Raw genomic sequence first — 144,179 nt, 5'->3', positions numbered from 1 at the left:
AAAAAATTACACCCACCATTGCTACGTCTCGCAACGAGAACTGAAAATATCATCTAACTACCAACGCTACGGTAACTGGTGATTTTAAACTGGTTACTCGGAAATTGGAAAGTTTTTTTCATATAAAAATAGTCTGAACTAGATATTCAGGTTATTCAGCCAACTTTCCAGTTGGTGGAACGACAAGATAGCTTACTTTTTGATACAGAATTTCGTGAAATTGTATCTTGTTTCCAAAATTAAACTATCCTTTTACTCGTTGCTCATTTATGAGTCTGGTGGTGAGGTTAAGGAAATTAATAGGTACAGAACAGAAATGTTCATTCTTATGAATATTAACCAATTCTCACAAATATTAATGGTTCAACGTCAATGCGTTGTTCACAAGTTTTACTCAATATTCATAAGTAATATTATCGAAAGCAACGTCGAAGTACTCTCAAACCATTACCCATAACAAAATAACACTCATGTTTGTTATAAAAGCAATAACGTGTGCAAGAGTATTCACGTCTGTATGGCGACAGTACCGCTTGAATCTCATTTGAGCCGTACGTTTTACTGCGAGGATATTTGTATTCGGTCGCAGTATCACACCCGCGATATTCCTCATGCATACCTATAAATTGTAAATATTGTCTTTCAATACCATTCCCGTTGAAAACACTACTCGCGGAACAAACGGTGTCTCTGAAATACGTTTCAATTTATTGGCAGCCACTTTCAGAGCACGCGAGGTAGTAAGCTTTCCGCTTAAGGGGAGTCGGAGGCGCTAAAGTAAATGTTTAGGCACTGTCGGTGTATTCGTAAAGACTTTTAGTTCATTAATGTCTTACACGAATGATATTTATTTATTTATATAATTATAATATGAGTAGGTAGTTCTATTGGACTATAAATTGAAGAAGGAATACTATGTAAAAATTATGATATCAATAAGGCAGATACGGAACCTTCTCTTCATTACAGATAAAAAGCTGGTTGAATTCAGAATTCTTCTTTCAGTTAAAGGCTAATGCACTGCATAAATATAAGATTTTTAGTGCTTCCCCTTACCTTTTCTATCTTAATGTGAAAGTAGGTGACACGCGTCCAATACCTTACTTATATTTAATGAAAACGCCACGTTTCAAAAACCAATTTAAGAACATTATATTATAGAGATCACTGAAAGCGAGGTTTTATGAGAAAATCTTTTTAAAGCGTATTCAAATGAGATTTCGTTTCGTAAGCACTTTCGGATCTGACTGTAACATTCGAAGGATTCCGAGAGCGAGTTAGGAAATCCAATCTTATGGTCATTATTTATTTGTTGTTTCGTATAAAAATTGCATGAAGTAAACCTAGATTACTCCGTATTCGAGTATATTTGAATTCGTATAGCACGTTCATGTCAATAAACTTGGATTCACGTCGCTTGAAGCTAAATGCAACGTTTACGTACCGTCTGTCATATTCAAGTGTGCGCTGAACAAGCGAGGATATCGAAAATAAAACGGCTGCGGGATACGGAGCGGTTTCCGATTCGGCGTGCGTCATGCCGCCTTCGTAAATTCCGTAATGTATTCATTGTACGATGGGACGACTCCAATGTATCGATTTGCTGTCGCGCGATTAATCGATTCGAATGCGTGTTTAGAATTCGATGTAATTGGTACCCACAACTGGTTGTAGAACAAAGAGGATTTTAGCATTTGGTCGGATCAAAGGTGTCGTTTTATCATATTTTGTAATTTTGTTGCCGTAGCTGTGGAATCTGTTCGTACATACAATAATTCTAAATTGTTACTGCTTAGAATTGTCTGCACGACTATAATTATACTCTATATCGGAGTGTTTTTATATGGTAACTAGCTTTCCGCCCGCGGCTTCGCCCCCGTGGAATTTTGTCTGTCACAGAAAAACTTTATCGCGCGCGTCCCTGTTTCAAAAACCGGGATAAAAACTATCCTATGTTCTTTCCCGGGACTCAAACTATCTCTATGCCAAATTTCATCAAAATCGGTTGCGAGGTTTAAGCGGGAAAGACTAACAGACAGACAGACAGACAGACAGACAGACAGACAGAGTTACTTTCGCATTTATAATATTAGTTGGGATGTGTGGCTCTTGGTAAGCCATGTTGTCTGGTGCATTATTTATTTTATTTCAAATGCTATCTACTTCTACTGAATGTAACAACTGAGTGATATTGATGTTGAATACTCAAGATATTGCTAAATGTGTTGACTGAATTCTAAGAAAATCAGGCTTTATAAATATACAGCAGCAAATACAAATACGTCGTATCTTTCTGAGAAATCCACTTTCACCGTAAATTGACTAGACATTAAGTAAACTTATTTACTTGTAAAGTTACTCAATTAGTTACTGGTACCTGTATCTCCAGAGATGCTACAATATGTATATCCAAATCACGTTAAGCTAACTAAACGAATATTAAGTTGTAAATCTTGTACTAGATTTTCTAGTAACTGTACATATTTGAAAAGGTTAATGTGAGTTCTCATGTTACTTCGTCAGTTTCAACCAAAGGACGTTCACTGCTGAACAAAGGCCTCCCCCAAGGATTTTAAGAACGACCTTCACTGACCGCATCCAGGTGCTGCCCGCGACTTTCATTAGATCATCGGTCCACCGAGTGGGAATGATTACGTTTTCCGATCCGTAGTTGCCCCTCGAGAACTTGACTGATTTGGTACTGTAGGTATGTTGATTCATCATCATCATTTCGTTTGTTTCATATCACTAACATTTATTCTCAGGGCGATCTGAATCAAGGACGGTTATTGACGTTATAGCGTTAAGACTTTTTGGATAGAGCGCACCATAACCATGGCAATGGGCAATGTATAATCTGCTCACAGATTAGTAGAGTTTGCGACAATGTATTGTTGTTATGGTAATGTGTCGTTTGATGGCGAACATCAAAGGTATTGCATTAATCGAAGGAGAGCAATACTCGGAACAATTTCGGAAATTATTCAGGTAAATGGAAACGATTTTCCGTGTCGGGCTTTGTAAGTTCACGGGGTCATAGTACAGTTTCCTGTTCACACTTGAATTCGAATTTAATTCCTAGATATTACAATTTTGGAGTCATAACTAGAGTCGAGCAATGCTGAAGTTCTCATTGCTCTAAAGACCGTATTACGAATCGATGATTAAAACTAGATTTAATATAAAGCATTTTCATTCAGCCTTTGATCGTATTGGTAGAGAGATACTTATTTACTTATCAGTCCAAACTGTTAATTTTGAATCAAACTTTTGATCGAAGTTTCGTAATACATTAGTGTCTGCGAAGTAAAGCTCCATCGACATACATATAATGTCTTATGTGGTTTGTGGTATAATAGGAAACTTAACGTGGTTATATAAGGATCTTCAAGGATTTCCACGTACCTAACCTGCTTTCGTTCTAACGATATCATTTCTGCGTAATGCATTTCTTTCTCGTAAAAAAGATTTTTCATTGCCAGCTTATCTTCTACTTTTACGTGTTCTTTGCCTCAATAATATGTCAATATACTTTAAGTGTGTCTTGCTCTACCATTACCATCTTATGGAACCAAGGATTTTTGCATTTTAGATTTAGACTATCTTTTTAACTATGTCAATCACTAATTACATCTCTGTTCTGATCTGTACTCTAGACTATAGACGTACAGCAAAACAAAGTGACATTTTTAAAATGTGGGAGCATGAATATTGGACGCCGCGATTCTAAAGCCACTGGTTCTGAATTCAGTTTTTATTACGTCAGGAATTAACACGTTTTAAACCTCGGTCTTCTCTCCGAGAAATCGAATGATCTCTCCAACATATTTGAATCGAATCACCTGTATCCTTATCGGTACCTGTTTAGAAGTGTCGCATACGGGCCGCGGCCGCGTCGCGATGCGACTGGAAAATTGCATACATATCTGATGTTCCTCGGTTTATTTTTACGTGCCCGTTACATCAGTTACTTACCTACCCTGGCAAAGTGAATGCGCAACGTGAATACGAATTTGAAAACTCGCAGCGAATATATTCTCGAATATACTGTAATGTTCTTTAGAGAGACGCCCGGCTTTTATCGGCATTTCTTTGTGAAAGAAAAATACCTCAGCGTTATGCTATGTGCGTGTGTTGTATGGCATATGCGCGTCTCCTTAGAAGTGAAATGTATTGTTATGATTTTATTTCCAAGTTTTGTTAAACGTATTTCAAGCGTGAGAGCAATTTTGTGCCGCGAGATTTCATCTGTGATTTATTTTGCCAAGAAAAAATTATTTACTATTTTTTCAATATAATGCAAAAATAAAATAAAAACCTTGCATCGGCCGGGAATCGAACCCGGGCCGCCCGCGTGGCAGGCGAGCATTCTACCACTGAACCACCGATGCTTATTTGCGATTTGCGAATTTTGGTGCCAAATAATAGTAATTGGCAAGCAGTTAAAGATTTCAATAATCAGGTCGGCGATAAATTATTTTATTTTTTAAATGAATTTTGCGTAAACTTGGCTGTAACTAAAAACATTTTTGTTAACCAGAAATAGAACTAACATAGTGGACGGTTACATATCAAAAATCTACCAATATTTGAAATGTTTTCGACGGTCGGGGTTGAATTCTTGTTTTTATTTTTATTTCAAATCCAGATCCGGCTTCTAAATTATTTGACGCGCTCGACCAGTTGACCACAGTGTTCGAAAAAAAAAAGTATTCACCCAACGTGCCTGTACTTTTCAACCGACTTCAAAAAAAGGAGGAGGTTCTCAATTCGACCCGTATGTTTTTTTTTTCTATGTTTGTTACGCGATAACTCCGCCAATTATGAACCGATTTGAACAAATCTTTTTTCGGCGTATAGGTAATACCTCAAGGGTGGTCCCATTTAAATTTAATAATAAAAAAAACAACCCCCAAGGGTGGAAAATTGGGGATGAACTTTTTTATACGCAATATCTCCGCCGATTATAAACCGATTTGAACGATTTTTTTTTTGTTGAATAGGTATTATCAAAAGGGTGGTTTCATGCGAATTTGAAGAAAATATTTCACCCCCAAGGGTGGAAAATTGGGGATGAACTTTTTTATACGCAATATCTCCGCCGATTATGAACCAATTTGAACGTTTTTTTTTTTGTTGAATAGGTATTATTTGTGTTCACGCATTTGAAGTCGGTTTAATTTTTTTTTAAAGTTATAATTATGTTGTAATCCAATATGAATAGTTCCCGCGGGTTTTAAAAAGTAAATTCAAGATAATGAATATTGGGGTTTAAAATTAGAATTTGACGTATGACGTCAAGAATTAGCACGATATTTGTACCGTGACGCGGGGTACATACGTCATAGGCGGAATATTAAAGCCGAACATCCCAGTAGAGATTAATATGTCGTCACTCGCACTTTACGGCTGCGAGGTACGCCGGCTGGCACAGTGGCCTAAGAGGCCAGCGAAAGCGATCAAATTCAAATTCAAATTGTGTTTATTGTCTAATTGTGATCAGTTTTATTGTTCCAATAAATTAATGTAAAAACCGCGAAAATGCTTTGCACCTTGTACTTAATTTTTATATAAAAGTAGCCCTTGCTCACGGCTTCGTTCGTATAAACTTGAACAATCCTTTCTTACGGGACGCTTTACGTCATGATACACGTAACTATCTGTGTGCCAATGTTCAGCGTTTTCAGCGATTTTATTCAGTAACAGTTGCCTTTTGTATGTATAATTTTAAAAAAGCTGAAATAATCTTCTTGATATTGTTCAAGTTCTCGACTTTATTAATGTAGGTCCTTTTCTGGGCATTTACACATCATAAATATAGTTTGCAGTTTAGTAGCCTTGTTCGTGTAGATTGTTTTGCATACTTCCTAGACTATACATGACTTCCTTTTATTTGCGTTTCTTTTATCAAGCTGACTAGGTATATTAAGAAGCTGTACATTACAAAACAGTATGCTCTTCATAATACCCACATACCCGCTTATTGTTCCCACCTTACACCCAACAAAGACGAGGCCGGGTCTCCACCGTTGGCCCCGCTGACAAGGGTCCAAATCAGAGATATTAATTTGTAGGGTGCGCTGTAAATTAACCGGCGCGAGTTCGTGTAACCGAGTTACCCGGTCCACGGGGCCCGGATAATTTGTAAGGCAAGCGAGTAATAATTTCCGACGGCTGTCCCTACGCGACGTATGGTGGTAAGACGGTAGGTCTAGGTACGTTCTACTGACGTGCTAAAGCTAAAGGAACAGTGGCTGTGTTACAACTCGTTTATTTTACATGTTTTTTTTATTATTTGAAGCGGCAATAGTAAAGTGGCATCGGACTGCTGACAAAGAAATTTGAGGAATGCTAGTTCGATCGCCTTGTTAGAATTACTATACACTACAGTGACAGGTCTTCACTTTCTACTAATAAAATACGTCACGTCATATGTCAAATTTGGCTGAAATGCCTTGATCTGAACACCGACAGCTTACCTAACATATCGACATTTTTGTCATCATATTATAATGGCATGTAATGATAAGACAGGCCAATAATACATTTCCAACGCGTATCTTGTCTGCGACCTACTCGTATATACGAGTAAGTATCCACGTTCCACTGCGATAATCAGTTTGACGGTGTATTTAGGATCGGTGGCTGTGTAACAACTCATTTATTTTGGCGAAAAAGGTCCGTGGAGGGTTGGTTGGTTGATAAAATTTTCAATTACAATATTGGAAGTGTTATTAACACAATATAAGCTTCCTGAACACAATATAGATATCAGAATTTATGAGTGATCTATCAGAGGCGCTTGACATTGTTAATTGGACCGAACTATATCTTTTTGAACAGTCAGGTTGATTCAACTCTGTAACATCGTACCAGACTTAGTTCCTAGTATGATTTTCCAATTTGCGTATCCAATTTTCTAATTACACTTAGAATCTCTGGAAAGAGTCGAGGGGAGTATATTTTTACGTAGGCACCAAAAGTAAAATTTAATAGAGGTAAATGGTGCTTTTTCCAAAGCTGTTTCATGTAAACACATGTAAGTATTAATGATTTTATTTTATCTCCTTTTCAAAGCTTGAAAAATGTGGAGTTTTATACATTACAATGAAAACTCAAACGTTTTCAATGACAACTTTCTTCATTTAATGGCATTCTCGGATGAGACTTTTCCATGATGCGCTATTTCTAGGTAGGTAGAGGTAGAACTTTCAGTTGTTACGTGACTTTATGCGATTCCAACTACTAGCGCTTTCTCGAGGTAATATCCTGCCATTTATTTTACTGTGCAGCTCTAATGGCCTTCCACCTTCAGATTTAAGATCGCAGCTGTCTAAACACTAAACGGAGCATGGGTGTTTCCTTTGGAAAGCAGTTTGCTCGGTGGGACGGAACGCAGCGCCCTTGCGGCCGCGGCCCGAACTACGGCGATTAATTAAAAGTTTTGGCCCTTTCACTCTCCGCAATGTACACACAAATTCACACAACAGAAGACCGACGTGACCCACACGACCTTTGTCGTGCCGTTGTCTGTCCTTTGCCCCATCGGACAACGGTCAACGAGTTGCCAAACACCACTGAACTGTGTGATAAATAGTGATTGCTAGTGTTGATAATGCTTTGACGGTGATAGGAAACAGTATTGAATTCAAAATTCTAGTATTTAATAGCGTACAAAGCGTCTGGCATACAGTAAACGCCGCGTTACGTTTTCATAAAATAAAAAAAGTCGTAAATCTTGCGTTAGGCTACGTCATTGCAACCGTATTGTTAATTATCACGTGCTCACGCCACCTTACGCCCCCAGAAGCCTTAAATATTTGTATATTGGAGGAGTGATTACATACTTCTTAAGTATCGTAAACACTTCTTTAACCCCGGAAGCGTTGCAGTATCCTCGCAATATCAATCCAACTCAATTAATGAGATTTTTGACGACACTGACAAGCTGAAACTTGAAGATCAAACATCAAGTTAGTATCCTTCCCTTTGTGAACCGGTTAACTTGTAGGACTGATGCCCTTGCGGCTACTGTCCGAAACTCGGGCGATTAATTAAAACTTTTAAGAAACACCCGCCGGAGTTGTGTGGTCCCCTGACTGACTAGCGGTTTCATTGTTCGAACACCCCGCGCTGCGCTCCGAACTGAATGTCTAATCTGATTCAACTTTTGGATTGTTGAAGACTACGATGATGAGATGGTTCGGTAGAAGACGAGAAAATCAAAACTATTGCAGATGGCTGACCATCATTATCATGCCTTTTGAGATACACACGTGGATGAAGGAGTTTGATGATCTGAATGCATCGCACACGGTCTTGACAAGAGACCATAAATATCATCATATCTTAGTATTGTAACAATTAACTGTGGACTTTGTCAAAAGAGAGATTTTTGTGATTGCTTTACTTCGTATTTTTGTGTAATTTTTTCACAAAGCGATTGCGAAATTGAATCTGTCTGTCAAGAATGTTGCTTTGACTGAGCCACTAAGATTTATTATATTTATTGTGCCCGATTCGATGAATAATTATTGTTTTCGTGCTAATTTCTAACTCTATATTAGATCGTCGATGTCGAAACTTCGGCACTTTAGAGAGTTTCATATTGTTTCGATTCTTGGCGGGACGTTAATTAAGGCTGGACCACTATACTTGCGGGCTCCGACAATCTGACCGTAGTTTCCATATTTCTCCGTCTAGCCCAATATTGCCTTTGATCTTACGTGCGGGTTGGTTTTAGTCATCCATTAGATTTCACAGTTGAAGAGGTTTTAACCAAGGCCACGGTATTTGTGGAATGTTTCTTAATTACTTTTCTGAGTTCATTATCTATCTATGATATGAATAGATCGATTCTAACGCCACGAAGACCATCGGTGAGCAAGACTCTCTCGTCGACTGAAATGTTCTGGATATGATTATTCTGATAGGATAGTGTGATGAGGCATTTAAGCCTGTTATTTCGAAAACGAAATACCTATTAACCCTGCAGTTAGTTTTAGCCATGTCAAACGCCTATGGTGACTCATTAAGCCTGGACCATGGTTGTGATAATATATTACTTGTAACAACTCACGATACGGTTGAACAAGTTTTCCTTGCTACACCACCTTGGCTGTTGGAATTTTCCGAATGTAGTGGAAAAAGTCCGACGAACGCTGACAAATAAACTACTTAATACATTTGTGACATTTCATTCGAGTAATTAAAAATTCGTGAATGGTGATGTCAAATACATAGTTAATTAGCAGCCACATCTGTTGTTACTTGGTTCAATTATTACCGAAAATAATATTCTTCCTTATTTTTATTTATTACGAAATTCAACAGCTGTTAAGTATAGCATTTAACATTTTAGTCTACCTGACCTAAATACAGTGGAAAATTTATTTTGTGTGGGTTAACTGAGTGGGTTTAATAGCTTAGCATATTGAAATTAAGACCATGCTAGTAAAAGTTTTTAAAAGGTAGATAATACACAGGTAAATATTATTTTATTTTTCCCCCGATACTTTTCAGTGTTTACCAAAACTCTAACTAACTTGTTTACTAACCTGTGATCATTGTTGGTTAGAGATATATATAATATTAATATAATAACAGAATTAATTTCTTTATCAAATCGAATATTTTCAGCTCGATTGAGTGATTAGCTCGTAAAACGGCTCTCAACAGCAAAAAGTCTTCAACTCAAAATTTTAATAAAGCATAAAACTAGCAATACTTACAGAATTATACGAGCAAACTATTTGTTTATACGTAACTAAAGGCAAACATTATTTACGACGCAAATAATGGACTGTTATACTTCTACTGCCCATTACGAGGAAAAAGCTTCCATCAAAGTTCCCGTTGAATATTTTATAACAAATTTTACTCGCAGCTGTAAACTTTATTGAATATCAAAGGCGTATTAAAAATGTAATCAAAGACTAACTAGAGCGATCATAAATCGTGCGATAGAGTTAAGTGTGCTCTACTTAGAGCGGATAATGAGTTATTTTGGAGTCATTAGTCGCCGTGGTGGAGTTAATAAGGACCAGCCAGTCTTAGACGAAACTTAATTAAGTTTAACACCGTCTTCCACGAAACAAGTTACCTTGGACGGTGTTTATTTTAATTTACCTACTAATAATGTCAAATGTCAGGTATGAGGTTTGCGATATAGGATTTGGTGATCAAGTTTTAATTAGGTTTTGAGCGTCGTTCCTAATCTTGTGGCGGATTCTTATAATCCACCTACACGATACAGTAATTATTCCTAGAAGATTTCCTAGAAGAGAAAAGCAATTTCACTACGTTCTAATCTAAAACATTATGTAAATACAACCAGAAAAAACTGCATGCACGCAAAACATTGCGCACTAAAATAGTTTAAAAAGCTTAAAAAGAACTTGCACTTTATAAAAAGCGTATCTACCGAATCACCCTCGTAAATCCTACGATAAACATTAAAAAGTGGGCTACTTTAAGCAGATAATAAGTTAATCTGGCGTCATATATCCGTGGCAAGGTTTTCAGTCAGGTACATAAATTGCGGGGGCGTGAAAAATAGACCGGCCATGCTGAAACACAGTAAAGGTGCTTCCAGAAAGTTCACATCAGATTCAAACTGAAAATTCTCTGAATTAGTATTTTTTGTTCGAGGTTTGACAAAACGTACCTAGTAGGTATAAAACGTACCACATAGGAATTGTGAAAAGACTTATACCCGTTTTCACTAACGATGCTTACTTAAGTGAAGCAGCAACGCTATGCGAAGTCGAACGCACAGCGTTAAATAGAGCTCTGTGATTGGTCCGTTTCCACTCAAGTATTGTCTAATAAGGTTTTTGTGACCCTGTGCGTCCACGCGCACTGTGAGACCGGGTGAATGGAGAATGTTTGTAAATACGGGTATTACTCTCTGACTGACTCTTTCACTGTTGCTGCAATCAAAATATCGTATTTGTTGAATCGTAAAATAAATGAGATGCCCGCTTGTTTTTCTGTGCGTTGTATTCTTAATTATTGTGCTGCAGAAAAAAAAACTCGAACATGCAGGTCTAATTAAAGATTTTGAAATAGGTAAAAACTGATTTGAAAAATCTATGCTTACTGCGCCTGTATTCAGTATGTTCGAGTGTGCCGCGCTGGCCGAATATACGATCTTGAATTTTGAAGGCGGCCAACCATGCCACTTTGTGAGAGACATTCCTGCCCCATAGTGGCAAAACCAGACCGTGAAACTACAAATACTCGCAAGTTTGGCCACGTTGCGGTACTCGATAGAAAAAAAAATGTTTTGTAATTATTTATCGCCGTAACAGTTAATTAAACGCAAACAGAGTAACTTCCTGACTATGACCGAATAGGTGGCAATTTGAGTAATTTTAATTAATTAATTTAACTTTTCAACCTTCACATTTTGTAGACAAAATGTCATTGTGTCTGATAAAAAAATTCAAACACTATCATTAATCATTATAGTCTTGTAATATTTTAATTATTTCCGTTTTAATTATATCCGTGGTTTGATTTCCTCGTTTTTTAAACCATAGGTCTCCGAATACGAATAAATATTGGAATGATAAGATTGCCTAAATCGTCACTTTGTCACCACCTAAACGTCACACAATTTTGTATGCGCAATAAAGAGTAGATATTTTTAATTTTAATTTAATTTATTATTCTTTTTTTTTTAATTTTCTACGGTACCAAGTCCTGCTTTAACCGTTGTAAATGTAGTCGTCCTATTTGATCAGGTACGGTGCAACGGCCCGGGTATATTTAGCGCCTACTAAGGCAGAAAAGTTTAATTCGGATATCTTTGCCGGCTCGCTGCAGCCTAATGTATCATGGAGTGCGTTTTATTTATAGCAGAGCGCTGCACCGCTGGATTGCTTTCTGCGCTTTTGGAGTGCATTTTTGCTTTCCATTGATATGCTTTGTTCTTCTGATTTTAGAGTTCTTTATTCTTCTTTATTCACTATTGTCTTGTTCTGCTTTTGAAACTCTGTCCCTCTATCTTAGCTCCCATTGAAGCGCTTTTTTGATTTGCTGCTCCATTTTTGGAGCCCATTCATCTTTGTAATCTTGAACTTGCCACTTTTGTAGCGCTTTTGTGACATTATTAATAGATGTAGAAGATTGAATAAAAAAAAACAGATATTACTTGTAGCGATACGATATTAAGAATTAATAAACGCATCGAGTCACTACATATTGTTTTCTATACTTTTCCACCAATAGTTTTCACCTGATAATCGCTGAAGAAAGGACGCTTATATTTCGAATTCCCTGCTAATACTTTTCCGAGCAGTCTCCAAACTAACCCTTGAAAGTTTCTGCACGCGCAGTTAGTTCTGTCCGGTTAAACTTTACCTTCGGCAATAAACGTCGAATATGCTTCATAAAGTACGCCGTATCTTCAGATATACTGTACCTTTAAACTGGAACAATAAAGGAGATAGTGCTAAGCCCGGATTTAACGGTCAAATCAACACGGGATTTGTAGTTTTACTTAGTTTATACGTTTCATTACAAGGCGTAGGCGTCTTGAATTAGATGTAGTGTTGTGATGATAGTACTAAAGTGGGTCTTAGGAGGCAAATGACAGACGTAAATGTAGTGCATTTATGCTGGACTGGATTAAAGCAGACAGCTCTTAGGTGTAATGGCCAGATCAACACAATATGTGGGCGCCACGAATAGTTAATAATTAAGGAGTTAGTTTCAAAACTCTACTAGCATGTAATCGGGCTCGAAACTTGCCTCAACACCCAGTTCCGGCTTGACGTTGATTTATGGGACATCATGTTTAATTCCAATCACATCCATTTGAATAAAGTAGCATAATCTCAAAATATAGAAAAATAAACTAACTCCTTCGCGGTGTCCTGACGGACAGCGCATAAGACTATACATTGCTGTTTCAAACTCGCTTCTATTACAACTACATAAGACCCTACAATGTAAATCTTGATGCCCTCGACTGTATCTTCGAGTTTGACGGTCAACTATCCCCCGGGCGAGCCGGGTCGGATCCACCCGGGAATCGGTGCGCAGGTGACGGGTTGGATTCACGTTCCGCCAATTTGGCAGTTTATAGAACCATCAATCTTTTTAGCGGTGTCGTCGATCTATCTAAAAGTGTTTTGATAGTTATTTGAATAAATTCTTTTTTAACTTACAAAATTCTTGCAAAATTCTATATTTATCTCAAACACGGGAAAACACATAATGTGTTGTGTAACTTTGTATATGTAAATAGTATGTTGGTAATGTTTGATTAAGTACCTTTATAAGTTCTATTTCAATAAGGTATCTCAAAGAATAAAAGGTCAGGACTTCTTGGCGGGAATCTGAAGCGTCATGTTAGCGGTTTTGTTTCATTTCCTCAAATTCGTGTTTGGGCGACTATTAATGTGTAATAATGGTGGATGAGTGTGGGCGAGTGAAGCAAAACAGTGCATCGTTATTCTTCTGGTTCTCTCAAGTTGTCCATAGGAGGTCTCAGTACAGCACCACAACTTTCGTTCGTTCGTTCGAACGAACCACAACTTTACTGAGACTCAAAGGGTGGGAAGGGGTATTATCTATCATCCTTCATTATATCATTACTTGATCTCATTTTGTAACTCGTAGGTATCACATAAATACTTGAAAATGGCACAAATCAAGTCGACCTCGACGTGTATTGCCAACATCATCAAAAAAGAAGATGAAATATAGATCAGAATGATTAGCTGTTGGTGAGTAAAATCTATGTAAAAATACACGCTATGATCATAATTTGCCCTTTCTACTTTACCAAAAGTTTGACTCTTTTCTCGTCTCGCACATCTGTAACTTCCTATTTTCCCTATTCAGTTACCGTGTAAAGGGAATACGTTACGGTTCGGTAACCCGCCAATTCGGCCCATAATAGAGACATGCACCGACATGGCGCCAGAAATTCGCGAGAATGGAATCCACCGGACGATTGAGCCGACAAAGAAACTCGCGGGAAATAAATGCCTATTGATGATACGAAATATGCGGCCATAAATCCTTCGGCATAGCACCGATTCGGTACCCGGCCTCTGGTAATCCCCATCTGTGGTCGTCACAAGACGTATGGTGGATGGGGGATTTTTTATTTGGATTCTGGAGCGAAATAAAAAGCGGGGAAGGTTAAAAATCGATTGGTGGCTGAATTGCGATCTGCTGAAGGGTCGAGGGACTTTGTCTTTGCTGCTATCGATACGCTTTTGTATTAGATTTTTAAGTTTATTTTGATACAAACAATATTAAAAATAAAACAAATATATTTTTATGCAAGTGAATTGTGCTAAATAATCCACAACTCAATAGGTATTCACTCGGCTCAAAAGGCACTGATTTTCAGCAGGTAACCCAAGTGATTTCATTTCTGTTACTGACAGTTTAAAATTAAAAACAGAGCTGAAACGTATTTCAAAGCGAATGTAGGATAACACATATCTGCTAAAGAATTGAGTGTGAGCGTAAAAGCATAAAAAGCGGAGCGAAAAAAGCTTAAAAAAGGTGTACACTGAACGGGCCCGATTCGGCCCGTCCAATACGCCCCGTTCGTTCATTAATTTGACTTTGCATGTAAATTGTCTTGTGATCTCTGAGTGAAATTTTCAACTAAATATACCTGGAATTCGTTAATCTTGTTACTGTACCTACGAATTTGAATTTTGATAATTTTATTTTGACATTAGAAGCTCTTAATAATGTTTATACCAATATAACATTTAAGTTATAATCTGACAATGCAGATGTTTTCTTACTGGAACTGTAATAAGTTCTTTAGATGATTTCAAGCTTTCTAAATTAATTAAAAGAAGCCTGGAAATCGACATCCAATTACTTATTGCTAATAATATTAACTCGGCAACATAGTTTCCATTACTCTACAAATTTTTTGCTATAAAAGTGTTATTTCACAATTTATTTCCACGATCATATATTCAATTCTTGGTCTTCATAAAATGATAAAAATCGAAATTACTACAGTGTGGATAAGCTCAGTTTACGGTTTCACTAGAGCCCCTGCTATTGGTGGTTTGAAGCTAAAACGGTGCCCGCGTGAGAAACGCCCGCTTTATATCCCAATAAAGGTAATAGAGGTAGTTCCCATCACGCGAAAAATCCCTCGGAACGGTATGACGGGGTGGGGTTAATGTTATTCATCACACTGAAGCCTGAAGGCTGTTGCGATTGCATCTAAAGCTACGAGATATCGCGTCAGAACGACTAATCGATAGTAAATATAGCTTCTATGTCCGTGAGTATGGTGTGGTGACAAGGTGATTGAACCGATTTATTTATTTATTTATTTATTTATTTATTTATTTATTTATTATTAGGCATACACAACAAGTAACAATCACAAATAATATATAAAGAAAGTAACTTATGCTTAGATCTAGATCATCACTCAAATAACGTGTACACACAGCATGGTTAAAATATTGCATTCATCGATTTAAAAAATATTACTTCCTACACCGATTTACTCAAAAGATATCATCTTTCATTCATAAATTGTTGAGCTAAAGCTTAATAAAACAAAGGTTTAAAATTCAATAAATTAATTCGAACATTGTTGTATTGTATTGTTGGTACTAAAGCTATAACATCACATAATAAAACACGCCCATTTTCATCATTAGTATTTTGTGATTAAATACTTAGTGATTAATTTACTCCCAACAAATAAACTTACCGTCATCAATACAACACAAACTATCGGTATTTCGTCTTGTTAAAGAAACAAACGAGATCGTATCTGTCGTGATAATGCGTACAATAAGCACAGGACACTTTATTAACTAATGGATATTGTCAAAGCCAACATTCACGCAACATTACGAATACAGACGATAACATCAACGTCGGCTACGAGTAGGGCTGTCGAGCATTTGAGATGTAGGTAAGTATTTGGAGTTACAACTTTTGACTTTACCTAGTTCGGTTTGGACATAAGTTATTTGGTACAGGCGACTATTGCAGTCGAATTAAGCCTCGTTCACTTTACGCACGTCTTCCAGAGACATACAAAAACTATCGGTACTTTAACTAATAAAAATTTACTTAAGTTCTTTCGTCCGCCGCGTCTATATTTATACGCTGTACCACATTTTCCCCTGGTTTCCGAGCTCACCACTAGTTTGGTTACGGCTTCACACAAAAAGAACTGGCAGGATTTATTTATTTATTTACTTATTTATAGGTACAACAACAGAATACAATCTCAAACATTTTTAATAGAATAAAATTTTGATGAAATATTATGTAGAAACTAGAGATTAAATATCAGAATGCACTAGAACTAAAGCACATATTGTGACATAATTTAAAAAGTCCAAAAAAATCTTGAGAAAAAATCAAAATAATTTCAAGCAAAGCATACATACTTGGTATTGGTAGATTCATCCTTCTGTAAACATAAAAAAACAAAACACAAGTAAACGTTAAGCAGTAGTAGAGTTTGAGCTATGTTATAGAGCTTTAGTTCATGTCAATCACCGCATGGTATGGACATAGTAACCCTAGCATCACTCAATCGCTCATTCACCGCTGTGGCATTATAACTATTTGTCTCGTTGAATGGGCATCCACTAAATTAAAGGATGCGAGTTAATAACAATAGCTTTGTTCGACCACAATCCACCAATATTTTGATCAACAAATTAAATTTTAATAAATAAAATTATTTCATCAACCCTACATATTTATTAGTATATCAAAAACAGTTAACAGCTTACTGTTATTGTTTCGTTGTTAAATAACTGATAATAATTTGACGAGCGTATTGACTCAGTACCGCACAATGTAATGTTTATTTTGTTTATGGATCAACCCTACTAATGTAGGAGAAACAATATCTGAATGTATATTAATGGACTCCTACTAAATGTATATGTATAATCTTTTATTTTTGTTGTTGAAGTAGGTATATATTTTGTACATATGAAATGTGTATTGAGAGTTGCTCGATATGTTTTTTTTATGTGACGGGAGGCAAACGAGCAGACGGATCACCTGATTGATATATGATGAAATAAGATAATTTGGGACTAGAAAAAAACCAATAGGAGTTACGGGTTCAAAAAAGATTTATGAGCCCAGACATCTATTTACGAGTAGTACAGATGATGGCACATAAAGCTTAACTCTATGGCACTTTCATGCAGTGGTAATAAATACGTCCAATTTTGCAACAGAAATGTATATTCTGACGTCCTATTGACTGTACAGTCAGCGTCAAATAGTCCGTGACACCCAAAGTGGCCAAAAATTTGACAATACAACCTTATTCCAATCGTTACAAAGACGTGTTGCTAACTTTTTGGCTACTAGATATTACGAACTATATGTTGCTGACTGTACACGTTATCTGGAGAGTATTTGAGTGAAAATAACACACTAAATAGTTACCGCTCGACATGAGCTATAGCGGGGAGTTAGTTAATAGCAACGGGCCGGCTCGTAAAGCCCCCGCGCGAACCGCCAAATAATTTAATTGTAGCCCTATTTCGGACAAGACGCGGTAACGCGGTATTCACATGCGAGTTGTTTTGGGTAAAGTAATTTGGATTATATTTTTCCAAATGATGTCACACTAAAAATATTTTCATTTAAAGTAACGCTAAGAAGAGTACTGGCGTATCTATGGTCTCCCCAGGTGGGCCTCCTACTAGGTGGACCGACGACGATCTGGTAAAGTTCGCGGAAAGAACCTGGATGCGGGCAGCGCAGGACTGTTCATTATGGAAAGCCTCAGGGGAGGCCTTTATCCAGCAGTGGACGTCATTTGGTTGAAACGAACAAACGAAGGTCTCCCCAACCCGTCTGGCCGGCGTAGATAGACCAGATCCTCCATTTCATCATTTCAGCCACAGGACGTCCACTGCCGAACATAGGCCTCCCCCAATGCTTTCCATGTTGATCGATTGGTAGCGGCCTACCGGAACTGACGGCCGATGGGGCAGAAAGGTTCTGAAATGGAGGCCGCGTACCGGAAAACGCAGCGTGGGACGTCCACCTACAAGGTGGACCGACGACATCGTAAGGGTGGCAGGGAAGCGCTGGATGCAGGCCGCTACCAATCGATAGATCCTCCATTTGCCTCTGGTGAATTAGAGAGGGTCGTGCTTATGCAGTGGAGACTAAATTACCTGATGATTATGATAAAATTACAAAGGCAAAACAACTCATGTGGAATTGAAATGGTGTCGGAGAAACGTTTGTCGTAGTTCAGTTTTTGAACCATATTGTGGCGACTCTAAAAAATTAACCAGATTATATTTTGTACAATGTTTTAACAGCATTCAAGAGGCAAACTCCCTAAGTTTTATTATAGCGTATCGCGTTTTACGAAAATCATAGCCTAGTGTTAAGTTCTCTACAAACCCTACACCTTAGTAAAAATAAAAATGAGCGGCTTGGTCGTTTCGTTACTCAAGGACCTATTGAATGAACTTACGGGATTTCAGTCTGAGCCGTTGGCTTAGCTAGACGAGTATTGGATATAAGAATATAATGGCCACTACCCAAAAGCTTCTTGCGTTGCTTTTATTAAAAATAAATAAAAAAATCACACTTTATTAGTCAACAAGTTGAAATAATGCTGCTGACTCACAGCGAGTAAATCGCGACAGATTTAGGTACCATATCTGAGTAAAACCCACTTCAAATTTTCCTTGTCCTCATCACTATCTCAGTCACAGCGGAGTTACTTCGAAAAACGTCATCTGAAGTTCGAATGTTGCCATCCCTCTCACACAAAGCGAAATGCCAGCATGAGCGACGTTGACTGATAGACCAAAACTACGTAAATAACGTTTCAGAGTAGGCCCCCAGGACGTCCACTGCTGAAATAGGCTTCCCCTAATGATTTCCAGATAGGCCGGTAGCCGCCTATATCCACCTTTTACGCTTTACTGCTTAATATTTTTATATAGAGTTCATATTCAATGTCACCGTGAAGAAAAGATATCTATTTCAGATGATTGTGGATGAGTCCTTACGCCAGAATAAATTCAGGATAAAAGGGGAGAACGCGTGGCGCCGGTAACACTGTTTTGTTTCTTCCCCGCACGGGAACTTACGCGAATTTTATTTGGTCCGTTTCCATAATAAATCCAGTTACCGTTTCATGTTATACGTACTTAGATTTCCGTGGGACGAGATAAAAATATAGCAATTTGAAACCTGCCGGCTGGTTGGCGTAGTTTGAAGCATTCTCTTGTATCAAGCGATTGATTTTTTGTTACACAATTTTCTTCCTGCATAAACCACAGTTCGCTAGGAGCACACTTTTGTAAATACATTAAAGCTTTAATCACACCAAAGATCGCCATCGCCGGCGCGATCAAGGCTGTCATAGGTCTCGCGACCTGTCATTGGCCTTTGACATTGGCCTTTGATCGCGCCGGCGATGGCGATCTGCATGCGTTGGTGTGGTTGAAGCATTATTCCCACCTCTCGTTCCCACCGCTGCTACTGCTGTGTAGTTACAGCCTGACCGCCAATAAAAACCCAACCAGTGAAGGTCAAGTTCGTCCCGGGGGAAAGTTAAACTGTTATAGGACCCGCAACGAAATTAATCAGTACAATAACAAATTTTAATATCTATTAGAAGGATTGGATCTCCAAACCATATTTTTAAGTCTTTTTAAAGCCTCTCATCTAGATTACTTTTCCTAAGTGATTCGTTAAAAAGACTACTCAGTCTAACAAGTTTGCAATCTATACTAATATTATAAATGCGAAAGTAACTCTGTCTGTCTGTCTGTCTCTCTTTTACGCCTAAACCACTGAACCGATTTTGTTGAAATTTGGCATAGAGATTGAGTCAAGGGAAAGGACATAGGATAGTTTTTATCCCGGTTTTTGAAACAGGGACGCGCGCGATAAAGTTTTTCTGTGACATACAAAATTCCACGCGGGTGAAGCCGCGGGCGGAAAGCTAGTACATACTACATCAAATAAAATTTAAATACGCTACCATTACAGAAATGTATAGTTCCCTCAAATTTTATAAACGTCAGTTCACAAGGAAATGTTACTTGAATAACAAAAGCATTAATCTACAAAACTGCTACAGTTCTTTATTCATTCTTTACCTCAGTTAAATAAGTCTAGTAGAAGTACCTCGAGAATATTACAAGGGATTATAGACCATAATAAAGTCGGCTTTATGTTTGAAACGGTATCTCCGTGAGGCGGCATTCGTTATCTTTTGTTGTTAAAACATGAATCTTACTTTAGAGTTGCTATGGATGTTACAACTCTAGCGAATTATTCTATTCCATTTACTCGATATCAAATCGAATAATTGAAAGTTAATAAAAAAATATACAGGGTGACTTTGCCAAGTATTGCCTTTTTAGGAGCGACTCAGAATCAGTAACTTAATGTATGTTATAATGTTAGTTTTTTTATCAATTCGTAATCCTTACCAATAAATTCATATAGGTACCTAAAAGTGAGACAATTCATGACAAAGATAAGTCCATGGCTTTCTATGAATCGATCATAATTATTCCATTTCTTTTACATAACCGTAACACATCGAGAAAGACTTTCAAAAAATGTTCTTTTAAGTAACTCCGCTGAATCGAAAATGAGGGCCACGTTAATTTAAAAACATAATGCTCCAGAGAAATAAAACTGGCCAAATACTCATGTAAAATGCCACGGTTGTTTCACAGTTATAAAAATATTAATCTCAAAACTTAGCGGGATTCAAATTAGAATAGTAAAGATGGCGTTTCTGATAGCCGAATCGCGTGCTTTCGTATTTATTACTGACCGAAAGCCAAATAAGTATAGTATTTAAGTTTTCTTCTAGTACACTAATTTCGGTCGACAGGCAATCTGAATAAATTACGGGGAATGTTTTCGAATACGACGGCTTTTACGACAAAGTCAGTTGAGTTAATCCCTTTGTTTAAATGAGCGAATGGGTTGAGTTTGAGTCGTGATTGCGACGAATATTTCACTTTTTACGACGGAGACGTGATGGAGTTTAGTACACGTAAAATAGTTTAGTACTAGAACTTAAGACGTTTTTGAACGCGATAAATGTAGTGATTGTTCTCGCGGATTATGGGGATAAGAAATACAAACTTTTGCCTTTATGTCAGATTAAATTTATTATTCTAATAAACTGTATTTATTTCAAACGTAAATGAATACACAAGTAAGAGTTTCTCCAACGAATGGCATAGGTACCTATACAAAATATTTACCTAATAGAAAAAAGGGTGAACTTGTATAAACAAGCGAAGACTCAATTTAGCACTCTTTGTAACTCTTTTATTTTCTCTTGTTACAGATTGGTTCCCTGAAGCACTTTTACTTGCTGTCACACCACGAGGTGCGCAAGCGATCCACAGAGCCGAGCCACGAACACCACCGCAAGTTGAACGATGAGCCACAGGTGAGATAGGTTTTTAAGATTTAAAACTCGCGTATCTTGTGTTTTATCATCATCATCATTTCAGCCATAGGACGTCCACTGCTGAACATAGGCCTCCCCCAATGCTTTCCATGTTGATCGATTGGTAGCGGCCTGCGTCCAGCGCTTCCCGCGTTATCTTGTGTTTGTCTACTTTAATTTAGAGATAGTTTTAATTGAATTTGGCACAAGAATCGATGATGTAGAGCTAGAGTGCTTTAGACAGGTCTAAGTTCTTTTGTAATGAAGACGATGGAACATCAACACCAGGCATCTTATGACTATAAACATAGTCTGATCGGTTGGGGACTTGATAACCTTAGGAAATTTTGATTAAACCGTATTCGAATTGATGTCAACACAAGAAAGATTAATTGAAAAAGAAGCAGGTGACATTCATGCAATGGTCAATAGTCCAATTATTCTACACTTATTTGTGTACTACTCCTATGTCACTGTCTACCATTAATATTTAACGCGTTATACTATCACTGAAAAATAGAAGCTCAATACATTTCAATATTTCCAAGGCAAGGGTTAGCAAATTGGAACGTAACGTGTAACGTCTTGCAAAATGTCAACGTTCACGTTATTATTAGAAAATAGCGCACAGTCCCAGCCATATTTGTACATTATTTCGTTCGCATCACCTGGGATTCCCCGTGAAATATTGGGGGGAAAATTGTAGGCATCACTCAGTTTGATTATGGCCCCTTTTTTGCTAGACAAAGCAAATCATGAAATGTAGTTTGAGGACGATACTTCTCTTTGCAAATTGTATCACAGATCGCATTTACAATATGAATATTTTATAGGTGCTCATACATAACGCAACGGAGTGGAGCTTAGTAGATTCAAACAACAAGGTAGACTACATGAAGTGTACCAAACAAAATGTCAAGCAGAAGTTAAAAATAGAGCTTGCCGAATACCTTCAATACGTTCTGGATTTTCACCAATAAATTATTCACTTAGAGTAATGGATTTTTTACGTGATATGTGGCAGACAAAGGTACACAAAGTATGAATAAGTCTGTCTCTCGCTGAAATGAATACTTTTATAATACTTCACATCCAGGCCCCTCTTTCCCAATGGGCAATCTGGGCAGGTGTCCAGGGCCCCGCGATTGTGGAGGCCCCGTCTGTTCTCATAAAAGATCTTTCTCCAGTTGAGAAGCGCCTCCCATGATCCTTATGTGCCCAGGGCCGCTGTTCACATCGCTTCACATGCTTATTTTGAAGTAAGCCTACTGTTGGATTTTTACTTTGTATAATAAACAACCGTTTCGTGACTAACGAAATAGGATCTCAAGTGATGCATGGAGGGAAAGGTTACTTAGACTATACAATTCTAGGGACACTAGGCCTGTTGACTTTCTAGTACTGAATCTTTTTCATAGTGATGTAGAGTAGACTCCATCGTTTGGTATATGCCACATTCGATACATTCAAAATCACCGCTTCTTTTAGGTGATAGTAACAAGAAACCAATACTATAAAGTTGCAACATATTAAACTCACAATATGCGTTTGATTTGTTACACTGTGTACTGTAATTATTAGTGACGTATCAAGACATCTCTCCCTTGGGATCTGGATCTCATTAAATTCGTCCTGAGACCATTCAAATTAATACAACTCACTTAATAAACCATTAACTTTTAAATTCTAGTCTGATATTCTCAGTAAAACGTTGTTGACTGAAGTTAATTAATTCTTCATTCTTGATCCTATTAATACATATATCGTTAGACAAAGTTTTCTAGTCTCTTTATTATTACAATTTAATCTCATTTTACCGAGTAATTTCAGAAGTAATATGCTAATGAAAAATTAATCTACTATTAAACGCATTCATTGTTAAGTTTTCAACGTTCAAATTGTATGTATTACTCAATGACTTTATACTGAACTAGCGGCCGCCCGCGACTTCGTACGCGTGGATCCTGTTTTACCCCCTTTTCCCGAATTTTCTTTGCTATAAACCTCACGGAGCCCGAGACCTTTCCAACGAATGCAAAACCGTGGAAATCGGTTCGTGCGTTCTGAAGTTATAGCGTCAGGGAGGAAAACCCGACTTATTTTTATATAGTAGATATGTAGTGATGTCAACACACTTGTCACGTGATATAAAAATACTCGTCGCGACACCCTCCATAAAGATTAAGTAAGGTCGCGGATTAGGGGACGTGTGCCCGGCATGCGAGGTATATTCCGTGCCTTTGTGACTGACCGTGACTGACACGATATTTATCTTGCCGTGATATTTACTAGCTCCGAAATGTTTGCCCTGTGACACTGTAAGGGACAGGAATTTTATGTACCTACACTTTAAGCACGTTAAAGTAACATTGCTTGTTATTTTTTATTGTTTTCAAAGATGGATAATAAACTCGACGTGTTAGATTATACAGCGATCATAAAATAGAAGACATTACGTTAGTAGAAGCAAGTTTTGATTAGATAAGTAGTAATTAGATACTTTTATCAATACCTAATAGCAAGACCTAATGAACTCAAAATCCATCGATCCTGTTTCCTAGCGAATCGAATTTACTGATACACTGTCGATACACTAGATATTTTTTGGTTTTGCTGAACTTTGTCCAATATATCTCATTATTATGAATGCACTTTATTAATATTCAGATGTCAATAAGTCGGTAATCAAATGTCAAGCTCAATCTGACCCACTCCTGATGACATTGAGCTGAAATTTTGCATACTTATGTAAGACGAACGACAAAGAAATATTACGTCACACGTGAAGTCATGAACGATGATAATTTAAATTAGATTTTTATTTTACTAGTTTCCTTAGCAATCAGGAGCTAGACAGATTTCCGAGAACAATTTATAATGATTGACTGAAAAAATATTAATATCATAAACATGTTCCTTTTTACGAACTTCAAGATACAAAATTATTTTATCAAAGAGCACTTATTTATTTATTAATGAAAATCTCGCTGTTCTAAATTACTTTCGAGAACACTGTTAGCGCTATATTTCTAAAACATATTTCGTATCTTTTTATTCGCTCGGATAATTATAAAATAATAGAATAATACGTAGTAGGATAACTCAAACTGACTCCCTAACCACTTCGTCGCTTCTATGTAACTAAAGTTACAAGATTACTTTTTTCTGATTATATTAACGTTTTTTACAAACTTTACGATTACAATTCAATGCCATAACTATGAAAGCTCACCGGCTTCTTATTCGTATGGGTTCTAAATCAGAGTTATTTTGCTATAAACATTTAGAATCTGATGGAGTGATGTCTATGTGGAGTTTTCACAAAGTGAGTAGTTACAGTCAGCATCAAATTATTCGTGACACCTAAAGTAGCCAAGAAGTTCGCAACACGTCTTAGTTACAATTGGAATAAGGTTGTGTTATCAACTTTTTGGTCACGAGCACGGGTGTCACGAACTATTTGACGCTGACTGTACAAGTTAAGTCATCTATTGTGTAACCTCAGAATACGGAACAAACCAGAAACCGTCAACGGGCGTAAATGTGTATTCATATAAAGTACTCCAAATCGCACTACTTTGACTTTAAAGCAATCAGTCAATGGCCGGCGCGCGCATTGTTTACATATCCGTCAGATTGACACTTTATAATTAAATTATGCCGTCTTGTGCCGTTCCAACATGTAAGAATGCTACTGGAATTACGAAGAAAGTGCATGGGATCATGTTTTATCCGTAAGTAGCACATTTCCAATTCATTTTAATTAAATAATAATTTTCAAAAAAAATCACGGTTGTATTTTGTAAGTGTTGCCACAGGTCAACGGAATATTTTACCCTACTTTTTTATATTGAATTACATTTGTCTACTTATAAAAAATTCACGCGTTAATTTTGTTAGCGTTACCACAGAATAATGGAATATTTTCCCCATCCTTTTTGTTTTAATTAGTTTTTAGTGTAATTTCATCCATGACATGACAACCTGATTAATTAAATTATAAGTGCCACTTGTGGTCTAAACTGAATAAATATTTTTGATTTTGATTTGATTTCAATATATTGAATTAATTTATAATATTACTCCCTAATAATGAGGAGATAATAAATTACTATCGTGAATTTCATACTTTCCCATTTATTCAAAAGTAAGGCATTGGTATCAACAGATCAGCAGCAGCAATATTTGTATATTTAATAATAATTTTAAGTAATTAATTATTGCTTACATACTTACTCTGATTTTTTTTCAGGATACACAGCCAGAGTTGCCTCGCAATCAAATTTAAGTATTGGTGATGTTTTTGATTTGGATTCTGTTTTTGACTCCAAGAAAAGTTAAACTAAAAGCACTACTGCGCCGTAAACAAATGTTTTGTTGTCGATATGTTTACATAATAAAGAACCTTAAGTTTCTTTTTTGTTTTACTTGGCATTCTAAAATTTATATTCGACTTTTGTAATTGACTTTTAAATAACATATTATACCTACATAAAATATAGTACATATATTACACTATTTAATAGAAATAAATAATCATCTTACACTTAGTTACTTCGGAGTAAAAATTAAATTCATAGGTAGGTAGGTACTATCTATGCCTATGGCCAGTCATGTCGTCTCGTTCTATCGCAAAGAATCACCATTTGATAAGAGCGAGAGCAAAAACGGAAATGGATAGTTAACACTGGCCGTGTGTACTTATTTCACTTACTTATTTTTTACTTGTTTAACATCTCTTTAAAAAATTACATAATTTTACCCCAAAAATGGGGGTGTCACACGGCGCTAGTAACACTAAAGGGGGTAGAGGGGCGCGGGAGGGGAAGTATTTTGGACACAAGTTGCCGCGTAGAAATGTTATCGAACACTCCTTCTGGTTTGTTCTGTATTCTGAGTGTGTAACCTAGTAAAGCTTCAACCACAACAACGCGTGCAGATCTGCACGCGTTGTCGGCGCGATCATAGGCCAATGACTGGTCGCGCGACCTATGACAGTTCACGCGACCTGTCATTTTCTTTTGATCGCACCGGCGATGGCGATCTGCACGCGTTGTTGTGGTTGAAGCTTAATGCATTTACACCTTTGACCTTAACTTATATGACTAGCTAACTTAAAGTAACTGGGCTCTCAAGCTGTAGATCCGGGCTACACAGGAGTTGCAGCGGTGGGAACGAGAGGTGGGAATAGTCTTTTGACTGCACAAGTTGTTCTACTGTACAAAATTGCATTATGACTTTAATTCGAAGCGCGTCTGACCACTGCCACTGGCTGGTAATTAGCTCGTAGCGTCAGAGATGTTTTGCCGACTCCACGGGTTTTTTTCGCTTTACTCTTTCCATAAATTATGCTCTTCATCCCAAAGAAAAATGTATGCAGTTGTGTATATAAAAAATTGTTTTACACGAGTGGTGTGGTCGCTCGTTGTGGTCTGTTTTTGAAGTAATCTTAGTGGAGAACCCTGATTCGTTGTGTAATGCTGTCGTTTTTTAATCAGCTTTTAAGGGAACCAATTCTGGAGACATATTAGACCAAGTGAAGTTAAATGGGGACGGGAATTAGTAAGCGCAGTATGAGTCTCATCTCGACGCGATAGACTGACCACTACTTGGAAATAAAATAAAAAATAAGTTTGAAAAAAGAACAGAACCTTATAATCGTATTGATGATGGGTTTCATAAATATTTAGAAGATTCTTTTGTCCTTTTGTTGCTAAAAAAATTAAACGTATCCAAATAAGTATGCTTGTGTTTCACCACAATTCTCCAGCGGCAACAGGGTTCGAACCAGCGTTCACCATTCGACTATAAATTGTCGCCATTCAATGAATTCCAATCCAATATTGTACAAATTTTAGATAGAACAAACTATCTATTGGGCGTCTCAGATAACGCGTCTAAAACTTATTGCTTTGTCCCATTCGGATTATAGAGTTCTCTTTTGATGTGATCCGGCGGGGCGTGACGGAGCAAGGGGGCTGTGTATCAGTAATCTACATTAGTCGGCCAGTGTCACGGATCAGTAGGCTTGCTCCTCCCCGAGGATGAAGATTTGAATTAATAAGGAAATTGGATAAGACTCTCAGACTGAAGAGTCGAGCGTCTTTGGATTTTGGTAAGTCACGGGATTTTCAGTGGTTACGAAAAGCGAAGATTATGTAATGAAATTATCCTGTATACCTAGGCTTTCCAATCCTAGTTATTAAACGATCCACATTTGCACCACCTGTCTTGTGATAAAGAAACAATTAAGACGTTTAGATTATTTCATTTTTCAGCGGTTATACGGTCAATGTGACCATACCATGATGACCGATATGAGCGTAAGACGGGAAGGTCTATTTTACTGCGTTTTTCCCCGCTTGACGACATCTCTACTGAGAATATTGAACTGCCTCACATTCTTTCCTACTGAATTCCACGAATCGGAATGTAATCAAGATCTCCAATGCCGAAATGTATTGTCAATTTGTCGTTACTTTTACCTTCCTAACTATCCAATGATAAACAGTTTACTTGGCCCGGGCCCACCCGTCTATCAGATTTGATTCTGTTATGGCAAGTTTTCGACCGGAAAGTTCGTCTCCTAACACCGGCAATAACGCGAAACAGAAAACGGTCCCCGCTCATATTTTTCTTGTATGTTTTTTGTTTTTTGTTTGCCAAATAACATGAATTTATTGGTGTTTACTTAGGCCTACAAGTTGCGCACGAAATTTGAGCGCCGAATCTCTGAGGGATTGATGAGATTGTATGTATCCTGTGTAAAGAAAGTTTGTGTTGGGATGTATTCCCATAATAATAGTTTACGGTTAACTGATCACGTTAAGTGATTCGTGGATATTGGGATAATGTATAATTAACTACCGGAATTTCAAAACGGGTACCTACAATCGGTTTCAGCAAAACTTCGTTGTTGTTACTTCTTGTTTTATTTTACACCGCTTTTTATTTGTTTCTCAAAATGAAATCGATGACAACATTGATAAAAGTATAGCTGAAGTAGCATTTGTGTTATTATTTATTTTTTTATACCGGTCCAATTTGTAGAACGGTGATTTTTGCGCAATTTTCCAGCCGTAATATTAATTTGGTCTTTTACCAAACAGCCGGTTTGGTCGTTTTGAGGAGACAACGACGTCGTTCGGTCGGACGACCTGTATTGTCGGCCGCCATTCCGGCGACAATCTGCTGATATTGTCGTTACGTGTTATTTCTATGACGACATTAGATATAAAAACTAGTGACTTTATCCCCTCGGAGATGTGTTCGGATGCCGCAATAGGTAGATAAAAGGTGCTATTATACTAGTTTCTAAGTAATGTTTATTGTTGAGATATCCCTTTTGTGAAAACACAGGGGCTAGTTTGCTCGTTTAAAATTAATATGAACTTCATGTATGTAAAGTTGGAATTGTTCATAGTTTCGATTGCGGATTTATAAATGATCGATCTATTCTACACTCGCGAGCAAAAATATGGAATCACCCTGTTTATTCCGAGCGATCGTAAGAACTAAATGACTAATAGAAGATCAATAAAAATGATACCATTTTAAAGGAGATATTATAAACTTAAAATTGATACCATAGATACATACAATACATAGTCATTCAGTTCTTAAGATCGCTTGGAACACAAAGGGATGATTCCATACTTTTTCTCGTAAGTATAGTTGGTAAGCGTGAAAGTCAAGCGCAGAAGTATGGCGGTTATTTACTTCTTGACCCAAAAGCTACTGGCAATACCATAATACTTCTTGTTATCGTAATAACCAACGGGCAAAGTTGTTAGTTTTAACTTTAAGAACCACAGTCATCGAATTAACTTCCGATGTTATTTATGAATCTTGGGTCCGAAACAAGCGTCCTTTAAAATTCAAATTCCCTCCGAAGTAATTCCGCTATTTAGTTGTTCTTCAAATTAGCCCAACCTCAGATCGAATTTATAGCCCTCCCGACACTGACAAGTCTTTGCGTATAGACTCGGAGTAGTGGACGGAGCTAATAAAACTCCGGGGAGTGGCTGGCACAGGCCTTTCTCATGCTGATGAGCTGGTCCCGACCCTTGTGTAATATACGCGATTACGATGCCTGAAGTGGAAGAACATTGTTGGCAAAGAAAGCTGTCTGTAGTATGCTAACGAACCTTTTAGATTTGCCTACCTACTAGACTTCGATAGACTCCAATTCTTTATTAGTATGGTGGCCCTTTTAAGGGCACGTATACACATCTCAAATATGACTTGTCCTGTCTCCCAATTGGGACATCGGCTGGTTTTAAGATTTCTAATATCAAAATTATGCCGTTAACGTTTATTTCATGTAGTTGGTAGTTGGTAGTTTTGTGTGGTGTGCAATAGAGTATATATTAATGGAGTTCCGTTTCGTGTAGAGTTCAATAACTAGTATCTACATACGAGTATCTATGTGCCCTGATTTGTCGTTTCTCCTTGCGGTTAGGTTAGATAGATTCTTCGTTACACACAAATGTTATGTTGTGGGAATGAGTATCTATTAATGAAGTCCCGTTTCGTGTGGAGTTCAATAACTAGTATCTACATACGAGTATCTATGTGCTCTGATTTGTCGTATCTCCTTGCGGTTAGGTTAGATAGATTCTTCGTTACACATGATGTTATGTTGTGCGAATGTTCTCAAGTACATTATGTAATCGCAGATTGAATATCGAGTATTGGAATTATTTCGGCAACAATCTGCGGTTAGCGTTATCTAAGATCTTCAATCCAGACACAGGGAAACCACAAGATTACGATAACCAGCCAAGGAATTGAGACGTGATTGTGTTATTTCTCAAATATCACGCGATTCCCGCCCATTCACGTCCCACATAATTGTTTGACATTACACCAAATGTCAAACTCTCATACGCTCACGTGTAGTTAACTGGAAATGGCGGGGCATTGCTTTTGAATTTCTCTTTGAGGTAATTTCTCTACACTGATGTACAAATGAGCATGTATGTAATTACTTTACCTCAAACAAGTAATGTTATCATGTTATATGTGACCTGTATGATTACTTGTGGCATAAGGTTTCTTGGAAGCAACTTGCCATTAATACCCATTTAATCGTTATTTATTTACATGTGGCATTCGATGTAGGTTTCCCTGTACAGTCGTCCAACTGCACATCAAGGGAAACAAATCTTGAACACTTATCATTTTAAACTAATGTCACTGCTGGACAATGGCTTCATTTAGAGATTTCCACGAAAACCGGTCCTGCGCTGCCTGCATCCAGGTGCTCTTATCAGGTCACAGGTCTTTAAATATATGTAATATATTATATTACATATTTATCAATGAAAAATTATGTGGGTACGATTGTATTAGGTATATTTTTATAGTACGTGTAGAGCATCAGTGATTGACGCCTGTATTCATAAACGATGCTTGCTTAACGATGAAGCAGCAAATCGAAGGCACAGCGTTGAATAGAGCTTTGCGATTGGTTCGTATGTCATCCTGTACGTCCACGCGCACTGTGAGACCTCGTACTTAGTAATGTTTGTAAATACGGGCGTGAGAAATCTACCTTTACCTTAGCCAATTATTGTGGTCCCCTGACGTTTCATTCTTATACCTAGCGGCGAACAAGCCCACTGTTTTCAATTTTAGCTTACCCCCTACATGAATACTCAGATTACACACAGACATTGTAAGGTGGAATTTTAATTAGATTTAGAACAAATACGCTCAACGGAGCGCAAATTGGGTCGCATAACAAAAGACAAGGGTCAACTACATGAGCGTGCGAGTTTTTTCTCGTGCAAATCTGTTTAAACCGAGCGGCTCATAGAGTTGCGGCTTGGCCAGTAATGGACCCCGGTTTATTAGTTTAGGACCCTATTACAGTACGGTGTATAAGCACAAAGGGGCTTTATTAAAGGCCAGTCGGTGCGTTCGCTTTTCGTGACCATTTTTTGCCCCAGCTCGGAGGATAACTATGTTTGGGTGACATCTGTTGTTTGCACGGCTCGCCGGTCAAGCAAAAACAATATAAGACCAGGGCTTACAGGAACACTGACTATACTGCTTCCTCGATTGTTTTAGAACAATACGTGACGTTCATACGAGCGTCTCTACGCTAATTAATAAAGTTGCTTATGAGTCTAATGTTATGTAAGTTAATGAACTCCTGCTTGGAATATCCGGATATAGACATTACATGTTAGTACATGAGTTTCAGTTTAATATAAGCTATATTTTCCAGCAGATCATGATACGATTCAATTTATACCCTAAATTGAAGTACATATTTATATAACGTATTAAAAAAAAAACATATTTTCAGCCAAATAACGTCCACTGCTGGACTTCGTCTTCGAGGATTTCCACACCGGTCGGTTCTGCGCTGATCCAGGTTGAGGTGCTACAAAAATGAGCTAGCTAAGACAAGTACTCAAATTCTACAGGTTCAAAGTATTCCAGGACTTAAATCCGCTGGGACAAGCTTCATGATTAGTTCACTAACTTACATAAATAATTTTGTACTGAACCTAAAATGCAATAACGTAGAGCTTAATTTGAAGTGGCGTCTTAGATTACTTGGTGAATTAAAAGAGCGTTTTGCCAAGTTTTTCCAGCCAAGTCGAAGGATAACTGTGTTTGGCCCAGCGACATCTGCTGTTTGTACAGCTGAACTAGTCCGCAAAAACAATATGAGGGCAGCTTCATAATTTAAATGTATGGAGTAAGCTCACTTATGCATTTGAAGCTTCTTTGTCATCGATGATCGGACACTGTAATAGTAATAATGTATGTCAAAGATCATCAATGTGACAGAAATGTAGGTATATTATATTGGCTGCGTTCAGACGAAACTTTCATCGTTAGAATTTGCTAACAAAATGGAAACTTTAGCATGTTTTCGGCTAGATCACGTTTGCTAAACTTCAAAAGTGACGTTTCCCATTACATTTTTTTGACAGTGACAGCACTTACCGCTAAAAGGACGTCATTTTACTTCTAGCTAGCGCTTTTTTCCGCCAAACGCCCCAATTGTCTTGGTGGGTTAAGGTCTAATGGAACCATATAGTCCATGATGTTAGCATAGGAACTCATGGAATAAAACTCAGGTGCGGGTGTACTGTTTTTTCGTAATTGGGTCTGAAATGCATTCTTTGAAAGAGACCCTACTCTTATATCTCTCAAGCGTGACAGCCGCACCGGCAAAAAACGATTTTTATCAACGTCAACGCGGTGTTTTTATTAGAAACGAATCCGGCGCAATTGGGTTTTATGCGAATTTCCCGTTTAAATCCAACTTTGTTAGAGGGCACTCCGGTTGACTTTTGAAATTGAACCGTTTATAGTGGGAATGGGCTTTTGAGCTGTGCGCGAGTGCAATGTATTTTCAGTGGTCATGTTTTTAATTTTAGCTACATAATTGGAAACCCGTATCTGTTCTGACTGGTTAGTAGAAACATTTATATCTCTTAAAACAGTTTGCGTCCCTAACTTAGCCACGAGTCCTTAGCTTAACCACTGGCCAGGTCTAGGTAATTTAGCCAAGCCAAATCCTCCATTTGCTTCTGGTGAATTAAAGATAGCCAGTTCCTCTGTGGTTGAGGATTCCGAGTGAAGCTCGCTTTCACCTTTGGCCTGATCATCAGTTACCATCTGGTGAGATACAGGCCAAGAGCTTCCTCGTTGTGGGTAAAAAAAAAGATAGTCGTCCTCCTGCTGTGAAGACCAAAGCTGAGTTGCATGACTAACTTTAGCCGTAAATATACATTTAACTGGTGTTTTTTATGAAGTTTGACAGACTTTTGACGTTTATTATAGTATGTTAAGATGGTGCAACCTAGGGTAAGTAACTATGATGATTTGCGAGAAATTAACGAACAAGTCAAAGTGCAACCCACTCTAAATCTTCAGCACAATTTCAACCCGATGCTTTCCAATTAGTATTAGCATACGGCCTGATCATAATAAGTCGCAATTAAATTATATGGCTTGCATCCAATGATCCCTGCGCACTCGTAATAGGGTCGGCTAAATGCAATTAACGCGGCAATGTGATTGGCTCGAATGAGAATTACGCCGAATAGCGTAAGCTTGATTCGATGGCATTAACGCGTGCGATAAGTCAGAGGAAAAATATAATTGAGTAGGTACAGTCAGAGTTAATACAAATGAGTAGGTTATGTAAATATTGTCAGTGTGTGCGTGCGCGTCGCATACGTATTGGCGCGCTTACATAAAAACCGCGCTCGGTGCGTTTCTATGAAGATAACCTACTCATTTGTATTTACTCTGGTACAGTCGACAACATACCGGTCTTACGATGTAGGTACAATGTAAGACTCTTTTTGTCGCAAAATAACTCCTATTAATTTTTTTTTCGGCTGGCCACCCTGGCTGNATCAGGTAACCCATATTTGTTTGCTCCAATCCAAAAACTATCCCTTAAAAACAGAGCCCGCGAAGACAACAATAAGTATTTTCAATTTCCAACCGCCATAGAAAGGCCTAAACGAAATCTATTATGAAATAAATTAATAACCAGCTGTAGGAAGCCAATTTTTCTATCCATTGTGCGCGGGATAGCTCTGATACTGAACAATGGGGGCAACAAAGGGGGCTGTACAATACGCTTTCAGGTCAGAGTACGAGCGTTATTTTGCCGCTTTACGGTAATCGTCGCGTCTGTGCCACCTGCTAGTCGCTGGTTGGCTTGTTTAGAGTGTCAAATGTTAAGTTTAGTCTCTATAGCCTATATATTTTTACCTATTTTGCGAGCGCCTTTGTTTAATAGATACTAGTTTGGGAATTAAAATATAAACTGGCTTAGATGGGACTCGAAACCGTGGACTAGCGCTAGTAGAGGAGTCTCAGTACCGAGCTACAGAAGTCTGTAAATCGATTTGTATTTTGTAATATCATATTTTTTACTTTGAAAAGTTTTTTATGCTGAATAAGGCAAATCAAAATTAAATCACACTTGGGTGTTAAGTGAAATGCAGGCTAGGATGGCAGTTGGCACTTACCGGCCTTGTGTGTTTATTCACTCGCAGCAGGCAGCGAATTCCAATCTCAAACTGTTCGCATTATAAAAGAGTTAGCGAAACGCTTAGGCTGAGTTGCACCATCTTATTTTTACTTTGACAAACGTCAAAAATCTGTCAAACTCCATACAAAACGCACCGGTTATCGTCATAGTTACCGTTAAAGTTAGGTGGTGCAACTCAGCCTTAGTGTAGATAGCTATCATCAAAACGAAACTTCTGACCATTATAAATTATAACACTGTCTCTAACACGAAACTGAAGCGAAATAAATAAAACACCTTCATTAACAGCACTAAACCTTTCAGTGGACAGATTCGTGCTGGCTCCAAAACAATGGCGCTCACCCCTCGCATATTCATCGGCCATTATTATTGCGGCGCCTGAAATATTCAGCGGGCGCCGGCTGTTACCAGATACTATTTTAGACTGGCTAAGATGGTACTCGAACCCGTGAACTAGAGCTTGCAAGAGACTCACCACTGAGCTACAGAAGTAATGTAATCGTATTAATAGTTTATTTAGTAAGTAATGTACCTAGCAATATCTATTTTTTTACTCTGTCAAATGGCGTAAATCTTTTTTTAATGCAGAATTAGGCAGGTATTTGACCGCGATTACACCTGATGTTAAGTGTGTTGCAGTCTAGGATGGTACATACCTGCCCCCGCCTTGACGAGGCTCGGATTAAATAGTGTTCGGGAATAAATACCTATTGGACATTTTACACTACGTTTCTAATCCCAAACTAAGTAAAGCTTGTACTATGATGGGCACTAGACAACGTATATAAACATACTTAAATACTTAACTTTTCGGCTGGCCACCCTGGCTGTCAAACGTAGTTAGGACAGCTCTTATCTATTTTACATTAATTTTAATATTTAATTGTATTTTTCAAGTGTAAAACATTGTAAATCAATACATTAAAACTTAGTTTAGTGAAATTACCACAAAAATCAAGCATTCAACCCATAACTGCAACGAAATAATGAAGGAAAAATTTACCGGCCAGTGACATGACATGACGATTTTGAAAAATCGTCAATACAACAATTAATTAAAACAGGGGAGTATTGTTTTCATAATCTTTATTTAGAATTAAGTTAAGTGTTAATTAGGACTATATTTCTAATACTGAGCCTAGTGTCTCAAATAATAAAATATCTAGTAATTGAGCCTAACCTCAACTTGTAAACAAAGTTTATACTGCATAAATTCATAGGTCCTTTTTAGTTTTTCAGTTGTTTAATAATATTATATCTGACACACCTCTAATTCGAGGAAATCATTGCATATAACGGTGTTCATAATTAAATTTTACTTGAAATTGAACAAGAGCAAAGTGATATTGAAACCAACTGTTACAACAGTTTAACACCTTTATAACTTTATTACTTTTACCTTTTACATATGGCTATTATAAAACTTTGCCTGTAATTTGTTCTATCCCAGGGAAATCATAACACGCATTATTGAAATTTAAATTAGATAACTAATTACCCTCAAACTAAAATAATTTAGTAATTGATTCAAAATCTTCATATTTTATGATTATCAAACTAGAAATATTTTTAATAATAATATTTAAAAGAAACACAGTCAAATTCTTGACTAATTAATATAGCCCTGGTAGATTAGATTATTTCAAAACTAAGTTATATTTTATAACTTGTATTGTACACCCTTCTTTGATAATTTTCAGCGGAGGTCAATTTCACATCATGCTTACCCGCAAGGCAGCCGCACAAAATACAGAATTAAAACTCAAGAGGGCACTCGAAGAACTAAAATCGAGTCAAGAAACCTGTAATCAGCTTATCAGGGAGAGAGAGGAGAGTGAAGAAGATATCCAGAGTATTATAAACAAAAACACTCATCTCAAGAAAGATTTGGCTGAATTGCACACTCGCTACCAGGAAGTCTCCGAGCACCGGGATAGCCTGCTACACACCATCAGCACATTTGACCAGTGCAGTAATGTCTACGAGCAGGCCCTGACTCGCAATCATGAATTGGAGGCAGAGCTGCGGGATGCCAACAAGACCATTATGCACCTCGAAGATGACAAAAAACAACAGGAGTTCGCTCACACACTTAGTTTGTACGATGAACTGATTGCGAGCCCCGGAGGTCACGAAGCGGCCTCAGACATGAACTTGTCCTGTAAAACTGGCCATCTTGGGACTAGAGACCAGAGATTTGAATTTTCAAGCAAGAACAAGTTAAAAAAATATATCAAAATCAATAGGTATATTACAAAAACTAAAAAATTAATAAAGAAGCAAGCAGTCTTTTATAAAAATATCTCACTGAGGAAAAAACGCTTAGATTTAATTGATTCTTTAGAAATTTATCATGATAAATTAGTGGAAAGTAGGTCAAATCATGCCTCTGACATTGAGCGGCTGGNATTCAGAAGCTCCTCTAGATCTTGAACACCCTCTCACCCATGAGTAAAGAAGTAAGCAGTCTTTTATAAAAATATCTCACTGAGGAAAAAACGCTTAGATTTAATTGATTCTTTAGAAATTTATCATGATAAATTAGTGGAAGGTAGGTCAAATCATGCCTCTGACGTTGAGCGGCTGGAGGCTGATATTGGTGATTTACATAAGTCTTTAGAACTTCTATCTTCTAAATACCACTCTGCCCAGGAACAAATCAAAGAACACATCCTGGCTGCATATAATCTTTTGCAATTAAGTACATGTAAATTGCCAAAAAAGCATCAACCAAATGTTTGCCTTAGGCCATCAATGTCAAAACCATCAAGAAATGTTGTTATACTATCAGACAGTCTAGGGATAGGTTATGGGCCACTGTTACANCAGTCTTTTGCTTTCATTTATTGTTAGTCTAACATAACTACGCTATTATAACTTCAAAATATGATTTACTAAAAAAAATTTCAAAATTCTTTGGTAAAGTTCCATACAACTTGATGTGGTACAATTTAGCCGACTAGGTGATAGTGCTTTTAAAAAATCGGTAAAAAATATAGCTTATAAATACCGAAAAATGTTTCAAATAATTGTAATCCACACTAATTTACGCTTTTAAATAATATATTAGAAACACCCTGTGATTAAATTTAACAAAATTACAAACTAAACATGTATTGTCAAATGTTACTTGAAAACAATGAAAAAATACTTTTCAAAATAAAACACACGTGTTTGTTGTCACGGCAAAAACCACATGGCCGATATTAATTGATTTTAGTTGTGTATCGCTAAGTGTTGCAATTACAGACATTCAATAAATACTTTACGAAATATGAGGGTGGTACAATTTACCCGGCGGTACAATATACCGAACTCTCCTGGCTTATAAAATGTATTTAAATAATACTATTATATTTATTGAAATCATTAATAAAAGCTTTTGCTGTCCAATTTTTTGCTAGAACTGCTCTAGCACTTAGGTGCTGCACTTAAGTGTTTTCAAGTCGCAAACAAGGTCCGTGTCATGATTTCGTAGCTGACTCCACGCAGACAGCATTTAGTCGCGACACTACTATTTAGTTTTTCTGTATTTTCATCAACACCTAGCCTAACTGCTGCTCCCTACAGTCCGCTTCGAACTTGTCTTTAATGTTAGAACATAAATAAATATACTCACTCAGCCTCTTCGATGGTCTCCGACATGGCGAGGAAGACACAGTTGAGCAGAATGGTTGCCATGACGAAGTAGTCGAAGTACTGGTTGGTGGACAGGTAGACGCACGCGCGCCGCACCGGCGACCACGGCGACCACCAGAACAGCGACCTGGTGGCCGTGAACCGGTGGATGTAGTTCTTGCGGAACCGCTTCGACACCACACAGAATGTCTGGAACAAGAGAGAGGTTTCTAAAGATATGTTAGGAACAAGAGAGATGTTCGGTATCTACTTGCCCCACATTATGTTTTTGCATAGGTACTAAGTGTGAGGTCTATACCATTTGTAGAGATTTGCCACCCTTTTTGGGAATCCCCTATTTTTACGCTTGAATATTTGAAGCAAAGGTCTAGTTAATACCATTCAGAACATAAATGAACAGTATTCACGTCAGCACCATAGTCCAAAATTACCTGCCACTGTGTTACTATATCTGCGAACATTTCACGTTAATTATTTGTCTGTATTGCGATTGTATAATACTCGTAATTGCAGTGAAATATGCAAAATTGCAAAGTTTGAGATGCGGAGTTTTCGTACAGTCGTTGCATGGTTTGTTTTACTAGTGCGCTTGTTCTGTTTTAAAACATTGAAACAGTAAACATACACTGAAAAATGGCCACAATTTTTGTTAAATAGCATTGGCAAGCTAATTGAGTAATTCCCTGAATGCTTCCTCATATCAAACTTGTGAGTACTAAACTATTTATTTTATGGATTTTAGATGAATTAGGTATATCGTGGCAGCCCAATGATCTTTCTATCAAACAAAAACCCTTTCCCTTCAAAACGTATAAAACGCCTTTTAGTAAAAAAACAAAGTGATAGGTGATAAATTGTCGACAAACCATGACAAAGACCAATATCCCCCTCATCTTGGTGCTACTACATATTGTCCTGGCACCGTTTGATCCGTCGAAATCTTGTTAAAGACGAGCTATTCTCAGAACGATTAGACACGAGCTCAAACGCTCGAGCACCGAGGTAGGCATTGTCCTGCCACTTTGAGTTGATATTTGTTAACCCATTCATTGCCTATTGATACCGAAAATTGTCTTTGACGATGTTTATTATTATGCATTGGGAATTTGCGTCCAGTGGATTTTGGAGTGTTTTTATGATGGCTTTTGCGTTATGGGCATTACTGACAGTATTCTGTTTTTTGTTACTGTTAGATGACTAATACGGCTGTGTCATGAATATAATTTTGATATTTTATTGATGCTTTTGCATAAAATGGGAAAGTATTTTTTATTGAATTGGAGCAGCGTCAATTTCATGAAGTATCATTTTTTTGTTAATGATGTTAAATCTCATCTAAGGCTAATATATTTTTTTAATTAATAACCACTCATAAAAATTAAAGAAACGGGAGAGTCTTTGATATCTTCACTTGGCATCCAAAACAAACATAAAGTGGCAAAATCCCCCATGTCATTGAATGGGTTAACTAACATGAGCTTTCCCACAATTAATGGCTGAACCTGACCAAGCGCAACATGATACGGTCATGGTCTAATACCCGGCTTAGTCGCTTATTGCAATATCAATCACCAAACAATAGTGGTTGATACCGGCAGTAATATAACACTCGGCGTCAAATAAATCGCACCTCCTGCGACAAGCACTTTCAAACGTTTGCATGCCCACTTCACACCATTTGAAAGCCTAGTTCTAAGCTTCATTTCATTAAAGGAAAGGTTTTTACCCCAAAAATGTGTCTTTAGAAGGATCCAGCCAGAGTCTCTTCCTTAAGCGACAGCTAGGTAGTTACGCTTGAGCCAACTTTTACGGTTATAAAACTGTCAAATTGGGATTAATCGCTATGCATCTGTTAAAGAGGATGTTGATCTAATTGGTCCCAGAGGTGAGCCCCAAGTGAGGCTATTTTCAAGTCACAATTTTGTATACGTTTTTTTATTGGGCTTTCAAATAACACCAATATTGGTGGGGCAACATATTTGTGTCAGAAGAAAATCTTTATTGTCGCGGGAGGTGCGATTTATTTGACGCTGAGTGTATTTGCTAGCATAATGACTATGACAGCAGATATCGTTCAAGTGTGCACACAAGCGGTTAATGCTGGGATGTCGGGGAACATTATTGATAATGTACTTGAGTTGTATGTTAATTGATAGGTGCTGTTTATTTCGAGATGTTTGTTAAGTAAGTACTTAGAGGTAGATACATAACTCGGAGTAAGTTATGTAATTAACAGAATATATGAAATATTACGTGACGGGAAGTTAATTTCTGTAACACATTTTGTTTCCTAAAATAAAAATAAAATATGTTTGATAAGTACCGAATAGTAAACTCAGCTGTAGAAGTGTAGAGTCAGTAGAAGGAAACATTGATACGATAACTTGAAATTCACTACCTACTGAGTAGCATTACAAATTGAAAATAAATAAAGTTAGGTTGTGTTTCAAAATGTATGTCACTTTTAGAGCATACTCATACTCACTATACGATAAATATAAGATCTAAAACCGTGAACACATTATCGCAATAAAGTTTCCCAAAAAGTGGAAAAGAAAGTCGTCCAAGAAAATCTCGTTGTGACCTACGAATTTATGGTCCCGTTTATCATGCTTGCAGCTGCCGAAATAGGTAGGCCGAATGAATGTTTATGACAAGTAAATCGTCGTGGATGTGCGAAAAACTATGTAAGATCGATGCTATAAGTGGGTATATATTTAGCACAAAATACACAGACAATAAAAAGAGTGGGCGGGGCACATTGCTCATAGAGATGACGGCCCGTGGGGCAGAAAAGTTCTCGAGTGGCGATCACGGGCCGAAAGACAAGCGTGGGCAGCTGAATGCCCAGGATCGATTGTGGTGGAAATCTTTGGGGGAGGCCTTTGTCCAGCAGTGGACGTAATTTGGCGAAAACGAACGAACACAGAGAATCTTCTCCTTTTTTATGGTCTTCATACTCTATGTAGCGATGGTTATATGGTATTTTTCAGGATCCTTTTTGCGTAGGTATAAGTAGTTAGAATTGTTGTATGAACTACCTCCTGGTATTAGATAACTCTAATTCTTAATTTTAAACTTTCGCATTGCATAATTGAATTATTATTAGGTAATATTTCAGTATTACCTATCCGCTTATCGCGTTTAAACCAGTTTAAATTATCTAAATTTTTATATTAGGATACTTTGGTTAGGTACTTGAGACAAGATGGCTGATGGATAGATGGATAAAGCTCAAGGATGATAATTAATACCTAGGTATGTGAGCCCATATCAATGTTAACACAGAGCCAAGGCCCTGTAAAAGTGGTTTCACTGTAGGAAGTGTTGTTGTGAAAAGAGTAATATTTTTAACACATTATAAAAAAGACTTCCGGACAAAAGATGCCCTCTATTCAATAAAAATAGAACCTAATTTGCCCGGACTACACGCACCTTTTCTCCAGGTCATTTGCCAAAGGATCTTCCTTAGTTCGGATGAAAAACTATGTTTTTGACAAGTGAGAAATTATGTCCCCGGGCAGGTAGCCGGCCCGACGGGGGACGGGACGGGACGGGCTGGGACGGGCATGGTCATTATTCAAATACTCACACTTCAAGTACGTCGAAAGCACGACACTACTTGTTGCTGCAAAATCACACCTATTTACAAGTAAATAAGGTGCCAGTGTTTACCATGTCTGCCGAATTAATTGAATTGGCTTTAGTTAAGACATAAGTTAGGTACCTACCTCGGAATGTCAATTCTTAAAACTAAGTTTAAAATGTAAATATTTAGAATTAAGCTTATACTACGAGTATTAACTATTAGATAAGTATAAGTACACGACCTTTACTTACTTAATAGTTTTCTTGGGTGAGATTTTTTTCAGTATGATTCAGTAGATTCAACCTTCTTGCAGATAATACGTGACAACGCAGCAAGCTACTTATTTTTTCGTCAAAAATATCGATTGTTTTAAGAATTACCTGAACATAAATATTTTTATACCTTTAAAATTACCAGGTAGTCAAAAATCAAATCCTAATCAAACTTTTTACGAATAACCTCTCAGGCACCAGTTTCCTTTTACTTTAATTGATTTTCTGAGATTGACGTAAATCCAAAATTGTAATCAATGGCGAGAGCAAGAAGTATTTTATGATCCTGTGCCATAAAATTGGTTTTCTATATGAAAGAAAGCTATAACCTTGTAAAAGCTTGAGCTGACATAATAAGTATTTGATATCCCTTTACGTTATAGGTACTCGTACTTAGTTGTTTTTTCGTCACACACCACACAAAATAAGGAAAAGAGAGAGAACAATGCTAAGACAACAAAGTACCTTTTAGCAGTTGGTACGGGACTATTCCCACCTCTCGTTACCACCGCTGCAACTCCTGTGTAGCCAAGTAGCCAGGATCTAACAGCTTGACCGCAGCGCAGCGCAACTTTAGCAAATATTTTTTTGTGGTAACTTGTCAAATTGAGTTTATTAATGCTGTTCAAACTTAATTCTAATAGGCTACCAAGGCATTGACATTGACTTGATCTTATTAGAAATCCTCAAATACTGATACTTACTTACACTAATTAACTTTCTAGCTCATTCATAAAAGTTGAAGCCGGTCATTTGCTTCGTAAACACCAAGTCTAAGTCTAATTGCTGACAAAGGGAACTGCGCGCGGGCAATTTAAGTTAACTACTTCCGCCGCACTACTCTCGGGGGCGATAAACTATGAAGTTGGAGATTAGAAACAAACAGTCCAACAAACGCTAAAGGATCGTAGTATTTACTTTGTTCAACTTTGGGGTGGAAATGAAAACAATTTACACTATTACGGCACGGAAAACTCGGCAGTTACTTTAAGTACGGTTTGTAGGCCCCGCTAAAGTTTACCTGCAGGCTAGCTGCTAAATGTGCCTAAATGAAAAGTATGGGTAAAGTATCTACGACATCATTAAATACAATCAACTGAACTTAACTGTCTAGAAATAAAAATGTTCGCCAGGAAGAACAATAATAAAAGTGACGTTCTTGTTCTGTCAATCGTTAGTTCGTTCGTTTCAGCCGAATGATGTCCACTGCTAGGTCTTCCCTAAGGATTCCCACAAAGATCGGTCCTGCGCCGCCCGCATCCAAGCACCTCCCGTGACCTTCACCAGATCGTCGGTCCACCTAGTGGGAGTACTGCCCACACTACTTCCCCGTCTAGTGGTCGCCACTCGAGAACTTTTCTGCCCCAGCGGCCATCAGCTCTACGAGCTATGTGCCCCGCCCACTGCCACTTGATTTTAGTGATTCTGCGGGCTATGACAGTCACTTTGGTTCTCCTGCGGATCTCCAAACGCTAGTGACGTTAATTATTATTGATGATGGACTAGATTACTAGAAAATGCAATCACTAATTTTAAGATTATTCTATGAATACAAGCCTATAGAATAAATCATCCGTAGTCATAGACAAAATACAGACTTCAAAATACTTAATCCACCGTGAAACAATATTGCGTACTAAAACTCGAAGCATTTTTCCTCGTACCGTCTGAGCCGCAACTTGGCTCAATATTAACCCGGCCCGTTTAATATATTCGCAGTAGTTTACGACAGTTTAGTGTGCCGAACGTTATGGAATATTAAATCGTGCTCAACTTGCTGATATTGTTGCAGACTCAAAGTTATTTATTTATGTGCTGAGGGTAGCTGGAAAAATATTGGTTTGTGCGTTGACAGCACGTTTTCAGACTTATTTAATGCATAACCTCCTCCTTTTTTGAAGTCGGTTAAAAATAGCACCTACTTATTTACTACATAGGCAAAAAAAGACAACAAGAAGTTCTGTATTAGATTAATATGCTCCCGTTGAATAAAAAAATAATATCTTTGGGAAAAAATAATTCTCTACTTATATAAAAATAGTCGCTATGTAAAAGAAAATATAACATCAAGTTCCTATTTAAATACATATTTTGGTTTTTCAGGATGGATTTATGTAGAACTATTAGCTTTTGCCCGCGGCTTCACCCGCGTGAAATTTCGTTTGTCACAGATCGTCATAAATTATAGCCTATATGTTATTCTGGGTTATAAACAATAATACCGTAAAGTTTCATCAAAATCCGTTCAGTAGTTTTTGCGTGAAAGAGTAACAAACATCCAGACATCCAAACTTTAGCATTTATAATATTAGTAGGAAGTAGGATAAGCGTACAGGTAGAAATATGGTAATGTCGCAGGATTTAAACTTGCAACCGCTGGCATTTTTATCCACTCATCCATGAACCACTAGTGATAATTTAATAGTATAATAGACGAGTAGATATTTAGTATGATGTGGGCTCGATTATTGCCCGCTTCAAACGCTCAGTGCTGAAGATAAGTTGCTAACAACAATTTAATTACGTTTGCGCCGCCGCAACAAAGTGCCCGTTTGAAATTACCAATAGCTTTCACAGTAATGCTATTGGTGCGCTTGTTCAATCATGAGCCATGTACGGAATAGAACAGACAGAACATCGAGAGTTATACTTTTATTCGTCGTTTCAGCCGAAAGACGTCCACTGCTGGACAAAGGCCTCCCCCAAGGATTTCCACGAAGACCGATTCTACGCCGCTCGCATCCAGGCATCACCCGCGATTTTTCTTTTTAAGAATGAATGAATGAATATTTGCAAGAGCAAAACTTTTGTACCTACTCTTTAAAAGGACTGGCCAGGTACATTGAGCTTGCATCTTAAATTAATTTATATTAATTTTACTTTATTTGAGGTGGCTTTTCTTTTTGTGCTACGTCATGTAGAGCGCGAGCGATCAGAGACGGTTATAATTACACCCGTGCCGCTCACATGATACGGTTTAAGTTTGTTTGCGCGGCGCCGTTTGCCTTTCAACTTTGTTACAATATTTATTTAGTAACGCTAATGGAGGTGTTCAAGAAGGTTTACTTTACTTGCAAGTTAGTAAGAAGCTTTCTAGTTTCTTCGCATATACGAGTATTTAAATGATTATACCTATCAGATGTATTGTAGGTAGAATAGAATAGAAAGTATTTATTTGTCTCAAAACAGGTTTCATATCTAGACATATAATACTAAGGGCAACTCAAAATTCTTTTGCTTTTTCAAAAAGTTTGCGTATTTCTTAAAACTGATTTCGATAGTCGCAATTACTCGATTTTGTATTATTTTGAGTTGTGCTAGTATTCATCTAGGAGTGCGGCATGTATTTACAAAAATGTTTGAGTCTTTGCTTAGCAGTATTATTTTCAAAAAAAGTTACGACTCTCTCTAAACCACTTTTATTTTGAATGAAACGTTTTTCTTTCCTCAAAACATTATTTCTGAAATGGCATTGCATCTATAAAGAAAACGTATCGCACAAATAATCTAATAGTTCAGTTTCCTCGAGCGAAAGCGAATAAAATATTCTTCGCTGGGACTCACTACGCTTATAATAAAAGAAATACAGCGAAGAATAACGCGGTGCCACAGCCACAGTGTGGTGAGCAGCGTTTAACATAAGTATTAAGATGTCGAAATAAAAAATATCTTTACTTGTATAGAGTAGAGATATTATCTAGACAGCTTAAAACATAGACGTTCTTTAATGCACATCACACAAAAGAGGCCAATAACAGAAATACAAAACCAAAACAGTACAATTTAAAGGTCTTGTCGCTAGGAAAACTCTTCGAAATGTTTACTTTAGTTACTTGAAAATAATTAGCTACTTTATATTGAAATCTACTGGGACGAAGTTGCTGAATGATGGCAGTACAAGAAACTGAAGCAACATTTAGGAATTTTTTGAGTGTCAGAGTTAAAAAGAAATCCACCACTCCAAATAAATTAATATGTACTACCAACAGAACAGTCATAGAAGTCGCTTCCTGCAGTACCTTGCATGAGTACTAAGGCAAATTGAAATGTGAACCTTTTGGGTACTACGGGCGGGCTATTTCATCATTTACATAATGTATAGTATAGTCTATTCTTTTGCCAGCTGTGCTCTACAAAAGTACTTGTACCCGTACCTACTATTAGTTAGGTAAGTTTAGTAAAAGGTGAAGGCTTTTCAGGCCCAAGTTTCTAAATATAGAAATTAATAGTCTATCATGTTCTGAAAGTGCTCAAATATGAAGACCCTGCGTATCATTTAAATAATTGTCTATCATGTTTATAGTAAGCTACTATTTTAGATATTATACACACGTACAGCCTAGGTGTAAGTGAATATAAAAGTATACCTGCTTCTCTCTGCTCAATGGACCGACGACTTCAAGGGGATAGCTGTTAGTGACTCTAAAACTCATAAAATTCTTCCCTCGTTATCAAAATGAGTTGACAAATAAAAAACGATTGCAGTACCCAATATTCTCTCGCAAACTTTGACCTTTATCGGCTTCTGTTCAGTTTGCTCAGAACGATTTGATACGATTCATTGATCATTGTCTAAAAATATTTATTTTTGGGCACGATTAAAAGTTTCGTAGCATGTTTTTTCTTTCAGTTTTGTTGTATTGATTAGTTCTAGTGTATTAGGAGACAATTGATTTTGTTTTGTTTTCTCTATCACAAAAAAATACATCTTATTTCCTAAGCCTCTAGGCTGTTACTACAACAGTACTTATTATTATTCTGTGCTACAACATCTAACTGACTATAACAAGAGAAATACTAAACTAAACAGAGCCTCTAATAAACATATTTGAATAGGTATGTACATGAATAGACTCTACATTCGCTTTAAACGCCCATGACTTGCAATAATATTAATTATTGCTCGTGTTAATTACAATTTGCCTCCAGCCAAATTCAAACCATGTGAAAGCAGTGCAGTAGTGTGCAGTCGTTAAAATGATATTAAAATTGAATAAACTAGCTGTGTAAACTTCGTACGCGTGAAAATAGTTTGAATATTTCCCGTTTTTGCCACATTTGTCTTTACTGCTCCACCCTTATTGACTGTAGGGTGATGTTATATAGCCTAAAGCCTTCTTACATAATGCGCTATCCAACACAAAAATATTACTTATTTTAAATTTGAACCAGTAAAGTTCTTGAGATGATTAGAGCGTTCAAGAAAACATATATACAAAAATTCGTGTCCTCTTTTGAATAAACTCTTCAGCTTTATATTAGTAAAGACTACATTATTTGAATCTCTCAAAATTGGAAATATTGGAGAGAGTGGAGAGTAACTCAAAGCCATCTGTTAAAACTAAACATGCAGAACTAAACTTATCTGAACCGAACGCTCATCTAAAATTCGTATGTCGACTTGCTACTTACGCTAGATTTCAGGCCAAATTGGAAGGTGTTTTCGTTGAATACAGCTTCTTCAATAAAATTTATTCAACACAGCCACTATCGTTATTCATTAGTGTGCACGTAATGCTAACTGAATCTAAGTTTTATGGTCTCGCCGGGATATTCTGCGCATTAACTGGAATATCTCCGCTTTTCTCAGGTGTTTGGTCGTTTTAACTCGGTATTTCCTAGTTGAATTGAATTAAGTGAGATTTACCGTTGTTTTGAAAGCATTTAGTAGTAGTAGTAGTAGTGAAGACAGTTTTAAGTACCACTCATAGTAACTGTAGTCTGTTATTTCTATTACTCAAATATTTTTGTTCAAGCGAACATTCGCCCTAAAGATTATCCCACGCTTCTTAAAGTTAAAAAAAATGTTTTTTAGTGCATAACTAAAATGCATTCAGGTAACATATTTCATTAACGCGGGAATAAATTAGCATTTCAAAAGAGCTTTCACGAGAAAAAAGCCGAAACATTAATAGAAACTGTAATACTTAGAGGTTTGAACATTCGAATATAAGTAGTCCGTAGAAAATTGCCTCTTCGAGAAACTAAAAAACGATCGTTTGTTTAAAAATCACTTTCTGTGCGAATAAAAATAAGTTGTAAGGTCTTTCTTTAGTACTGTACTATGTCCTAAGATACTAAGTACAATAGCTTATATCAGTCGGAGTAACATTTCAATCGATTTAGAGTTTTATTATCGGATGCATGAACAGAATATTTTTGCGCGTTTATCCGACACCAACCTTTGTCTAATATAGACATCCATTATCAAATGATTGCCACTTCCGTTTCCATTCTATTCATAAGATTGTTCCCGAACAAGCTATTCCATTAACAAAAGTGACAGCAGATTGGATTGAATAAGTACGGAACTACAGAATATCTTACATTTATTTACTTTGTCATAAACTCGGCACAACTCATGGCAGAATTCCAATCCGATGCTGGTTTACATTGGTTTACAACTCGTTTGCTTAATATTACAACCAAACAAGTTGTAAACCAGACACTTTTTCCAATGAATATAAATTATCAGTATTAGATGTTGGGCAGTGTGTACTGTGTACTGTATGTTGTAAAGATTTGACGACTTTGCAGTAAAATGCGGGATTTGTTGCGCTATCACGAGATTTGATGGTGATTACGGCTTAGGTTAGTCTTGAGCAGGATTATTTAAGAAAATAACCTCCTAGTCTACTAGCCAAGGTACTGTCTGTAGGTATAGTTTAAAAAAATAATAGAAACTAACTACCATTATTTTATTTCGGTTTTCTTTGCGTCACAAATGATTGTTATTTAAGTAGTTTTTAGGCTGGGTTGCACCATCTCACTTTAACTTTAACAAACGTCAAAAATATGTCAAACTCCATATAAAAAGCACCGGTTATCGTTATAATTACGGTCAAAGTTAGATGGTGGAATAATTAAAAAATGTTCATTAATAGAAACAATACTATCCCGGGTGAATTCTTATGCTTTCTCTGCCAGAATTAGTACCTTTTTGTGAAGTCCAAAGACAAATTATACAATTTAATTTGAACGCATGATAAATTGAGCTTCCGCAATCACTCTTTAATTAATGAATTTCCGGATTCAACTCTCATTTAAATGAATGTTTGACGATTAACACGGATTAGCGGTGAATTTGTGCAGGATCTCATTATGGGATGCGGGCTGGACTCATTAAAAATCACAAATTAATAATGTTGCAGAGGTGTGTCCGGTTTTTCCGCATAGCAACGATGCTTAAAATTAACTCTATAGAAAATAAAATAGATGAGTTAAAAAATAGAAAGAGACTGAAATAAGAAACATGTAAGTATAGTGTAAGAACAACACNGAGGAAAAAACGCTTAGATTTAATTGATTCTTTAGAAATTTATCATGATAAATTAGTGGAAAGTAGGTCAAATCATGCCTCTGACATTGAGCGGCTGGAGGCTGATATTGGTGATTTACATAAGTCTTTAGAACTTCTATCTTCTAAATACCACTCTGCCCAGGAACAAATTAAAGAACATATCCTGGCTGCAAATAATCTTTTGCAATTAAGTACATGTAAATTGCCAAAAAAGCATCAACCTAATGTTTGCCTTAGGCCATCATTGTCAAAACCATCTAGAAATGTCGTTATACTATCAGACAGTCTAGGGATAGGTTATGGGCCACTGTTACACAAAAAAATTGACTGCAATGTTTTGAATAATTGTATGCCAGATGCTTCTTTTGACCAGATAATGAATAGCCTACAACAAAGTAATTTAAATAGGGAATCTATACTAGTTCTTGTATTAGGAAGTTCACAGAGTATTAACAAAAGAAATGTTATTCACCACTTCTCTTCTCTCTGCCATCTTGATGTTAAAAAAGTAATTTTGTGTGCCTTGCCCTTCTGTAGAAATTATTCAAAGGAGAGGAATAACAGTATTCACTTATTGAATACTCAAATATTTAATTTATGTCAACGTCACAGCGAAAAATTTGTGTTTTTCGACACAAATAAATTTATTGATAAACAATTGACTGGCAGCCCTATACACCTGCCTCATAATTTAAGATCACAATTAGCTACTTTGTTAGCATACAATATTAATTGTATTTTTAATCATGACTGTTATCATTGGCAGGAAATAAAAGACTGTGTTGATGAACAGAGGTTTCCTGTATTTCCAATAATTAAAGTACTTAGTTGAAAATTCACACATCGTACATAGCAGTGAAAGCAATGAGCATAGCAATGGCCGGTCCTGTCATAGACCAAAGACCCAATTAGATTTGTAATCTATGACAGAACGCTGTTGTACTCTATTTAACTCACTTGATAATGCTACGGATATAACAGTCTTCCCCCAACAACATTTATTTCTGTTACAAAAATGCTAAGCTTTTATTTCAAGAACTAATAACTGTATCTAATCTAATATTATGCATTAAATAACAAAACTTAGTATAGTACTTTCTTACTCTATTATAGGTTTAATTTAACAACTTTTCTTTTTATTCTAGTACTTCTTCGTAAAGGGACCGCTTCACTCTCTGTGTTATTTCTACCCTCATCATTAAGTAACGGTATCTGAGATTCATCTCTTCCTCCCAGAACAGAAGGTTGAGCAATACAATTATCACTGTGATCATCGCTAGTATTATCAAAATTTTGATTGTTTGCTTCAACATTAGCAGAATTATTATTAGTACTCTCAACTTTATCATTGGTTGCTTCAACCCTCTCTTCTGAGTTACAATCGGTTGGCTTATATATAAAACTACTGCTAGGGCAATTATCATTAGAAATATAGTCATAGTCATTTATTGGTCTAAATTGCTGTTTTGGTATCTGACTGCCGACTCCCCTTATCTGATTTATGTGTCTACGCCATCTCTCCCCAGAATCTAGTTCAACTGTATAGTGTAATGAGCCTAATTTATTCAAAATAGTACCAAATTTCCATTTTTCCCGATCACTGTAATTTCTAGCTATAACTCGGTCCCCTACCTGTAATTTTCTTAACACATTGTGATTATTTTGTCCATTATTGACGTTTGGTTTGGGTAACAATAGTGACAACCGTGACCGGACTTTGTAGGAAAAAAGTAAATCAGCTGGAGATTTTTTTGTAGTAGTATGAGGGGTAATTCTGTACTGATGTAAAAAATGATTTAGTTTTTCGTGAATATTATTGTTGTTAGCTTTTAACGATCTTAACTTGTTTTTTAATATTTGAACGTGTCGCTCTGCTTGCCCGTTTGTGGCTGGGTTATAAGGGGCCGATCTCTTATGAAATATTCCTCGCTGTTTTAAAAACGCAGCAAATTTTGGGTTTACGAATTGAGTTCCATTATCACTAACTAGAACTTTAGGATAACCAAATCTAGAAAATATTTCATCTAAAGTTTTTATCGTGCTATCTGTATCAATTTTGTTAATTATGTAAATTTCTGGCCATTTCGAATAAGCATCAATTAATAAAAAGAAATATTTACCTAAAAATTTACCTGCAAAGTCAATATGAACTCGCTCAAATGGTTCTGAGGGATATTCCCAGTGGTGTTTCTCTACTTGTTTTGGGTTATTTTTTTGTTTGCAACAAGCTATACAGTTGTCTACCATTAATTTAATATCATCATCTATCTCTGGCCACCAGCAAAAACTTCGAGCGAGGAGTATCATTTTGTTAATACCGAAATGGCCACTGTGTAAATCATGTAAAACTTTCTTCCTTAAATTCACCGGTATTACTACTCTTTGGCCCCTCATAATACATCCGCTTTGAACAGAAAATTCACTTTGGTCAATGTTAAATCTGTCTTTAGGAGATAGTTTTTTACCTAATAATAAATTTTCCAATAGTATTTTTAATTGCACATCATTACAAGTTTCAGCAGCTAATTCTTGTACTGTTATTGGTAGGGTTGTGATCTGATTTATTTCAATAATATCAGATTCTTCACATAAGTTTGTTTCTTTCATTTGAATTGGTAAACGTGACAACCCATCAGCATTACTATTTTCTTTAGAAGATTTATATTTTATCTCATAGTTAAAAGTTTGTAAAAATATGGCATAATGTTGCATTCGAGTAGCCGACATGTGTGGTAATGGTTTGTTTGGAGCAAAAATTTGAACTAATGGCTTATTGTCTGACAGCAAAGTGAATTTTCTGCCATATAAATATTGAAAAAATTTCTTGACTCCAAATATTATAGCATATGCTTCCTTATCAATTTGAGACCATTTTCTTTGTGTTTTACTTAATGTTTGTGATGCCATTTGTATTGGTCTTTCAGTGCCATCTGGCATGACATGTGATATAACTGCACCTACTCCTATTGGCGAAGCATCAGTTGCCAAAATAATTGGTAATTTTGTAGAATAGTGTACAAGAAAAGTGTCAGATTGCATTTCCTTTTTTATTTTTTTAAAAGCTATGTCACAGTCAATCGTCCACTCCCATTTTGTTTCAAGTCTGAGTAGTTTATGTAGCGGTTCAAGTGTTGTGGCTAGGTTCCCTAAAAATCGCCCATAATAATTTACTAACCCTAAAAACGATTTTAGTTCTGTAATGTTTTTGGGTGGTGGGGCTTTTTGTATCGCATCTATCTTAGAGGGTAACTTATGTATCCCTAGTTTACTTATTTTGTAACCGCAATATTCTATTTCTTTTTGTAAAAAGCTTGATTTAGTTAAATTAATCTTTAATCCATATTCTGCAAGTCTAGAAAACACTAATTCTAATCTCTCTAAATGAACTTTGTCATTTTCCGCAGTAATTTGAATGTCATCGATGAATACAGCTATCCCTGGTATACCTTTTAATATATTTTCTATTTTCCTTTGCCATTTTGCAGGTGCACAGTTTAAACCATACATTAAGCGTGTACATTTATAAAGTCCTTTATGTGTGTTAAGAGTGAGATATTTTTGATCCTTTTCCCGGACTTTCCATTGTAGGTACGCACATTTTAAGTCAATTTTGGAGAATTTTTCCCCACCAGCAAGTCCCGAAAACAATTCCTCTGTAGTAGGCAGAGGGTGTTCATCTACTACTATTTGAGAATTTAAACTGACCTTAAAATCACCACAAATGCGAACCTCGCCATTTGGTTTTGGTACTGCAACAATAGGTGTGGCAAACTCACTATAATCAACCTTTAATAAAATACCTTGTCTTTCTAATCTATCTAGCTCTCTCCCTACTTTGTCTCGCAAGGCAAAAGGTACAGGCCTTGCTCTAAAAAATGTTGGCTTTGCTCCTTCTTTTAATTGAATTGACACAGGTTCTCCTTTTATTTCACCTAAACAAGAGTCATCAAATAATATGCTATATTTCTTTAATAAGCTGCCTAGTGCATGGTTGTTAGAGTCATTACTAAAATTTACTGAGTTTACCTTTAAGATATCAGTTATTCTACCTTGGAAAAAATGACGTAGCCACTGACGACCAAACAAAGGGGTGTTGTTGTCCACATCAGATACCACGAACAGCTTCAGGTTTCTCTGCTTTTCATTTTGTATCTCCACCTCTACGGTAGCAACTCCTACAACATGTAATAAATTATTAGAATAAGAACGCAACCTAATTTTTGTTTTTTCCAATTTAAGAAAAGGGAATTTTCTAAGAAACTCATTGTGTTCTATAATTGATACTGCAGCTCCACTGTCTAATTCCATATTAGTAGGTATTCCATTTATTTTTGTTTTAATAATGATTTTGTCAGAATCCACTTTATTAATACACTGTACCTGGTATTCTTCTTGTTCTTCTACTGCATTGCACTCTTTTGTCTCTCTTCTCAGTTTTAAACACGATCTCTTCAAATGTCCTTTCTTCTTGCAATAACTGCATTCCGCATCTAAATTACGTTACGTTTCCAAGGTCAGGGAACCGGGTGCCGGCTAATAAGGGGGCCAGCGCCCACACACAATTTATTTCATGGCGCGTAAAGAAACCTCTTGTCACAGCGTCTTCAGAGGGCCGGAGGGAAGGGGCGTCCACGTCAGCGCCCCCTGGCGTTAAGCACATGACACACTGACACTGTTAAATACCTGTCAGTTATTTTATCTGTTGGTTAGTTGTTGTTAAATAAAGAATAGGTATTTGACACCACCAATCAATTGACGTACTTTTTATGAACTGTCAAAATGAGACTTCCATAGATTTTGTAGGAAAATACAAGCCAGTGACGTCACTATTTTGCCAAATTGACTAATTTTAAAAGGTTAGGTAATCGGGTGCCAGCTCGTTCGTTCGTTTCAGCCGAAAGACGTCCACTGCCTGGAACAAGGCCTCCCCCAAAGATTTCCACAAAGACCGGTCCTACGCCGCTCGCACCCAGGCACCGCGACCTTCACCAGATCGTCGATCCACCTAGTAGGAGGCCTGCCCACGCTACGTCTTCCGGATCGTGGTCGCCAGTGGGTGCCAGCTAATAAGCACACAATTTATTTTATGGCGCGTAAAGAAACCTCTCGACACGGCGTCCTCAGAGGGCCGGAGGGAAGGGGCGTCCACGTCAGGACCCCCTGGCGTTAAGCACATGACATACTGACACTGTCTGTCAAATACACTCGGCATCATATAAGTCGCATCTCCCGCAACAAGCACTTCTCAAACATATGCATCCCCACTTCCCACCAACATTGGTTCCATTTGAAAGCCTAGTTCTAAACTTCATTTCATTAAAGGAAAGGTTTTCACCCCAAAAATGTCTCTTAGAAAGATCCAGAGCCACTTCTTCAAAAAATAGGTAGTTACGCTTCAGCCAAATTTTATGGCTACAAAACTGTTAAATTGGGATCGATCGCTATCCATCTGTTAAAAAGGACACGTAAAATCATTATTTGGTTTTATAACCAGAAAAATTGTTATAATTGATTCCAGAGATGAGCCCCAAGTGAGGCCTTTTTTCAAGTCACATTTATGGTACCTGTTAATTGTTTATAATAAAATTTAATGTGTTTTTCTTTAAGTTTATTTATTGGGCTTTCAAATAACACCAATATTGTTGGGGCACCATGATTATGTCAGAAGAAAATCTTGTATGTGCGTGCGATTTATCTGATGTTGAGTATATTTGTCTCATTTTAATATCCTACTGGTTGTTGAGTCGGCCACAAAAGTGCTTTTAAGTGTGCGCATCTCTCGAAACACCACTCAATATTGTTTTTAAACGTTTATTTTTGCGACATCTTTGTCCTTCTTTTCCTGGGTCTAATTTTTTTCTATTTTGGATAAAAAAAAATTACAACTGACTGACAATATGAAAAATTTATACAAAGTTAAAATTTTAATGAAAAAATTAACGTCGCTATTCTTATGGTGAGCTTTTAGTGTTATTGTATTTCATGTAAACCAAATTATTAGTTTCCAATTTATTAATATGCTGATTTTATTTAATAGGCGTATCACACAATTTTCCGTTTAAATTGGTTAGATTCTCGTTCTCTCAGTGTGTCGCGCCCTTTAGCAGTTCTTTAGTGCGTGCTGGGAGACTTGACCTATTTGTGGCCACTTGAGTTTTCGACGAAACTTGACATTTATTTTAAAATTATGAGGCCTTTTGGCTGTACTGGTTTAAGTAAGCGTTCAAATGCGTGAGAGATTTCGCTCCTTAATGATCCTTTTGTTGGTTTTTGCGTTCAATTTGTAGATGAGCCGAAGTAAGAACCTAATAAAGTAATGAAGTGAAGTGTTTCTAAAAAGTCTACTGATACGTTGCTTGTTAAAAAAATCAAATTGGATCCAGGATCCATATACTTGTGTTTGCCAACTTTGACCTTTAGTCCCAGAAATTATCATATCACTGATTTATTATGTCACAAAAAGCTTTCCCTGTATGTTTAAATTAATCATATGACCTGGAAGTATAACCACGCGAACCTTCACAAACTCTACAAAAAGTATTTCTTCAAAACGTAAAATGCGTTTGAAATTCTAATCGCAACCCGAATTCCAAACCTTGTCGGTGTTTACAAATCTCAAAGTCGATAGCCCTCAGAGTAAGTAGCATCTTGACAGAAAAGGGGCTTGGAAGAGCCAAACTAGGCGGCTCTGGCGACTCTGGCGGCTCTGGCACCAAGCCATGCCTGAGATTTTATGGCTATTACATTTTCATAGCTAATCCGCATCAAATTTGTTGCAAAAAGACCAAGTCTGGATCAAGATTTATGTGCTTGAATAATCATTCCTTAATTTTTCATCAGGCTAAGATTTAGGTATATCTTGAATAATGTCTGAAAATTTTTTAGAGGCATTAAAAGGCAGTTGAAATAATTTTCAGTTTAGGCTAAAAGTTAATCAAATAATCCATCTGAACGTTTGTGACATATACTAAGATAATATAGCAATGAACTGTTTAATTTTTAGAGTCAAGAGTTAGTGAAGAATACGATTTTAAACAGGGCAGACTGGTAGGGCAAAAAAAAATTAATGAGACATGTATGTATAGGCTCCTTAAGAGTATTTGACGATTTGTAAGTAGTCATTTAATTAGTCTAACTCTAAACAAATAAAGATAATTTTGATTTTGATAATTATTCCTACCTAACAAAATTAAAAACACAGTCATCTAAACGTTTTTCCCGAGTAAATACTGAAAAAATGACTTGTGCTCGTCTAATAAACGTATTGTATGTATAATGCATATAAATGAGTCCATTGTTGCTCCCTCACAAAACTTGCAAGGCCTGAAAATAATATAAAAAGCCCGCATCGTACAGTATTAAAAAGAAACATTTCACACCATAACAAAACACGGTGTGCAACAATAAACCATGAAAGAAGCAGGTTTATTTCCGGAGAAAAATGAGGAATGCCCTTATTATACGGGATTGTGGAGGGCAACTGGCTCGAAACAATTTAGCAAAGATGCTGGAGTATGAATGTAGGTTTATGTGGGCCGACTATGTTGTCTATGCTGTTAAATGTGGCCGCGAAAGAGAGTTTTTAAGCCACTAAGATGTTTACCGACCGAACGAGATGGAGGAGTGTTGTGGACGCCCTCTGCCCCATCTAGGGGACATAGGACCTTAAGTCAAGTAAGTCAAGATGTTTATAATGTGTATCTAATTGAAAAAGAGCCTGACAAAGGTGAATGAGTTTCTTCCACCACTTCTTCTCAGCACCAGCCCATAATTATGTTGTCCCGAAGTAGTGGTAAGGCAAGCTATATTTGGGACGTGTATAAGCACTGTTAGTACTAAATAAAATATTTGTTTTGATTTGTAAGAAATTAATGCCATAAAAATTTTCAACAAAATTCTATTAAAATTCTGTGCCCGACAGGGTTAACCAATCATAGCAACCCTTTTAACATTATGGATGCTATAAATAATTGAGAATACGTTTCCTCTGCAAGTCAAACAGTGTCAATATTGTGTGGCTTCATGTTTCTCAATTATAAGAGCATTTACATAATAAAATTACTCGTATGTCTTTAGTGCAGGGTTTCCCAAACTATGGGTCGCGACCCAGTGGTGGGTCACGAGTGAACATTGAGTGGGCCCTGCCTGTAGAACGACACACCACCCTACCGATCCAACTGCTGGGCAGCGGGAGAAATTTCCTATAGGTGGGTCCCAAGTTTGGGAACTTGTATTAGATGAGTCGTAGCCCAGACAACTTTGGGAACCACTGCTTTAGTGAAAACGAAATCATTTACACATATATCAAGCTTTCCTCGAAGACTTTCGCTGTAAACCTTTTAAATACATTTCGCATTTCACAAGTTTAGGCAAATTAAGGAAAGGGACGTGTCCCTTGACGAGGGTGCCTCAGTTCCACACTATGTTTGATTAAAGGCTTCACACACAACTCTAATGGCTGATTTATGTAGTATGTACAGTCTGTACACTGCGGCATCTTATTGCGTTGTAGTAGGTGTGATTTTCCAATAACAAATTTAAGTCTGATGAGCGGTTGGTTGTACGTAGTTAATCCTGTTTACCTATGTCAGGAGGCCATCAGATGATTACGTTTATGTGCCAAAACACACACGGATTAAGAGCCATTATTTAAATATAATTAAACATAATACAAGCCGGCTGACATGTGATTTGCATACTGGACTAGAAAGTTGCGAATTCATGATTGATGAATGATTCTATGATTATCTAATATCTTAATACAAAGTCTCCTTGGCCTAAATAATTAGTATGATACTTGAATAAGTTCACTTACATTTACGTCCGTATTCACAAACGATACTTGCAGAAGTGAAGCAGCAAATCGAACGCACAGCGTTGAATAGACCTCTGTGATAGATTCGTGTGTCACCCTGTGCGTCCATGCGCACTGTGAGACGTCATAGTAGTGTGTGGGTGGTAAAGTGCTTTATGGTGAGCTCACTCGTGATACAAGCATATTTAGCTTAGTACGAGGGGCTAACGGTTAACTAATAATCTTTAAAAAAAAGTGCTAAATCGGTAGTGAATGAATTGTATGTATTAAAACTAACCCTTTATAAACCGAGTGGGCTTAATATAAAAAAGGCGTCTATTTGCCGCGGCTCCATGGGTCAACATAAATCTCCCGTCTGTCAATATAAGCCGGCCTACCTGTTGGTAGGATTTGCCGGTCAACCGGAACATTGGCCCGGCTAAACCGTAAATAATAAGGGCCAAAATATCGGCAAATGGTGTGAGAATGTTTATAAATGTAGTGAGGAATAGTGTGTATTTTTAGACTTCCGTAGAGCTCTTGGAAACAGGTTCGGATGTTTTAGAATTTTAATTTAGATCTTATATCACGCTTGAACAGGTTTTCTTGATAAAAAGCACTCGATCAAGTTCTCTTTGAAACAAAACAGATATCACACCACATGGCTATATGCCAGTACCTTAAAGTAAAACCTTTTGAAATATCGGACCTGTTAAAGAGGGAAAGCACCATCAAATCATTCATAGAACTGTGTAAATATATTGTGAATAATTTAAAATAATACAATAGTACTTAAGAAATAATATATATATAAAAAAGTGCATAAATGTATAATAAAAAAAATATATATAAAAAAAACTTCTAAATAGAAATCTTACTTATTTTGTAAATTTTAAACCTTGTACATAAATGTGTGTAAAGTATGGAGCCTACAAGTTTGCTCGTATACATTGGCGAGAAGCTACCAGCACTCTCTAAATATGTACATTCATTTGTCTGCATATTTAAAATACCATTACCTTGTAAAAACCAAACTCCGGTAATTTCAGCTGGAGATAAAAAAAAATCGGTTTATCTATTTGGAACATTAAGAAAATTCAACTGATGACAGATTTGCACTTATATTTCACTCTACTAAAAGTCGCTCTCATTAAACCTTGTCAGTCACCTAGATGGATGCTCGTCTCACATAGGCAGTCCACACTATAAAAGTAAAAGACCTACAATAATTTCTAAACGAAAAAGTTTCAATTACGCACCAACTAAATTTATAACTAATTTAATTAAACTTAAACAGTATCTATTATCTAAAGCGCTACGATAATCGGCTTCGGTGGAAGTTACAACCGGCGTAGACGGCTCGTAGTTATCTATTGCTTTTCGTAGCACTTGTTGCTCGTAGCACCGTAGCACTGTAGCATCGTAGCTCGTAATCGGAAGAGAGCTTCATTAGGTAATGCTTCACGAGTTTGAGTTTCTTCACTACATAAAATATATTATAAAACAAAGTTGCTTCGCTGTCTATCTTTCCCTATGTATGCTTAGATCTTTAAAACTACGCAGAGGATTTTGATGCGGTTTTTTGGTAACTAACGGCCGCCCGCGACGTCGTACGCGTGGAGCCCATTTTACCCCCTTAAGAGGTGAATTTTGCAAAATTCCGTCTTAGTGAGCACCTACGGTCTAAAAGAAACCCCCATGCAAAATTTGGGAGACTCCTAGCACTTGTAATTTCTGAGATTTCGTGATGACCTAGTGAGTCAGTGACCTTTCGCTTTTTATATAGATAAATAAGTGGGAATTTGCAAGAATAATGTATAGTCTGATGTCTGTCGACTGTACTAGCTATGCCCGCGAATTTGTACGTGGAAATTGTATACAAATCCATAAGGCTGAATTGCACCACCTAACTTTAACCATAACTATAACGACAACCGGTGCTTTTTGTATGGAGTTTGACAGATTTTTGACGTTAATTAAAGCAAGATAGTGCTACTCAGCCTAACTCATTAAAATCTCATTCATCAAAAGCGTCAAGTTAAAATCAAGTTAAGTTTTCTGAAATTGACTATAACTTTCCCCTTCCAAACCCGTCTTGTCAGCGAAAAGTGAAATCCTCCATTTGGAATTAGAAAACTTGAAAAAATTGATAAAATCGGTTAAGTTGTTCTCAAGTTATGACGTAACCAAGAGAAACAGGGATTATAGACTGCAGTGAGCTGGTTTCTATCCTTGCTACATTTATGGACATTTATTGCGCAATAAATTCTTAACTTCGAACTCCTCCTATTTATCCTGATTAATTTCGTTCCGAGTCCAATGACAGTTTAACGCCCCCGAGGGATAAACTTGGTCTTCACTGGTTGGGTTTTTATTGGCGGTCAAGCTGTAGATCCTGGCTAAAGAAGAGTTGCAGAGGTGGGAAATAAAGGTGGGAATCCTCGATTTCAGGATAAAACATTATGTGGTCGGGTTTTGGTAATAAATTGGCATTGAGTTTGAGATTGTTTTTAACTTGTTTATTGTTAATATTAATTTCAATTAGACTGTCTTATATGCAAAATACTCTGTATCTTTTTGAAATTCTTACTACCTTGAATCGTCAATGTAGACAAAACGTCACCATCTTGTTTTAAATTTAAGTTTACCTACAGATGCGGTAGCTGGAGGACCTGAAAAACCAGTTCATGAAGACTCATGAAGTTTCTCAATTTATTTAAAATGAATAAGAAAAAGTTTTTTATAACTAAAATATAAAAACTTTAGGTATCGCGTAGTACAAAGGATTACCAGGCTACTTCATGACGTTCAATTTCACACCTAATTCTCCTTCAACAATATTTTTACTCCTATTTTTCAAAGTTCCTTTCTTTTAAATTCTGTATGAGGTTTATAAGCCCTACAAGGTTACGCCACTCGTTCTTAACATAACGTTCTGACGCTATTTTACGTTCTGACGCTGTTTTACGTTCTGACGCTGTTTCGCGTCAGCTGCTAGTGCCACGTAGTCTGGCAAATGTGGGCTATTTTTCAACATCCAGGTTGTATTTTATTTTTGAGTTAACATTCTTTCTGATTCTCAGAGTATCTAATGTTCTAGATATATTGAACGTTTGAAGGCTGGAAAATACATTATTAATATCAGCTACTTAGTGATTCGTGCAATTTTGTTTTGTAGTTTATTTAATAAGAATAAAAAAAGTAAAGTTTAAACTAGCATGCAAAATAAAAAGAGTTTTTAAAAATAAATAAAATGAAAAGATTAGGTGGGCTTCATTTATAAAAAAACTGCGAAAATCAAAATATAAAAATAATATCTACGTCAGAAGTGTTGAAAGGCTGTCGGATTGCATAATTTATCCACAATTCCAATGTGCATTGATGTGACGATGTACAGTCATGAACAAAAATATGTACCTATATCTACTTTTCATCGGGAAGTTTTATTTCGGAATGAATTTTGTACCTACACATTTTTTTGCTCGTGCCTGTACTCGCAGTAAGCTCGAAACAATCACTCGATGTCCGGCCCGGACAGTCCGGACATGGGCGAAAATTATTCCACATCAGGTAAATTGAAGCAGGATTCAATAAAATTTTCGATTTAAAACATTTTAACGAAACATTTCAATGGGTGCAAAAGCATAAATGCCTCAAGAATTACTATTAAGTTATTAACATATATTTTAATATCAATTCGATAATAATTTCGTCTTTAAAACTTTAAATATAAAAGTAAAACTTCTTCAAAACGAATAACAGGAAATTGAATATAGGACTTTTCAGGAAACAATTTCCTGAAATATCGGAAACATTTTTATTATGCAACTTTGGCAATTCACGGTAAAGTTAATGTCATTTCTTTTTGTTTTATTATTTTACTACTACCCAAAGGACTTTTCCTTTCTTTCTTCAAGTAGTTGAAGACACGGTGGAATCGCAAATGGTTATAATTGGTTCGGCTCTCTTACCGACACGAATGTTAAGTTACTCGATAATAGTTGCTAAATGCATTGCCATTATATTAATTAATAGCGTATTATTATTGGCATAATTATGGCATAAATCGATTGCAGAGTTGCCGAGGCCGCCATAGTGTAAAATTAAAAACAAAGGTTAGGTTTAAGTTGTTTTGGCGTGCGTTTGCGAGCTGCTACTTTACTACTTTTTATCATAACCAAAATACTTTAATTCTGGCATAAGGAAGTACTCTCCCTTTCTTTCTTCAAGTATCCGACATAGTGTAAAATTAATCGCGAACGGTTATATTTGCGTTGGTTCGTTTGCCGGCTCGCGGCCGCCGCCAGGTGCCGCCCTCCGCCTCCACAACAACACCACAGGGCGGGCGGAACAGCAAACTAATAGGGGCATATTACGAAAACTTAAACACCCGTTGAACACTTGTTTAAATTGTAATTTTTTTTTATGTGACAGGAGGCAAACGAGCAGACGGATCACCTGATGGTAAGTGATTACCGTCGCCCATAGACACCAGCAGACTAGCGGCCCATAATACCAATATTAGTTTACGTCGAGACAGAAATAGCTGAGCGTGACGTCACATAACATGCGCCCATTAATTCATATAATGTGGTTGTAACGTGTCGAGTGACGTCACAAGATTCCTGTCTGATCCTAGGTATTTTTGAGATTTTTGTGTACGTGAAAATGCCAAGGTTACTGAAATGTGAGAATTAGAGCTGAACTGAACAGGTATAGCTAATTCCTCCTTGAAAAGATAGTGTATCTAAAGAAAGCTGAACGAGGAATAGATTAACTAAACACTCTACAAATTAATTAGCACTTCATATTGTTATCTCAATTATTCAAAATTATGCTATACTTAATTACTCCCTACATATTACATGCTATTGATTCGAAACTTGCTTACCACAAAGACAGCTAGAAATTCTCAGCCTGCTTAGACTTTTGATGGATCAACTACTTAAAGATTTCACAGAGTTTTATCTGTTTGTTCTTTTTCTGCTGTGACACGGAGCCGGGGGCGTGACGTCACGCGTCGTGTCGCAATGCGCGTCCACACGTACGTAGTTACCTTCACAGAGCAACAAGACGTGTACTTTGCTCTTAACTCAACGCAGCAAGGTTCAAATTCCATCACACCTGCACTCAGGCTCTCTGTTTATACTTAGACACCGCAAATGGGAGAATTGAATTTATTTATAGACCCGTCTCATTTGTCTTCTTTGAGGATTAAATTGAGGTTTGAGCAACGAGTTTAACTTTGGCCAAGTGTGTACAGTCTACACATCAGAATATACTGTTTGTGGCGAAACAGCTCTTATCACAACTGCGGAAGACACTACAGTGATTAACTTGATGTGCTGTAAGTTTGCGAAGGTAGTCTATTACAGACTTTGGCAGGCGCTGTGCTGTTATGGTTATTATGCTAGACGATATTAAGCTTTATTGTTTGGCGATAACACACAATGTATGATTTATAGGTTAAGCTATTACCTTAACGCAGCTACTAGTGCAGAGTAAATACATAATATTGTTAAGTACGTAAGTACTATACACATTTAACATAAAATATTAACTGTAGGAAAATTTTAGATGAATAGATTGTTTCTCAAAAAAAATTTAGAAAAAAAAGATCTTGTAAATATAACCATCATCATCATTTGTAAATATAACCATAATCATCATTTGTAAATATTGTCTCGCATCAATGTCTTTTTCAGTTTGCTCGTAGAAAATTGCGAGAAACTATTCTACTCTCTCAAAACTCAATAAAAGTAACTTAATTATAATTATAATTAACATCCAATTAAAAAAAACATTGATTCTGGTAGCAAAATACCAGTAAAAAAAAAAGATTTTTCTGCTTAGAAGGGGTATTATAAATAATATTTTTACGCAAAGTTTGCAACATTTCAGAAGTGAGTCACAGAATTTTCGCATCTAAGGCTGAGTTGCACCAACTTACTTTAAACGTAACTTTAACAACAAACGGTGCTCTTTGTATGGAGTTTGACAGATTTTTGACTTTTGTTAAAGTCAAAATAAGATGGTGCAACTCAGCCTTAGACTTGCACAAAAACTACTACTTACATGATATTCTTAAAGAAATGCACATTCTTACATTTCAAACTTAAAAAAAGAACTTTTAAGCTTTGTTTTGAACCTAAACAAATTCATTGCTTTTTCTGTTGAAATCGCGAGCTCTATAAATTTAATTTGTTGCATCTTAAATCAGAGTCCAGTTAAGTCCAGAAAAAGTCTAGCAACAGGTTGATTCCAACGCTAGATTTCCCTAAAATCTTAACTTTACACAAAGTTTTCAAGTAGCCGAGTTTTGTAGCGATTCATCGGAATTCCGACTTTCGTGAATATTCATGCCAAATGATTTACGTCCGTACATAATACCTACTGCAATCAAGCTTGTTTTAGAATTTCTCAAACTTCGGGATACCTATATGATGAAATGTATGATCAAATGATAAAATATTGGTTCGAATTGCAGCTGAAGGTAAGGTAAATAAGCATTTCTATGTAATGTAACGTTCTTACGAATGCATACAATACAGGTATACGACATTTGGATTGTGAAAGGATGACACTATTATAACACTGGTACTGTCACTAGAACATTTTCATAGAGCGGCTCATTGTTCTGTTACAAGTAAGTGCTCTAGCTAGACTAGTGAAAGTATTTTTAACCTTATAATTTTTTGGTTAAGACACAAAGTCGACTGTCTTTTGACTAGGCCCAATTTTTCCGGCAATATTTCCCAGAATTTATTTCAAAATGTCCAATCTTAGACGCGCTAATAAATTTCAATTAGCTCCAACGCAAACAAATATTCCTAAATCGTAGAATGAATGGGTGAAGTTATTAATTTATCATTTCACTTCTCAGATCGTTTAATGGCCAATAAAACTGCCATAAAAGCCTCAAAAACTCGTGATTCGAGCCGGTTCGTGCCCTAATGCTGATTGGCCGGGGCAAACGAGCCCCAAATAAAGCTTTAAGTGTCCCCGCCACCAATATTTGGGTCAATAGAATTTTAAATGTGCCTCTGAAAAGTGGCGCATCACTAAACGCTGCGGGCACATAGATCACTGAACCAACTGAACTGGCACTGAATCTTTTATTTTAAAGTATTCGCAGCTGTATAAAGCTTTTAAATACTTCCAGTATAACTTTCGCAGGATAGTGATTAGAAGAAGTTGACTTTTGTCATTTGAGAATTATGTATAATTTAAACACAAAATCAAAATGCTTAATTATTGTCAATGTTGCAGATATCGGCTGCAGTGCTTACTGCAACTGCAGCTACGCATTATGAGCTAATGAGCCCGGTGGGGCACGGCTCATGTGGGGCACATTAACTGTGGATAATGGCTCAACAGGGATAACCAGTAAATCTTGGTCGCGATATAAAGAAATATTTACTGTTACTGGGTACAGTTCAATGATATATGCATTATTATTATTTGTGCACTTTTTGAGAAAAAATGACATAGAACTTAAAGCATCCATAGACAAAACATGGTTGGCGGGAAATTCGCAGAAAATTCGCTGTTACTGCCACGCGAATACTACGGCATCAGTCTGGTATTTTCAATGCTTCGTCATTGAAAATTCACGCTAATTTGTGAACACAATCGTGATTTCCATCTGACGATGCCTTTACTAGTAAGTATTTGACAGTTTTTACTTAGGGTCAAGTTTTCAGGATAGTCTTAACAATAGATTCTAGATCTTAAAAATAAGAGTAGGTACATTTATTTGTATTTTGTTGCAAAGTGAAGTAGTAAACTTTTGACTCATATTCAGTAGGTTTTTATCATAATTTTACATACTAAATTGCCAAAATCCATTGACGGCGACTAGATACCTATTTAAGTATGTTTTTCCATACGGAAAGGGTATCACCGTAATAAAAATGTATCCCCATAAAATTTACGGACGCATCTGTCATACTTGCAAAGGTAAATATAAAAGGAATTTTACTTGCCAAATGTTTACGATGCGTAGTGTGAAATGCCTAAAGGTTCGGCCAAACCAACGCGTGCAGCCTGCGCAATAGCGATCAGATGTCGTGTATGAATTTGTAGCGATGAGTTTACATCAACGCGGCATTGGTCGCAGTGATCTGTGCACGCGCACCGATGGCCATCGCCATCGCCGACGCGAACTGCACGCGTTGGTTTGGCCGAAGCTTAAGGAAATTAGAATTTTCTCTATAAATAACACCGTAAAAGTCCCTCACAGTTCCTCGCAGTCCTCCTGGGGGGATGACCAAGTCGTGAAAAACTTTTTAATAGTCATTGACAATAATTCTCTCGTTATTTTGTTTCAAATTTGAGTTGGCACTTGAAGAAGTAATGAAAGGTTTAATTGACTTGTTTACTTTATTTTCTTGCTTGAATACCTATACAAAGACACCTTTTCTTTGTACAAATTTTATAAGGTCTGGTTTTCACGATTATTAGAGATTGTGCTAGATCACAATCTAACCAAAAGGGACAAAATGATATATTGATCTCTATCAAAGTCGGCCGTTTGGTGTAGTGGTTCAGAACGGACTACTATGCCGAAAGGTCCCGGGTTCGATTCCCGGCCGGGCAGAAATTGAAATGATAAATTTTAATTTCTGTGACGGGTCTGGGTGTTACTATGTATAATATGTATGTATTTAAAAAAAAAAAAAAAGTATATAAGTAGTGTATCCGTCAAGCTAGCACCCATAACACAAGCATTAAGTTGCTTACTTTGGGGCTAGCTGGCGCTGTGTGAAATTGTCCAAAGATTATTTAAAAAAAAAAAAAAAAAAAAGTTTTTTTTGTAGATGCAAAGGTGTTAATTATCTAATAAAATTTTCAAAATAGCACAAAACATTTGATTCTTTAATCATGAATTCCAGTTGTTAAAATTCTTAAACAAGACTACATTTTAAACTCATAAAAGGCAACCCCAAAAAGACGAAATAAACTTACATTATGCGAGAAAGTTCGCGAAATGGCTTTAATTTTTATTATGCAGTACGAGGCATGAAGTTAAATGCATGCTAATTATCATTTAACGCGGCATCCTCGTTAAGGAACAAAAACAAAGGTTGCAGGTGTGTTATAACGAGAACTTCATACGGGCAACATATTTTTGTACACCTCAATGTCTACTGACTATGGAATTCTGAAACGAAGATAATACTTCATTCAAAATCCAGCATTAATTCTAGCTTCAGTTTGGGTTTTCATGACCCATTCTATTCTTTAGTATTTCATACGTAGGCCTAGTTTACGTTATTTAAAAAAAAACACTGCTTCTGTCCAGTAAAACAAATGCCGGTCAGCTTTGGCGGGAAAACGGACTTTATGACAAAAAAGTTTCAATTTATTCCGAGAGAATTCATAATATCGATTTTATTCTGAGATGATTTATTTTACCCTTATTGGAAGTGAGGATTTTTATTTTTGTTTAAGTAAGGTATTAATATTTTTACTGACATTTCAGCAAATTAAATCAGTAAATTATTCATTTATTTATTCAAGTTCTTTTATTGCCAACAGAGGCATAACGAACGTTGCCAGATAAAAATAAGTAGGTACAAGCCACGTCAAGCTAAACACTGTGGGTTCTTATTGTCATTATAATAAGGTCTATTTTGCAGCAAAAAGGTTTAGTCTGGTTTGTCTGTATCTATTTTAAAATGCTTATTCAGTCATGAGCGTAGCCATTTTCATATGCGGCATGCGACGCGCAAACGTTAACAGAATTCTATATTTTCGACGCATTTTTGTATTAAACTTTAAACACGTTTTTGTTGTATTTCCAAAAACGATTGTTTCGAATTTTCAAATTTGTTACTTCTTGTAATTCTCGGTACATTGCTTTCATGGTCACGTGGTAGCTATTTATTCCAATATACACATACAGTTCAAGTTCAAGCGTGGGACGTCCACCCACAAGGTGGACCGACGACCCAATAAAGGTAACAGGTAGGCGCTGGATGCAGGCCGCTACCAACCGTGCGATGTGGAAGTCATTCAGTCTGCCTATGTTCAGCAGTGGACGACCTGTGACCATTTTTGCCGCTTTTGTATTTAGGTATTTTGCAACATTCAGTTCATAAGTCACTTTTCATGAAGCAGCAACAATAGAGTTAATAAGCACAAAAAAGTTTTTAAGTGTATTCAATTGTCTGGCACATAAAACTTAGTAACGCACATTATTTGCAGACTCTGCAGTAAATGGCTTTAGTAATTTGTCAAGAAAGAAAGCATCACAATTAAATTCAATCCCATCTGCGAATGTCTGCCTCCGACTGCACATTCTGAAGGATTTCAAGCGAAAGCACAATCTTCTAATGTTTTTTTTTAAATTACCGCGAAAAATCTTGTTACAAAAACAAACCTATTTTGACACAACAAAAAAAAATTGTCCAGTGATTTGAAGGCTTAAAAAGTTTGAAACGCGTTCGAAATGTTCGAAATTTAAAATTCTTTCTTTTTCCATGACGAAAAAGTTAGGTGTCAGCCAGTTTCATCTTCTAAAATTATATTCGTCAAAAAAAAACTATTTTAAATAACATCAAGTTACATCTGACATTTTGTGGGTTGTTGACATTTTAGAAAGACCATACGTAATTCCACCCACACTGTATGCACCCGACCCAATTTTTAAACTAGGCGATTTCCCACATCGCAATTTATTTTCGTGTGCTACTTAATTCCAGTTTTTAAAGTTTTCACCGAGTTTTTGCGCCGAGCCCCATTCACCCCCTTTAATGCAGTAAAATTAATGAGTTTTAATTAACGTTAAACCTTTAGTGTATGTAAGCTATCTCAATTTTAATGAGAAGATGTAAAATCATTATAACGGTATTCATGTTACATAACCTTGTAGTAGTTATTTTAGAAATAGAAAACCTTTTAGAGCAATTAAGGCAAAATATCATATTTTCACTTCTGACGAATGTAGTAAATAAACAGAAAATGTATTCTTTCATACAAGATGATAAATATTTCGTCGCCACTATAATAATAATAATATGTAATGTTTATAAATTGCCACAGTAGACGGAAAAATATGTTTACACATTTCCTTAGTGGGACAGTACGGCACTTTGAGTGTTAAGATATACTTACTCAAGTACCTACTTTGCCTGAAAGATATTTTTACAGTCCACAACACATCAGACTTATAAATAACAAAACTAGCTGTGCCCGCGACTTTGTACGCGTGAAAAAAGTTTGATATTTCCCGTTATTGCAACATTTTTCTTTACTGCGGCGCGCCGCCCCAATTGGCTGTAAGGTGACGCCTTCCAAAAGATGCCATAGTGTGCTGATGTCCTGTTGTCTGATGCAAAAATCTAAATTAAATAATGAAGGACTACGCAGCAAAATAAAGCTTCAGATATTTTTCCTTTAGTCGTAAGTATTAAGGCCTTTGTCCAGCAATGGACGTCTATCGGCTGAAACGAACGAACGAACGTAAGTAATAATTTATCGTGAAAATTCTCAATACATTGTTGAACAATGAGCTCTCCAAAATATTCCAATAAGCTCGATTCTTGATGATGTTTAATTATTAAAAATAACGTATAATTTATCAGTGCAGTCATTAAATGGTCAAAGTTATAATACTTTAGGCAATAATCAGCTCAATTCACCGTACACCGCATTGATCACAACAGTATTAAAGCCAATTTCAGCTAAAGCATAATTAAATTACACATTTCCATGACAACACTCATTTTGGAAATACAACGGGCAACGTGAATTTGTGGAAGTTATTTCGAGTTCACACTGAAACTAGAGCTGAGATAAGTATCGATAACTCGAAAATCGATAGACATTAATGATATCGATGTTTCTAATTTGATTCGTAGCAGCTTCATCATATTTTATAAGTCATCTTGCGAAGCTGCTACGATTCAAATCAGACAATACAGTGCCGAAATAATGGTTTCTGGACAATGCAATATACTCGTACATAAACGAGTTGAATTAGGCGACCGCAATAAAACTTCTATCTCGTATATTTAATGAAAACTTACTTTCAGTGTGCACATTATTTCTACATACTTAGTTAATCATTGCGTATTTTATCATACTACCTAATTAATATTATTAAAAATAATTGTTTTCCAGATATCCAAAAAAAAAATCGGGAGAAGAAATTAAGATTTTCACGTGCCGATTTATCGATACATCACTGAGTGCATCACTAGCGGAAACATGAACAGGCCAATAACATTTTGTCATCCCTGAGCTATTGTGAACTGCACGGACTTGATATAAAAGCTCTTGTGTAAATCGAATGGCTTTTATGCTAATAAATCGAAATATGTTTTTGCAATATGAATACATGTCCAAACAGATTCAGTTATTTACATTTGGTTTTTCGTTAACTTTACAGAGTAAAACAAAGTCGTTCTCGCTGTTTGTACGCTTATATCTTTTAAACTACGCAACGGATTGTAATGCAGTTTTCAACAATAGATAGAGTGATTCAAGAAGAAGTTTACATGTTGTTTTAGTACTCGTGCGAAGCCAGGACGGGTCGGCAGTCTGTTTATTTATTTATAGAACCAACAGCGATACATAGATAACATTAGTTAAATAAGATTAAGACTGATAGTATAGTCAATAACAGGTTTCCCTCACTTTAAAAGTACATTTTTGTTGGAAAAATAAAATACAAGTTAAAGAAGTGATTAATAAATACCTAACGAACGTTGTACGTTAGCTTTACGTCTCGCAATGTTAAGAACTACATAATTAAATTATTTTTAACAGCCCACCAGATTGTTAAGAAAAATTACAAATGTTCCCCTGTTCAAAGAAGTGTCTAAGAACCAGGAAGAAGATTTTTCCTCATAACATTTCTGCTGCTACTGAGAATCGAACTCAGGATTATCAACTTGAGAATGAATGGTTCAATATCTCTCACTTGCGTTCCCAAAATGGATTTTCTCTGAAATATGTTTTCCTTGACGCTTCGTACGGAAGGCGGGCTGCAAAATATTTCCCGGAAATTTCCGGGAAAGTATTTTAAACTGGAATTGAGAAGTTATACATCCTTGAACATTTTCTTGATAGAACCTCGACTACATTATTGATTGATGAAATGGGAATGTAGCGGACATAAGATTATTGCAATTTGTTAGAAATAGCAGAGTAAATAGAAATACAAATGAGTTATCCATCTTCATAGAAAAGCATCGAGCGCGGTTTGTATGTGAGCGGGCGCCAATACGTATGCGGCGCGCACGCACACACTGACAAAATTTAGCGTTGATTAGCGGCGATTTGCCCCGAATTTTGTCAGCGTGTGCGTGCGTGCCGCATACGTATTGGCGGTGAAGATGACCTACTCATTTGTATTTACTCTGAAAATAGTTTTTTTTTTTTTATGTGATACGAGGCAAACGAGCAAACGGATCACCTGATGGTATGTAATTACCGTCGCTCATAGACACCCGCAGACCCAGGGGCGTTACAGGTGCGTTGCCGGCCTTTAAGGTAAAGATACGCTCTCCTCTTGAAAGCTTGCAGGTCGTATATCTAAATGTCGGCATTTATTCGCAAAGTGTGGACCTCCACACCGATAGCAGACTAATGACTTACTTGTAGTAATCCTTGTGACTTTGTTTATTGTGTTAGAGTTTTCAGAGATTTTACGTGTTTCAGCCCCCACTGCAATTTGAAGTGCTGTCTCAAGGGTTAATTCCTTCACTTCAAGCAATTTTCCCTGCACACGTTTGTCTGCAATTCCGCAGGTAAACTGATTTCGCAATGCTGTTGTGAGGAATGGTCCGAATCCACATGTGGCCGCCATCTTACGTAAAGCTGCCAGGTATTCACGAGCCGATTCGCCTTCCTGTTGCTGTCTGTGGTGGAATGTATAATATTCTGCAATTTCCAGGGGTTGAGGGTCAAAGTGATCTAGCAGTATCTTCTTAAGATTACTATACGTTTGTGTCCTTGGCTCCGCCGGCGACAACAAGTCGCACAACGTGTCATGTACCTCAGTACCAATATAGTGCAGAAAATAGGCCACTTTGATGTCTTCATCCTGAATTCCAAATATTGTATATGCTCCCTCTAACCTGTCCAACCACCTGCTGAATCTGGTTTGTTTCCCTTCATAAAATTCTATGAAATTAGGTGGTACGTGCGGACGATCTTGTGGGTTAACTTTTTGGTTACCTTTTGATTTACTTTCTGCCATCCTCGTCGCCAGTTGTTATCANCAACAATGTGTCAAGTAGACCAGAAGATCACCAGCCGAGCGACCTCCACGGAAACCGTACTGTCGGTCACTTAGCAACTGGTGGGCCTCTAGGTACCGAAGGAGCTGGCTGTTGATAATGGATTCCATTATCTTCGAGAACAAGGAGGTGATTGCTATCGGCCTATAGTTGGACGGATTTGAGCGGTCACCTTTTTTAGGGATCGGGTGCACCAAAGCTGTCCTCCATGAGGTCGGGACTATGCCAGAGAGGTAGGAGAGCCGAAAAAGGCGCGTTAAAACCGGTGCTAACTCTGGAGCGCACGTCCTCAGCACGATAGGAGGGATTCCATCGGGCCCACTCGACTTATGGATATCCAGGGAAAATAGAGCCAGGCGTACTGAGCTTTGGTGGAACCGGATATCCGGCATACAGCTCTCACACCTTGGTATAATCGGTGGCTCATGTCCCCCGTCATCCAGTGTCGAGTTGGACGCAAAGAGTTTGCCCAGAAGAGTTAAGTCTACTTCTTATGGCATTTCATGTATTTACGATGATTCTCTCAAAAATAAATGCACACGCCACACGTCTATTTGCATCTTAACTTCCATTTGCGATTACCTATAAATGGCTAAGCAGATACATAATTTAAGGTCCCATTATTTGTATTGTATTGCTGTTGGTTATCCGAATAAAATAAAATAAATGCTACTGGTTAGTAGAATAGTAATTGAATATTTCAGCGAGGGATTCAAACTTATCCTACATCAGGTAGCAAATTTAGGTAAATAACAAAATTTTATAAGTAATTGTAATTGTCTAAGTAATTGGGTATATTAGTGACTCCCAGTCAAAGAACTTGTTTTAATGTCTTATCTTACTTACAAGTGTTATTTTTTTATGTTAACCTTACAATTAGGTACATACGAGTACTTGCAAAAAAGGTTATTATGTAAGAACAATAAATGGATCGTTATTACATGATCACAAGAGTTCAGGAGATGCCATGAAAACATAGCACATTGTTAAGATCCCTTAGCAAAATTATGCAAACGGGAAATGAATTCTCAGGGATAATCGGAGGACTAATACCGGTTGACTTTTTATCCCCAATTTCCTCGTTTTATTTGCGTCGAAACAGACTCTGCATAGGACGTTCCTTTTTAGAACACTCGCTAGAATTTTTAGATTATCAATTTGGTTGAACTCGGTTTGTCTGTTCCTGATAACAATAGCCCTTATCTTTAAATGTCAGACTAATTTATTATTTATTTATGACACAAACAGATCCATGATACATGGGTGGGTATTGACTGCGTTCCCTAAAATAGTCTAATTTAGCTTGTGTTTTGTTCTTTCTCTACTATCTACGTCCAGTACACATCCTTATTTTCAGTAGTTTTGGCAACATAAAATAACTAATACAAAACGTATACATACTGGATAGAAGACGCGTCGCATTATAAGACTACTTACATTCAAATGTATACCAGTTACATTTACCTTGGATTTGTTATACAGAACTGCACGTTCACTTGCAAATAATTACCTGTAACAAGAAAAACACTAAATTAGTGATATATAAATCATGGGACACTTATGAAAACAAAAGCTCATTTTCTTTTTTTCTTTCTTTCTGAGCCAATTAAGACTTCGACTCCCGAGAAAATAAATAGTAGAAAATCTATTGTTAGGAGTTCCGATGAGGAACTTGTGGACAATATAGCATAACGAAAGATAAGTAGAAAGACAGGAATAAAGAAACATTTATAACAATGGACGTCATACAAAGACAATAAGTGAAACATGCTGTCATCTACCACATCTTTCCATAAATAGGTAGGTTTTCTGATTTAATTGAAACAATAAATCAACATACGACTAATCTTAAATGGCGGAATTAACTTAGGTACCTACTTATCCCATCATTCCCATCACACTTTCCCATCACTGCAACTCCTGTAGGTATAGCCAGGATCTACACTGTAGAAAACACCCTGGCCAGCTGTAGATTCTGCAGCTTGGCCTCCAATGAAACCCAATCATTGAAGGTTGAGTAGTCCCAGGGATAACTAACTGTCTTGGAACCCGCAACGAATTTAATCGGACTCCATAACAAGCGGTAGTTGCAAAGCGGGAGACAGATGACAGTAAAGGTATATGGAAATCGAATGGAAACTTTAGCTACTGCTATTCTGAAACCACAGGCTTTGAAACATAATGTGAACAAAATTATGGATATGATAAACTGATTGGGTCCAGAATGGTCCCATTCGCAGTTCATGTGGCTTGCCAACTTTGGTAATAATCACTGTCAAAGTTCTGCTACCACTGAGCCACAATCTCGTGTTTAGTGTACTTAAAAACTTCATAAGCACTTCACTCTAAGCCAGCTTACAGACGAACAAAATTATGACGGCAACAACTTGCGGTAGTGGTAGGCGATGGTCAGCAACTGTAGGCGACTATTGGCGACTCGAACGTTTCACTATCATGATATGTTGACACTCTGACTATACGTTAGTGACTGCCCGTTTTCAAGAGTCGCGATGAATCAGCGGCTGTAGTATTCGCGATGCGTCGGCGACGGTCATCTAATTTGAATATCTGTCGTCGGCGATTATCAGCGACTGTCGCTATGTGTACCTATGTAGCTCGTCTGTAAGCTTTCTACGATATCATCTAGACTTCTTAAGTTAAAAAGCTTTTATTAAATTACATACGAGTACAAGTTCTATTCTGAAATTTTATATTTCACACTTTTTATTCCGCTTCAACATGGATGTAGAATGAGGAAGACTTTTAATATCCGCTGTTTCGTTTCTTCAAGGGTCTTATCGAAAACTCGGAATGCCTTTTGTCTTAGAATAGGAAATTCCGTGGAAATTTTCCTGTAAGACAATTTCGTCGAGCTCAAGTTTCCTGTTTTAATTTGAGCGATGCAGCGGCCATGCTGGATTTTGTGAGGTTAATTAATTATTACACGGATATTGAGTGCACGTAAACTTTAGACAAATTGGAGAAGGTAAGAGTTAGGGGAGAGTGGGGGAATTGCGGACGCTGAAGGGAAATAACGCACAACATTCGTACTATTAGTAATAATCAGATTTTCTTTATTAATTATTAATCTTTAGTTAAACATCTACAAAAACAGTTATACTTATTAAACGAGATCAATCAACAAATGGAATATTTTTAGCAAAAACAAAACCTTGTCTGTCCGTAATTACCCGCAGCGCTCGGGGTAAATTCGGACTAACGCTGGGTTAATTACGGACAGGTCCACATCACAGACAAAAACCACAAGTAAAGCCTTTAGAAGAACTTCCTGCAGTGCAGTTCTCATGTGCCCACTTGTTACACTTTAAACACCTAATCCAGTCTTCGGCGGGTGGATGAACGTAGTACTTTTCCTGACAATAAATGCAAAAGTAATCAACATTTCCTTCATTTTCAAAATAATTTAGATTTCTTACACCCTTTGATCCTTTTAGCTTATTAGATGTAGTTTTATTTTGTTTTTCTTGGGCTTTTCTTTTCTTGTCTAATTTCTTTTGTTCCTTTTCTTCTAGATTCTTTTTTTCTGGTGTGCTGGTAAAAATGATGGAATGCTTTTTGTTTACTGCCCGTTTGTACCAGTTATTGGTAAATTTTTAAATAGTTTATCGAATTAGGGGTAATTGCAGACGTCCGTATTTACCCCGCAAGGCTTGTCCGCAATTAACCCAATTGGGTATTTTTAAATCAAAGAGATAAATTTGTAGGTTATGAAAACATTCCATAAAAAGAAACATTCGCGATTCAAACTTCATTGACAAAGCTATCAATAGATAATATAACTTTTTACCATCACTTAGTATTCAGACCAGTCCCTTAAATTAAAAAACACTAGAAATTAGATCAAAATACACATTTTTTTAAAATTTTACCTACCTTTCAAACTGTGCGCAGCCGGCTGTCGTAAGTTTTTGCGTGGCACTAAAATGGCAGAAAGAAACAGATGACAGCACCGGGCTGCCGCGGGGGGGAGGGATTGAGTAGGTACTTGCTAGTCCGTATTTACCCCGCGTCCGCAATTCCCCCATCCTCCCCTACTTACATTAACTTACATAAACTCATTTAGTAACTATAGTAATCGCTTTTTTTATAAAAAAACAAAACAGAGCCGCTACACGATTACGAGAGAGATTCATGCTTAGCGCATAGGTCAGACGGGCAAAGATGCGCACCGTGATACAATCTTATCGATGATTTTAGACGACAAATGAGTACGACAAACGAAAGCTTACCGTGCGCCTATATTTCTATGGAGCGTTCCTGATTGAGTCTGTACCGCGCCGCTGCCGCACATGCCGCGCCAATCAGGGACGCTCTATTGTAAAATAGGCGCTCGGTAAACTTTCGGTACCGCGTATGCCGAGCGTGTCAGAAAACGGCCTAGTGCCCGTTTTCATCATCAATCCCTAATTTTTAAGTGACCACTTTGGTATCAAACAACAGGAATTTTGTTTACGTAGGGGTCACTTAAAAATTAGGGATTGATGGTGAAAACGGGCATAAGACTCATAATCGTGACTAATTTTTCGAGCACATTTTTTGTTTTACTTACTTAACCAGGACATACCCGCGCCGACATAATATTCATCCAAAACAACCTGTATAATACTAACTCTACATAGAAATTATGACAGAAACACCTCTATACCTATAAAAACATGCAGGCAACGTCTATCCATACCACTGGTGCATTGCGATAACAGTTATGCATCAGTATTGGCATTAACATCTGCATCCCCCGTGCAATTTGCCTGCGGCTGGTGCTCCAGGGATTATCCTGAACCTGTTCCAATATCAGGGAAGTGGTACAGTGTGTATTGTTGTTTATGTTCTTGTGTTTAGGAGTATCTATGTCTGCAGTAGCTTTTCCAGAGGTAATCATAATAAACCTACATATTAGAATAGTATAGGTACGAGTACGTCAGGGAAGAGTATTTTTACGATCATATTATGACCAATCAAGTAAGACTCTCATTTATGTGGAACCGTGTACCTACAGTGAAAGTTTATAATAAGCAGTACACAGCTCACGATTGACGTCATATATTTCACGTAATTTTACCTACCTATATAAAAAATGTCTATGTCAACGTGAAATTGTGAACTCTGTCAGTTTATAATAACGCGTGAGATTATAAACCTGTACAGTGGGTTAAATTATAATATAACGAAATTCATTTTACAAGTAATTTTACAAGTAAACATTATCATATAGATATCTCTACTTGTAGATTAGAAAATGTTAACTCCATTTTTGTTTTAAACCCTTAAAGCCCCCTTTGCTAGTTATTAAGCTTTACTCTCGAGTTTTACCTACTTTAACAATATGTCATTATTAAACAGCAAAGCTACCTTAACTTCAGCGATCAATGTCAAAACACTCGTCCACAATTAGCCAAACAGAACTCAATTCTCCGAATCCTAAACCTGATTGACCCCGCCAGTTGCCCCGAACAGTCTTAATAAAGGACCCTCTAATCATTCCGTCTTGAATATCAATCGTCATCAGAATATCAGAATCAACCGTCTGCTCGTTTGCCTCCTGATGCTCCTGACACATAAAAAAAGAATAACATAGGACGCAGGTCGGCCGTAGTAAGGACATTCTGTTCAGGTGGGGATTCTCATATGGTTCAAACTTGGAGTGCAAGTGTGGTTGTTTTCCCCAGTGGACGAAGCACATTATGTCGTGCCCAAACAACTGCACGCAGGCAGATTTAATTAATGCTACTGACAACGCCACTCTTGTAGCAGAGTGTTGGGGTGACACTGTGTAGTCTGAAATTTATAACGATCTGTGATAAACTGTTACACGCAAACGAAGCCGCGGAGAAAAGCTAGTAATAAATAAATACAAGTGAAAATTATCATCAAAATCAGCATCAAATTCAGCAATCAATGTCAAAACACTCGCCCACAATAAGCCAAACAAAACGTAATTCTCTGAATCCTAAACCTGATTGACCCCGCCAGTTGCCCCGAACAGCCGTAATCATTCCGTCTTGACGGCTTGAAAATTTCAATTCGTCAGCTTGTTGCCTTTGAGAGATAATGAAAATATTAGGAACGGATTTGAGAAATCTTGCGTTGTTAAGCTTGATTCTACTTGAATTGGGTTCAACTGATAAACGCAAACCTGACGTCGCATCAAGCCGTATCTGTACTAATATTAAAAATGAAAAAGTATAATATCTGTCTATCTTTAGGCTTTTCACCAACCTCTAACCATTTAAGATGAAGGGTATAGGGATAGTTTGAGACCGAGGGAAGAACATAGGACAGTCTTTCTGTAACAAACGGAAACTCCCGATCAAAACCGCGGCCATAAAAACAGGTATGTATTGTGTTTGTATGTATGTATTTATATAGAACTGTTGCACCAACATTTATCCTTTCTTAATAGCACAGTTAAATGCATTCTAAAGAACACTATTTATTCGTACTGAATCACAGACCACAACCGAACAAAGATATTTTAAAATATCATCTACCCAGATTGACAAAAAACTTAACCCATAATATTTCCAAAGACGCGTACAGTAAATAAATCACCACCAGCATCAAAGGAACAAATTAAATAATTCTAGATATCCTACTTCGAACAAAGGCCGAATCAAATTGCTATCAGTCGCTTTATTATTTATTCCGATTCAGTCCGTGCTGGCGCCAACATTTCACAGGATGATCGATACTATCGATATTAGATATGCTTCGATTTATCGACTGTTAGCGTAGAGTGGCGAGAAGTTTACGGTTCTATCGATCTAGGATTAAAATAGCTTAATATGACATTTAAATGAGACAAGTGAATCCCCACTTCTCTAATAATATGTATTTAAAAGCGAAAGTAACTCTCTGTCTTTAACACTTTGACGCTTAAAACAATGGAACCAATTTTGATTAAAGATACAGAGATAGTTTGAGTCCCAGGAAAGAACAAAGGATAATTATTATTCCGGTTTTTGAAACAAGGACGCGTGCGATTAAGTTTTCCTGTGGTAGACAAAATTTTACGCAAGCAAAACCGCGGTTAGTACCTAGCTATTAACAATCTTGAATTAAGCGTAATGACCGTCGATATAATGTGTCCAATGTGTTATTAGCTCATCCTTACTCAGCTCCAACCAACTTTTGTGGCAAACGTATAAATGGTGTATTTATTTTATCGCCACAACAAATTACTGGTGTTACAGATATTTATGTCTCTGGCTGCTTTTACTGTAATTCAAAGATGGCGCTGTATACATAAGGCCGTGTGGACAAATGACCTAGCTTTAAGTGCGGACGAAATTAGGGTAATTAGCAGAAGTAGGATTAAGCTAGCACCTGGTAGTGCTGCTGAATCCTGATGGATTATTCTAATGGATGGCGAAAAAGCTAAAATCAGATTGCAACTGCCATTAATGTTCAAATAAGATCTTTCTGTCTTGTCGTTGTAAGTTTTTCACTCTTTTGTAAGGTAATTAAGTTAATTCAAATAATATTAAACATCTTAAAATTATCTAAACCTAGCCTATGTGTTAATCCAGGGTGTCAGCTAACTCCATACCAAATTTTATTAAAATCACTCCAGCCGTTCAACAAACACACACGCTCACAAACTTTCGCCTTTATAATATTAGTGTGATGTGATATTTTTATTAACGCTTTTAAGCATCAATAGAGCAAAAAACAAACTTTTTTAAAATTAGTCTCTTTTACTAGCACAGTAACTTTGAATGAAGTCAATAAGCACCAAAATTCCAAAATTAGTTTCAGTGCAGTCCAAATTTCTAAGTAAAAAGCTACTGAAGCGGTTTCCAATTATAGAACTCTCGTGGAAACCAATCGATTTCTAGTTTCCGACGTCCGATGGACGACGAGTAATGATGAATTGTTGTTTTCTTCTTGAGGGTAGTCTGGTTATTGGTTTAACGTTCCGACCAACCAAAAATAAAAGTATAGGTACGAGTATAGCTACTAGCTAGTAAAGATACTCTTCAATAAAAACTTTAGCTGGAATAGGCCCGCAAAACTCTATGGACTGCAACCCGTTGGCCACAAAATACGCAAAAAATGTATTTGGTAATTTCAAGCTAACTGTAAATTAAAAGCATAAATTGGTAGAGTCCACGCTTAACGCAACGAAACACTGTGTTAAGGAGAAGCAAAAAAGAAACACTCCCCACTGTCATAGGGCTAACCCATCTGAACTAATCAACCCGGAAAGGAATCGTAACCGTATCAACTCGACGCGGTCAGTATTCTTTGTATGAAACTCCATACTGCAACGCACACTTGTCTTATTCGCACCGTAAAGAAAACGCCTCGCCACGCGATTAACAGCGCGCAAAAAGTGATGACAGCTCGCGAAAGGCGATACGGTGTTGATCCCTTTCCGAGTTGATAAGTCTGCTATGAGCTTTAGGCTGTGTCTCTCTAAAGAAGACATAAAAATCACAAAGAGACTTGATTTCAATATCACCCAGAAAACATTTTTCAATGTGAAATTTCGTAAAACACGGAAACTACTCCTTGACCTTTGATAACCTTGAAAAGGGGAGGCAAATGATGATGACCAACGCGACCTTGTGGCAAACAAAATCGGTAAACTCGTTCGTTGACCCCAAAGGAAAATGACCTTAAATGACTCGCATAAAAAGGTTATTATCTCACCACGAGTGCATTAGCCAGTTACCACGGTTGGACTTCTTCCAAACGGAGTCGTTGACCGACTGTTGTGTAATCTATTCACAATGTCAGAGTGCAAAGCCTTCCCTACTATCAGGGGTTCATTACCGCGTTTGAATTACGTAAGTCGTAAATTACTAGATTCGATTAATTTTCATGAAGTTTAAATACATTTTAGTGGTTTTAAAAGCCTTTAAACACGTCCCAATTTATTTTTTGAATTAACCGTATCACTACTTTTTTTTAATTAACCGTATCACTAGTTCCGGACTATAAAGTTAATCTGTACTTAGAAGAATAAAAAACTCAGTTGAAGCTTGAAAAATAAATGATTCGGCTGGCTCATTGCTTGCTGGTTTTCTATCCAATGGTTGATTCCAAGGATAGATACTTGCTGTAAAATATTGAAAACAAACCACTTGAACATTTGGGGATCGTCGGTATTTTTTATGGTTTACGTAAATATTAGTACGTATAATCGGAGCCACTAACTACCGACAGAATAATAGAGTAAATTCAGTAACACAATTGCGGGATTCAAAAGACGAATCGGGTCGCTCCTCTTGTAGCCCTCAGGGCTCGCCAAATGTGTTTTGAACATACAGAATCTAGAAAAGACAGCCTTTCCTTTAAAGAAACGACAACCCTGAGTGTACCTTTTTGACAGTTATGGTTTTGAGTATTTGCTAGAGCTTTCCCTAAATAGGATTAGGCCATTAATAGAGAGTTAACATCTTAATTCTTTATTTTAAGTAGAGTAGGATCCACAATGAGGAAGCTCTTGGAAGGCTGGGCATCTTTACCCGGAATCATTTCATATTAACTAGTAATTGCTTAATCAATTTCAGCAGTAAGTTCAGCAGTGGAAGTTCTATGGCTGAAATGATAATGATAATGAGTATTTTTTATCTGAAAACCTCATTATGTCCAGTCAGTCCTGATGCCCAAGCCTAATTATTAGACACGTGATTAAAATAAAGTACTTAAATTTACGCATGGGCAGGCCCTCCTACTAGGTGGATCGACTGTTAAAGGTCGCGAGAGGAGCCTGGATGCGGGCAGCGCAGGACCGTTAATTGTGGAAAACCTTGGGAGAGGCCTTCGTCCAGCAGTGGACGTCATTTGGCTGAAACGAACGAACTTAAATGTATGCGGAGGCATATTTAGTAACTCTACTTCCCTGACAGAACCGACGCCGGCTGTGTTTGAGAACATGCGGCGCATGAAACTTGCATGACGGTTCAGCGCGAGCGCTTGTACTGACAGTGAGAATATGCCGACAGCTAGCATTTAAAAAAATACTTTCAGTAGCTACGAATAAAGTTGAGTTTTGAATAATATTTATGTGTAAAAATTCGTCGTGTAAAGTAATTGGAATTAGATAATACCGTTTGTGGGGACGAACCTCTATTTGAAATTGTATTATTTTTGGTTTATGATTTTAAATTGTGAATTTAATCTAGTTGGGTTAAATTGTGAATATTTTCGTCCGATTTTTCCTTCTCCCTCGCCACACGCATAACACAAGTCATCAAAATACTTTTATGATTATTAAAAAGAGCTACTTTTATTAAGATAATCAAATGTTTTATCTCTGATTCACTTCTCTTAATAGAAATATTTCATAGAAAACCGTAATTTTCAAGAAAGAAACTACATATTTCACTCCAAGGTTCACTACCTTATATAAGCTAGAAAACGCCTTAAATTATAAACTATTTACCCAACATAATAAAGAAGAGATACGCCTTCAGCGGCGCATTTAGCATCCCTGCCGCGTAATCAAGTACGCGCAGTATAAATAATGCATGCTAAATCAGGACGCATACCGCAGTACGTAGTACGTACACGCCTTGGATGTCTTTGTTCCAAAACGTACTTGGTTTGGATTAATATTCCGAGTGATGTCTTTGGTATATGTATGACTTAGTTACGTGACATAGATAGAGAATGACGTATGGCATTAAGCTCGCCTTTTTGTACAGAACATTGTTGTGTGTGCAATAAAGTCTTTAAATTAAATAAAAAAAAAAAATAGATTGTGAAAAAATCCTTTTTATTTTTTTATAGTTCAGCGTTAGACCGAGCTAGAACATCGGCAGAACAATAAAAACAATTGGACTACCGCATTTCATCGATAAAGTTCTAGTTTCAAGCGCCAAGTAGTCAAAAGAATAAGACGTCACAAGAAGACACACTATTAATATAATTTGTAGTCTTAATAAACTAAGTAAAGATTTACTCTGTATGACTTTGTAGTTTATATCCACTTGGATACAGTCAGCCACGTAGCAAATAAATGGTATGAACTACTTGCACTTTATTATAGTTTCTGGAGCAAGTGTGGCTTCGCCGGGATGAGCTTAATTAGTTTTTAACTCGAATACACTGCGGTGTCTCTCTCAGAAGGGAGCAACTGAGGCGAAACTACTAAAATTGTTTGTATTTACCACGTGATAATGTACACAATCACAACCAATGGTAGTGTTTATTATTCAAGTTATGACACTCATAGTGTCACTTTATATCATTATTATTATTATTTAAACCTTTTTACACTATATTAATTTTAAGTACCTATTTCTGTATGTCATATTTCTGACATATTCAGCAGAATCGCCCAACATAGGTAGCAGTGGGCGGGGCACATACTCGTAGCTCGTAGAGCTGATAGCCGTTGGGGCAGAAATCAGTTAGAGGTAAGACAGCCAGTTCCTCCGTGGTTGAGGATTCCGGGTGAAGCTCGCTTCCACCTTCGGCCTGATCATCACTTACCATCAGGTGAGATACAGGCCAAGAGCTTCTTCGTTGTGGATAAAAAAAAGTTCTTGGATGGCAAACACGGACCAGAAGACGTACCTATGTGGGTAGGCCTCCCACTAGGCGGACCGACGATCTGGTTAAGGTCGTGGGAGTATCTGGATGCGGGCAGCACAGGATCGGTCGTTGTGGAAATCCTTGAGAGGCCATTGTCTAATAGTTGACGTCATTTAGCTAAAACGAACGAACTCGTATTTCTATTATACTTAGATTCTAAATGTTCAAATACAAATTCTGACTAAGTAAAGGAAACAATAAACTGAAGTGGCAGGCAATTGATTATAATCATTATGCTGAGGACCATTTGTCACAATGAAAAGGTGCTTACTTGAATGCCTCCTTATGCATATTCATCATGATTTAGGCGAGAAAACGTAATAGACAGATTAACTGTCGCTTTAATAATATTTGGATTATGAATTAACACATGTACCTTTATTACTATACCATATTATTCACACGTTCGTGATAAGTAAGTAGGTATGTATTTTTCATCATCTCAAAGTTTTTTTTCTTTCGCGCCAAAAGACTTGTCAGTCTTGCCAACCATTATGGCCGACTAACATTATCTGTTGTGGCTGCATACGACGGACTCCTTGGCCGCGCTACACTGGCCACAACGAAACTTTTTCTTTTTTACAACGACCAATAATTTTGTTGCTCGTTTTCACTCTCATTTACGTTCGATATTTCGAATTCATATTTTTTTTGTCGTAATGTTATTTTTCACACACACAGTCTATAATTGTAGAGAGTTTTAAGTAAATTAATAATAATAATTTTAAATTAATTTATAAAAAATGTTGATTTCAAACTGGGACAGGTTAAATCTGTATCAATGGAACTAAAGTATCTTAAGAACATCATAGTCTATTGTGGACGTTTACGAGTCTATTATGTAACGTTACGGAAGCAAATAACAAGCTTTTAGGTAATGGAACGGTAATCAATTTCGAAAAGCATTAGTACACATCACGACTCTATTAAAACTTATAACAAGAAATGGCGCGAACAAGTCTCCACAGCAATAGTTTGCTCCAGATGAGCTAAATTAGTTTTAAACTTGTGTATCTTAAGGTAACAGAACGGTAACGTAATTACTACTACGGTAACGGTATATTTATGGACTCATTTTGTAGAAAGAAGTGCTTGTTGGAATAGAAAATAAGATATGTTTTGGCTAGAAACAAACCACAACTCTACAATGATTTTTTTTATTTGAAAAACGCTGCTATTCGGATATTTTTCTCGTCATATTCTCATCTCAGACTTGATAGGATATTTGAAAAAGATATATAGCTAAATTGGTCTAGACGTACTTGAATTTTGCTCTTAGCAGCACTTTAGCGACTCAATCTTAGGCTGAGTTGCACCGTAACTATAACGATAACTGGTGTTTTTATTGTTTTTGTATGAAGTTTGACAGATTTTTCTCGTTTGTTAAAGTTAAATTGAGATGGTGTAACTTGTGGTGTAACTCAGCCTTGATAAAGGTAAATCAACATTTAAACAAACCACACTCCCATTACGTTACCCATGTTTATCGTACCAGCTACAGATACTAAAGTTATTATTTTATTATTTGTACGTTAAAAGAAACATTTCGATATTTCCTTACCAATTTAATATTACTCGAATAGAACATCAGAGCGGGCTCACAATGGCACAATAGACAATGGCCGACCTGAATCACGGTTTTGTTCCAGATACCAATCCCACATAATGCGAACGCCCCGACTAGTATACTTTTCCACAAATAACAAAGCTGTTTGTGTAAGTGACCCAAAAATGATTTTTCAACTGGAGCGAAAATATGTTTTTTCAAGTTCTAATGCCCGTTTTTAATTTTAAAGCCCTTTTTGTTTGTGATTCTGCTTTTGTAGCAATAGTCGTGATTCTGGTGATATTTTCGAAAAAGGAAGATACTTACTTTTCTTTTTCCTAATCAATATTTTTAAAGTCATTGGTTTATGAACCACAAAAGATTGTTATAACAACCTAAAAACAAATTAAATACGAACTCTATAAAATTGGCGCCCAACGTGGTGTTTTACATTTGTAACAGTTAATAATTTTATTATTGTTTTATCACTTCTAATCATTATTGATTACAATAACAAATTACATTGTATTTTCGAAACAAAATTGAGTTTTTCAACAGGATGTCGGTAATATCAGTTAGCGAAACACTCGAATAATGACAACATCGTCATCAGGGGACAAATTCAACTGAAAAACGCGCGACGATCAAAACAAATGACGTCATATCCGACGTGTTATTACGCCCTTTGAAACGGGTGTAAACCCTGATTTTTCACACTCTTATTGCGTTTAATTAAAGTACAAAATTGAGAGCCTGGTTTTTCTTTGTAAACTGGCGTCTGACCGTGGCTTCGCTTGCGTGGATTTATTTTTTAAACAATGTTTAATTATTTTTCTAAAATTAAAATAGAACTGTTATTTAGGGCGGTAATTGAAACCTTTCGACATTATGCGCCACAAACGTCAAACCGATTCCAAAGTTTCTAATAAGAATGCACACGCACACTCACACACACACACACACACACACACACACACACACACACACACACACACACACACACACACACACACACACACACACACACACACACACACACACACACAACCTGCATGCAAGCCTATGTTTCTTTTTTTGCCCCTTTGACTGTTTTTTACGAGATTGTAATAATATATAGAATCCATTATTGGCTGTAAGAACAAAAATACCTGTTTGTATTATTATTATAAAGAGCTGTGGTATTCTGAATAAAGAAAAATAAAAAAAAAATAAAAAAAAATAAGAATGGCATATTATTGTGGCATAAACACCAACTGAGATTTACTGTAGTTACGTTGCTATTTTATTATAGGCAGTGGTCACGCGATAGGCGCCTTGGATTCAAATTTAGAATATGACATTTAAATTAAAATCTTGCTTTCTTTTTTTTCGAACTTGTTTTTTACTTTTTTTTTACCAAAGAGTCCGAATTAGTGGATATACACCAGTATTGTCTGTAACAAAATGTTTTACGTAATAGTTCTCTTTAACCGACTTCAACAAAAAAGGTTCTCAATGAGGGCTATCGTTTTAGCGCTCACCAGTTAGCGCCACTGTAGAGTAAGGTCCTGTCAATCGCCAGGGGTGCCAACTGTTAAGTATAAAAACGATAGCCCTCATTCGGTTAGTATGTTTTCATGTTACGTCACACGTGGTATCAATGTGTAGGACTGTGTTCTAATTACATAAAAGTGATATACAATCTAGAATTCTACACTCTACTAACACCACTTTTATATCTTTAAAGCCTATAATTATCACTAACTCGACTGCTCTAAGCTCCTTAGCATTTAAGTAACAGCTACGTCCTAACCTGCCATAGATATTCAAATGGGTTCAAAATGTAAATTACCTGTTCAATTAGCGACCTTATCACCTTTCAGCAAGGGCCACCATTCAAAGGTAGCAATGAATTCCAGTCCCGATAAGGCAGGCGGAACCCGGGCGTCGGTTTAGATGGTATCTGACGTCACCTCTTTCCTCCCGTCAGAGAGACATGGCGGAATGATTATTACAAGACTAAGGCCCCTTTTACATTGCGTTTCTTGTTTGTGTACCTATGCTGTGGTATTATTTTTTATTTCTGCAAATAGGCTTTCAAAAAGCACTTTTAGGCGATTATCACACTGCACCGCGCTCCGCAGCGGTCCGCGTGGCGTCATATAACGAATCCCGCGCGCAAACGCGTTGTCAGTATGTTGTGCCACGCGTGTTTTCTATACAAACTGAGGTACTTGCATATAATGATTAAATCTGTCGTCCCGCGTACCGCGGCGGAGTGCGGTACAGTGTGATAATCGCCTTACTACAGTATAGTCACTACAGTATATTATTGAGCAGTTTTGAAAAAACTGTACCCTTAGTTAATGTTTTTTCTTCATAGGGGAGATTCTCTATCCTCCTTTTGGCTAGGTGCCATCGCATTTCTTAGAAGAGTCCACCTCTATTGTCATTAACTAATAAGTTAACGTTTGATAACAAAATAAACTTTAAATTTTTGCTTCTAAAATATAAACGTTCCAATATCTATTGTGACCTGGCCAATGAGCTGTTTTCTAGTATCAGTTTAGAAATGTCAGTCTCTATAAGTCGGTCTGTATAAGACTACGTAATAAATTAGCATTCAAGTAGGTCCATCCGTAGTATCCTACTCGTAGTAATGAAGAATACATAGAGCAATGACATAGAGTCTATACTAATATTACGAGTATAAATGCGAAAGTAACTCTGTCTGTCTGTCTTGCTTTCACGCCTTAACCACTGAACTGATTTTGATGAAATTTGGCATAGAGGTAGTTTAAGTCCCGGGAAAGGACATAGGATAGTTTTTATCCCGGTTTTTGAAACAGGGACGCGCGCGATTAAGTTTCTGTGACAGACAAAATTCCACGCGGGTGACGCCGCGGGCGGAAAGCTAGTATTAAATAAATTGGCTACACTGTAAATCAAAAACCTCAAATCTCAAATCCGGTCATCATAAACATTAAATTGAGCTCGAAAATATTGCATAATAGCTTATATTCAGTATAACTTAAACTTGCTACTGTCAAAGTATCCTACCTAAGCCTACCTATATCTAGAACCCAAGTCCCATCACTCGTTTAATTTGAATGCGGCTCTAAAAGCTAAGAACGACTGTCAACCATTCTAGGGTTAAGCCAGATAGCAACAACTAAGTGAAACTGCAGATCCGAAGTTGGTATTGCGAGTTGCTATCTCTGGATGCCAGATATTTACATTACGGTGAAGGAAGATGTAGTTTTAGGAGGGATTTGATATTCGCAAAGGACTACTTTGTCTTGGTTAGGACAAAGTTGATTCTAGAGTATTAATAGTATTCTATAACATAATGATAGGTTGAATGATAAGTCATTTTGATGTTTGGAAAAAAACGTTGCAATTTTATTAATTACTATGACCTATCTAAACTAGCCTAAAACGTTCTTATAACGCTCTCATTTTTATGAATAGTTATTTATTCTTATTATTATTTCCAGTTCGCTGGCCATGTTAAGTAATAAGTGAAATTGCGTAAGCTTTTACGGTGAAGTTTTATTTTGTTAACATAGGTGTGTAAGAATAGAGATATACTTACTTATTATATTCTATATTGTTGGAAGACCATTAATTTTGAAAACTTCATTAGCGTGAAGCTAAGTTTAATCCGTTCCTGTATCAAAATTATAGTAAGTATCCTATATGTTGTTTCCATGCCGTTAATACTGTAAAGTTTAATCAAAATCCGTTCCCTAATTTTAACATGAAACAGTAAAACATATATTCATTTATCTTCACACTTCACATACTCTTGCGTTTAAATATTAGTGGGATGTGCAATATTTCTAGATTTCTCGAGAATTTTCTAAAAGTAACCAGATATTTTCAACAAACGTGTTCATTCCTTGCCACTGCGGGCTACTAACAAAAGAATATCGCAGAATGGGACGAATATCGTAGAATGGGACGGGACAGAATGGGACGTCTAGCTATCACCCAGACGCAGTCTAGCTGAAGAATTGTGAAGTTTCCAACATTCTACAAGGATCACAATAGAGGGTAATTACTTTAGAAATGGTTGAAGATCTATCTTTTCAAAAAAGTAATGTTTTGGTAGAGGCGAATTAGTGCGGTTTTGAAGAAGTAGGATAATTTACCAGCAGTTGCAATTTGCGTGTCTCACTCAAAAACATAATGAGATTTACAGTTGGCATACGGAGGCATGTCAAGCTAAGGCTAGGCGCAGACCACCGATTTTTAGTTGGCCGATAGTTGTGCCCGATTTTAAATTGTATGAAGGATCGGCCAAATCAAATCGGCGTAATGTGCGCACTTCCATACATGCCCATACTGATCAACTGCTCGACTAAACTATCGGCCGACGAAAAATCGATGGTCTGCGCCTAGGCTAGGCTAAGAGTTGTAGCAACTTATACTGTTGTTATACAAGTGACTTGCCTGGTAAACGGTAAACAGCATAATATATTATTTTGGTTGCACAATCGTTCCTATTACCATTGCATAAAATGTCACACTATAGCTTGATGAGCCGTTGACAATACTGTAAACTATCTACTTACTACGCAAACTATATGACATGGCTAAAATCATAAGATGATTTTGCAAAATAAAGCTACTTCTTTCAATATTGACGAGACGTTATCCACTATATCTGGCAAAAGTGTCAAAGTTACGATTAATCCACCAAAGCGATATTGACCAGCACTAATATTGCTAGTACACTATATCTACCAACCTATCACTTATATGGAGTTCGGAGGTATCTAGGTCGTGGCAAGATGAATAGAGTGCCGCTTAATATTCCATAGGGTTGCTGCGGCGGTGAATTAAAACACGGCACAAGTAGGGCTGCCAGGTTTCAAAACTGAATAACCGGACAGTTTAATCGGACATTTAGGATAAACTTCGGCCAAATATATTTTAGTTCGATTCCGTTTTAGAAAAAATTGCAACTGTCAAAAATGATTCAAAAGTTAGAAACGAGCTTTTCTAGGCAGCCTGAGGAGAGAATAATGGTTTGAAACAAAAAGAAATAGCTGTGTTTTATGTAAACAAATCTTTGCAGATTTTATAGGTTATGTATCTGGACTTTCCCATTGGTCAGAAGCTAAAAAGCTCTACAAATCCAAACACCTCGGACACTGTCTAATTTTCCCGGACACGCTTATAGACAGTCCATCTAAGTCTTCCATTTTCCGGACGCTTGGAAACACTAGGCTACCGAGCTCCAGGTTTTAGATCACTCACTTTTTGCTCACGAAAACTAAGATAGAGTTGATGAATTGATAATTTACGTGAGTTTTAAGACTGGTGTTAACTATGCATCAAAGACATACAACGTATAACTCAAATCATAATATTGTTCATATTTTGTGGACAAAAAACAGACAGCGGTAGTTGTACACTTAGCATAGAGTAGGTACGCCAAGATCTTTATTAGATAAAGAGGCAACCCCAGAAAACCTCTAGAGGCAACCCCAGAAAATAACTTAGCTTAGTTATATTTTTTGCATACTGTCGTCGTTGTGCAAGGTGCACAAGGTGCACCGACGACCTGATAATGGTTGCAGGAAGGCGCTGGATGCAGGCCACTACCAACCGTGCGATGTGGAAGTCATTGGGGGAGGCCTATGTTCAACAATGGACGTCCTGTGGCTGAAATGATGATGATGAATATAAATTAGAAACATTTACTTATTTTTAGTATGTTACTGACGCAAACATGCATGCCATAAATACCTTCACAGACTTGATGCACCTTTATCAAGAAGCAAGAAGTGCTGAAAGTAAATCGGATCACAGATCGAGAGGCTGCATCCATTTTAATGTAGCTATTCTCAGCTTAGAGCGACCTATACCGGCGAAACCTCAAAGCATGTAAATCCATTTTGCGCTACCCTCAATTTTATTTGCCTCAGCCCGCCCGACGATGTCAACTTTGAATTATTAAAAGAAAACTCCACGACGAGCCAGACCCAAATATACCGTAACATAGACAACTGGATATTATAGACTGACTGGCGTTTTGTCGAAGCTCTATTGAAGCCAAGTAAGAGCCAAAGCTCACGATGCATTGCGGCGGCGGTGTGACGCCGGAGCGATGTCGCTGCGTCGTCTTACATAGAAATATCTGTGGCCGGCACACAAGCGGTGCGACACCGTGTCGCGCGATACGGCGTAAACTTTGCGGTGCGGCGTCACAACACATCGTGTGCTTTAGCTCTAAGGTTAGAGACGTAAACACCATGCATCCAGCAGCATATGAATTCACAGTATTTATAGAATAATTTCTTAAAATAGATAAAACGTAACGAACTTTCATCATAACTATGATGTGCGTCAATTTGAGGGACACAAAATAAACCTACATTAGGGTCATTAGGGCTTGACTTTGACTTTGACTTTAAAAAAAAAAATCCTCTACTACAGGCTTTATCGTGACGTAGAGTCTATCAAGCAAAGTGATCTGTAACCGCCAGTAACCGCACCCGACTGCATCAAGCCATTATAGACCTTATTGGCCGAAGCGTACTTTAAGTTATTTGACACAAATTGCCTAAATCGTCGACTAGGCAATAAACTTAAATTTCTTCGGTGATAAAATTATTCTGAACTAAGTAATATTTCAGCGCGGTGTCGGTTGAGAGTTGTTTTACAAAAAACTTTTCGTGACAGATCGTGAGAATTCCAAGAGCGCTGAAGTTACTCGTCGTCGTTTCAACCGAAAGACGTCCACTTGTACAGGTCTGTCTAATATAACGGCCTAGTAAAATTGTAAAGGTCGCTTATGTGCGACCAAACTCCTTGGCCGCGCGCCTGGCCGGCGAGAAACTTCTTTTTACTTTTTATGTTTCTTATCGATTGTCACTTTTTTCTCTTCCTCTTGACTTTTCTACTTCGGACTAAAGCAATGTAACTTGATTTTATTTTACAATATAAATTTATTTTACACCACAAAGCCTTTCAATCAATTAATCTCTCGTAGTGTCGGTGACGTATTTCGCTCATGGTCCTACGAGTCGGATTGGCTTTTGGAAGAAAATGGTAGGAAAATTACGGTAGTCCATACTTCGGAATATCGCCCGTACGAAATTACCGAATAGCAAAGGTGCTATTTTGGAGTCCATGCAGTGGTGTCAGCGGTGACTACACGGCAGCGGAAGGATCCGGTCTTTGGTAAAGACTGGATAAGCAGTACGGGAGGAGCAGAAAGTCTTTGGCAGCGGTTGGCGGCAACCGAGGAGCGCTAGGGAGCGCTACATAGAACGAGCACGGCGAGCGTGAGTGTGAGAAGTCAGAGTTGGTGTGCATTTCATCATAGTGACTGTTGTGAAGTGTAAAATCGTGAGTACTTTAAACCTTACTTATTGAAACAAAAAGAAGATTTAAAACGTAACTTTGGGACATTTACATTAGTAACTTTACAAATTCTCATATTTACTCGTAATTTTTAAACTGATTGTATATTTTGTGTTTCTGTGTTCGTGTAGTTGTGTATATTTCTGTTTGTGTATTTGTAAATAGAATTTAAAATGGAGCCGCTAGTTAAGCTTCAGGTGGCCACTAAGGCCGCAATTGTAAGAGCATTCACGAACTTTAAAAAGTCTCCAAAGGATAGACTGACTCAAGCTTATCTTGAGACCAGGCTAGAGGTACTAGAACAACATTGGGGAGTCTTTTTTAAAACACACCATGAAATAGTAAGCACGATTGACGATGATGAATTGCAGGAATCTGACTATTATAGGGAAAGTGTGTTTGATGATGTTGAGGAGATTTATATGGAGTACAAGTCTCACATCAAGGATAAGTTAAATAAGTTTCATTCACTGCCTATTTTAGAGTCTCACACAGAGCCAGCTCAACACTCAACTCAGTTTATGTTGCCTGAAATTAAAATTCCTACATTTTCAGGTAATTATGTAGAATGACAAACTTTCAGAGAGCTTTTTATAGGACTAGTTCACAATAATCAATCATTAGATGCAGCACAAAAGTTGTACTATTTAAAAGCGTACCTTGTAGGAGATGCTGCACAACTTTTAAATAACGTTTCAGTTTCAGCTGAAAATTACATAAGTTGCTGGAAAAAACTCGAGCTTATGTACAACAATAAAAAGTATTTGGTCAACAACATTTTACAACGTTTGTTTAANCTGTTGATTTAGCTTCTTTTAGTAAGAACCAAATCGAGTACCCAGAGTCACGTGACATGCTGCCATCCGACGTTCCGTCTAGGGGGAGGAGAGGGCCCTACAAGGGGTTCCATAATGTAATTGACGTCATCAACCCCGCTGACGAAGTACGTCATATTCATTCCGCGCGCTATTATTCCGCTGGCGATCTGGATCGACGAAACCGATTTCGTCATGCTAGGGACGCCGCGATTGCCGCGTACTGGCCGGAGGAACTCGCAGAAGGGTATCGCGTCCCACAGCTGACCCCGTCCGTAGGCGATGGGCCGCCGAAACGGCTCAGTCAGAGGCATAGGCGTGGNTAGGTATTTTTTTCTTATGAATTAGTAGGTAATAATAATAAAACAACGCACTTAGGTATAGGAAATCACAAGACAATAAAAATACCTACTGAAGATTATTTAAATTCTGTAAATAACAAAACCGTCTTTTATTAATTTCTTGGAAACTATCACATCACTTTTGTGCATTTTGCGTTTCGATTGGTAATCTACAGAGTACCTACCCCATTTGGTATATTGGTTTTGGTTGGTATGAGTTTTTTTTATCTCATTGGTCCCCACAAAAAATCGGAATTACTCCCAGGGAATTTTCGATTCATCCAGCTCAATCATCTCGTCGCGAATAAGGTTAGGTAAATTGATACCACCTATTTCGATCCCTGAATCTTCTATATACTTACTTATAATAAATCTGTAGAGAGGTCAATTCTGTACATGAAATATATTTTCAAAATAACTATCAGGGGGTGATTAGTGATCGATACTGATGCCAAAAATGCAATCAGTAAAATTTTTGTCTGTCTGTCTGTCTGTCCGTCTGTCTGTCTGTCTGTCTGTCTGTATGTTCCTTATAGAAACAAAAACTACTTAACGGATTTTAACGAAACTTGGTACAANTACCAAATTTCAGCTCTCTGAGTTAATGGGAAGTACTAGTTCTATTTTGATGATCATCAGTGAGTGAGTGAGTGAGTGTCGTAAATGCGAAACTTTGCTTTCGCTTAACTTCGGAACTAAATGACCTACAAACTTGAAATTTTGGATTTTAAATATGTGATTATAGCTTACTAGATGACAAAAATTTCTGCGTTCTGGTCTTATCCAGAGGTTCTCAAATAGAGGCCTGAAAATGCGGCGAAATGGTTCCAGTAAAGATGGTACGGCAGTGTTTGCTTCGCGCTCGACTTGGCGGGGGCACTGCCGTGCCCCCAGATGTTGTGTTACCTCTAAGGAAGAGATTTTTGTTGTTTCTTGTTTTCTAAAATAACTAAAGGACATTCTGCTATAATGTCCTTTGGCGGGCGGAATGTACAGGTCTGTCTAATATAACGGCCTAGTAAAATTGTAAAGGTCGCTTATGTGCGACCAAACTCCTTGGCCGCGCGCCTGGCCGGCGAGAAACTTCTTTTTACTTTTTATGTTTCTTATCGATTGTCACTTTTTTCTCTTCCTCTTGACTTTTCTACTTCGGACTAAAGCAATGTAACTTGATTTTATTTTACAATATAAATTTATTTTACACCACAAAGCCTTTCAATCAATTAATCTCTCGTAGTGTCGGTGACGTATTTCGCTCACCACTGCTGGACAAAGGCCGCCCCAAGGATTTCCACAAAGACCGGCCCTGCGCCCGCATCCAGGCTCCTCCCGCGACCTTCACCGTCGGTCCACGTAGTGGGAGGCCCATCCACGCTACGTCTTCCAGCTCGTGGTCGCCACTAGAGAATTTTTCTGCCCCAGCGATAATCAGCTCTACGAGCTATATGTATGTGTCCCGCCTATTGCCACTTTTAGCGATTCTGCGATTCTGTAGTTACCTCCAGCTCTCAGATCCCGCCATTTTTCTCAAACAAGAAAGAATTTTCCTCGAATTTATAATTAGTTATTTAGGCTGAGTTGCACCACCTAACTTTAACCGTAACTATAACGATAACTGGTACTTTTTCAATGAAGTTTGACAGATTTTTGACGTTTGCTAAAGTTAAAGTAAGATGATGCAACCCAGGCTTAGTTTGCTGAAAAAGTACTTAAGTAGGTATTGATATCGGTCTACGAGCGCTTCCTTTAAACCGGAATAAAAGGTGTGCGTCAGAACCGCGGGTGGGGTATCATGAAATCGAATGAAACATATTCTGGTATTTAGTAGTGTTTTACTATTATTTGATAGCGAAGATAAAAATTTTAGTACTTATCTATAAACAAAATTAAACGAAAAACAAAGTTCCACCGCCAACCTGACGTCAGGATGGCGGGTGGGTAGTTGAACGGTGTACAATACTTAGAAACTGTAAATGCCAATTTTTAGTATCTCTTCATTAAATAAATAAAATAATGTTAATTCTTATCCACGCCTTTTTATTTACTTGTGAAATATATTTTTTTCAATGTCGGAAGCCATACAAAATTTTTTTTTGTTTAGATTCAAAAGTTCTCTGATTAAAACAGCATTAAACGATAAATGAGGTGCACTGATATTTAATACATATCTACAAGTATTGCATAGTAGAGTAAAAAGATTTAGTAGTTCTACTAAATACAAGATGAAACGATTAACAAAGTCCGCCGCCGTCCATTCTGACATCAAGTTGGCGGGTGGAAATAAAACGGTGTAAAATGCATAAAGACTATAGATGTTAACTTATTATAATAGTCCTTTGGTAACTACTTACATTTATTTTAAAATTATAACTTTTAACATCTTTAAATATTATTTATTTCATTATTTTTAATAACCATTCTGTGCGCCCATATGTTAAGAGTCGCGGCTTAGATTAAATTATGGATTGTAATTTGTACTTAAATATGACTAACTTGTTTTGTGAGCCTTAAATAAATAAATAATAAACCCTTGTTCCACATACTTTATGGAATGAGATCTAGTTGACGGGAGGGATGATCGGGATCACATTCTTTATTAGCCATGGAACATTTCTCTCGACAGAGTAAGAGCAATGAGAATGAGAAAATGTTTAAAATTACTGCGTTTCATCTTTTTAATCTATTATTTAGGTACTTACCTACTTACTAGTAAACATTTACATTGAAGTTCCTCAATTTATAAATATTTAAATAAAACAACTGCTGTTTACATAATTTATTCATAATCATCTCTAAATTAACTATAATATTATTATATCCGCCAATATTCCTAACTATAATTTACAGTCTTGATAGGATTAGTGTGAGTTAACATCAAAGAAGATTTTAGTTCTTGAAAGTTTCCGCTAGGTTCGCTGTCATACGTTTATTGTTACTTTTGCAGTCGACATCGAATGCGTTTGTCGTAAACTCACACTACGCCCCCTGCTCTGAGGAACTTCTATGTAAATGTTTACTAGTAAGTAGGTAAGTACCTAAATAATAGCTTAAAAAGATGAAACGCAGTAATTTAAAACATTTTCTCATTCTCATTGCTCTTACTCTGTCGAGAGAAATGTTCCATGGCTAATAAAGAATGTGATCCCGATCATCCCTCCCGTCAACTAGATCTCATTCCATAAAGTATGTGGAACAAGGGTTTATTATTTATTTATTTAAGGCTCACAAAACAAGTTAGTCATATTTAAGTACAAATTACAATCCATAATTTAATCTAAGCCGCGACTCTTAACATGTGGGCGCACAGAATGGTTATTAAAAATAATTAAATAAATAATATTTAAAGATGTTAAAAGTTATAATTTTAAAATAAATGTAAGTAGTTACCAAAGGACTATTATAATAAGTTAACATCTATAGTCTTTATGCATTTTACACCGTTTTATTTCCACCCGCCAACTTGATGTCAGAATGGACGGCGGCGGACTTTGTTAATCGTTTCATCTTGTATTTAGTAGAACTACTAAATCTTTTTACTCTACTATGCAATACTTGTAGATATGTATTAAATATCAGTGCACCTCATTTATCGTTTAATGCTGTTTTAATCAGAGAAATTTTGAATCTAAACAAAAAAACATTTTGTATGGCTTCCGACATTGAAAAAAATATATTTCACAAGTAAATAAAAAGGCGTAGATAAGAATTAACATTATTTTATTTATTTAATGAAGAGATACTAAAAATTGGCATTTACAGTTTCTAAGTATTGTACACCGTTCAACTACCCACCCGCCATCCTGACGTCAGGTTGGCGGTGGAACTTTGTTTTTCGTTTAATTTTGTTTATAGATAAGTACTAAAATTTTTATCTTCGCTATCAAATAATAGTAAAACACTACTAAATACCAGAATATGTTTCATTCGATTTCATGATACCCCACCCGCGGTTCTGACGCACACAATAAAAGCTATCCTATGTTTTTCTTCTTAATAAATCTTCCTCATGAATCACTCTATCTATTGATGAAAACTGCACAAAGATCAGTTTGTTCAGTAAGTTTTGAATTTATCGTTACAGTTTTTCTAAATGCTAATGTTTGTGCATTAGAACTATCGGTAAATTGTATCAAATAGCCAATGGCTTCTCGAAAAGAACTAAAAAACGGGAGAGAAGCAATCTCGAATTAAACTGGTCCCATTAGGGATATAAATTAACATTAACATTAACATATGTTTGCATAATGTTTAACTATCGTTCTAAAAGCCCCAAATCGGTGTGGGCTGGCAACCCTGAACCCGTATGCGAATTAAGTATGGTAACAAATTTCTCTCAGCCCATTTTACAACACCTTTCTGGCGAAAGCAATAAAGTCCAAAATTTAATAACAATGAATTTCGCCGCGAATCTGGTTTCCGCTGTCGGACATTTTATTTGCATTTCAAGTTGTAAACAGAATTTTCTTATTTCACATTTGTTTCAATAAAGCCACGTGAACATTTGTAAATATCAAATCCATGTTGTCAGAGCTTGCTTTTCACAATGCTGCAGTCTAAAGGTATGTTCACACTGAAACGGGGCGTGCTTGGGACATGCTATATTTTCATGCCTTATGTCAGACGACAGCACATCATGCTTAACACTGTGGCATCTTATGTAGGTAGTTGTGATTGGGGCTATTTTGCAACAAAAATGTGCAGTCTGATGTACTATCGTCATCAATGCTCGTGTGATGTTTATTATATCCTCTAGACCCTGAGCCTGCATTTTTAGCGATAAGCAGCTCTGCGCCTGAGTTTTAGAATCGGAGTTTTAGATTTGTTAAAATTAGTTTAGTAAATCAATTATTATTGTCACTAAAATATCTTTTTTGTGAAAGCTCTCTGCAAGAGCATATTTCGTGTCTCTTGCCACAAACGATCGACGTTTCGAGAGAAGATACTCAAAAGTTGAGTTTACTGAAGCGCGAAATGTGACATGCTCGTATTTAGCACGTGTAAGCTCGCATGCCAATGCGTACAAGATGAGAGCGCCAATGTGAAAGAGTTCCTCACTTTAAAGGTCAAAGCACACAGAGGCGGGAAGCGTGGGTAACCGGTCGCGATATTTTTTGTAATGTTCTAGTTTGCATAAAATCAGTTACATAGAAAGCGAACACCTCCCGGATCGCCATCGGATCGCTATCGTATCGTTTTCCCTCCCTTCCCGCCTCGGTGTGCGCTAACTTTAAACGTCACGGTAATTGAACACGCTCTGCACTTCGAAGTAACGTCCCAAAAGTGACATACTTTATCCGGTTTTCGAATGGCAAAGACAATTCTAGGATTGAATTCGTCCAAATACATTTCCTTTCGACTCGAATAAATGTATGGATCAGGAAATACGAAAACCCAAAACTATCTATATCTGTTCTGATACGTCACACGACACAACACCTTAAGAAATTACCTACCTAGTTTGTAATAAAAAGTATAATAAAATAATCATCATAACAATCCACTGTATAAACTCTTTTTAATTCTGGTCTAGGTATTGTGTTATTTGAAGCAATTTGTTTATTTTTACAACAAAACCCTTTGAATCGGAAACGTAGTTTGTTGTTTTAGATTTCGATTCGAAAACTTTAACAACGTAACGTTACCGGACGCTTTAAAGAGTTTAACTTCGAATTTTACACAACACATCAGTTGACATTGATACCGCTCTTATTCCACTCGATTTAAGAGCGACTTTCCGTACGAGAGCTACTGAATTTTGCGTTTTGTTTCGTCCACACAATCGTGTATAGTTTTTATACGAGTAGTAGAAGTAGAGGCACCTCCCACACCTTCACCAGGACGTCGGTCCACCTAGATGTATGTCCTATTATTTATCAAATTGTATACACAACAAAGTTCTACCACAGTTTTCAGTCACTCAGTATAACTGATTACAGCAAAAACCAGTGCAAATAAGAAGGAATCATCGGTCTAAACTGACAGATGCAAATGTATTCAAATAACGATACTCGTTAATTGCTGGACCCATTAGGGTGAGCCGAGCCCGATTAAAACGCAGCCCTCCCCTTTATTGAATTCGTTGGAAATATTGAATTCGCCGGAAATATTGACTTATTCAATAAATTCCTGGATTCAATTTCGACGGAAAGAAAAAAGAGTTGATCAAATATTGGAGTTAAGATTTAATGCAAAACAAATAATACAACCAATTATGTAAGGAAACATTCTCAGTTTACTCTTACAATTAATTAAACATTATTTGTTCCCACCAATCACATTAATTTGTACACATTTGCTTACCGCCTACTGTGGATATAAATTATATTGCTTGCTTTACAATTTATTGTAAAGTATTCCGTTCACAACAGCGCATTACTATTTGGAAAGCAATATTTTCTTTAGCACACAACATAAACTAGATACAGAAGAGCTAAGGTAATCGTATATTGCCACAACAAGTAGACGGTCTAGAGATGTCAGGTTACACATCGAAGAATCCATAAAATATTCTAATGTATGACTTTTCCTTTTACTCAGGTTCTAAAGATTAACCCTAAAATGTAATGTGGAAGTAGTTACTAAATTCCATCCCTTTGTTTTGTTCTTCCAGATGACCTCAAAGATTTCAGCAAGGCGCTGGATGCAGGCCGCTATCAACCGGCCAAACTGGAAAACATTGGGGAGGCCTATGTTCAGCAGTGGACGTCCTGTGCTTGAAATGATGATGATTACCATGCACTATGATCCTTCTATTTGTACCGAGTCTACCGTAAACATTTCCAGTTATACCATTGTTTACAGATTTGTGATGATTCGGATTGTATCATCGCTAGCAGTGTAAACATTGACGCACAACACTGGTATGCAAATACATTGTTTTGTGGCCGATTCTAAAAAAAGTTGATGAATTGTTTGACCGCTACTCGTACACGCATTACTGAAGCTGAAAAATATTTTTGAATAAAACAATATTGTGTTGGTTTTTTGTTAAGTATTCTACTTAGCGAATGCAAACTTTTAACATCGAAATTGCAATACGAATCCCTTGGTTTGTGAGGTTCGTTCAACTTCTGAATATTCGTATTTCACTTTAAAAGACTACAACTTTTTGTATAGCATAAGCGCATAACACATTCTCACATATAAAATTGTCGACAGTGCAGCGTCAGGGGGAACTCGAGGCGGGAAAACTTGTCATTTTTCTTTCTAAAAAAGTATTTTATTTTGAAATATAAGTAAATGTAAATTATCAGAAAAACGGACTAACTGACCTGATAATGATTGATGAAGCAATGGCGTTAGTAATAATGAAAATTTTATAACCAATTACGAACCAGTTTTGTACCGTTATCAGAATATTGTAGAACCAGGTATTGCTAGCAAACTTCTTGGTTCCGCTAACTTATTTATTATTCTGAGAATTGTGTGCTAATTGAACTAGTTAGTTACTGTGAGAAACCATTGAAGTGTTGTTGTTTGTATTACGGATTTATTATTATGAAATAGTAACTATTTACCCAGAACTATTCTGGTAACGTTACAGGTATTGTACAAACCTTGCGATTGTAATTGTCACAGGATATCTCCGGTGTAGTAAACAAAGTTTATTGGCAAAATATAAGTAGGTATTTTTATTGAGAATCATATTGAGTTTTAAATCATGTTTCATAATTTAAGCATCATTTCTCGTGATAAATAAATAGGTACACTAAAGTTTGTAAAAGAACAGAAAATCTATTTTTCTTAAAACACAATTAAAAGCTTTTTAAATTTTGAAGTAAAAAGACTCAAATCGTGTGTATTCTGCAATGCTATTCTTGCACATAGGTTAGTCAGTCACATTAAACATAAAATCTTTTATGACAAAATAATAACACCAAGTTCTGTGGCGGTTTGTGACATGACTGGATTTGTCGTTTTCGATCATTAATATTTTATAATGCCCATATATTCCTATATTAAATCACACACGATACAAGCGATTTGAAACGCGATATCTTTGAACCAGATATTTTTAACCTATAGAAATCTATGCATAAACTTATTCGAAACTTAGGCTGAGTTGCACCACCTATCTTTGACCGTAACTGTAACGATAGCCGGTGTTTTTTGTGTGGAGTTTGACAGATATATGACGTTTGTCAAAGTAAAAGTAAGATGGTGCAACCCAGCCTTAAAAGTACCTAACTAGAGTTTCTATTTTGTCACATACCTATTTATTTCACCGTACTAAGTTTGGGCCTTTAACAATTTTATAAGCTAAACTTGAATAATGCGCCATACAAAAAGCACTCCACTCGTTAGCTCGCGCGTTAAACTAGCGGCACGATACAAAATAAATGTTTGAATTTACGCTGAAATTTTAACCGAAACAAAAGCAGTCCACATTCTCTGGAAGAAAATGCAGCGTCTTATTACGCTACATAAATCTGTCTGGGAATTCCCGGGCTCCTAGAGCTGGGATTTTTCTAGATTTCAGCCTGAAGAAGCGCTGCCAAGCCATGTTCATGACTAAAGGCGGTTCGCTTTTTACAAGTCATATGTGAGACATACGGAAGGCAGTAAAAGTGTGTGCATTTGAGTATTAAATGTTCACTTTATGGTTTTGTCACAGAAATAATCGCATTCAAAAAATGCTAGGTATAAAAACTCTAAAACTCATAAAACTCATTTATTATGCAAGTAGGCTTTTTTAAAAAGCACTTTTAAACGTCCCAGTATTAACCCTACCTGCTTCAGGACAATAAATGGGCCAGTGCTGAGAAGAAGCAGCGCAAGAAACTCAGTCACTATTGTCAGCCTCTTTTTCAAGGGTCATCATAGAAAAAACTACTTATTAAGTAACATAAATAACCCGAAACATACTCAATTATATAGGTAAACGTATGAATACATTAAACATAATATCGGACACCATAAACGCTCTTATACGAGCATCAAACTAAAAGTCCCCAATGGGGTTCGACCCTCAACCATAAGCGACATTCACAAAGGTCAAATAGCCGGTCGTATAATATTCGTTACAAATATTAGATTAAACATAAATGTTTATGTTTATCAGTCTCACAGAAGCATACAAAATACTATTTTTTTAGCCACGCTTTTATGTCTTAATCATACTTTTTGCACGTAATTGCAACTGGCCGCCTCGTTAAAACGATTAAAAAATAAACAGTGCTGGCCGTTCGGAATTCGAATCACACGTGTTTCGAATGAAAATAAAATCGGCCGCACTTTAATATTACCGGGGGCACTGCGCAACGATATTTCTTTGCCAACAGAAATTGACTGAGTTGCGCGTCAAAAATATACGTAGTACTTTTTTGGTAAGCGGGAAACGTACGCGGTGGGATTATTGAAATAATATCGTGAAATTAGCTTATTAAGTTTACTTTTTAAGTTAAAACCGGGAGTTGCTGTGTATTTATAATCATTATTAGCACGAAAGCAACGAAATCAAGCCACTAATTTAGAATAGCTAGGTAGTATTGACGTGTATCTAAACATTGCTTATAATAAACATGCTTGCTCATTTTGAGTTGTTGTTTCGACGGTACCTTAAATCTCTAAGGGTGGATTCGGCCAAACAAGAGTAAATATTAATCTCAGAATAAATCGTCTGTTTTGACATATTTCCCATACCGAAACTGTCAATGTGCCAGTTATACCAGAAGTTATTGTTGGATAAAAGTTTGGTCGAACCGGGCCTCCTACACTTTATTATGCAAATCATGATCGCTCTAAAAATAGTATTACATACTTAAGTAGCCTTAGTTTCCCCGAACCCTTTGGTACCAAAATAACTCGTTTAGGGAACATTTTCGTTCGGCAGGCAACTGGGTCACGTTAAAAATATAGATACCTTTAAGTAACGGTAGACAGGGAAGAGTTTGAGATATAAAAATAACAATATCTAAAAGGCTGGTGTAGAGATGGCTTTTAGCTATACAATCGCCTGAATATTGCTGTTGAGAATGGGCTTGGTTTGTAACGTTACGATAAGGGTTAACGTCACCTTTTGTTATCATTAGTACTAGTACATAATTATTAATTATAGTATTTATGTCATTTATCTGTCAAGGCTTGCTTTATTTTGGAGCTTATTTTATACAAACAAACACAAATTCAAATTCATATTTCCTCTAACATTACTTAGTATAGAAGTCTGCATAGGAAAAGCTCTGTTTTGGCTAAATACCTAATGGATGAGATTGTTGAAAATATTTACCCTTCAAATATCTATCTCATCTAATATTTTATATTCTCTCTTCCATTAATGTCTCACCAGATATTAAGTACCACCCTTTTAAACTTTCTGACGCGTAGGTATTCACTTTACAAAGCAAACACACTTCGTATAGAAATCACTCGGTAATCTCTTAACAACGCATCCCTCCTAAACACACAACGGTGACTCGTAAGAAAAACACAAGATTTCTTGTAAGCACTCCACTTTGAGAAAGATCAGCCAATCCATTCGACTTTTACTTACGCAGTATCTCTAGCATGAACAACTTTCGTCTTCGAATCGTTTCCGTATTCGATAAATTTCGATATTCTTCTTCATTTATTAAACATATACAATATTCTTAAACCTGTAAGATAGTGTAAAAATCAACTACATTCAGGCTATATCTCAATTCATAATGTGTAGTCAGTTGAAAGTTTATATCGAGCAAAGAGCTGTACTTTACTTTTCGTAGCAAGATTTACCAAAAATGACTAATGAAAATCTACAGTAGGAAAATTTTTAGTAGTTGGAAAGTGGAAATTAGGGGACGCTTCATGTGCCAAGAATAAGACAGAAAAGGGCTCCCATAGATATAAATATTTCCAGCCAATAGATTAAAAATGTAAATAGTAGACAGACTACCAGTGTAGTTAATGTAACGGAAAGATTATTCACGTTAGCATAGACCCCATTTTATCAGTGTATTTTGACTCGCATGACTGCTAAGTGTGTTTTGTGTATACCCTGGCTTTAGTGACCCGCGTCGGGTAAACCGGGGCGTGTCCAGGAAAAATACAAGCCGTGTGAATGGGTCGTCGTAATTGATATAGAATGAGGGATTTGCTGACCTTTGTACAGCTTATCAAGTGGCGAGGAAAACACGAGAGGGACATGCTTTTTTCTGTTTAGAGATTATAAGCGATTAGGATACAGTATCCCTTACAGAGTTGATGTTTGATCGTTGAGATATCAGGGTTGTGGTGACTTCCCATCACACAGAAAAAATATGGACCAGCAGTTAATTAATAGTACTGTTAATCGACAGGATAGACCAGACTAATTTAATAGCGTTAACACTTAGGTAATGATCAGATGAGCATTTCAGATCAGTTCAGATATTCAGATCAGATACTTAGGCTGAGTTGCACCATCTTACTTTAACTTTGACAAACGTCAAAAATCTGTCAAACTCCATACAAAAAGCACCGGTTATTTTCATTGTTACAGTCAAAATGAGCTAGTGCAACTAAGCCTTAATGTGCTATTGTCTGTACCTACGAGGGCGGCACTGAAAATTTCGGGAATCAAGGAAGTGAAACAACGTTACTATTTAAAAATGTATTTATTGCTTTTTAAAGTATTCACCGCGAACATTGACACATTTTTCCATACACGAAACCAATCATTGAAGCAACCATTGCATTCGGAAGTTTGGGTCTCCAAAATGGCCGTTTTGTAGGCTTCCACAGCTTCTTCAGGTGATGAAAATCTCTGACCACGCAATTTATTCTTAATTTTAGGGAATGTATAGAAATCATTAGGGCTTAGGTCGGGGCTGTACGGCGGATGGACTAATATAATTCAATGTTTTCTTGCTCTAAAAACTCTTTTGTTCAGTGCGCGGTGTGAGAACTCGCATTGTCGTGATGGAGGATGATGCGGCGGTTGCAGTTCTCTTTACGGAGTTCAGAAACGACCTGTGGCAAACAAATGCTAGCATACTAATCTGCATTAACCGTTCTTTGTCCCCCAAGAGGAATAGTCGCAACATGGCTGGTTTTGGAGACAAACGTGGCCACCATTTTTTTGCAACACTCCGTTTTGGATGGGGCTTCATTACCAAATGCAGAAATCATCCGGTCAACACACTGTTTTTGTGTTAAACCACTTCAAAAGTCATAATAAATCATCGCTCTTGAATTTTCTCGAGTCAATTCCATTTTCTCAACGACTAAACAAGTTTGACAAGACCTTGTGATACGACCGAGAATCTTTTTTTAAATAAATAAATGGTATACGATTTTTAAAACCCTGGAGTTTGCAATTAAATAGATTTTAATATGACTGGAACAGTGAAACTATTCCATTCCCGATACTTTTAGTGCAGCCCTCGTATGAGCAGACTATCTTGAAGTCACACCCTTAGTTCGTAACACATCATGATTGTGACCTTTGTTCCTTTATTTATATACCTTGAGATGAAAAACAAAAAATACCTTCTGAGTAAGGAGTCCTGACATTCTTAATCTGTATGAAGAATGACCGAACCCTGTTATTTTCTCTGCCACTGTAAATGTTTCATTATTGATGTAAATACTCGTCATTTCCACCATCAGAGAATCTACGAATATTGAATTAATGCATTTAAAAGCCAATCAGCATCCATTGGAATTGCAGCGATCAATTACTCTCGCGCGAGTTAAATTTATCTGATACCAGACTACCTGCTAAAGTTCTGGATAGGAACTGGTGCGAAAGCAAGGTTTCATTGGCCGACTTTGGACTCATTCCAAGTTCCCAGTCCATTTGACTGAGCAAACTTTGTCTGGTGTAGGGATGACGGTTGTTCATAAAAAATAACGATTTTTGGAATCGAATCAAATCAGTAACTAAAAGCCACGCACTAGGGTTATGTGCTCAGTTGAGACAATCGCACAAGATACATGGAGGTTTATTAAAGTATCGATTCAGTAAAAAATAAATATTCAATATCAAGCTAATTTTCATTTCATTTTTAGAGTTGATGTCATATCCAATGACTCAACAGATTTTTATTTATAATTTAATGGAGCCAAATGAGTTTGCTCTTTTAATGTTACCGAAACAGAAAAGTAATACCTACTGATTCACATAAAATTAAATGAAATTAAATTGAAAATAATTTTCAAAAAAACTATTATTCGATTAGTAGACTTTCAGTTCAGATGGACAGACATCCCTACAACTGAGCAATATTTCTCGAACCGAGTAAAGCGATTTCGATACATCTGACTGTATGATTTATTCTTATGGAGAGAATAAGCCAAATCTAAGGGGTGGGACATTGCTGAAGATATTGCTTGAGTTGTCATGCCTACAACGGTTGACATAGCTTTACAAATTACTTACGATGTTTCTTATTTCTGAATGTTTTCGTATGGTTTACGTAGTCTTTTTTATGTCAAATAGAAACAATAACAAATTGTTAGTGTGTTGTGTTTAAGCATAGGTTACGTAACTAGTGAAACTCAGTTTATCACAGATCTTCATATGTAAGTACCTACATTAATAGGCCTGTATTTTATTCTGATTATAAACAGTAATTCTGCAAAGATAAATCACAATCCTTTAGGCACTTTTTGCCTGAAAGAGTAACAAACATACATCCATCCTCACGAAATTCCTCATTAATACTATAATGTAGGTAGTTATTAGTAGGACTGCTACTTTGCAACTAAAGTAACTGAATTTGACGATACCACAAAGCCAATAGCTTTGAATAGGCGTCCATTTTGTCAAATCCACTGAATCAGATATTGCTTATTATTATTCAAAGTTATTCGAGCAGCACAATTTGAATTTTCGTATTTGTCGCCCGTCAGGCGTCTGTCGCCTCATAGGACTTCCGTATAATTAAGCCAGTCCATTACGCCCACTTTCCGCAAACCAAACATAGCTGGTATAGAACAGAATACCCATTTACTGGTCTCTAGTTATCCTTCAACTATCATTAGAAACCAGCGCAGCACGTTGGCGCAACCACGACCACTCGGACAAGAGTGTCCGACTAAGGCCCAATTCCATCAAACTTTTATCCGAGAATAACTCTGGTATAACTGGCACATTGACAGTTTCAGTATGGGAAATATGACAAAACTAACGATTTATTCTGAAATTATTAATATTTGCTCTTGTTTGGACGACCCAAGAAGAGTGATCATTAGAAACTAATTTCGTGGTATCCTATTTTTTCTGCATCTTACTCTATCTCAAACTATTGAACCATATCAAACAAGATGGGAAGACGTCTTACTAATAAAAATAACCATGAAATCAAATATATAAGCAGCAAAAAACGAAGCAAGACTACAAAATTATGTAAACTAAGATTATCTTGCCTGTTTTTTTTTTATCCACAACGAGGAAGCTTTTGGCCTGTATCTCACCTGATGATAATGTCTGTCTATGTCACCAATTTTCAAAACCAATAAATTGAAAACTACTGATTGTGTAAACTGTTTTCTTTACTCTATGTACTGGCTTAGGGTACTTTGATTTTTACGGCTTACCATATTTTATTGTGAACTGTTTTTATTTACTGTCGCTTTAGCAACCCGACTTGGGTTATAAAAGAAAATTTGAGATTATGACTTGTTTTAGAATAAAAAATTTTAATATAAGTAAATTATTGGTACATAAAAATATTACATTATCAACTCACAAATACTATAAATATGTAGTACAAAGGTTATACAATAAACAAAAATATATAGTTAAAATAAAATAAAATGTTAGGGTCCTAACGAATATTAGTATAATGAATGAAATAGCGGACTGTATAAAAATAGGTGCTGTATTCTCGCCAGCCTAATTTACAAGAAAACTATCTTAGACTACGCGGTATTCGTGTGACGACGGTGGTGTCCCAAAGGCGAGTGTGTGACCCGAGCGCAGCCGATGATGACGCTGTCGGCCCGAGGTGACGTTAGTCATTGTACGCCGCCCGCACGTCTCCTCCCGCGCGTTGTTGGGTTCCCAACATAAAATCAAGTTTAAAACACTTGTAACGACTTCAAGCAACTTCTTGTTGATACAAAAACGGATAATTTATTTTTTAAATCTATCTAGATTCAATGAGGACACAAGAACAAAAATGTACCTATACCTACCTGATGGATACATTTTTCTCAGTATTAAAATAGAATTTTCCTGTTCTCCTGGTTTTCTTATATTTTTAGCAGAAGAAAAATCACTGGGCTGTGAAATCCCTTCTAAAGGACAATGGGCAAAATGGTACCCGGCTCCAATAGATATGTGTCTAGTATCGTTTGAAAGGTCTTACCAAGATGAACAACTTTTACTATGACCACCAGCCTCAGATCTGGTTGTGTACGAAGATATACATACTTTTTTGCAGAATGGTACCCGGCTCCAATAGTTATGTTTGTAGTGTCATTTGAAAGGTCTTACCGAGACGAACAACATTTACTATGGCCACCAGCCTCAGATCTGGTTGCGTTAGAAACCACTTAGATAAAGATAAAGATACTTTTTGTGTAACCTAAGTATTATACAGTATGGAAGACAGACGCGCTCGGGGCAGGGCACCGACGAGATGGTCGGACGCGGTGAGGAAGTCGGTGGGCGGTCGGTTTGCATCGTGCGGTCCACACAGCTTATGATCGCAGTCTGTGGAGGAACACTATCTGTGGTCGCGATCCTCATCAGTGAGGGACCGAGGAAGAAGAAGAAGAAGAAGAAGAAGAAGAAGAAGTATCATACGTGTCCATCGTATGGTACTTAGGTTATGCGAGGCAGGAAGGGTTTACTGCTCCAGCATCCTTCCTTAAGTCTATAATTATTGATGGGGATAATTGTGAAATAAATATTTTTATTTAAAGAAGTACTACCCCTTTATTAATAAAAAGTTACACCTAGGAAGAACCTTGGATTAAACTGACATTTCCATACCAAATGTCATCATCGGAGAAAGTGGAAGCTTGGCTTGACACAACACACATTGCAACGACACATCGGGAGGAGAAAGTCACCTGCACCGCACCCCAGCAGCGTACTGAAATTCAAGAGCTGGCGGCTGCACTCGTAAGTGCGATCTCCAACGTCGCTGCAATGAACCAAAACGACCAACTTTTGTCGAGATTGGCCACCTCCAAAGACTTGCCAATCTACTACGGTGACCCCCTCGACTGGTTACAGTTCCGGAACGCATACTTCGAGTCCACCGACATCTGTAAATACACCGACATCGAGAACATGTGGCGCCTTCGTAAATGCCTACGAGGCGAAGCTAAAGACGCAGTATCTTCGCTACTCATCGATTGCACGTCACCTAACGAAATAATTGACATGCTAGAGCTTCGGTTTGGCCGACCAGAAATCATCATGAACAAGATAGTGTCACAACTCAAGAAAGTAAAACCACTAGCTGAAAGCTACCACACCGAATTAGTGCAGTTCGCAATAACCATCAAGAACCACGTAGCAGCCGCCCGAGCGATAAAGCAACGCGAGTACCTACAGAGCCCCGAACTCGTAAACATCATCGTGTCAAAGTTACCTACACTACTCGTGACCAAGTGGGCTGACTACGCTTACGCCAACCGTGAGTTACACGAAAAACCCAAGTTAGAGTGCCTATCGGACTTTCTATACCTAGAAGCACAAAAAGTAGCCGCGGCCGGTGTTAGCTTCGTACACAACAACCAATCGGAGCCCAGACGTAAGCCAGAGTACATCAGAAGCTCACATAACAATGTACTTGTGTTTACGAACGACGAGCAGAACAACGATAAGTGCAAGTTTTGTAAAACACAAACACACTCACTTGAACAATGCATAAACTTCAAGCGAGCCCTACGCAAGGATCGCTGGCGCTTCGCACGTACAGAGAAACTGTGTTTTCAATGCCTACTACCACGACACGCCGATACTACGTGCACAGCCCCCGAGTGTGACGTCGAAGCTTGCGGACTCGGCCACCATCGCCTTCTACATTGGTCGAACCCGCGACCCCAGCTGCAGACGGCATCAGAACGCGACGAACAGCATCTCAGTGATAGTGAATGTGAAAACGTAAACCACACTACCGCGTTTGACTGCAACGAGTCCCAAGTACTACTGAAAATAGTGCCGGTAACAGTGTTCGGTCCGAAAGGCAGTATGCACACGCACGCCTTGCTAGACGACGGTTCGACCGTATCGTTAATCGCGTCGCGACTCGCGGATGAGGTTGGACTGCACGGGGAGCCTCATACCATGCGCGCTCGTGGTGCATGGAACAATGAACTGACATGTGAGACCGAGATCGTGAACTTTGAAATCGCGAATAGGGACAATAAGCGTTTTAGTCTACAAGCTAAAAAGATTTCCAAACTCAATTTGCCAATGCAAAGTGTAGTTAATGTTGATTTTTGTAAATATGCATGTGTAAATATTGATTTGTGTAAGTGTAATGCCCAGCCAATGTTGTTAATCGGGCAAGATAATTGCGACCTAATCGCTCCTATTGAGTGCATAAGGGGAAAACCAGGTGAGCCATACATGACGAAAACGAGCCTAGGATGGTGCGTGCACGGGACAACAAACAAGGTAATTGATTCATCTGTTTGCTTTACCACAAACTTGTGTTTTGTTGAATCCTGTGAACCAACTCAAACTGCCGCCCATTGTAATAATACCGACGCGCTGGCCGGTAGCGCGGTCCCGCTCGCACTCGTTGCGTGCGAGCAGCCCCCAGTCGCGCCCCGCGCGCATAGCAACGCGCTGGCCGATAGCGCGGCCTCCCTCGCACTCGGTGCGTACGAGCCGCCCCCACTCGGGCCCCACGCGTCTGCGGACGCCGCTTACATACCTACGGCGGCGCGCGCGCTCGATCTTACTTGCGACGACGAGATTTTAGGCAATGTAGAGAATTTATCAACTTGTTTAGTTACGAAATGTACGAACGGAGAATCGTTGCCGCGAACATTTGATACTGTCGAATGTAGTAATAACAATAGTAATAGCTTTGTTCATTTTTTTGGAACATGATCGATATTATGTGTACATGACTTGCTTCAGTTGCATGAGTTAGTTAGNTGTTGACGATGGCCACCAAGAGTAGATGCTAGGTAGCTAGACCTACGTATTTATGTTCTTTGAGATATATTTATACGTAATGTAACTAAAATAATTATTAATTGACCTTGTGTTTTTGTTTATGAAACTTATCTGTTACTAGATTTGCCTCTTTGAGTAACTGAAATATGTCCTTAGAATGCTATATGTATGTGCAATTATCTATTCTTACAAAACTAAAATATTACCTATATCCAAATGTTTAATACGGTTGTTTACCTACATGTTTATGTTTGATTTTGGGATCAATAAATAATACGCAACTCCGGGTGCGCGTAGGTAATAATATTGTCGCGCCTAGAACATGCTAGAGCTAGCCGTTAGCGATGCGGCCCGCTGATTGGCCGGAGGCCTCTGTCCTTTTATGGTCAGAAGCCACTCGCGGCCCACCGCGCCGCACACGCGGCCGAGAGCCGCGCCAGTCGTGATCCAACAACTTCCGCGAACGCACGTACGCACCCCCGGACGCGCCTTTCGGTTATTTTCACTTACAAACTGGACTTTCATTTCATTATTCATCTCATCGTTCACCCATCGACCTACATCGCCTACAATATTCATGAAAGATTTTTGTTTTCTTTTCTGTCATTTTTCTTCGCACGAATATTGAACGGTATTTCAAACCAGCTAGAAGAAGTTTTTTTTTTTTTTTTTTACTTTATTAGGGTAAAAAAACAATGTTGAATACAATGTTGCTTAAGAAATCGAATTGCAAAAAATCAGTAAATTCAACATCAGCATCATTTACCACAGCTTACTTACTTTATATTATAACATAAGTCATTGAGAGTGATAAAAACTGTAAAGTTCAGGTATTATGGACGATTCTTGAAGAGAAAAGGGAATGACATATTTTAGACTCGTAGACATTTTTACAGGTTAGCAGAATATGTTAGGTTAAAACAGTGTGCTTACCATGACTTTACGTTGGGTGTGCTCGCTAGAAAGTGCGTCAAAAAATCTATGAAGATTTTAGTTCTTGAAAGTATCCGCAAGGGGCGCAACAATACAAATCTGTCATAGGTACATTTGATGTAATTTTTTTGAGTCGCTAGCGAGTACACCTAATGTATAGATGACCCACGCTGAACTGTCCCACCAAACTCAATGACAGGGGGGCGCTACCATCGTTCAACTAATATGGTTTCCAACATGGCAAAAATCTGAACCAGCGATCCGGTATTGACGGTGGCGCTCCACTGTCAATGTCATCGACAGGACAGTCCAGTATTTTGGAACTATAAACTCATGGTAAGCACACAGGTTCTACACAGGTTCTATTCCAACTTTAAAAGCTGAAAACTGTTCCAAGCTATAAAACTGAGGCAATTCATGAAACGTTTATATGCGTCGTAAAGTTAGTCCCATAAACGATGCTGTTGTGACATATCAACTGAAGGATGTTGAACTTAAGGTCAATGTCCTGTCTTAATCATTTTATTCTGCTATCAGAGATAAGCGATCCAAGATACGGTCAAGATACTCGTAGTTAGATGTATGTTGGCTGTAGTTGGTCACATAGGTCGTTAAGCCCAAACTTGGCCACCATTTGAATAGTTACGTCACATTACTATTAATATGAAATACTCAATTGGACCCTAGTGATTCCAAATCCTCTTTGGTGGAGTGATACAATAGAAATATGCCTTAGAATTGAAATTATCTCTGTTAGAATTTTTCCATTCGATTGGTGGTAAATTCGGGGGAGGATGACATTCTCTTAATCATAACTGACAAGTCCCAACGGCCACGCTGGCATTTCTGCATTGGAACCTATTCTAATTTCTAGATCCGTACTAACTAACGTAATTCGTCCTCACGTTAACCGAATCTATGTCCAATATTGGAGCCAAAGTATGGAGTCAGGGTTAAATATTATAAACATAGAATACATCGATCGTACCTAAAAATAACCTAAAAATTATGTCCTTAGGCTGGGTTGCACCATCTTACTTTAACTTTGACAAACGTCAAAAGTCTGTCAAACTCTATACAAAAAACACCGGTTATCGTCATAGTTACTGTTATAGTTAGATGGTGCAACTCAGCCTTAGATACCATAGAACACAAACTTTACTTTGAGTACATCAGTCACAATAACATTCTCATCGTCTTGGACAGGTAAAATACTTAGTTTACTTTTTATTACATTTACTTACAAGCTTTACTAACTTAAGTGAACATAATACATATAAATTGGATATACCTACATTGTGCTCGAAGTTGTCGCAAACATTATTATGCTAATGTAACGAGTTGTTAACGCGTGTCTAATCCAAGATATTGAATTTTGGATGTTACCATGTGATATTTGATAATTGAATTCATCGCTAGTAACTACTAAGTAGTAACTACCAGTCTCTTGATTAATAGTAACTTCCAGAACACGAAGTTATAAGATGTAATGTGGAGGCCTTGACAGTGCCACACGTAGATTAGATTTTTTGTGTTACTATAGGGGTCACTTAAAAATTTGGGATTGTTGGTGAAAACGGGCATAAGGTTGAGTTGCACCACCTAGCTTTCACCGTAACTATAACGATAACGGGTGTTTTTTGTATGGAGTTTGACAGATATAATTTAACGTTAGTCTCAGTTATATAAATATTCAGACTCAGCCTTAGGCTGGGTTGCACCATCTTACTTTAACAAACGTGAAAAATATGTCAAACTCCATACAAAAAACACAGTTAAAGTAAGTTGGTGCAAATCAGCCTTAATAGAGATTCAGCCATAACCTAAACTAAGTGAGATAATAAAAAGGTCAAGAACAATGAAACTAAATGCGTTGTAGAAGCTATTGGGTGCCGAACTAAAGATAAACATCGCATAAATCCGTACGTAATAGCGATACAACGAAGATTAACTACTTCAAAGCTATCCGACTGGCCAACGTTCAACAAGTTGGGACTTATCAGATCATAGATAGGTACTAAGGTCTTCTACGTCGAATAAACGTCGAAGGCCTTTAAAAGCTTCATCTATTTCTTTGACAGTTGTCTGAAAGGGCTAAGGGCGCTTTCAATTTAGACGTTTCGTGCCGGACGTTTGCCGCGCGCTTGCCTTGCCTTGCCCGCACACGGTAAATTGTATGACAACTGCGTCGGAATAAAATTGGCAAGAAATTATTATCAGTAAATTAGTGTGCGGCCTTGCAACGGCAAGCGCGCGACAAACGTCGACACGAAACGTCTAAATTGAAAGCGCCCTGAAGCTATTTGAAGCGTGATTCTTCAGTTGAAAATATCATATCATTTCTAAGGCGAAATTATTAATGCGCAAAGGTCTAAACTGAAACAAATCTACAGATCCCCGTACCCCGGACTACAGATTTGTACTCTCTTAAATCTGAATTCAGGATTTCCAGATGTGACACAAAAAGTGTTTTATACCCAGATTGTTTATTAACAGCAGAAATTCTACACTATACCTAATACCTAAGCTGTATTTATATGTCTAAAACAAAGCATAGGTAATGTTGCATTATGCAGGTTTCGGAAAGCACGTTAAGCTTTTTTGCTAATTTAGACGTCTGATATGAAGTCAATCATAAAGTTAGAGATATGATTTTTAGAGAATACTATGTAAGAAATAATTCCTGTGCCTAGGATCCCTTCAATATAATCGCTAGTCAGATACCTTTAAATTGTTTCAAACCAGTGGATTCGCCGGTAATCCCAGACTCAACAAGTTACGGTTATCAGATCTGATAGCACGGTCACCTGCCCAACGATGTTTGCGAGGTAGTACACCGGTTGATAACTTTGGAGTAGAGCTTAAAGGCTCAGACCGCTTTTACGCGGCTTTTCAGCGATAAACGCTACGGGACGCTACATAACGCTACGAAACGCGGCTCGTGTACATGTTAGCTCGCATCTCGTCACAGTGCTGTTGTTGGTTTGATCGCACTCGTCGAGCTAGTGTCGCGTAGAGTCGCGTTTGTCGCGTTGTATTAGTAAATTACGTAAGAAACCACAATAGCGAGTCACTTTTTTTTCTTCTTCTTCTTCAGTGTCAGCCCAAAACTCCAAAGCGAGTCAATATTAATAAAAATGTGTAAAATGTGTTAATATGTGTTTCGCTATGTTTCTATTTTCAAAGAATGTTAAGCTATATGGCCTTATATTTTACCGTTTCAGCGTACACTGTTAAAACTTATCCCAAAGTTCGCTCGTCTGCGGCATTTTTACACGACGTCCCGCTACACCGCTATACTATCTAAATAGCGTCTATACGACTTCCAAGAAACACGTATTGTCTAGACTCTCGAGACTTCGTCCTCAACAAGTTTGTTTCAACTCGTATTTGTTTAGCTTTCTCTTGACACTACCCAACGTGTGTAATCGGAATTTAAACAACTTCCAGCGCAGTTAGCCTTTACAAAATGCAATAAACCTTTGGTCATTTATGTCCCAGTCATTATATTTTACGGCGTCGTTCCGTGTACCACTTGCGAGCTGCCATCAAACGGTCAACATGCCAGTCTGTCTTGACCTGCCTCGCCTCTACCTTCCATCCGAAACCCATTTATGAGGAGGAACAGTTAAGAAAATGCAGAGGTCATCTTAAACTGGTAGTGTGATTTTGAGTGTGCAATTTGAGATTGATGCTTGCGGTAGTCTGCTATAAAGTAAAAGAGGATTTGTATTGCCTTGTTTAGGTTAACGGGATTAATGGAGTCTGGTTACGACAGTAATTAAAAGACTCTTTATCCTTAATATCAGCTACAAAGTATCTTATCGTCTTTTTTGTCTCCCATTTTGTGGCTATTATTAATCTTTAATGAAGCAAATCGTATCGAGTTGCCATTATTCAGTTTGGAAGAGCTAAAGCTGTTTAAAATATTTCCAAACAACCGCAGATCCATGGATCGAGAAATACCTACTATTATAATGTAAGTGAATAATGTTTTATACAAATGACATAGGATGTAAGCTGAAATTCAGTCCATAAAAAGAGCGTACAAAGAATTTTATTACGAACGGGGTTGAGTTATTACGCGCTGGGCGGATTGACAGCGTAATGGAGCGACTTATAGTTTTACGACTTTGTTTCTTTACGTCGCCATATTGGATTGTAACTGCAGCTCAGTAGCCTAATCTTAGGCAAAATTAAGGCTTGAAGAAAGAACTATAGGTTTATAGCGTGTAAATACGACGCATTGCGCCTCTGCGCGAGTTGCGACATTATTTATTTACAAACATACTGCGCTTATGTATCCGTATGATGTGTTGCGTTGTTCGAATCAACGCCAGTGTGAACACTGATAACTAGTAAATAACAACCTACCACATAATAATATTACTTCTATCTAACCTAATGACTTACAGGGCAGAAATGTACCATCCTAGACTGCATCTCACTTAACACCAGTTGCAATTGCGGTCAAATACCTGCCTTGTTAAGCATAAAAAAATATTTAACCCCATACGTCTAGGAAACACTTAAAAACGTGTAGGTATACGTATACTTTTTCAAAGAATAATAATATTATGCAAATTAGTCTTGCCACAATTCTTAGAATTATTTGTAGTTTCTATTAAATTGGGTTTTTATTGGCGGTCAGGCTGTAGATCCTGGCTACACAGGAGTTGCGGCGGTGGGAAAGATAGGTGGGAATAGTCCCGTAGTTCCGTAGTTTCTATTAAAATAATATTTTAGGCTGGGTTGCACCATCTTACTTTAACTTTGACAAACGTCAAAAATCTGTCAAATTCCATACAAAAAGCACCGGTTATCGTCATAGTTACCGTTAAAGATTGGTGGTGCAATCCACCCTTATTACTCTACCTACGGTGTGGGAGTCTGCTAAAGAGAGGGCGTACTTCTGCAGTGGAGGCTTAATAACCTGATGATGATAATTAATCTATAGAAGCTTTTCCATTGCAATGATGCTCCAAATTATTATCCATCACCTTCATTCATCGTACAATATGCATAACCTACAGCGAAATGCACTATCAAGTGCAACAGCTTCGCAGGCTGCACAAAGAGGTAGCGCACAAAGAATTGCATTACAGTCGGGTTTGAGTGATTAAGGCGGGCGGATTGACGACATAATGGGCGGGATGGCGCTTTGGGCGGATGGCGCTGGGCGGAATGTAACTGCTTTTAGTGCGCGGTATTGGAGATGACTTTGTTGGGTTTTGAGCGAGTTAAAATATCTATATGGTCGTTGGAAATCGGAGATTTTTTATGGATACTATTGGCTGACGATATCCGTCTGCCATCCAATTTAATGAGGCTTCCGGCGAATGGGACCGTAATTAACTGGGACCGCGGTCCCAGTGGCCGGATCCGTAAAAATTAAATAATATTGTTCCGGCAACTGGGACCACTCATAGTTAACTTAGAAAAATATATTATTCAGGTCAAACAGTCATACGAAAAACATTCTAAATCTATATCTATATATATAAAAGAAAGTCGTGTTAGTTACTCCACTTATAACTCAAAAACGGCTGAACCNTAACTCAAGAACGGCTGAACCGATTTAGCTGAAAATTGTCAGGGAGGTAGTTTAGAGCCAGGAGAAGGACATAGGATACTTTTTATCCCGTTCGAAATAAAAAAAAGTCTGCTTATTTATTGCCATTAAGGCGGAACAAAGTTCGCCGGGTCAGCTAGTTATTTATATGAATAATTATCATTGACTCGTTCTAGATATGATTTTATACTATGCGCTTAGCAATAAGTAGATTAAGCTAGGCCATTTTTACATACATTAATACAAATACTAATATTGGACTGAATATTTTAAAGCATCAAGCCTCAATTTAAATCAGTTTTTTTTTCAAGATTAATTATAAGTACCTACCTATTTACTAATATTTTCAGATAAATAAGTACTACTGTGTTAAAAGTGGGTTCACCAACACAGTCTAATAGGGGAAATGGTGACTAGGATCTTACCGACAGCCTGATGCTGACACAGGTAGCCTATCAGCCTTATGTAAATATGCAGGCCCTACCTACTCTAAACATACTCGTACTTACAATAAATAAGACATTCTGTGAGAAGAGTGTAAGACACGTCAAAAGAAAAGTTGATACCTGGCAAATAACTCACCTCATCGTAAATAAAGTTGTCGATCTCCTCCAGCGGGCGGCCGTACAGCTTCGGCGGGAACGGCTCGTACTTCCTCGGCAGCCGCGCGCCGTCCTCCACGCTGAGCCGGCGCCGCGGCATGAAGCCGAACTCGCGCACCAGCTGCGCCCCGCGGGACCCCGCTCGCCGCGCGGATTCCCGCGTGAACGGCGTGACGGCCGCCCGTTAAGATTCTTATCAATATTATTGGTTAGACGATGGATCCGTCTGCCATCCAATTGAGCCGCGTCAAATCAGTTTTTTTTTAAAGGTTTATTAAAAGTGCCTACTTACCTATTTACAATTATTCCCGTTAAGGTATACCTCCAGCTAAGATACATAGTATTATGGCTGTGTTAAAAGTGGGTTCACCAACACAGTCCAACAAGGGAAATAGTGACTAGGATCTTACCGACAGCCTGATGCTGACACAGGTAGCTTATCAGCCTTATGTAAATATGCATACCTACCTACCCTAAACATACTCGTACTTACAATAAATAAGACATTCTGTGAGAAGAGTGTAAGACACGTCAAAAGAAAAGTTGATACCTGGCAAAGAACTCACCTCATCGTAAATGAAGTTGTCGATCTCCTCCAGCGGGCGGCCGTACAGCTTCGGCGGGAACGGCTCGTACTTCCTCGGCAGCCGCGCGCCGTCCTCCACGCTGAGCCGGCGCCGCGGCATGAAGCCGAACTCGCGCACCAGCTGCGCCCCGCGGGACCCCGCTCGCCGCGCGGACTCCCGCGTGAACGGCGTGACGGCCGCCCGCGGCTCGTCACGCGTCCCGCCGCCCGTCTCGCTCGCGAACGTGACGCCCTCCAGCGGGATCCGCAGCTCCTCGCGGCGCGGCTTCTCGCACTCCGTATCGAGCGCATCGCGGGATTGGGACGCGACCAGCGGCGCGGCTGCCTCGGGGTTGGTGGCCTCCAGCGTCCGCACGATCTCGCCGAGCAGCCGCGAGCCGTCGATCTCCTCGCCGGGCGAGTTGAGCGGCGCCGGCGGCGGGAACGACAGCCGCCGCTCGTCCTCCTCCATGCCAGCGCGCTACCGCCCACCCATCGCGCGCACACACTCTCACACTATTTGCGCACTGTTGACGACATTCTATTTGTTACTGCCACCTGGAACAAAAGAAAGGTCATTGAGTGACGTCAGCTGACTGATGGATGATCCTTGGGACATGCGTTTTTAAAGCGCTGCTGAAGGACCACACGATCGAAGAATCGCTCGGAGTGCTAGGGCTTCAGTATACTAATAAGGCAAGAACTTGGACGAATAAAACGGTTCGACCGTATCGTTAATCGCGTCGCGACTCGCGGATGAGGTTGGACTGCACGGAGCGCCTCATACCATGCGCGCTCGTGGTGCATGGGACAATGAACTATCATGTGAGACGGAGATAGTGAACTTTGAAATCGCGAATAGGGACAATAAGCGTTTTAGTTTACAAGCTAGAAAGATATCTAAGCTCAATTTGCCATTGCAAAGTGTACATAATGTTGATTTTTGTAAATATAATTGTGTAAATATCGATTTGTGTAAGTGTAATGCCCAGCCTATGTTGTTAATCGGGCAAGATAATTGCGACCTAATTGCTCCTATTGAATGCATAAGGGGAAAACCAGGTGAGCCATACATGACAAAGACGTGCCTAGGATGGTGCCTGCACGGGACAACAAAAAAGGTAATTGATTCATCTGTTTGCTTTACCACAAACTTGTGTTTTGAATCCCGTGAACTAACTCAAACCGTCGCCGCCTGTTGTAATAATACCGACGCGCTGGCCGGTAGCGCGGTCCCGCTCGCACTCGTTGCGTGCGAACAGGCCCCAGTTGGGCCCCGCGCGCATAGCGACGCCGACGCGCTGGCTGATAGCGCGGGCTCACTCGCACTCGGTGTGCACGAGCCGCCCCCACTCGGGCCCCACGCGTCTGCCGATGCCGCCTAGGCGCTCCGTGCAGTCCAACCTCATCCGCGAGTCGCGACGCGATTAACGATACGGTCGAACCGTCACTAGGGGGGAGGATGTTGACGATGGCCACCAAGAGTAGATGCTAGGTAGCTAGACCTACGTATTTATGTTCTTTGAGATATATTTATACGTAATGTAACTAAAATAATTATTAATNAATTTATCTTACAAACAGATACACAGTCACATATACAGACATACATACAGTCGTACAGACAGACAACAAAAATACGAGGCCCTTTTGTTTATTTATTGATGTACTGATCTCTACTTTACCACGTATAATTTATTAGAAAGCAAGAAATCACTTTCGTGGCCTAAAATCACCTTCGTGTATAAAACACCACGAAGGTGATGCCACGAAGGTGACGAAAATTTTAGTTTTTTATGAATTATCCTTAAATTTGAATTTAACGGTTCAAGTCGAATACTACACAAATAAGTCTAACATGTTAAGTTTTCAATGGCAAAGTTTCAATTAAATTGTTTAAATTTTAGAGGTAGAAAATATTATTCAAGCAAGCGACGGTATGTCTATGGACAATCACAAAAAGCTACGTATTTTTTTCGCGGAGTGACAATCGACCTATCTCACCTCCCCCATGGTCGAAGCGTGACTGACGTTAACCGAATAGAACACTGTGATTGGGTCCTGGTGTTCGGTTTAACGGCAATCTTGTATTATTACTCAAAANTTGACAATTGTCAAACCTCTCCCCCCGCAAAAAGTGGTTGATCGTGTTTCCTTAGAAATCTTGTAGGTTTCGTGTCCAGTGGTTTATTCGTCCAAGGGCAAGAATATTAGACAATATATTGTAAAGGTCCCATAAAATAAATAAGTACTGGATACTAATATTAAGCCAACTAAACAGCAAATAAGGGTACCGATCCCGAATTTTATATAACGATGTTTATTTAAGATACAAAAAAACAAACGATCATTTAACCAAAAAGGCCATTCGTGTGCTATTGGCGTTATCTCCGCTGCGAACAATGTCGTCGCGCCCTAAAACGGGGTCCCATTCAAGAAGTCGACTTTATGCCCGTTCCCGTCGTATTTCTTAAACAATATTGACATACGTGATCTTAAACTGTTTATTGGCAGAATTTACGTGCCTCCCAACACGGGAGCCAAAGGGGAAAGTCAATTTATAAAGCAATACCCTGTAAATCTTAGGAGGAAATCCCCAATATCTGGGGTAGACAACGTATAATATGCATACTGAGAACTAATTTGGCAGAGTAGCGCTTTTATTTGATATTCTTTGCCGTAGTAATGCTGCTGAAATGTAAAAGATTAGATGCAAGATATTCCTGAAGGATCTCCAAAGCATAGCAGGAAAAATACAGATCATACGAATGTTCTTATTAGTAAATAACTATAGTCTTCCACATTTTATCATCAAAATCTATATCTTGACACAGGCTAATAGAGTTACAGTACAGACTTCCACAATGTCGCAACGTTGAAACTATCACGTAAGTTTAACACACAAGAGAAAAGTTAAAAGTGATATTTAATCCTTAAGCTCCAGCGTATGGTTTCTCAAACTGGGGTACGTGAACCCCCAAGGGATTCATCAGTGATTGTAAAGGGTTTGAGGCAAAACTGAAAATACGACAGTTAAAAAAGTGCTTTTTATAAGTCTATTTGCAAAAATAAATGAGTTTTATGAGTTTTTTTTTTTTAGTTTTGTAATACGCTTGGTGCATTTCTTCGGAAGTCGACCCTAGTGCTAGACCGACGTCGTAACGGCTTAAACAGCCCTTTATAGCACAAAATCGTATTTCTTTTTCAGACATTCAGGTTGATTCATGCGTTGAGTCATAACCAAACTAGAAGCAAAGTTGTTGTTTTTGAAGGTTTTTTTTTTATGGGACAGAATCAAACGGATCATGTGATTGTTAATGATTACCACCCCCCATAGACACCTTTAGCCCCGAGTTTATAAAAAGTTATTAAAATATTATAGGGGTAACATGGAGTTATAAGTTTGAGAAACCGTGCCCCAGCGGATGCTTTCAGCTCTGCGCTCGTTGTTTTGTCTAGTTGGGTGTAAATGCTGCGTCGAAGCGTCGACCATTGTGCTATTGTCTGCGGCCGCTGCGCGCTGCTTCGGAAGCATTTTTACACGAAATAGTTCCACGTTCACCGCTAGAATGAGTTTTAGGCACGTATTGTAGGACCTACGTAACTCAGGAATAAGCTAAGTAAGTATTATGATTGCGTTTGGGTTGAGTTTTTATGTAGCTTTTCTATGAATATTTAATTAAAATTAAAAAAATACTTAGTCAATAATGGCGATAGGCTTACTTAAAATTCTGCGCAAATACTACATTATGCTAGTCGTCTACGTGTCGAGCAGATTAATTCCAAATTTAATTAAAATCTAACCTAATCATTTTTTCCGAGCCTTATTAAAGCCTAATGTATCTCTAATGAAACTAAGCTAGCTACCAATATAAAACTTTAAAGAAGATATCGAAGTAGGTACTATTGTATTCAACATAACGATTTGTCGGTCAGGCTTTGTCAAAATCTAGTTGATTACTCACTCCCCTTTCATTAGAGTCCTAATTTAAAATCTCTTTGCACAGAGACACACCTAAAACATTATTTTATCAGCCAATCGCCGATACCCGAGCAAACGCTCTAATGCGAGCAAATCCAATTTACCCGGCCACTCCCACGTCAGTAGGACACTCGAGATTTAACGGATATAGCTATACGCTCTTTATCTTGTGGTTGTGTGAGTGACATACACACAAGTTATTTATTTTTTAGCGTTAAGTCGCATCTCAAACTAATTTTAAGCGGAAGGTCGTGGGTTCAATTCCCTCCTTAGGCAGTTCGATTTTTTCAAGTTATTTATAATTTTCAAATACACACAAGTGACGGGAAAACTCGAAAAAAAGTATGTGGTGGTGTGTGACAAACACACACAGATGAACTCAAACTATCCTAAATATGATACGGTTAATGAATTCAGGCAATTAAAAAGGCTTCAGGTTTAAAAATGTTTCTAAATGTTAATCTATCTACAAGTACGTAAGTCTTGTAATTTTGAAAGCTATAACTATAGCTGCAAACATTTAATTTTGTGTGAATTTTAAAGATGTCTTTGAAATAAATTGGGCGTTTCGAGACATTTTTACACAAATATTTATTTCATACATTTTCGAAAGTTATCTGACGGATGTAAAAGCAACACAAAATATTGATCTGCAAGTTAGTTACCAAAAAGAACCATTAATTATTCGTAACATTACGAGTATTACCGACCCTTTCGTGGGTTAAATTTAATGAGACCGTTATTAAATTCAACATTCTATAATCGTAACTCTACTAGAGATTGATTAAACTGTCTTGAGAAGAGAATGGAGGCATCAAAAATTAACGCCTGGGGGGTTACTCTGAAAAACGTCCGCAGTTCCGAATGTTGCCATCTCTCTCACGCAAAGCGAGATGCGAGCGTGAGCGACAGTGATAGACAGACCCGAAACTACGTAAACAGGTTTTCGGAATAGCCCTGCAGGGGTATCGAGGTCAGAGGATTGCAGAGGGCGCCGGAGGCACGCGCGGGCACTCTTGACACCTCTTCTCTTGAGAGTCAACACTCGACGCGGTCGCAAAGTCGCAACACACGTGAGGTTTATACTCCTTTGGCAACTTTTGAAATTGTTTTCGTTTTTATCTTGCATTTTTTGGGGTGTTGCCAGTTAAGAAAATACATTCAGAAATAAAGTTAATTCGAAAGACAATCCTGAGCAAGTTTCGATAGTTATTTTCCGGGACAGTTAAAAAAGGCTAATAATGCAGTATAAGACTTGGCGTAGTATGACCATGAGCTTTGTTGCGATAGACTAAAATTCCCACCTCTCATTACCTCCGCTACAACTCCTGTATTTAACCAAGACTACAGCTTGGTAACTCTAAAGTGACGTAAAAAGACCTTTTCCTTACAGACAATATTGTTTTTAAGATCATCACATTAATTACATTTTCAATTACAACTTGATATACCTAAAACCTCATTTCTTTTAACACCATGACTACCACTTTCATGAACTTCTTCTGTTCTTGACACTGGCTTTATTATTGAGCAAACCGCACGAACCCATCATTGAAAAGCCCTCTAAATGTAAACATACTGTTCCCGTCATTCCAACGAGTTCCTTCCGAAATCCTGTTTTCGATTGCGCTATCACTCATCGTATCCATTATTCGAGGATCTTCCGAATGTTACTGCTAATGGCCGCCATATTTCACTCAGATAAGTGACCCTTTACAGCGCGCGCGCATTTTTCCCGCTTTGCCCAATTTATATGACCGTATTTGTTTTAACCCTCCCATTGTTGATGGTAATTGAATTCGTAATTAATTATATTAATTTCGGCGTGTGTCTGTGGGTTATAGGGGAGAGTTCGGTATATTGTACCGCCGGGTAAATTGTACCACCCTCATATTTCGTAAAGTATTTATTGAATGTCTGTAATGGCAACACTCAGCGATACACAACTAAAATCAATTAATATCGGCCATGTGGTTTTTGCCGTGACAACAAACACGTGTGTTTTATTTTGAAAAGTAATTTTTCATTGTTTTCAAGTAACTTTTGACAATACATGTTTAGTTTGTAATTTTGTTAAATTTAATCACAGGGTGTTTCTAATATATTATTTAGAAGCGTAAATTAGTGTGGATTACAATTATTTGAAACATTTTTCGGTATTTATAAGCTATATTTTTTACCGATTTTTTAAAAGCACTATCACCTAGTCGGCTAAATTGTACCACATCAAGTTGTATGGAACTTTACCAAAGGATTTTGAATTTTTTTTTAGTAAATCATATTTTGAATTTATAATAGCGTAGTTATGTTTGACTAACAATAAATGAAAGCAAAAGACTGGCAAAGTAGATTAGGTACAAGTGTGCGTTACGATAATTGGAATTACAAAACTTGTACTCAAAATCGTGATAACGTGTAAAACAATATCGATTGTCTATGTTATTAACTACTGTTCCTTTTCGTTTCCTAATTTGTTAAGAATGTATCGTATAATATTTTGCCATAGTTTTTTTATAGGCTTGAAATTTATTGAAATCCAATTTAGTAACCCTGTGGTACAAATTATCGAACCGGTTGGCTAAATTGGACCGAAGCTCTGAACTCGTACTTTGTTGATTTGTGATAAATATACAACAATCATGTTAATTAATACTTATGAAATAGTAAGTTGAATAATGTATCTTTTATTATATACCATGGACATCAGCAAAAACAAAAGAAAACTATGTGTAAAATGGGATTGAAAAAAACTGGTCCAAATTAGCGGACTCTCCCTTATTACTTTGTAGGTGTAAAGAGTTTTTGTGACCTATTGAGGAGGATAGTCAGTAACTTAGTAAATTGTTTTTTCATTATTTATAGCGAGAGAAACGGCGCCAACTTTGTTTTAGCCTTTCCTGATCACAAGGGACAAAACTTTTTTTTTTAATCCACTACGAGGAAGCTCTTGGCCTGTATCTCACCTGATGGTAAGTGATGATCAGGCCGAAGGTGGAAGCGAACTTCACCCGGAATCCTCAACCACGGAGGAACTGGCTATCTTACCTCTAACTGCCGGAACACAACAATGCTGTAAACATTGTTGTTATGGCGACAGACTTAGGTAAGATGGTGGTAGCTAGCCAGGCGGACTTAGAACAAGCCCTACCACCAACCAAACCGAACAGAAAAATCTGCCCCCACTGGGAATCGAACCCGGGACCTCTGCGTCTGAAGCAGGTGGTCTTACCACTAGACCACAGAGGCGGTTTGGCTGCTTTGAATGTGACGAACTATGACGCTGTAACTCACCAGCAAAATTCTATCCTATTTTCTGAACTAGCTGACAAACAACAGGGTTCAAAATCTAATTGTAATTTTGCAAAAGTCCTCGACCATTCCCAAATCCTGAAGGATAAAACACAACGGGCCGCTTATTTCGCAACCTCCACAGTCAGATCTCAAATGAACCGAACATTAACTTTATCTCCCAAATCCCATCGCAATTTATTTTTCTGTCTTCGCCGCCAGATTATGCTTTACGTTTGTTATAAAATGTATCGTGCACTCTTGATTAATATAATAGTCTCCCTAGTTGGATGTTTTGGTTTAATACAAAATGTTGTATATTCTTCTCTTGTTATTTTATTGTATGGGTTGTCTGACCGCCAAACGGCTGTAGTCTAGAGATGAGAGATTATTTGGACTAGAACTAGGAAGTTCTAGAAAAAGAAAAATTTGATTACGTTTTATACCCTCCACTAGGCGGACCGACGATCTGGTGAAGGTCGCGGGAAGTACCTGGTTGCGGGCAGAGCAGGACGGATCGTTATGGAAATCCTTGGGGGAGGCCTTTGTCCAGCAGTGAACATCATTTAGCTGAAACTAACGTTTTATTATTTCAGCGACAGGACGTCCACTGCTGAAAATAGGCCTCTCCCGATGATTTTCATATTGCCCAGTTGGTAGCGGCCTGCATCCAGCGAGTTTTTGCTCCCTTTATGAGGTCTTCGGCCCACTTTGTGGGTGGACGTCCTACGCTGCGCTTTCCGGTACGTGGCCTGCATTCCAGAACCTTGCTGCCCCATCGGCCGTCAATTCTGCGAACTATATGCCCTACCCATTGCCACTTCAGCTTGTTAATCCGTCGGGCTATGAATGTATGACTTCAGTTCGTTTACGGATCTCCTCATTTCTGATCCTAACTATCTAATAGCTATCATTATTTATTTACTTTGAATCATCTTCAGATCGTGTCGGGGAAGCGTGTTCCCCGAATGTGGGGTCAGAGGTCATTGTAGCGCATCATTAATCAAACACCAAGTTTGCGGACGCCCTTAGGGAGCTGGCTCTTAAACTTCTAGCGTTTGGGTAAACATTTAGCATAATTACATTTGTAAATTGTGCGTTATTTTATAAATATGAGTATGAGGTGTATTTAGGCCATTTATCAATACAAGGAAGAGTTTGTAAAATATAAGTTAACTTATATAACTATCAACTTCATTATAATTACGTCCTTAAATAATATACTTTATCTCTTTTTGTTTCGCAAAAACACAATTTATAGGAAATAGCTATTCTCTAAGTTCTTTACCATTAGGCAAAATAATTTCAGCATCACTGAAAGTGATTTACCTACACTTTAATAAATTTTCGAGATTTCTTATTTTAAAGTCTATAAGTATTATTATTTTTTTACGCTAATAAAGTAAAAAAGTACTACCTGAGTAAATGTAGGAATATAATATAAACCTAGAAAGCATCATTCCTCGCATAAGAAACAACAAACTTGGGGCGTTTTCGAAAACTGGGTTCCTCTTTCAAAACTTTGGGAACCCGTGCCATAGATAAATAGATGACAAAACATCTCGCTATGATGAATGAGACGACCTATTTCCCGCAATACAAATAAACAGCTGTTTTGTTCGCCCACTGCAGTTTAGTTAAGCCGAGTTGCGGTGTTTATCGATAAAGTTTGCTCTCGGAATCGCTTCGCTGATCGCATTCGATTGTTTGATTAATCGAATTTAATCAGATATTTGCTGGGATAATTGGATACAAATATTTGGGAGGATCAGATTATGAGATGAGAACTTGAGACGTCTTGATTGATTAAAATAATTATAAACTCCTTTAACAGACGTTTCGGCGTAAAATAATGACATTGGCAGAGTAATCAGAGTATGTTACAATATTTTAGTAGTTTAGTAAATGAATACAGCGATCTAACTTACATTAAGGCTCTATTATTAAACAATGTAACACCACGCTCAAAATTAGATTAAATTTCAGACCTATGAATTTCAACATTTTCACGAATAAGTTGAAGTTATGAATTTAACTAGGTAGATATTTGAATGTCGTAGCTTGATCTGTCTTCAAAGAATTATTTTGGGAAGGAAAACGAAATATCTGTCGCACCCAGGCAGCTCGATTCACTGAGCAGCTGTACCGAATGCTATTTGAACTGCTTTTAGAAGCTGTATGGAATCGACGTCGCAGCGTCGCCTGTGTCATAATAAAACTATCGTAGTAAACAGCACATTTCACTGGCAAATTGTTGACTTTCAAATTCGTATTTCGATACCAAACTTTCAAACTGGTAAAGGCAGTCAAATCTTTTGTCTAACTCTTCGAAAATTGAATTCAAAATAGAGCTATAGCTATACTTACTCACTTTTTTACTTTCTTATTATTTCCTAATCTACCGACTAAAAATCGGTGGTCTGCGCCTAGGCTAGAGAATAAAAAAACTGGCTGAAAATAATTTCTCTTTTTTAAGGTTGTTCCATGTCCAAGAGATTTTGCCCGCGAGAGTCATAAAGAAAAAAAAGAGATTTTGTTCCGATACTGATAAATCAATGTACGATAAGATAAATCTAAGCAAACGTTTTATTTACGTCAAATCTAAGCAAAAGTAACACGTTTTTCGATTTACCGCCAATTTTTATAGCTCACTGGTCTCTCCCACATCCTTAGAGTTAACGAGCAGGCTGGAGTCTGCAAACATTAAGCTGGCAACCCTCCACTCTTGGCTAAGGCGGGCTACACATACCTACACAGTTTTATGAAAGGCAATTTTATCTCAGATCTTCATTTAAATAAAATTGATGTCAACCGTTCTGGCCAGTATGAGCACTGCCAAAACCTCAATTTTCCTCTGGTAAATTAGAGAAGGGTTGGGCTTCTGCAGTAGAGTTTAAAGCACCTGATGATGATGATAAAAACTAAAATGGAATATTTTTTAGAATCTTATCTTATTAGAACAGGAACTGTATTAAGGTATAATTACATGCCTAAGTAATGTGACAGGCAGTAGGTACGGTAAGACATTTTTCTGCAAACATCTTTTATGTAACCCCATATAGGTATGCAAACTAAAGATTTTTATTTCATTTGACTTTTAATACCAATCAGAAAGGGGATTCTGGTACAATTCCCCCAAATAAAGTAACAACGGCTGAAAGAATTAGTTTGCTCGTGGGCATCCCGCCTTAGCGCGCAAGTCCCGATTGTGCTAAATGTATTGGAAAATTACTTGAAGCCTCGAATCGAGTTAACGGTCAAACTGGTACATATTTTAACACCGTTTGGAAACAATTTAAGGGTGATTTGAATTCTTGTTACGGGACACCAGAGGGTGGTTATTTCATCAACTCTATTATATTTAACCGATGGAAGGTAAAAAGTTTTTTTAATACAGCTTTTAATAAATAGGGGCGATTAAATTATTATTAGACAACGCTTTAACACAAACGCCCGTATTCATAAACGATGCTTGCTTATGTGAAGCAGCAAATCGAACGCACAGCGTTGAATAGAGCTCTGTGATTGGTTCGTGTGTCACCCTGTGCGTCCACCACGCGCACTATGAGACCTCATAGTAATGTTTGTGAAAACGGGCGAAACACAAGTTAATTTATTAGCCGAAATGTCACGAAAGCCAATAAAAAAAACATTCACTATTTGTGTTCCAATTTCGAAACGAATATACTTCTATATTCAAAAAGTAATAGAACGATAATGGCGCTGACGCGATCGTAAAAGCAGTCTACTAATATTCCTTTGCCTTAAAAGTCAAGTTTTAAAAATGTAAAAGACTAGTGCTGGGAAATGAATCTCCGTCGCGACTAAGCTTTATTTGTCATGCACTCGTGTGAGATCGCATCGCGGGATTAGTTTCCATCTAAGTCCCGCTAAATCGTTTTTCGATATCCCAGAGTGAAAGTAGTGTAAGCGAAATCGGTCATTTGCACTGTCGATAAATCTTTTCTCGATAGATTTAGGTGATAATTTATTTTACGGTAAAAAGTTTTAGGAGTTTAAAAATTCCTACTTCAACAACTTCAATTGAACGCCTTGTAAGCTTTTTTCCATAATGATATTTTTAACCGTCACTGTTATAACTTGTAGACTTTATCATTGTGTTTATAGAGCATATTATAGCTAATAAACTATAGCTTCTATGTCTATGTCTCTTTCTTCATATTACGAAAGCAACGCTACAGCAATATAAACTTAGGTTAAGCACAGTCACAGCTAATTGGCTTATAAAATTACCATGGTTTTCACATAAATCTATCGATACAACCCTTTCATACACTGCAACAGCACTAGATAGAATGCTGACACTGCCATTTCATAGTGTCTACATTCCTCTGATGGATAGTCACAGCTCGTCGATTCGCTTGCGCAGCTTTTGAGCGAATTGATGTGTTTTGTCTATGGTATACGGATACAGATGTTGTTCCTCTATGGTTTTCAAAACGTATTGGAACTGAAGCGAAAAATAATGCAGTATGATTGGATGTCACAGACTGTGAAATCCGATATTTGTGCTCGTTATTCGTTTGTCAGTTACAAAATATTACATTAAAGTAAACTATTTATTTTAATACGTATTTTTTTAAAAGCTACTACGCTATGGAAATCCTTGGGGGAGGCCTTTGTCCAGCAGTGGACAGCAGTCATTTCGAACACAGCTCAAACGAACAACGCACCGAGTCCAATTATTAATATGATCATGTAAGTTCATTACTGTTCTAGTATTATTTTTTTCACGATAAGATAAATAAATTGGATAGATATACATTCTTTACACACACAACACTGACAAATTAATTAAATAGAAAATTAAAACGGCACAATTCAGGGGATGATTGATAATTCTTCTTAGTGCATTTGTCTTATCAGTTTTTTTAGGACTTTTCATCTTTCGAGATAATAACCCTAAGTAGTGCTAGTGACATTTCATTTTTATCCTCCAAGGAGCGATCTTCTACAGGCGTCTAATTAGGCAGGCGCCTGGGACCGCTCGTGGCGAAGCAATCATAATAATTATGACAACTCCACTTCATGGCGTGTAGAATTACGAAAGAAGTTCATTTGTTCCTCATTTCTCAACTATGGGAGGAGAGGCGTGCTTTTGAGAGTATTTGGCACTGTCTTATTCAAATATTATTTAGATTTACGTAGGTTCCAACGTTTTTACATTAGTATCATTTAGTACTTACAAAAAAAATTACTTCGTTAAAAGGTATACAATATTGCGTGTTTCATACTACATAGAGTCGTAGATATTTTCATTTTCTCGAAGTATTTTTTTTACTCTGAAAAGTTTTCTAACCGGTTATTTAAAAAAAAGTTTATAGTCCTCATACGGGACTGTTTTAAAAAACTTAATCGTTGATTGTTATATTATTGACTAAAAAACCTTGGCCGATAAAAGAACTTTAAAACCCACCCACTTTTACTAAAAATCGTGTAAAATTTTCAGAGCATTTCATTTGAAACACTAAATAAATCAATTCACGTCCATTACTATACGGAAAGTAAAAACTAGCTCCGACTTCCCAACAACGAATTAATAATGATCTTTTGATTAGTTTGCCCATTTCTAATTTCAGGGTTATACAGGGCAAACATGACACTGTGCTGTGTTGGTCGTTGTAATGTGGACTCAGTGTTGTGGGGCATAGAGTTGAGGTTGGTGTGGGATGAAAGTCAATAAAATCACTTTCAGGAATGGGGGTAGTCACGCAGGGGCGAGGCATAAATCAGATAAATACCTATGCGGGCGATGTTTGTGGCGCTGCGTCGTTTTCACGTTTCAAATTTTCAATGCAGTGTGTGAAGCAACATTTGGTATCATTTGCATAAACGATACCGGTATTGCAATTGAGCTGCCTAACAGCTCTACAATGCTTGGTCATTGATACTACTAGGTTCTACCCGCGGCTTCGCTCACCTAAGAACAAAAGCATTTTGGGTTTTCAGAATCTTTATTAGAAATTATTGACATTAAGACCTCATAGATTCAAAGTTTTAAATGGTAGAATAGAGGTAGGCTGGACCTTATAAGCGGATACAGTCCCGTATAAGGAATTAAGGAATCCATAATCCATAATTTCAACATAAAATTTGATATGAATTAAAGATTTTTGATGACGGAACTAGCGATACAGACTCTTTGTCCACAGTCCACACAGACGACGTTACGGGCAAAAGTACTATAAGGCTATTTCTCATCGCCACGGTTCTCATCGTCACCTTCGTGGCGAATTTTATTTTTAACTTATTTCAACTTTTTGTAAACAAAAATTGTAGCGCTTGATGTGAAGATTGTATTCTCAGTAAATCAGGCAAATAGTGAGTCTCGTTTGGAAGCTTTAACGTTTTGAATTTTTTGATGCCACGAAAGTGATTCTGTAATAATTTTTTCAAACTTTACTACTGTAAATGACTCTTAAGTGTTTATAAAACATATATTTTGTCTTATTTTTTAGATAAATAGCAATAACATAATATAAATAGGTACCTACTTAAATACAAGATAAAATTTTACCGATTACGTCACCTAGTAAGTTACAAGATTCTACGCAATTGGTTTTAAGGGTGACACTGGTGGCATTCTGAAATGCTAAAGAAGCAAAAAACGGATTATCAGTACCTCGATAAACAAGAACTCTAACTGATTATCACTCCCTCAACAAAAATATATTTTTTATTTAGGCCAGAGGGCCTCGAATTTTTGTTGTACAACTTTTAACTCAAACTTCAGATTAAAATCTTACAAACAGATACACACACAGTCACATATACAGACATACATACAGTCACACAGACAGACAGACAACAAAAATACGAGGCCCTTATTTATTTATTGATGTAACTGATCTCTACTTACCACGTATAATTTATTAGTTATTAAAATATTGTAAAAACATAAACACCAGTCACTATATTTTAAAATAAACCAAAGCAAGAAATCACTTTCGTGGCCTAAAATCACCTTCGTGTATAAAACACCACGAAGGTGATGCCACGAAGGTGACGAAAATTTTAGTTTTTTATGAATTATCCTTAAATTTGAATTTAACGGTTCAAGTTGAATACTACACAAATAAGTCTAACATGTTAAGTTTTCAATGGCAAAGTTTCAATTAAATTGTTTAAATTTTAGAGGTAGAAAATATTGTTCAAGCAAGCGACGGTATGTCTATGGATAATCACAAAAAGTTACGTATTTTTTTCGCGGAGCGACGATCGACCTATCTCACCTCCCCAATGGTCGAAGCGCGACTGACGTTAACCGAATAGAACGCTGTGATTGGTTGCTGGTGTTCGGTTTAACGGCAATCTTGTATTATTACTCAAAATTTTAGGTACCTAAAATCGTGTGACCAACGTATTTCGCTTTCTCAATTCAAAATAATTATAAGAAGATATTTTTTTGACTATTGTGTGGAAAGTATATTTAATTACGATGATTTTAGTATATGCTACACACAAATTGAATGAAAATTGTGAATGCAGTAACCAAATGTTTCATTGCAACCGAAGGTGTGACACGATGAGAACGCGAAAAATGACCCCGTTTTTTATAGTTTCATGTGATTTTTTCGTATTATTTTTGCTTCTATTACGATAAAATTTATTTTGTATGTAGCTAAATAGATATTTTATCATCTGATTTCAAAGTTATTGTTCTAACTTATACCGTTTATGAACTATTATTGTGTGACCATCAAATTTGAGTGTAAATGAGAAGTACCCATAAAGCTACTTTAAAAGACCCAAAATTTTCCTCAAAATTCCAACTAAACTAGTGTACACAATTTATTTACTAAATCGCAATATACTCGACTGGCTAAGAACGGCAAAGCGCCCATATCCAGTTGGGCTGAAAACATCAGATAGCGATCGCGTCCGATGGTATCAGACCCCTTATCCGTTACCGCTTGTAAAATAGCTACCTTTACCCCAACACTACCTGGGGTGGCAGTTACTTCGAGCAAAGACTGGCATCTTATGTGATTGTAATAGAAGCGATTTTTGAACAGCACTTGTACATATGATGTGATGTGGAGTGTATATTACAATATGATAAGCAATGTTTTCTACAAATAACTTTTCTTACCTTTATTCGTGCATGTGTTATTCGTGTAACATTGTAGGGTTAGATAAAACATTTCACTTCAAGTAACAAAAATAGTAACAGGAATATTAATGACAGATAAAATGATGAGGACAAAGCAATTTTCGAATTTTTGGAACGTTGTATGATGTTCATCAATGCCACTACACTACCCATGCCGCTTCATACATATACAGTGTGTCCGGGCATGTAGTGATTAAACTTTAAGGGTGTAATCTATGGACAATTTTATCGATGAAAATACTTCAAAGGACATTGTCAGAAACCGCCTTAGATTCCTGGGCACAGCAGTAAAGTATCAAAATTAATCTCTTACTTTTTGAATACTTAAATATTAATTAGATTGTAACGGACACTTGAGGATTAAAAAATGAAATAATAAAAGTATTTTATATGTATTCCATAATACTATGACGACATCCGGACATTTTAGGGCGTGGCCTGCTCCATATTCTATGAAGTTCCATAATTTGTGTCGATAAAATCTATGTAAAATCGGCACAAGGCAATGCCGTACTTCATTGTTAGGAATCCATGTAATAGTGATGTTGACTGCGGTCATCATAGACAATAAGATACCGATCTTGTAAATAAAATAAATCGTCCAAATTGCTACAGTATGACTAGATTTTAATTAAAAGTTAAAAATATATTGCACGATACTACAAGAAGCTATCTAATGTGTCCAACTGGTCGAAGGTCATGAATAAAATAAAAAGAATTGTGATCATAACACTGATATAGACAATGACAACAATATGGGATCATCTTTAATATATCTGTTACAGTTTCAAAATTCGATGAAAAATCCAATGCCGCTTAAAGTGAGAGAAATGTCTAAAGTTCTAATAGAATTGAAAGCGTTAAGGTATGTTTTATTTGCATTGTATTTTTAGTATTTGAGCTATTCAACAAAACTAATGTAAATTTATTAGTCTACGTTTATTAGTTTCGACGTAATTGTTGAACAAAGATACCCCTTCCCAGCGGTTTCCATAGCGCACGCGACATGCGAAAATGCACTGCCTGAAAGAATCACACAACCTATTCCGATTACTATGGAAACCGCTGGGAAGGGGTATCTTTGTTCAACAATTACGTCAAAACTAATAGACGTAGACTAATAAATTTACATTCGATTTGTAGAATAGCTCAAATACTAAAAATGCAATGCAAATAAAACATACCTTAACGACCTGGTTTTTCTTGTGTCGGAAAATAACTGAAAAAGAAATGAAAAAAGTAATGTATTTTTCTAATGAAATCCATTCTTACTCCCATAAAATGTATGAAGCTTGTGTCTGCTTTCTTCTTCTACTAATAGTTAATTTTATTGGCTATCGCATGTTATAAAATATTTGCCTATTAATGTTAGGCTACCCACGCTTTCACTTGTTTTTTAAAGAAGAGGTGTAAACTAAAAATTAAAAACTTAAATCGATGTAATTTTTCGAGAAATGGGTCAGGCCCCAAATTTGAAGTATTTTCATCGATAAAATTGTCCATAGATTACGCCCTTAAAGTTTGATCACTACATGCCCGGAAACACTCTATAATAAAAGAAATTTCCAAATCACCTACTTATTAAAATAACAGTTTTTTTACTAGTAATATCTCTACATGATCACCAAACTATAAAAAGATTTTTGCACCTAATCCTAAGTGCTATCCATCAAGTAGTCCCTGTGAAAAAATCCCACAACAGCCTCTTACTTAAGTAGATAATCTCATAGGGTTCCGCTCACCCAAAACTTGTACGAAACCCCAAAAAGAAAATAAAACCGTAGCATGAGTTAGCAAGATGAACCTCCATCCCCGGCTAATACAGCGCGGACGCCTAATTGCAATTTTAATAAATTATACGATACACCTTTGAGCCGGCACCCCAGGATTTGTTCTGTAATTACTTTGATGAAATCATTGTTTATTCCCTCAATTATTATGCGAAGGAAAAGAGAGAGAAAGAGAGCGAAATAGCGACTAATGAGACGCAATTTGAAGAAAACCCGATCATATTTGAACCGGTTTGGTCTAATTTGAGAACGAGATTCTTTTACAATGTTTTCATTTGCTTTTTACCCCTTTTTTACTGGATGTTATTTAAGCCATTTTATTGCTTTAAGTATTCGCTCGTTAAGTATCTTATAGCGAGTAATGAGCTACTTTGTTGATAGTATACTTACTTAATTAAAATTGTATAGAAGTTTTATAATGTAAGTCGGTACCGAGTTTAAAAGCTTCCCCAAGTATACCCTACACTGTTAAGTTTTAATTAACCAAATAAGTATACTTTATTTCTTTCTATTCTTCTCTTACTAACGTTAAATAAGACCAAACTCTGACTAAGAAAACTTGCATTTTTCCATATTGAACCATATTTTTTATATTCTGTAAAATTAATACTTTAATTTGGAAGTAGGTACAGCAATGTCAAATACCTACTATTTAATGCTGCACAGGCTACAAGCGATAGACTAATAAATTGTTGTTGCAAAATCACTCTTATTAAGCCTAAGTGTTTACATTATGCTATCGTCTGTACATAAACAATAAAATACCTCAATAACATCACAAATGTCAGAATTTATCACTTGCGTTTTCGCAATCGCGCATAAAATACGCCTTTTGTTTTTGTTTACAACTCTTATCAATCAACTGCTGCAAGTCATCTCTCCATGCAGGGGTTCCCAAAGTGTGCGCCGTACAAATAGACTATTCGACACCATTCCCCCATATCGAAATCACAACGTATTTAAATAGACACTTCATTCTGGTCTTAAAAACTTAATTAATTTTAAATTACGTGAAATTAAGATTTTTTGTTGCATTTTAATTGAATAAATGTAGTTTAATTGAGTTCACAAAACAGTGACGTCACTTGCTTGTATTGCCGTGAACTTTTTTGGTTTCGATGTCCACCACTGAGGGACAGAGCAACTCATTTCTTCTCAGTGTCCACCAGTAGGGCCCAACGGGAAGATTTCAGTAGCGCTGTCCCCCACTGGTGGACATTGCAACTTTTTTTCTCGATGTCCACCAGTGGTGGACAAATAGTGGGGGACATCGGGAATAAACGTACAAAATCTATGGGAGCACGGTAATACTATCTATATATGTATATTACCGTGATGGGAGTCTCGTTCTGACAGTTTTAAAAAGTACGTCAATTGATTGGTGCAGTCAAATAGTCTATTTCATATTGTAGACAGATAGAACCTAACTACTATCAACTATCATTATAGAATACGTAGGTCCCTATTTCTTTCGACTGCATCTTTTTCAAAGGGCTAGAGCGTCGTGACAAAATACTAAATCTGTAACTGCGCTGCGGGATGAAAAAGATTGAGAACCCCTCCCTCAGTGGCCTTTGAAAAGTTGTTTTTCATTTAAAATTATTGTTTGTTCATCTTGATCGTGACAAATGAGTCTCGGAGCTCCGATGAACGTTTCAGAGATGCAGCGGCCATTTTTAATATTGAATTGATATTACGCGTCGAAATTTCGTGTTGTCGAGTTGTGCAAATTTATTTAATGCTGTGAATACTCGTACACGAGTTGACAAGTTTACGCAACGTGTGGACTCTGGACTTATACAGCTTATAAAAAACTGTGACATGAAAGAAGGTGATTCTGATGCTCCAATACAGCAACTTTTTGTATGGAAGAGACTTTGGTGTGCCTCAAATAAATACTAAGTAAGTAACGTATATTCCGGCACATTGAAATAGTTGTAGTTTTGCATAAGAAGTGCTACAAAGAAGTTATGTGATGGTGAAATGTGTATTTTTATTGAGGCGGAATAAACTGATGGACGATTTTAAGCTTTTATAGCCTACCTGGTTAATTTGTTCCTACAACAACGTTTTAAAGTGAAATACAAAGAATCATCGCACCGCAAAGTATCAAGTTGAATTCATTTGTTGTAAACATGGGTTGATCATGACAAAAGAAACGAGAACCAACAAAAACTACACAGACCAGCCAACGACAAATTACAATTTCCATACTATCTTTTAGAGCGATCGTGTGACACGTATTTTATACAGACGCCAAAAAAGCGGCGCGTTTCCGACAATACAGGAAATTAAATGAATAAATTCAGTAGGTGGCAACACCTCGCCAACAAGCCGACGAAAATCACTACAATTCATGGAATTCAAAGAACCTTCTAGAACTTTCGACGTAAATTGTTAGTCTTTTGCCGTAAAAGATTAAAGTGCCCGCCACAAATTGTTAGCGGCAAAACCAGGACCGGAATGCTCGCATTTAAAAACAAATTGATGTTTCACTTTAAAGTAGGTGGGACTTCTGGCAAGTTTATCTTTGGAAACATCTGAAGAAAATTCTTTTAAAGTTTTTAGCAAACTATTGTAGGATATTAGACATTTTGGGATAATTGTAATCAAACCTTAGCTAAGTCGGGATGGCCGAATAATGTAGATCCAAATTAGATAGTTGCAGAAAAACTAGAGCCAAGTTTTGCTTAAACCCAGATTCCTTGGTTTAGCTCAATGCCAAATAAAATTTGTATAAATACAGTTTTTGGTAATATATATTATTGTGTGTGCGTATGAGAAATACTTACCAAAGGGTATTGACCTACCTGAAATAACGTAGCTTAGCACGTTTTAGAGCGAATACTTAACATAAATATTCCTCCTTAAGAGCGTTGTAGCAAAAAGTTGGCGTTCGAATTTTAGGTTTTTATTGCTTGACGTCGCGTAGTGAGTGCGCAAACTGCATTTATCTGTACAATTTCAACGCTGCGTCGACTAAACGATCTTAATCCGTAGTTGTATCGTACCTAAGACAGTACATCATACATAATAATAAAGAAATAATGTATAATTTACCTATTTGATTTTTTCTCAGATCAGACTTTTAGCAAAACCAAGTTACGTAATTAATGTATTTTTTACACAAGTAAATCCCGCGACAAGTTTTTAATTTTTAAATTGAGTAAAGTAATAAGTTGATGGGTTTGAAAGAATTTATGTTTTATTTTATTCTTTTTACAGCATCAAAAGCTTGTTTATGAAAAATATTCACTATTTAAATTTTACTTTTTAGTTTTTATGATGCGGGATGGAAAAATTAAAATTTATTCTGATTTTGTGACGTTTCCGCACATAAATATGGATAGGTTAAATAAATAGAATGAAATGTATGAAAACGAGCGTGCCATTTTTTAAACGTTATCTATAATATCTGTGTCCATCAAAGAGCTCGTAACTAAACATCGTAAGCGCCATTCAATACGTCAGTGGGCAGTCAACTGACATAGACCCGGCGTCTACGAGTGCCAAAGCACGACTGATTTATGCCATTTGATGCACCCGATTTTATAGTATTTTCAAATTAATTTTTCATTTGAAGATTGAAGATAGATATTTTTTCTTTTTCACACAATAATAGTACTATGTTTCTTCTTAAGTATAAAGTAGTTTATGTTGCCAAATGACTTTTAGATTATGAGATGTGACCTGTTTTCTTGCAGTAATTTTCTCGAATTTTGACTATCTTAGACATGATAAAAATGCATTTTAATGAATTAAACATCAAAATTTTCTCAATACACTTTCTTCTTCAGGGTATGCTTATTCTAATGAATACATTCTATCTTCTCACTTAGAAATAAATTTGTTGTAATATTAGTTCAAAGTTGTGCCTTCGCGAGTTACCTGGAAATCGGGCTTTCGAAATTCGCTGTTTTCGTAGGCAAAAATCCAATTTGAACGATATTTTGTCAATAGACATTCCGTAAAAACGTATGATAATTAGGATGATATAAGTCAAAAGAAGCTATAACAATAAATTATATGACTAAAATCATTTCGAAATCTGCCAAATTCTCGATTTCTGCATGAAAAATGTGACAACGCTCTTAATCAAATTTCACTTGACCATTCAATCAAAGCTGAACAAACTGGTACGCCTTTGCTCACTTACAGACCGTTTACGCGAAAAAAAGAACTGCACCTACAGTCTAAAGGCGGGAAAAAAATCCCACTGCTGAATACACAAGTGGCCAGATTTCCCAGTTTTAGTTTCGAAACACTAACCAATTTAAATCCTCTCCGCGGCGCTGTTTCAACAAAACTGCGCAAAAATACTCAAATCTGGCGCACTCGACACAACTGCTTTGGTTTGCATACAGAATATTTCATTTTGGGGGTACCGTATTGAATTTGGGGAAAACTGGGGTGAAATCGTGTCAACGTTTGCGTTTACGAGCCTTTGATGATATGCTTCAAAAATATTTTATTGTATTATTTAGATGTGCGTTTCAAATGTGGATTATTTGTATGTTTCTAACAGCATCACTTCATATAAAATGAACCACTTATGAATATTGTAACAATTTTATAGAAGTATCACCAACTGGGAGAGATGGCGGGAGATCGTGCGGAGAGCTGTATCCGCCTCTACAACAGACATGACCGCCTCAATATGACCACGACCGCTCTGCCAAGAGCTAAACGACTAAGAAGAAGAAGCACCACATAAAACCAACCACCACTGGCCGGTTTAAAAATAGGATAAAATCCAATACGGAAAAATTCCACGAATTTGTATAAAAATCGATACAAATATGAATTACCATATGAAATTGGATCACCTGATCCTACGAGGCCATAATTCGCATTTACATTCACGACATTTGTATGTGATACGTGCCGATGTATACCCCGCAGTGTACCTACAGTTGTAAAAGAGCACATACTATAACAAAAACATAACCTTTAGCATTTTTTTTGCTTCGCTTGATGTGCTGTCGTCTGTCTGACTCTGTGCTATAATTAAAATCTTTTACGTTTACTACGAGACTAGCGGTTCAAAGTAAACATTGTGTCACAGCGTGGTTACATCTGTAACAAAATAACTAAAAATCACGTAAACAAAATACGCCCATCAATAACTTTTCTAGGTCTCATTAAAAACGATCAACTAGGTACTATACGCCATTCAACAGCTATACGAGAGCTCTTCTCGGTCGCTTGCATTCTACTAAATAAATGATTGGTACTTACCCAAAAAATTATGAGCTATCTCAGTTCGACACAGCCTATGCAGAATAAAATAGAAGTCTAAAAACGCCTTAATTTTCCAACTTAATCGTTTCCAACTTCTCCCACAAATGATGGGAAACTCGGAAATCCGCGTTTGAATTCTGTATAAAACTAAATTGTTTCAGCGCAAGTGTTGTTATGCTAATAGCAGATATTAGTATTCTCGTTCCTTCCCCGCGAATAAAGAACTCAACTTGCTAAAGCTAGTTGCTTTTGCAAATTTTACTTGGGCAATAATGATTACCGTAGAATGGGGTTACTTTGAATCACGGGATGACTTTGATCGGAACTTCCATTTTGTATAAAATCACGAATTGCGTAAAACGAAACGCAATTTGGTAGTTTTTTTTTTAGATTAGTAACACTGAAGAACTGTCAATTCCTTTTTTGAGAACACGCGGGAAATTCGCCTATTATTTTAATTAAAAAAGGTTGATATAATGTTATTCTCTATTTATAGCTAAATAATTGTGTTGCAAAACTTCATGTGTACTTATTTATGTGATAGTAAAATGTAATTTCTAGATATACTTCATCATGTGGCCTATGATCGATTATCCCATACAGTGCTTAATGTTTTTCTAACTTCAAAGATAATGAAATGACTTGAGTTTGTTTGATGCGGGGTGTCATTGATAGGGTATATGGTGTGAGATTGATCAAAAATGATCAAATTATCCCCAGAGACTATACTCCTCTATAAATGGTAATATCCACTGGTAGTCGAAGGTTTCAAATTTTTGGAATATAAAAAAGAATTCAAATTGGTTTGCGATGATATATCTGAAATTAGAAGAAGTGAAATAATTAATTTACCTGCCAAAACCAAAGCCTTTTGCAATTCTGGATAGTAAGGTTGAATGTGCCCAATTTTTTTATATTGACATTGCAGAACTTGTATGACTTAAGTGAATTTATATGACTTTTGTTATTGTTTTCATGCATAAATTTAATATTATTGATTTTTTTTAAGACAAATTATTTTTATAATTATTTTTTAAATTTTATTTTGTAAAGTTTACCTATTTTTAAGTTCTTTTCGTTGGTAAAATCAATAAATAATACTGATTGAATGCTAAAATTTTAATACCAACATTTTAGTAACGAAAAACAGTTAATTATTTGATGAATTTTACTAGATCAAAGTTACCCCATATGACAAAAATGTCAATAACTATTTATCCCGTTGGCAGATTTTGATTTTTTTAAATCTATTGGTATTATAATTGTGGTTACTTTCTATTTACGTAATAAAATCTGGGGGTATCAAAGTAACCCCATTCTTCTTTTAGCTTTGATCACATACTTTTTATTTTTTTTCCTCAAAATTGAGCTATATTTTTTCATTTTTTATTACACGAATCGAGAGTACTATAAAAACCGATTATTAGACTTTTTTTTGTATTTTTTTACACCCACAAATTTCAAAGATATGGACCTTCAAAGTTCAAAACTGGCCAAAGTAACCCCATTCTACGGTACGTTACGTTTTTTACCCGAATTTTACCTACGCCTACGGGAAACGAAAAGTGGAACGTACAGTAAAGCCCCACAGACTACATACCACTCAACGATCTACTCGTATGAAGAGATCGATGCTTGAAATCTCATTAGGGGACAAAATTAAGGTCACTAAGGTCATTAAGTAGAAGACCAAACTATTCCAAAATGACAGTCCAAAATGTTACAAAATCTATGACAGATACGAATAAGATACGTTCTCGAGATGATACCCACTTAATAAATACCGGCCAATAATCAAAAGTCACGTGTATCTCTCTAACTACTTGACATTGGCAGAATCACTGCGTGGCGCCCTGCGCGCTTCAGCGGGACAGTCCATCCCAAAAAAAAAAAAAAAGGTAGCCTTTCAAACTAAGCGTCACAGACGCAGCGTCTTTTAGCTGTGGTCTTGTGCCACCAACGCCGCGTCACTAACTCGCTTCGAAAGGCTACCTTTAGGGTTCTCGAATGGAGATTACAGTGTATGATGTCCTCCTGCTTGATAGACCGACGACTTTATGAAGTTTCCATTAAAAACGA

The 144,179-nt window shown here is 37.2% G+C and overlaps 4 protein-coding genes and 1 non-coding gene across 7 annotated transcripts in view; 2 read left to right on the top strand and 3 right to left on the bottom strand.

Annotated features, from left to right (window-relative positions):
• Positions 1-21,451, top strand: part of LOC114356850 (furin-like) — a 59,657-nt gene extending 38,206 nt beyond the window's left edge. The window contains exon 2 of the mRNA XM_028310212.1: positions 21,338-21,451. Within this exon, the coding sequence (XP_028166013.1) occupies positions 21,338-21,451 (114 nt within the window). The remainder of the gene's footprint in view (positions 1-21,337) is intronic.
• Positions 4,321-4,391, bottom strand: TRNAG-GCC (transfer RNA glycine (anticodon GCC)). The gene has a single exon. It is a non-coding gene; the product is annotated as a tRNA-Gly (tRNA).
• A 13,850-nt stretch (positions 21,452-35,301) lies between the features above and the next one.
• LOC114356849 (uncharacterized) lies at positions 35,302-37,278 on the top strand. The gene is made up of 3 exons (XM_028310211.1): positions 35,302-36,804; positions 36,985-37,179; positions 37,226-37,278. Exons 1-3 carry the CDS (start codon positions 36,198-36,200, stop codon positions 37,276-37,278), a joined length of 855 nt encoding a protein of 284 aa, XP_028166012.1. The 5' UTR covers positions 35,302-36,197.
• Positions 37,279-38,093: 815 nt separating this feature from the next.
• LOC114356848 (sodium channel protein 60E-like) lies at positions 38,094-119,254 on the bottom strand. The gene is made up of 2 exons (XM_028310210.1): positions 119,081-119,254; positions 38,094-38,306 (listed from the first exon to the last, which is right to left on the bottom strand). Exons 1-2 carry the CDS (start codon positions 119,198-119,200, stop codon positions 38,094-38,096), a joined length of 333 nt encoding a protein of 110 aa, XP_028166011.1. The 5' UTR covers positions 119,201-119,254.
• Positions 50,061-72,296, bottom strand: LOC114356843 (uncharacterized protein K02A2.6-like). 3 transcript variants are annotated; one of them, XM_028310204.1, is made up of 3 exons: positions 71,615-72,296; positions 53,659-53,768; positions 50,061-53,453 (listed from the first exon to the last, which is right to left on the bottom strand). In XM_028310204.1, the coding sequence occupies exons 1-3, from the start codon at positions 72,279-72,281 to the stop codon at positions 53,439-53,441; spliced, it is 792 nt and encodes a 263-aa protein (XP_028166005.1). In that variant the 5' UTR covers positions 72,282-72,296; the 3' UTR covers positions 50,061-53,438. The 3 variants fall into 3 exon arrangements, with proteins under 3 accessions (XP_028166005.1, XP_028166003.1, XP_028166004.1); XM_028310202.1 differs by having other exon boundaries at positions 50,061-53,768; XM_028310203.1 differs by having other exon boundaries at positions 50,061-53,772; positions 71,619-72,296.
• Positions 119,255-144,179: the final 24,925 nt, after the last annotated feature.

This window comes from Ostrinia furnacalis, unplaced genomic scaffold, assembly GCF_004193835.3.
Source record: "Ostrinia furnacalis isolate ACB-3 unplaced genomic scaffold, ASM419383v2 OfSCF2991, whole genome shotgun sequence".
In the NCBI taxonomy this organism is placed as follows: domain Eukaryota; kingdom Metazoa; phylum Arthropoda; class Insecta; order Lepidoptera; family Crambidae; genus Ostrinia; species Ostrinia furnacalis.
The sequence above is the reverse complement of the archived record's forward strand: the minus strand, read 5'-3'. Positions and strand labels throughout refer to the sequence as shown.

Excerpts from the sequence above, each read along its gene's own strand:
- LOC114356849 (XM_028310211.1), top strand. The coding sequence starts at position 36,198 with ATGCTTACCCGCAAGGCAGCCGCACAAAATACAGAATTAAAACTCAAG. Across the intron at positions 36,805-36,984 it reads ACTGAGGAAAAAACGCTTAG|ATTTAATTGATTCTTTAGAA; the intron begins ATTTAATTGATT and ends AAAAACGCTTAG. Across the intron at positions 37,180-37,225 it reads ATATAATCTTTTGCAATTAA|GCCATCAATGTCAAAACCAT; the intron begins GTACATGTAAAT and ends TGTTTGCCTTAG.
- LOC114356843 (XM_028310202.1), bottom strand. The coding sequence starts at position 72,281 with ATGGCAGAAAGTAAATCAAAAGGTAACCAAAAAGTTAACCCACAAGAT. Across the intron at positions 53,769-71,614 it reads GAATAAATGCCGACATTTAG|ATGCGGAATGCAGTTATTGC; the intron begins ATATACGACCTG and ends AACGTAATTTAG.
- LOC114356848 (XM_028310210.1), bottom strand. The coding sequence starts at position 119,200 with ATGCCGCGGCGCCGGCTCAGCGTGGAGGACGGCGCGCGGCTGCCGAGG. Across the intron at positions 38,307-119,080 it reads ACAACTTTATTTACGATGAG|ACATTCTGTGTGGTGTCGAA; the intron begins GTGAGTTATTTG and ends CTCTTGTTCCAG.